Source organism: Dendropsophus ebraccatus, chromosome 6 (genome assembly GCF_027789765.1).
Source record: "Dendropsophus ebraccatus isolate aDenEbr1 chromosome 6, aDenEbr1.pat, whole genome shotgun sequence".
Classification (NCBI taxonomy): domain Eukaryota; kingdom Metazoa; phylum Chordata; class Amphibia; order Anura; family Hylidae; genus Dendropsophus; species Dendropsophus ebraccatus.
The window spans coordinates 51,319,845-51,464,023 of NC_091459.1; the positions used below are offsets into that span (position 1 = coordinate 51,319,845).

The 144,179-nt window shown below is 43.3% G+C and overlaps 1 protein-coding gene across 4 annotated transcripts; it reads right to left on the reverse strand.

Annotated features, from left to right (window-relative positions):
- Window positions 1-19,222: 19,222 nt before the first annotated feature.
- Window positions 19,223-113,796, reverse strand: MOXD1 (monooxygenase DBH like 1). 4 transcript variants are annotated; one of them, XM_069973706.1, is made up of 14 exons: window positions 113,673-113,796; window positions 112,591-112,661; window positions 110,267-110,371; window positions 87,936-88,082; window positions 85,349-85,512; window positions 81,184-81,271; window positions 41,282-41,461; window positions 38,786-38,888; window positions 35,820-35,986; window positions 29,697-29,888; window positions 28,971-29,030; window positions 23,079-23,221; window positions 21,182-21,350; window positions 19,223-19,460 (listed from the first exon to the last, which is right to left on the reverse strand). In XM_069973706.1, exons 2-14 carry the CDS (start codon window positions 112,600-112,602, stop codon window positions 19,305-19,307), a joined length of 1,686 nt encoding a protein of 561 aa, XP_069829807.1. In that variant the 5' UTR covers window positions 112,603-112,661; window positions 113,673-113,796; the 3' UTR covers window positions 19,223-19,304. The 4 variants fall into 4 exon arrangements, with proteins under 4 accessions (XP_069829807.1, XP_069829806.1, XP_069829804.1 ...); XM_069973705.1 differs by having other exon boundaries at window positions 110,267-110,481; XM_069973703.1 differs by lacking the exons at window positions 112,591-112,661; window positions 113,673-113,796 and having other exon boundaries at window positions 110,267-110,803.
- Between the last annotated feature and the right edge of the window lie 30,383 nt (window positions 113,797-144,179).

Below are 144,179 nucleotides of genomic sequence, written 5' to 3' on the forward strand. Positions count from 1 at the left end.
CTGGCTGTGGCTTACCCCTCCCATAGAGAACCCAGGAACACTCAGCTGTGCCGAACATTCTTGTGTTTGGGGAGGACGAGGCCGAATGGGAGAGAGAATTGTCAGCTGAAGGATTGTTCAGCCAGCAGTTATTGATAGTGTATGGCCAGTTTAAGGGCCGTATTACATAGCTCAATTATCGTGCAGCAAAGGCTGTATATACAGTATATAATCTTAGTGATGCCTGTGCAGCCCTTGCTGTATATAGTAAACAATACAGATATATACTACCTGATCACGTTCCTCTGTGTCCTCAGGCCTTGTCTGTGGGATCTTCCAGTCACTGCAGCTCTAACTTCTGGTCCCCTCTCTAAAGTGATAGGCTGCTCAGCCATGAATGACTATGTAAAGTGCTGCGGAATCTGTGTGCGCTATAAAAATAAAAGCATTATTATATTAACGTTGCGTTAGGAGAAGAATGCCTAGTCTCTAGTTATAGACTGTGCTTGAAACACACAGCCGAATCCTCATATAAAAGAAAATAAAGAAGAATCATGGTGAAGACTACTAAAATGTGAGTCAATCCTTTTTCATTGCGATACTTTCACCATATAGAAATAAAAGGGAACTTGGATACTGAAGGTGTATATAGGCCGCTCAGCCAATCACTGGCCGTACAGGTAACAAGTTCAAACAGATGCAATTAATACAGGTAATGAGTGCAGAGTAAGAGGAGCTTTTTAGAGAAAAACTAACACGTCTGCGTAAGCTAGAATTCTTACTGGTTGGCTGGTTGGTGATCAAATACTTATTTCATGCGATAAAATTCAAATTTTATGTTATATGATTACTGCCTAATGGTGCGTTTACACGGAACGATTATTGTTAGAATTTTCGCAATAACGCACGCATTTGAGCAATAATTGGCTCGTGTAAACACAGCAAACGATCAAGCGGCGAGCGAGAAATAATTTATTTTGATCTTTCAACATGTTCTCAAATCGTCGTTGGTCGTTAACTAAAAATTCGCAGATCACTTCGTGTAAACAGCCTTATACCAATTCACCCTATGTGTGAGATAGGCTTAAGCGATCTTAAAACGATCGCAATAACGATTTTTCCAAATGACATATTGTTCCGTCTAAATGCTGATCGTTATAAAAAACACTGCGTTACTTCTGAATCGTTAATCGTTCGATTGGGCGAATTATTGATGTGTAAATGCAGCATAACACTATTATCTAATTATTTGGCACTGTTGAGAATTGGGAAACCTCTGTATGAAACTGCATAAAACATTTAGAAATAACTGAAAAATGATATGCATTCTAGTGGTGTGGGTTCATTGTTACCAGTTTGACCTGTCTGACCAGTGGTATGGGCATGTATTGGTTAAAAATAGTGGTATACGGTAAAACCTAAATAAAATAAAAAAAATAAAAACCTGATATTAGATCAGCAGAATCTGCTAAATGTAAGAGGAACATTTGTCATTGTATACGGTATACACTGACACGAATACGGTATACAATAAAATTTAAATAAAATAAATGAAATAAAAACCTGATGTTAGATCAGCAGAATCTGCTGAATGTAAGAGGAACATTTGTCAGTGCGTAGACAAAATAAGGAAATACTAGAAATACTAGATAAATTTGAATGACAACCAGACATAAAGAATGTAAAGAGTCTAAACACAAAGGAACTATGAATCTTCTTTACTACTTTAGGCACAAAATGTAAAATAAATGAGGACTTACTAATATATACTGTATATATACAGTATATATATATATATATATATATATATATATATATATATATCCTGCAGTATATAAATATATTGCCTGCAGTTGGCCCGCCCCTCCTACTGAAGGTGGTCATCCGGATCAGAGCACTGAGGGCAATAGTCCCGCCCCCTTTTAATTAGCGTAAGGATTAAACTGCTGTGAAGGAACGAACCATACCTTAAGTATAGCTTCAAATGTGCCAGATTTGCTGTGGATTTTATGAAATCCGCTACGAATCCATGTGGTCTATGGGGTTACATATCCGAAGCTGAATTTTTATTCTGCTGAAGATATGTAAACCAGCCCCTTTAACCCCCTGCCGCCTGCAGCCCCCGGCCCGGAGCATACATTACCTGCTCGGCGCCGTGGCTTTGTGTGAGGCTCTGCCATGCACTGATTGGCTGATGGGGACCAACGGGAGTCGGGAGCCTCACATGCAGCTGCGGTGCCGAACAGGTAAGGTATGCTCCGGGCCGGGGGCTGCAGGCGGCAGGGGGTTAAAGGGGCTGGTTTACATATGTTCAGCAGAATGAAAATTCAGCTTCGGATATGTAACCCCATAGAACTTCACATTACTAGGATCCGCAGGGGATTTTGCTGCAAACTTGCAGCGTAAAACTCCGCTGCAAATCCAGTACGTGTGAAGATAGCCTAATTCTCATTGCCCCATGCCCGTGAGGAGGTATAAGCAGGCTAGATTCTTCTAACATGTTGATATAATGTTAGCAGGGGAGTAGCAGCTGCAGTGACAGCAGCAGCACATTATGGAACATAATGGACAAGGCAGGAGATTAGTGCCTAAAGTATGTGGATGTTTGGGTGGAACTAAGTTAGACCCCAAAGCAGGGGTGTAATTAGAAATGAGATAAAGTATAATCAGCTCACTGGTGATAGATGATCTTCGGTGCTCAGAATCCACACCTGGCTAGTGTGCACTAGATACTTCAGAAAAAATGGCAATGATCCAGCACTTGTACACATCAGTGAATAAGAGCACGCATGGACTGGAAACGCCTCTGAATCTCTGTGGGGTCTCTGCACTGTGGCATTTACCTGTAGAATGTCATAATTGGAACAAAAAGACCATTTCTTTTTTTTTTTTTTTTTTTTTCTTAAATTTTTGCGTGTGCAGTACACAGCTAGTATTAGCTTTTTTACAGGCTAACATTAAGGGGGATATTCAAACTGGTGTAACATAGAATTGTCTTAGTTGCTCCTAGCAACCAATCAGATTCCACTTTTCATTCCTCACAGACTCTTTGGAAAATGAAAGGTGAAATCTGATTGGTTGCTAGGGGAAAACTGAGCCAGTTTAACTTTACACAAATTTGATAAATCTCCCCCTAAGTCTTGGACAGTAACGGACAGTACGAAGCCACATATAATTAAGAAAAAAGCTGCACAATTTTTCTTTAAAAAAAAAACCTTATTAAAGTTTTTGTTTTTCAGTTTTTTGTCTTTTTCATGAAAAATGACAGGTCTTCTAGCAAAGGAAAAAAAGTTAATCAGAATAAAGAGAAAAAATAAAACCCATACTAATCTCTCCAGTGTTGTCTATTAGAGATGAGCAAATAGCATTCGATCGCATAGCTATTTGATCGAATACTGCGCTATTCGAAAGATTCGAGTTCGATCAAATATTCAATTCTAAATTAACTTTACTAAAACAGCTAAACAATTGTTAAGCTGTTTTAATAAAGTTTATGCTCCTTGGGAAAGCAGGGAAGCAGTATTATAGGGAACGGTATTACCGGCAATAATAATTGCCGGCTATAATACCGCATCCTTTAATAGTTAATATTTAGTTAATAAAACAAATTTTCATTCTAATAAAGCTATTTTTGTTGTACAAAAGCTTAATTAAAACGAATCTATGCTTTTGCAATTAAATATACTGTAAATAAAAAAAAAAAAAATATATATATATATATATATATAAATAAATGTATTTATTTATTTATTTATTTACAGTATATTTAAATGCAAAAGCATGTATTCATTTTAATTAAGTTTTTGTACAATGAAAATAGCTTTCTTGAATGAAAAGGTGCTTTATTAATTAAATATTAACTGTTACAGGAAGCTGTATTAATGCCGGCAATTACTATTATATATATATATACTATATATATATATTAAATATATAATAAATAATATGGCCGGCGGACCCCCAGCAACTTGGCCAGGGAAGAGTGATGACACCACCCCATTGTCACAGCAGGGTTCCTGTGTCGCGGTCCTTCTCCACCTCCTCCAGTAGGTCTAAAATCTCCTCGACCACCAGTGTTCCTCCCTTGTACCACTTGGGTGTAGCACGGAGGTGTCACGCTGTGCTGCATCTAGCCTGTCTGGGTAAAAGGAGACACACAGAGGAAGAGCTGCACCGCCTGCTCGAGACGGAAATCCTCTCGTGGCTGACTCCACGCCATCTTAAAGTTGGGACGGTGGTGAGTGACAATGGGAGCAACATTCTCTCCTCGCTGCGCCGAGAAGGTATGAGGCACGTGTATGGATCATGTTTTAAACCTAATAGATACACATTTTCTAAAGTCTTCATCCCATTTACACACTGTGCTGTCAATGGCTCGAAAGCTGTGTAACCATTTCAGTCATTCAAGTCGCTCTCACTACATCCTCCTCTACCTGCAGCGGAGGAATGGTCTTCCCAACCATCGTCTCATTTGCGGTGGAACTCCACCCTCCACATGCTGGATCGGCTCTATGAGCAGAGGAAGGCCTTGACTGATTTCCTCTTGATGCAGGCGGACACGGTGACTCCCCTGTGTAGCCTGGAGCTCGGCCAGTGGCAGCTCATGCGTGACACCTGCCACTTGCTCGAATCCTTTGAGGAGGCCACCTTTCTGGTCAGTGGGCATCATACCCATGCTTCATGTACTGGAGCTGATGCTGATGTGACTCAATGGCAAGGGGGAAGAGGTCTTGCCACCGTCACAGCCTGGGTCGCTTAAGGAAGGCTTGGCGGAAGAGGAGGGAGATGAAGTTGAGGAGGAGGAGGACCTGAACGCACAGGAACTCTTATGGGAGACGTGTGGAGGAGAAGGAGATGAGCCTTCCTGCCAGACCAGAGGGGGCCAGAGGAGGATATGCAGGGCTATGAGGAGGATGAGAAGGATGGAGGCAGTACCCATTGGCAGTATGCTGTGGAGATGTATGCGGGGACTCCTTACCCACTCCCTGGTGGAAATGGCTAAGCGCATGTTAATATGCTTTCGGGCCGACCCACGCTTGCAAAGGATTCGTCAATGGGACGAGTTCTGGCTGACCACACTACTGGACCCACGGTATTGTAACAAGCTAAGTGAATTCATTCACCCTTCCCAACGGGAGGAAAAAATGAATTATTATAGAGAGGATCTGGGTGAACAGTTAGTGGCAGCCTTTGGAACACAACGCTTTCATTTACGCCATTCCCACCAGGGCCACACCAGCAGCGCTGCCTCCTCCACATCCTCCTCTAGCAGCTTGGGTGGCATGAGCAGCGGCACCAGTGTGAGCCTGATGTCCATGATGCAAGCTTTCATGCAGCCACAGGCCGGGGTAACAGGTGCACCCGCACAGCAGCAGGACATGGCAGCACACCTCAAACAGCAAGTCCAGGTGTTTTTGAACTCTACGTTGCCACCTAACGTCCCCGAACCCATGGACTACTGGGTGGGAAAATTAGATGTCTGGCCACAACTCGCTGAATTTGTTTTGGACACACTCTCCTGTCCGGCCAGCAGTGTGTCATCCGAGTGAGTTTTCAGCGCAGCAGGTCATATTGTCAGTCCCAGGAGAACCAGATTGTCCTGTGATAGTGTGGAGCGTCTGACTTTCATCAAAATGAACGCCACATGGATAGATACGGACTTTTTGACACTTGCTCCTGATACCACAGAGTAGGATTTTGTCGTGTTGTCACCAAGATGTAGGACCTTTTCTCCTTCTATTATGGCCTATATGTGAACTGGACCGTACTGGTCATTCCACCATTCCTGCTGCTGCTGCCACCCTGCTGCCTCTCGCTTGTCCATGGACCTCATTATTCTGCTTCCGCTGCTCATGTCACCCCATTACAACTGCTACTCCTGCCCTGGCCTCCATGTTGGCTACTGCCGGTCCTGCCCTGGCCTCCATATAGGCTACTGCTGGGCCTTCACTGGCCTCCATGTTGACTACTTCTGCTCCTGCTCTGGCCTACATGTTGGCTACTGCCACTCCTGCCCTGGCCTACATATAGGCTACTGCTAGGCCTTCACTGGCCTCCATGTTGACTACTTCTGCTCCTGCCCTGGCCTACATGTTGGCTACTGCCACTCCTGCCCTGGCTTCCCTGTTGGCTACTGTTGCTCCTGCCTGGCCTCCATGTTGGCTATTGTTGCTCCTGCCTGGCCTCCATGTTGGCTACTGCTGCCCCTGCCCTGGCCTCCATATAGGCTACTGCTGGGCCTTCACTGGCTTCCTTGTTGACTCCTGCCACTCCTGCCCTGGCCTCCCTGTTGGCTACTGTTGCTCCTGCCTGGCCTCCATGTTGGCTACTGCTGCTTCTGCCCTGGCCTCCCTGTTGGCTACTGCTGGGCCTTGACTGGCATCTAGGTTGACTACTGCTGTGCCTGCCCTTGCCTCAATGTTGGCTACTGCTGGGCCTTGACTGGCATCTAGGTTGACTACTACTGTGCCTGCCCTTGCCTCAATGTTAGCTACTGCTTGGCCTTGACTGGCATCTAGGTTGACTACTGCTGTGCCTGCCCTTGCCTCAATGTTGGCTACTGCTGGGCCTTGACTGGCATCAAGGTTGACTACCGCTGTGCCTGCCCTTGCCTCAATGTTGACTACTGTTTCTCCATGGCCTCCATGTTGGCTACTGCTGCTCCTGTCTGGCCTCCATGTTGGCTACTGCTGCTCCTGCCTGGCCTCCATGTTGGCTACTGCTGCTCCTGCCTTTCCTCCATGTTGGCTACTGCTGATCCTGCCTGGCCTCCATGTTGCCTACTGCTTATCCTGCCTGCCCTCCATGTTGACTACTGTAGCTCCTGCCTGGCCTCCATGTTGGCTACTGCTCATACTGCCTGGTCTCCATGTTGACTACTGCTGCTCCTGAACTGGTCTCAAATGACTATTGCTGGACCTCCACTGGCCTCCAATGACTACTGCTGCTCCTTCACTGTATTTGTGACCTTTTTCCTGCATATACCCTGTAATGGTGAATTTCCTGCATAGACCCTGTAATGGTGAATTTCCTGCATAGACCCTGTAATGGTGAATATTGAAATCTAAAAAAAAATTGACTTTGAGATATCGAAAAGATAATGTTGTTACTGACATGTAGAGCCCTAAATTCAACCAAATACACTACCCCCGTATCATATAGATGCTTTAAACTCTGAAATCTGAAGAAATCCGAAATTCCTTCGGACCGAACTTTCCGAAAAAATCTGAAAGTCGGGTCGGACCGAACTTTTGAAAAGTTCGCTCATCTCTAATGTTGATGGGTCCGGTCAGGTGTTGGTCCGAGCACCAGGGATACCACTGCGCCATCTTAAATATCCCTATTGTGGCGTGCGGTTCAGATGCGTCCACATACAGTTTGTGGACCGCATCGGCATTATACGCAACTTCGGGTAAGTGAAACTCAATATGCGTTCCACTGCTGTTACTCGGGAAGCCGAATATTGCTAATAGATGTGTGCCCGGCAGGTGCACACAAAGGATCAATCAACTTACTAGCTCTTTTTTCATTATGTGCTGCATTGAGCATTCCACAATAACAGTAGATATACCTTGTCACATGATTATAGATGGCCTGTCAGTATCAAGGTTCCACACATAGATTTCCGGCTATTGAACCGCAACATGCGTTCCACATACTGTATGGCACATGCATCACATATAGGACTAGAATGTGTTTAAAGCAATTGCATTCCACCACATAAATACCCTTATTAGCAGGACCAAACAAAACAAACCAGGATAGTTTCATCATAGATATATTATTACATGCTCCAGACTACAAAATTAAGAAATAATTAAGATATTGCATTTTTATTATTATATCGTTACACTCCAGATCATATTATTCACTTAGTGGAGTGTATCATTTTGTCCCATTACTAAAGAGCCCAAACTAAGTATGATAACTATATGGGTAGAAATGCTAGAGGATCTATTATAGATAACATTACAAATATTAAATACAAATTCATAAGTGTGGAGAGTTAACTAATATAAATTGATTTGTAGTAAATATCACAAATATCCGATCAGGAAATAAGCCATTTTACTAGTGACAAGCAGAAACTGAAACACTATATAAAGAAATCTCACAAGAAACAGGTAAATAAAATCGATTCATTTAGGCCTAGAGGAGTCACTGATTTTAAATGATAAATCCATTTTGTCTCTTTTTGTAAGAGTCTCTTATCCAAGTCTCCTCCTCTAGGGGAGGGACGGACCGCTTCTATGAACTGAAATCTAATAGCATGGGGATTGGTATTGTGAACATTACACATATGCATAGCCACTGGTTTATCGCGATTATTCCCGATATCACCCACGTGTTCTAAAATTCGGCAGCGAAATTCTCTCTTGGTCTTCCCAACATAGGTAAGACCACATGGACTGGTTTGTTGTTTTTTCCTGGGCACGTATATTAGGTAAGGGACCGTCATCGTGGTTGGGGCCACCCTGCTAAGGAGGAGGGTTCCCCAAAAGGCAGGGAGAGACATCGACATCTTGAGAGCAGTGTGCACTACCCCCCTGCCCCCTACCATTTGCTACCGTTATTTTGTTGCCCAGGTATTGTATTGGTTTGGTAATTTTTAGTTTGAGTTAATATTTGTGATGGATGGGTTCTATTTTTAGGTACCCCTTTTTTAAGATGTATATTAAAGGTTAAGTTTTATTAGGTCTACTGTGGTTTAAGTAGTCGGTGAATTCCACATGGACAGGTTGCCAGATAAACTACATTGGTAGTTTTACAGTTTGCAAAATCCCGATTAAAAAAGATCTTGATACTGTTGGGACTCGACAATTCTTTAGACACCCAGATATATTTGCATGCCTTACAAGATCCACATCTGCATGTCCCTAGTGTGATAGATCTTTGCAACCAAGTAGTTGTAGGTTTTGGGGGAACAAAATGGCTGTGCATAAGGTGATCCCTCAAATTTCTCCCTCTCCTGTATGTTATCTGTGGTCTTTCATCAACCAGTTTGGACATTACTGGATCCGAGGTAAGTATGGGCCAAAAATTATTGATGATACGGCGAATATCAGAGGCTCCAGCATCAAATGTACCAATTATGCGGGTACTGGTGTCTTGTGGTTTTGATGTTTTAGGGATTAATAAAGTGTTCCAATCCCTTGCTGCCGCCTCCTGATAGGCCTGTTTGAGGATGGGTTTGGGAAAACCCCTCTCCTCAAATCTTGCTCTCAGGACACGCGCCTCTTCCCTAAAATAGGTGTCTGTGGAACAATTTCTTCTCGCCCTAAGGTATTGGCCCTTAGGAATCCCTTTCCTAAGGGCCAGGGGATGATGGCTTTCCCATCTGAGGAGTGTATTTCCTGCCGTGGGCTTCCTGTAGATTTTAGTTTGAATATGCCCGTTATTGGCTTTTCCAATGTGACATCAAGAAAACATAGTTCTTTTTCTTGGATCTCATACGTAAAAACCTAAGACCAAGCTCATTATGATTCAATTGATCCATAAATGCCACAAATTGGATCCTAGACCCTGACCACAAGACTGCCACATCATCAATAAAGCGGCCCCAGTATAGAATATACTGATGATACTGGTGAAGGGATTCCTCAAAGACCACAGTTTCCTCCCACCAGCCCAGGAACAAATTGGCATAGGTGGGCGCCACAGGGGCGCCCATTGCCGTGCACCTGAGCTGGTGGTAGAAACGGGAGCAAAAAAGCAAAATAATTATGTGATAATACAAATTCCAACAAGGTCAGGATAAATTCATTGTGGGGAAAGTGATGTATACTTCTGCCCTTCAGGTAGTATCGCACTGCCAGCAAACCCAGATGGTGGGGTATCGAGCTATATAGTGCCTCAACGTCTATGGAGCATAATAAATGGTCCTTTTCCAAGACTATGTCCTGTACCTTCAAAAGCAAATCAGTAGTGTCCCTCAGATAAGATTATAAAGCAAGAACAAAACTACGCAGTTCTTTGTCAAGATATATACTCACATTTTGTGTCAAATTATCCACTCCTGATACTATCGGCCTACATTTCAACGGGCTCAGCCCCTTGTGTATCCTCGGTAGCCCGTAGAAAGTTGTCACCTGTGGATTTGGAGGATACATAAACGAAAATTCATTATCATCTATCAGATCTCTCATACATCTTTCTTCCAAGATGACCCTAAGTTGTTTTTGGAATGTGATTGTGGGATTTGATGTTAGAATAGTATAGCCCGATCTGTCATTCAAAATTTTAAGGCACATGTTGACATAGTCTCGGTGGTCCATAACAACAATATTACCACCTTTCTCAGCCGACTTTATTACAAGGGCATTGTTCTCACAAAGAGAAACCAATGCCCTTCGCTCCAGATAGGTAAGATTGAAGTTATGGATGGGAGTCTTAAGTTTCTCAATAGCATCACATACCACTTTAACAAAGGTGTCTACAGCGTCATTATCCCCTAAGGGAGGCATCCGTGTGCTTCTCATTCTACAGTCTGTGAATGGACCTTTGCCAGGCTCTCTCTCACTTTCTTCCATCAAGACATCAATCCCCTGTAATTTCTGGGGAGTGATCTCCTAAGCTGTGGCTCCATGGTCCACAAGTAGACGCTGTCCTTGTAAGAATTTTTTTTTTCCACTTAAGGGTGCGAGCAAATAAATTAATATCCTTCACCCACCCAAATACATCCAGCTGGTTCGTGGGTATAAAGGACAAACCCCTCTGCAGCAGAGAAACTTCTGCTGAGGTAAGATTATGTTTAGAGAGGTTAATGATTTGACCATTCATTGATCCTAACCCTCTCTGTTCCCCTCCAACCTCCTCTCTAAAAAAGAAGAAGAAGGTGAGAAGGAAGATGGTAAAGAGGATGCTTCTGGGACAAAGTTCCTCTGCTCCATATTGGACACACCCCTGGAATTTTCCCAAGTATTTCTCCCTCCCCTGTTTCTTCAGTATCTTCCCTGTGGGCCCGCTGGATGAATTTGGGTGGAAGATATTAATTTATTTGCTCGCACCCTTAAGTGGAATTTTTTTTCCAGGGGTGTCTCCAATATGGAGCAGAGAAACTATGTCCCAGAAGCATCCTCTTTACCATCTTCCTCTTCACCTTCTTCTTTTTTAGAGAGGGGGTTGGAGGGGAACAGAGAGGGTTAGGATCAATGAATGGTCAAATCATTAACCTCTCTAAACATAATCTTACCTCAGCAGAAGTTTCTCTGCTGCAAAGGGGTTTGTCCTTTATACCCACGAACCAGCTGGATTTATTTGGGTGGGTGAAGGATATTTATTTGCTCGCACCATTAAGTGGACAGCGTCTACTTGTGGACCATGGAGCCACAGCTCAGGGGATCACTCCCCAGGAATTACAGTGGATTGATGTCTTGACGACTGTAGGGATCTTCCCGGGGGATGGTGTGTTTGGACACAGTTCACAGCAGACTTGGACTTGTAAAATATCAGCTTGGCGTTTATTTGCAGCATAAACAGTCCATCAAACAGAAATACAGCAGCACCGTGCTTTAAGAATAAAACAAACAAAAAGGTCTTGCCCACCTGGGCGCTTACTAACAGGTCTTCTCACCTATCTGACACTATAATACAGCATCTTTCACCTGGATACCACAGGGTGTATCTTAGCTCCATCCGTGGCTGCATTCACAGCTTCCACCAAACACACTGGCTGATCACTCCTGGCTGAGAGCAACCACCTGCAGCTCTGCAGAGCTTTTACCTTTTCCAGGCTCATCAGAGCACACCTGATCACAACACCCAAAGTGGATCGGGGGGAGGGAATGGCAAGTCCCACTACCAAAACCTACCTGCCATTCCATGTAAATCCAGGCCCGGTAAAAATAAATAACAACTCAGCAGCATAACACTGCTGAGCAACAGATCCATCCTGGACTTACCATCTCACCGTGTGTAGCAACCTAGGCGAGATGTACACCCCCTCGAGCACTTCACCTGTGACATGTCTACATATCCCTGCCCTCTTTTTCAGAAGGGCTGAGCATTTTGTCCCCACAGACAGTGTGCCCGTGATAGGGCGTCAGCATTCGCCTGTAATTTCCCTGGCCTGTGTTCGACAATGAAATTGAAGTTTTGTAGGGACAGAAACCATCTAGTCACCCTCGCGTTTTTCTCTTTGTTAAGCTTCATCCATGTTAGGGGGGCATGGTCTGTCACTAACTTGAATTTTCTGCCTAGCAAGTAATACCTCAGGGACTCTAGGGCCCACTTCACTGCCAGACATTCTCGCTCCACAATGGCGTAGTTTTTCTCGGCCGGGGATAGCTTCCTGCTTAAGTACATCACCGGGTGCTCCTCGCCATTCACGACCTGTTAGAGAAAGGCACCTAACCCTGTGTTGGAGGCATCTGTCTGGACCAGAAATTCTTGCCTAAAGTCAGGGGTAACTAGCACAGGTTGTTGGCACAAGGCAGACTTAAGGCTTTGAAAAGCCTTCTCGGCCTCTGGAGTCCATGTCACCATTGCTGACTTTCCTCCCTTTGTCAGGTCAGTTAGCGGTGCTGCAACTGTGGCAAAGTTCGGTACAAACCTACGGTAGTAGCCTGTAATACCCAGGAAAGCTCTGACCTGTTTCTTTGTGAGGGGTTTAGGCCAATTCTGAATTGCCTCAATTTTATTTAGCTGTGGTTTGATTAACCCCCACCCAATAATGTAGCCCAGGTATTTGGCTTCTTCTAAGGCTAATGCACACTTCTCCACATTTATGGTTAACCCTGCATCACTTATGGCATCTAACACTGCCTGGACCTTACAGAGGTGACTTTCTCAATCCAGGCTAAAAATGACCACATCATCAAGGTAGGCAGCGGAGTAATCACAATGTGGTCGCAGAATCAAGTCCATCAACCTCGGAAAAGTGGCAGGGGCTCCATGTAACCCGAATGGCATCACTACGTATTGGAAGAGCCCATCAGGGGTGGAGAATGCAGTCTTCTCTCTAGCCTCAGGAGTGAGGGGGATCTGCCAGTAGCCCTTAGTGAGACCGAGGGTAGTTATGTACCCAGGCATTACCCATCCTTTCTATTAACTCATCAACCCTGGGCATGGGGTAGGCATCGAACTTGGAGATCTCATTTAACTTTCTGAAATCATTACAGAACCTTCAAGTTCCATTGGGCTTTGGGATTAACACAATCGGGCTGGACCACTCGCTCTGGGACACCTCAATGACTCCTAGGTCAAGCATACGTTTTACCTCGGCTGACACCGCCTCCCTACGTGCTTCTGGTATCCTATAGGGCTTGAGGTTTACTCTGCTTCTAGGTTCAGTTTCAATGTGATGATGAATGAGATGTGTATGCCCTGGAAGGTCAGAAAACTTGTCTTTATTTTTCTGCAAAAATTCATTAACCTCCTGCTTCTGTGACCCTGATAGAGTGTCAATCTTGACCGGAGGGGTTGGTTGTGACAAATTATTAACAGTGTTTGTCGCCACCAAGGATTCCCTGTCTTTCCAGGGTTTGATCAAGTTTATGTGATAAACTTGGAAAGGCTTCCTTCTACCTGGTTGGTGCACCTTGTAGTTTACCTCACTGATCTTTTCTACAATTTCATAGGGACCTTGCCACTTCGCCAAGAATTTACTTTCTACTGTGGGAACAAGTATGAGGATCCGGTCACCTGGGCTGAATGTTCTGATTCTTGCAGAACGATTGTAAATTCTACTTTGGCCCTCTTGCGCCCTCTGGAGGTGTTCCTTTACTAGGGGCATTACAGTGGCTATACGGTCATGCATTTGTGCTACATGTTCTATAACACTCTTGTATGGGGTGGACTCGCTTTCCCATGTCCCTTTTGCAATATCCAACAAACCCCTAGGGTGACGACCATAAACCAAGTCGAAGGGAGAGAACCCTGTGGAGGCTTGGGGCATTTCCCTAGTAGCAAACATCAGGTAAGGTAGTAAGTGATCCCAATCACGACCATCTTTTTCCACTACTTTTTTTAACATATGTTTCAGGGTTTTATTAAACCTCTCCACTAACCCGTCTGTCTGTGGGTGATATACAGAGGTATGTAGGTGGGAGATTTTAAACAGTTTGCATAGATCCTTCATCACCTTTGACATAAACGGGGTACCTTGGTCGGTCAAGATTTCTTTGGGGATCCCCACCCTGGAAAACATATAAAACAACTCACGTGCAATTGTCTTAGATGCAGTGTTTCTTAGGGGCACAGCCTCAGGATAGCGGGTCGCATAGTCTAAGACAACTAGAATGTACTGGTGTCCCCTAGCCGACTTTACAATGGGTCCCACTAAGTCCATTGCAATGCGATCAAAAGGTACCTCTATGATGGGGAGCGAGACCAAAGGACTGCGGAAATGCGACACTGGGGCGCTAAGCTGACATGTGGGGAACGACTCACAGTACTTTTTAATGTCAGCATAAATCGCAGGCCAATAAAACCTCTGGTGGACTCTCTCCTGCGTTTTGTCAGTCCCCAAGTGTCCCCCAAGAACATGATTATGGGCCATGTCGAGTACCTGACACCGGTACGGCTTAGGAACCAGAAACTGTTCCACAACCTCGTCATTAATCTTAGTGACTCTATAGTAGAGGTCGTTAGTCACAGAAAAATGTGGAAATCTTTTTTCAGCATCTGGTTCCTGAGGTACCCCATTCATAACAGCAACCTGCTCTCTCGCATTTTTGAGAGTGGGGTCCTGCAACTGTGCAGTACCAAAATTATCCCTAGACACCTCTAAGTCTGGAACATTCTGCTCAGTGGGAGGAGCCTCTTCCTCACCAGCCAGGACCTGCAAAGAAAAAGCATCATTTTCATCCTGTACATTTCTATCATTTACCGTGGGTAACTCAATAGACTTAGGGGTATCCTCACTCCTTTCAGGGGATTTTCTTTTTCCCCATAGAGCCCAGAACAATGGAAAATCACGCCCCAATATTACATTATGCATGAGGTTTTTAACCACACCCACTTCATACTGTACAGCGCCTAGTTCAGTCCCGACATTAGCCAGCACAATAGGGTACACTTTTGTATCACCATGTATGCACACCACACTCATATGTTTGTTTGACACAAAGTCCCCAGTCACCAGGCTGGCATGCACCAAGGTGACAAGGTTTCCTGAGTCCAGCAACGCCTTAACAGGAAAGTCATTGACTGTAATGTTGCAGACTTGCGGTTCAGTCTCTAGTCCAGGGAATGCAACACATGACGGTTCCACAAATAGCGACTGATGCCGGATACTGACGTCACACTCCATGGGCTCACTGGTAAGAGGGCAATGGGCAGAGATATGTCCCGTCTCATGGCACCTCCAGCACTGGATAGGGCCTGGTCTCCTTGGCAGGGAGTCCTTTTTAGGGCCACTTAGCCACCTGGGACCATCACCAGTCTTTTGCCCCTGAGCGCTCTTCCCTCTATCAGCCCCCCTCCACACTCCCCCAATAGATGGAAGTCTCTTACCAGCTGACGGCACAGATCTGGCACTCCGGGGAGGTGAAGGTGCTGCAGGAACATCACAGAGGTAGTCCTCAGTCGCCTGGAACCTCTCCACATCGTTGACAAGTTCGTTGGCATTCTTAGGGTCACCTTGTCCCACCTTGCAGATCAGCAGGAAGTGCTCCGTGGTAGCAATCCATCACGACCCTCTCTAGGATCTGGGCAGGAGTAGAGGTGTCTGGCTCCAACCACTTTTTTGCCAAATGGATCAGATCATACATCTGGGACCTCGCTGACTTGTCCAGACTGTAGCTTCAGTTGCGTACCCTCCGGGCACGGACAGCAGCAGTAACTCCTAGTCGGGCAAGTATCTCTGCTCTTAGCCGAGGATAGTCTTTGACCTCTTGCTCACTGAGGTCATAGTGGGCCTTTGGAGGTTCGCCTGTTAAATAGGGAGCAATGTCCTCTGCCCACTCAGTGGATGGTAACTTCTCCCGCTCAGCCACACGCTCAAAGACAGTTAAGTAGGCCTCAACATCGTCATCAGCAGTCATCTTTTGCAGCGCACGCTGCAAAGCTCTTCTCACAGACAAAGTCTCTAGGGCGGCTGCGGCCCCCGGATGTGGATTAGCACCTGCAGGCGCCTCTTGCTTTGCTATTAGGTGTTCAATAAGTTTCTGTTGTTGAGCCATTGCTTGCTCGTGGCGCAGGTTAGCGTCTATCAGAGCCTGTTGTTGCTGCCGATTAGCCTGTTCATGGCGCAGGTTAGCGTCTGTCAGAGCCTGTTGTTGCTGCCTATTAGCCTGCTGGTGTGCGGCCAATGCCTGTTCATGGCGCAGGTTAGCCTCTGCCAGAGCCTGTTGCTGTTGCATATTAGCCTGCTGCTGTTGCAGACTCACTTGCATTAGCTGCTTCATCATCTCCTCCATGTTGCTTGACTGTTTTTGGAGTGAAGCAGCAGCCTTTACCCAGGACATAAGCAGCTGTAGCCAAGTTGATGCACACCGTTGCCCCTAGCAACCGTTTTGCCCGCTCCGCAGCACCAATTGTAGGGATCTTCCCGGGGGATGGTGTGTTTGGACACAGTTTACAGCAGACTTGGACTTGTAAAATATCAGCTTGGCGTTTATTTGCAGCATAAACAGTCCATCAAACAGAAATACAGCAGCACCGTGCTTTAAGAATAAAACAAACAAAAAGGTCTAGGCGCTTGCTAACAGGTCTTCTCATCTATCTGACACTATAACACAGCGTCTTTCACCTGGATACCGCAGGGTGCATCTTAGCTCCATCCGTGGCTGTATTCACAGCTTCCACCAAACACACTGGCTGATCACTCCTGGCTGAGAGCAACCACCTGCAGCTCTGCAGAGCTTTTACCTTTTCCAGGCTCATCAGAGCACACCTGATCACAACACCCAAAGTGGATCGGGGGGAGGGAATGGCAAGTCCCACTACCAAAACCTACCTGCCATTCCATGTAAATCCAGGCCCGGTAAAGATAAATAACAACTCAGCAGCATAACACTGCTGAGCAACAGATCCATCCTGGACTTACCATCTCACCGTGTGTAGCAACCTATGTACACCCCCTCGAGCACTTCACCTGTGACATGTCTACACGACCTTACTGGAGGAAAGTGAGAGAGAGCATGGCAAAGGTCCATTCACAGACAGTAGTCCATTCACAGTCCTGACGAAGCCGCAATGTAGCGGCAATACGCGTGGAGCATCTCTTCTGCTACTTGGGGACGTATAACTGTTTGTGGGTATGTTACACACATTATATAGGACTGTATGTTTATTTTCTTAATTTGTGTCATATTTTCATATCCCTCTTTTGAGTCCCATCTCTGTGGGCCCACTTGGCCTGTAACATTGTAGTAGTGCGGTTTACCTTTATCATAGGTGCTGCAGTTCCTTTTTTTTTTTCCCTCCATGGGATTTTAGGTGTTTTTAACCACTTGTGTTTTGCCGGTGTTCAATAAAGTTTATTATTACTGCAAATGCTATTGGTGTGTGCTTGACTTTTTTGCCCCATTTTTCTTCTGTCCCCCTCTCCATTTACATTGTTGCATATACGGGGTAGTCAGCTGAACCCACATTTTTCACCATTTTGTTATTATGTTTGGTGGTGCCCACCCTACCCCTTTTTTGCTTGCTATTGAGAAACTTAAGACTCCCATCCATAACTTCAATCTATTAGATGGCTTACACTACTAAGTCTTTATAGTAAAGAAATAAAGACAAGACACAAGTGAAAAATATTTTTTATTCAAATAAAAACACCCCCACATCCCTTGTTGACCTTTTTTAAAAAAAAAATCCCAACAACCGCTGGTCGTCGACATAGTCCACCAAATCCGCTGTAATCCACAGGATACCGATATCTGAAAAACAAGGGAGAAACGCACAAAAAACACACAAACAGGAGCACAACACCCATCATTGTGAGCGGTGTTGTGCATCTTACAGTATGCAGCATCTTTACAGATTGTTGCTTACAGTGTGGCACCCAAGGGGTTAAGGGAGGATGCGTTGCATCCCCCTTAACCTTTTGGGTGCCATACTGAACAATCTGGCCCCCAGGGGGCCAAGTAAGGGCCCCCACTTAACCCCTTGGGGGCCAGACTGATGTTAGATAGCACCCATACCAGCAAGGAAGGGGTTAAGTGACCCCTCTTCCTTGCTGGGATGGGTGCAGTGCAGGGGAGGAAGGAGAGCTTTCTACTCACCTACCCGGTCTTGTCTCTTTGCCGGTCCCCGGCACACTGAGCCTGTTCTGGTTCTTTAAATGTCAGCTGACATATAAATCAAAATGTTTCTTGTAATGTTGCTATTGTGATCAAAAATAGCATGATTAGAAGAAACATTTGCTGTTTTAATTTAAAGTATTAATTAAGTATTCCATTGAGCTGTATTACCGGCAATAGTAATTGCCGGAATTAATACAGCTCCCTGTAATAGTTAGGGTTCATTTACACAGAAAGATTATCTGACAGATTATCTGCCAAAGATTTGAAGCCAAAGTCAGAAACAGACCATGAACAGAGATCAGGTCATACTGGAAAGCCTGAGATTTTTCCTCTTTTTAAACCCATTCCCGGCTTTGGCGTCAAATCTTTGGCAGATAATCTGTCAGATTATCTTTCTGTGTATAGGGACTCTTAATTTTTAATTAATAAAGCAAATTTTCGTTCTAATAAAGCAATTTTCGTTGTACAATAGCTTAATTAAAACGAATACTTGCTTTTTCAATTAAATATACTGTAAATAAATATATATATATATGCATTTATATATATATAATTTTTTTTTTATTTACAGTATATTTAATTGCAAAAGCATTGATTTGTTTTAATTAAGCTATTGTACAATGAGAATAGCTTTATTAGAATAAAAATTTGCTTTATTAATTAAAGCGACTCTGTACCCACAATCTAACTCCCCAAACCACTTGTACCTTCAGATAGCTGCTTTTAATCCAAGATCTGTCCTGGGGTCCGTTTGGCAGGGGATGCAGTTATTGTCATAAAAACAACTTTTAATCCTGCAGCGCTGTGTCTAACGGCCGGGGCTTACATTTGTATATGCATTAGGCATTAGGTAAATTGTGTTATACTCATAGCATGAAGCATTTTACGTCAAATGTAATGCGCTAATGATAAAGTTGGTAGTCACATTGCATTAAACAACCACCATCTTGGAATTTTCCTGAAAAATTATTAGATTAAGACAAATCCGTTTCTCTACTCAAAACAAAACATACCATAAAACTTTACAGAGATAATCTATTTTCAAAATTCTTCTTTAATTTGTACAAAAAATGTGTGTTCAAAAGTGCAGTTATACATGGATTTTAATATAACATATGGTGCAAATATAATATCTGCCATTTATGATGTATAATATATTACTGTGCTAAGAACAATTAGCAGATATCTAACTGTTATAGATGTTGTAGAGGATGGTATTGAAGAAAATGAGGCACATGCTGGTGCTTCTGACGTATACGTCTTTACTGCAGGGGGTGACAGCAACATTCCCTGAACCTGTGAAAGTCATAAAAATTGCATTAGTTTGATTTTCAATTTGAAAACTGCAGTGCAATAAAATGGGTACTTCAATACAGGATTAAAATCTAAATAAAATATGCATCTATAATATGCCAAGATTAAAAAGTTACATAGCAAATGGTTCGGCAGGTTTGCCAGACTCTAATGTAAAGTTCGGTTTCGTCCAAACCAAATCTTAAATTAATTACACTAAAACAGCTAAACGATTGAGACGTTTAGCGGCTTTAGTGTGGTTAAAAAAATTGGGTTATCTATGCTTACCTGTCCACGCTTCCCTGATGTCCTTCCTCTCTGGTGTCCCCCAAAGCAGCCAAAATCCTATTCAGCCAATCATTGACTGAAACGGGACAGTGCTGCGGCCAGTGATTGGCTGAGCAAGCTGTCACTCCTGAGACGAGAGTGACAGCCCACTCAGCCAATCGCTGACTAAGAAGGGACAGCATCACAGCAAGTTGTTTGTTTTGCAAAGTTTGGAAAGAATACTGGTTCGGGAAGTTCGGTTCGTTCATCTCTAATAGTAAGGTTGAAAAAATACAACCAAGAGAGGCATAGATGATGGATAAATTCTATATTCTATACATATGCATTTACGTTATTTTGGTCTAAGAACGTGTCTAAGCCTGTTTTGAGGCCCTCCACTGTTTTTGCTCTTACCAGCTCCATAGATTCGCTGTTCTCATGGTAAAGAAGGCTTGCCACCTCCAGAGATTGAACCTTTTTTTCTTCAGGAGGTAGTGCCCCCTTGTCTTTTGGGGGGTGGGGGGTTTTAACTGGAACATCTTTTCCCCATATTTTTTGTATGGGACATTTAATTTCTTATAAAGGTTGATCATTATTCCTTTAAATTGTCTCTTCTCAAGACTAAACAAATTTAATTCCTTAAATTTTCCCTCATAAGTAAGATGCTCTATTCCCCATATTAGTTTATCTGCTGCCTTTGTACCTTTTCCAGCTCTAGGACATCTTTTGTATGATTGCAGGCTGCGCATCGCTAAGTGTAATAGTGATGTGCGGCTGATGGCTGATAAGTATGAAAAAAATTCTAAACATTATACTAACCTGTCCATGCTCCCCCTTTGTCCTGCTGCCTTTACCCTTCTCACCACAACAGCTTCTGAAGCCGTCTCTAAAGTCACAGGCTGCTCAGACAATCACTGGCTGTGGTGATTGTCCTTTCTCAGCCAGTGATTGGCTGAGCAGCCTGTCAATGCACAGACAAGTTCAGAAGCTTCAACAATAGCTGCAGGGAAAAGCCCAGAGTACACCGGGGAGCCTGGAGAGGTAAGTATATACTTTATTTCTTTCTATATAAGCAAGGGCTGCACAGACATTGTTAACTATATATTCAGTCCTTGCTGCATGATTATCAAGCCCTATAGTTAACAGGTGCTCGCAGCTGTCTAGTTCCTGTACATAGATTCCCATGAAAAGAAAAACATTATTGCTTCCAAACTAGATAGGTAGAGGCAACAGGCTCAGTTTCTGACTGTATGGCATGGGAATAGAAGATTTCAGCCAAGATCTCTTGTTCTGTTGGGTCTTGGCTAGAATTCTCTACTTGCGGTATCTACACCTCCCTTCATATGCTGGTACACATCTGTTCATACCAAACAGTATTTGTATTGCTTTTTAGTGATCACAGTACATTTTATGTCCCCATCAAGCTGACTGTTTTACACAGAAAGCACATTACTTACACTCCATTCTCCACTTTCATGTTTAGAACATCTGACGTTGATTGGTATTTGCTTTACACGCTCATTAAAGGAGTTTCCTTTTTTCTTGGACCACTGGTATGCATTCATGGCCTCTGTAAAAGTTAGGTTATTATATCGTTTTGGGCTTTTGATGATAAAGGGCCATGATCTGCAATACACACACAAAAAAGCTAATCATTATTATGCATAATTAGTGAATACATTTGTATATAAGAGTGACCCACTCATAAACAGTACCCCCCCCCCACCGCCCGCATCATTTACCCTCTAGGTGGGCTTCAATACAGAATATGTATTTTTAAATATGTATCTTTAAGAACTAAACCCAGTGAATAAATTTATCAACATAAATCTCCACCTAAAAGGGAAAATAATAGCAGGTCAGAAGACTCTAACCTTCTGTCATGTTTCTATAGTGCACAGAACACTAGGTAATTTTCATCAAATATGCCAGCCCTCACCCCCTCATAAATATTTATGTGACACCCTGCAGTGATGAGCACCATAGTGATGTCACTGCACAGCAACACCAGTAGGGAGGATTAGTGCACTGAGCACTGTAGTCCCACCCCTTGTGCCCCAATCTGCCTAATTTGCATATTGAGCAAAGTGAAGGTTTTGCAAAAATGGCGCTGAGGATGAAGGTAAGAAAACTACCTTCATTCTAAGTGTTCCATGTATAAGGACATACAAGCAAGTTAGAGTTTTTTCCTTTTCTCATGGCATTAGTAGAAATTCCTAATGCCATGTAAGGCTATGTTCACACTACGTAAGTTTCCGGCCGTAGCGCGTTCCGTGAATCAGCGGACGGAGACTTACGTAGTTTGCGTATAATGAAAAGTATACGGCTGCACAGTTCACACTACGTACGAACTTACGCCCGGATCGTACGCGGCAGCGTAAAAAATGAACCAGACCATTGTTTGCGGACGAAAATGCCGTAACTTACGCCCGTAGCGTTACATGCGGTCCCGTACGTAGTGGTGATTTCTTCATTTTTGCAGCTTTTTGTGCTGATCCAAAAGGTTCTGTGGGGTGTCCGGGGCTAGGCGAAGATTTCCAAGTAAAAGACCACTGTCAGATCGCTACGTAGGGCGCTCGGGAAGCGTAAGTAGACTTCGGGCGTAAGTTCGCGGTCCGTACGTAGCCGGACGCAAGTAGCGTAAATCTCCGGCCGGAGTTTACTGCGTATATGTCCGACCGCGAAAATATGCGGCCGGACATATACGCAGTGTGAACATAGCCTAAAGCTACAAACAGATCACCAATGATGACTGACAGATTATTAGGCTGCAGGGGGACAGGCTCCACTGGGAGTTATCAAGGTGGTCCAACAACTAGAAGACAAGTGCAAACCCTTTCTTTATCTGTCCTTTGAATAACAGTACTGAACCTTGCAGATGAAGTTTAGTTCTAAGCACTTTTAGGGTCCTATGTTTGGTCTCTTTTTTGAACAGAGAAAATCGCAACAGAGGAACCACAGACCACAGTATAATGTTTGCTAAAACATAAAAAAAATAAAAAAGAAAACCTGTTAATTTGTTAAAAAAAAGAAAATTTGTGACATGTACGCTTTAGATACTAGATTCATTTTTGCTAGTTCTCTGTGCAGTACTGCATCAAAGTCAGTGATGCTTTGAATTTTATCCAAAAATTATTTGCTGCAATAAATAACAGTCCTTTGCTGCAAATACCGAGAGATGAGAGGACAAAAAATTTAAAAAAGGGGGAAAATTGGACAATAAAGAGAGAAAGAGAGCAAGAGGGAGGGAAGAGGAGGAGGAGAGAGGAAAATGCTTTTTATGGAGCATGGTTAGGATTTGGGACTTTTTGCCATGAATTTGAATTGGTCTCATTAGTTTATGGTTTTACTTACGTGACTGGTTTGTATATTTCCTTCACTCCAATGAACTGTAATTGCTCCTTTATTTCTGGAATACTCTCACATCGGGCAAGATTAATTTTTGGATAATACATCAAATAGGAAAGACACATTTCATCTCTTGCACTCAAACCGCCCTAAAATGTAATCAACAATCACAACAATATAATAAATATTATGGAAATCTAAATCAATGCTGGTTTCACACATGGCAATTTTTTTTGGAAAACTATCTCTGCAGTTTTAGTGTCAAAGCCAGAAGTGGATTCTAAAGGGATGGTAAATATAAAAGGAGGACTTCTTTTATCTCTTTTTCCTGTTGGATCCACTTCTGGTTCTGGCAAGATGACTGTGATGACAGTTTAAAAAAAAAAAAAACTGCCATGTATGAAATCAGCACAATGGTCAAGAAATTAATGATTTATAATGTATATATTTAATAGGCACACTGTAACGTTTATATCGGATTGCTTAAAAAATGGCCATTCTTTAAACATTTTATTTTCTACAACCCCTGGTAAAAAGTATGTAAAATACAGCTTTTTTTAACTAAGAAAAAGAAATCCCAAATCACAGATACTGTATGACACAAAACAACATCCTAGAGTTTACAAGGTGTCAGAATTCTGACAGTTTGCCCCCCCAAAAACAGATGCTTTTCTCGCCATGTCTGACAAAGGGACATGACTTTAGAGAAGAAGCGTATGTTTGGTACATTGATATTTTATCTTAGACTATACAATGTAAGGCTATGTTCCCACTACGTAAGTTCTGTAGTAATCACGGCCGTTGTTACTGATTTGCAACAACAACCGTGATTACTACAGAACTTACGCAGTGCTGCCGTCTGTGGAATCCTGGCTGGGATCCCTAGCGGCGGCGCAAAAAACTGACATGTCAGTTTTCCGCAGCGGCTATTCACTGAATAGCAGCCGCAGAAAAACTGTCAGTGCACACAATGGAGCATGCAGCAACCCAATTCATCAATATTGAAGATCATCCGGCCGGTACTGCAGTACCAGCTGAGATGATCTTCTCTGACACCGGCCGTTCCGTTACCTGGCCTTGTCACGAAATGGCCGGTGTCTTAGGCTGGTATTACACAGAGTGATTATCATTCAAAAAATCGTTGAATCGTTCGGATTTGAATGATAATCGTTTCATGTAATAGCAGGCAATGATTAAACGACCAACGAGAAATCATTGATCGTTTAATAGGATCCGGACCTATTTTTATCGTTTGATCGTTTGCACATCTTTCGCACATCGTTCGGTGGAATAAGAATTCGCAGCTGAAATGTACGCAATACCGAAGACTAAACAACCCGAGAACGATCATAAATAACGATCATCGTTCCATGTAATTGGGCAAACGATTTTGGGTCGTTTGCCTTAGCGGTCGTTTAAGATCGTTTATCGTTAATCGTTAGTCGTCGAAAAATTGTTTGGTGTAATAGTACCCTTACTCCATGTAAATATGGCCTAAGATTGTAAAAAATTGATAAAACAGCCTGAGCCCCTGTGATAAATCTAGCGCATAACTTTTCACTGAGAAAAACTATTGCTTATTTCTTACGACCATATGCATATACATTTGGCCAATGTAAACACTCTATGGTAGGTCTTTTTGACCTATTCCTTGAAATTCCTGTACCATCCACAATGTACACTTCACAAAAGTTCCGGATGACCCACACATAAAATCCTGTGTCTGATTAAATGGCGCTGATGCTGAACCTACAGTACCACACAGTGTTCATATCAGCCCAATGTATATGAATAGAATACAGTGTAACCTTTGCCATCTAAGGCTGGGTTCACACTGCGTTTTTGCAATCCGTTTTTTTGGAAAAAACGGATTGCAAAAACGGATGCAGTTGTGTGCATCCGTTTTGATCTGTTTTTCCATTGACTTCCATGGTATGTCTCTTATCTTCATCCTCTGCGCTGTTCCTGTGCAGTTTTAATGTAATCCTGTGTCTGCCACTTGCACCACTGCCCCATTTAAGAGCGCCAATATGGCCCACCAATGCCCCATTCTTAGACAACAGGAAAAAAATTTAGGCAAGTCAAAATTTCTTCATTTCCTCCATTAATTTACGTTCAAGAAACCTGACTGTTCAGCCATTAAACATCAGTGTGTGTCATATACTGCATTTCCTCTAAAGTATAAAAGCTGAATGGACATCCTCTATAGCTTGTGATTCCAGAGTTTGTGCCAGGGGCTGTATAAATTCTGTTTTGACCACGGATTCTACTGTAGCTGTAGTTGATCATATCTAATATCGAGGAAACGGTTAGTTTTTCCATGCTTGAAAGACAGAATTTAATTTGAGGTTAAAATTATGATGGTGAATATTAAAAGACAAGATTCTCATCCCCAAGTGGATCAGACTAAGCTTAGAGCTATGTCCAGGGTCGCTGGGACTTGAAAACCACAGTATGGCCTTTACAGAATACCATATTCCCAGCAATTCTTTTCATATCTAATCGGTTATGCAAATAAAGACTTGCATTGTCACTTGATAATGCACACAGGTCTTAAAGCCTATATGCACGGTAAACAGAGCTTTTGGTACTAAAATAAATTATTCACAATTTTTGGGATAGCCAGATTGATTTAAAGTTGTTCATTTTATTTCATTCATTGCTTTGACTGCAACACAAAGAGGTATTTAAGGGAAACTAAAACAATAAAGGAGTTTTTTTATTTAAAAATATTTGTCCCCTATCCAGTTACTAAGACAGGACAATGCTGTAGCCAGTGATTGTCTGAGTGCGCTGTCACTCCATAGACAAGAGTGACAGCCCGCTTAGCCAATCCCTGGCCATGGTGGCTGTCCCATTTCAGTCAGTCAGTGATTGGCTGAGTAGATTGTCACTCCCAAGATGAAAGTGACAGCCTGCTCAGTCAATCACTGACAGACTGAGACAGGGCAGCCACTGTGGCCAGTGGTTGGCTAAGTGGGCTGTCACCCAGTGAAGGCATCTGTGGACGACACCAGGTATAAAGGACACTCGGGGAGAGCGGACAGGTAAGTAGAGATGAACAAACTAGCTGCACTACATTAAAACAGCTAAAAGCCTGCAATTGTTTAGCTTCCTTAGTGCGGTTTATTTAACCCTTTGAGGACCAGGCCCAAAATGACCCAGTGGACCACGCAAATTTTGATCTTAGTGTTTCCATTTTTCCCTCCTCCCCTTCCAAGAGCTCTAGCACTTTCAGTTTTCTATCTACAAGCCATGTAAGTGCTTGTTTTTTACAGGAATAGTTGTACTGTGTAATGGCGTCATTCATTTTACCATGACATGTATGATGGAATTCCAAATATATTATTTATGAAGATATAAATAGGTCAAATCGTAAATAAGAATGCAATATGGTACCGTTTGGGGGGTTCCTGTGTCTACGTAATGCACTATATGGTAACAGCGACATGACACTATTATTCTATAGGTCAGTCCGAACACAACCATATGCAGGTTACACAGATTCTCTAATGTTATATATATATTTTTTTATGAAATCCTTTTTTTGGCAATTAAATATTAATAAAATGGGCCTATTGTGACGCTTATAACGGTTTTATTTTTTCACCTATGGGGCTGTATGGGGTGTAATTTTTTCCGCCATGATCTCTAGTTTTTATTAATACCATATTTGTGAAGATCGGACGTTTTGATCACTTTTTATTGATTTTTTTTAATATATAATGTAACATAAATTGGTAATCTGCGCACTTTTCCCCCTCTTTTCGTGTACGCCGTTTACCGATCACAATGACGCTTGTTATATTTTAATAGATCGGACAATTACGCACGCTACGGTATATTATATGTTTATCTATTTATTTATTTTTATATGTTTTATTTATATAATGGGAAAGGGGGGTGATTTAGACTTTTATTGGGGGAGGGGTTTTGGGGTAGTGTAATAGTGTTTTGAACTTTTTTTTTTTACACTTTTGAAGTCCCTTTGGGGGACTTTTACATACACTAGTGTGATTACACACACTGATCATTGCCATGCCATAGGCATAGCATTGATCAGTGTTACCGGCGATCTGCTCATTGAGCCTGCCTGTGCAGGCTCAGTGTAGCAGATCGCCGATTGGACCGCACGGAGGCAGGTAAGAGACCTCCGGCAGTCCGTTTCAACGATCGGGACCCCAGCAGTTGACAGGGGACTCCCCCTGTCACTTACACTTAAACGCCGCGGTCGCGCCGCGATCGCGGCATTTAAGGGGTTAATGACACGTGGCAGCGCGATCGCTGCAGCGTGTCATTACCGGTGAGGTCCCGGCTGCTGTTTGCAGCCGGCCCCCACCTGCTATGAAGCGCGCTCCGCTCCGGAGCACGCTTCATAGCGGGAGAAACACCCAGGACGTAAGGTTACGTCATGGGTCATCTGGGGACAGACTTCCATGTCGTAACCCTACATCCAGGGTCGTCTAGGGGTTAAAGCATAACAGTCATGTTTTTTTATTGCAGAAATCAGTAGTATAAGCGATTTTAAGAAACTCTGTAATAGGTTTCATCAGCCAAAAAAGCCTCCTTCTGTACTCAAGAAGCAACCTCCCAGCCTCCCCCCCTGACTTCTTATCTGTGCATTATCAGGCAAACACGTCTTCATTACAGAGAAGCCAGTGAAGACGGGCTCGGCTCTCTCCATTCTATCTTTATGGAGGGGGGAGGGGCCGAGGGAGATGAGGGAGCAGGAAGAGGTGACATGAAGGTCAGCTGTTTGTAGACTGTCTGGGCACCTAAACCGCAGGATTCTGGGGTCAGAAAGGTCAGTGCTTATCTATGAACTTACTGAGAGAAGATTGCAGGGTGTTGTGCTTTGCAGAAATCCTCCTGCTCAGTCACTCCTAGCAGCCCCTCCCCTCTCCATAGCCACATAATGGAGACAGAAATCCTGCTTTATCTGATGTGAGGGGGGAGGCTGGGAGATTGCTTTTTCAGTCCAGAAGGAAACTCTTTTAGTACATAAAACCTATTACAGAGTTTCTTAAAATCGCTTGTACTGTTGATATTTAATGTTTTCAGAAAAATGACCCTGAAATGACAGTTACGCTTTAAGGTTTGGTCAAACAAACCCAAACTTTGCCTCAAAGTACAGTAAACCTGCTGAACTGAACTTTTGAAAAGTTTTCTAATCTGTAATCAAAAAAAGTTCCCCATATTATAGAAAAAATAAAAAATGTCCCCTTCCATGCTTGTTCTGATTCTTCCTGGGTCCCCTGCTGATCTCTTCTTCCTGACCCCACAAAATATGGATATGTGACTGCTGAGTCCAGTCACCTGCTATAGCAGGTCACTATGGAGATAAGGTAAGGTGGTGAAAATGATTGTGAACTATTTTAAATGGTACAGGCCCAGGCAACTCAACTCCTTCAACCTGTTTTAATACAACATTATAGCACAGGTTCACACATACAGTATGTTGTCATGTTATTTACTGCCAAGGCACATTTATAAGGCACATACATACACTAATACATACATTCATTAATACATTTCCTTCTGCCCACTAGATGGAGCTCCTTACATACAGATGCATACAGCTTGCTCATTTGGAGAAATATAAATTTCCTCTAATGGCAGCCATAATTATGTACTCTTTGTAGTTGTCCAAAGCAAAGTAGCAAATTTACAGCTCTGTCGCCTTCAGCCTTCCTAGGCATTCACTGACTGAGGGACAGCGCTGTGGCCATTTATTGGCTGAGTGAGCTGTCACTCTCAAGACAGCCCACTCAGCCAATCCCTACACATGGCACTGTCCCTTCTCTAATGCTGAGCTGTGACCATGACCTAATATTAGTCCATAATAAAAGTCTGTTGAAGAAAAGGGGTGGAGAGAGAGAGAGAGAAGAATGTTCTTACCCATGTCATAGTAGATCTGCTTTTTGTGTTATACTGACATTCAGTAATTAAATGATCACCCTAGAGAAAACATAGAAAACATTTGTTATTAAAAAGTGCCATTCTTATATTAATTGAATGAAGTCCATTGAATCTTTACGTATGCCAAACTTTTATGTTTTAAAAATGGTTTCCCTAATTTAGTATTACTTTTTAAACCACTCCCCTACCAATGGGAACTTGGTATGGTCTTATGCGCTAGGTCTTATTTTTCCATGAAGAAGAATTCACATGCCACATGCACAGCAGGGACAGAGTGTGTGGTATGGCTGCTTCCGGCCACCAGGGGGAGCTCTCGACAGCACACTTGTACAGCACAGCAGAGAAAGTGTATGGTATGGCAGCAAGTGATGGGCTTACAGGAGACTGTGTACAGCTCTACATCTGCAGCTGCAAGGGATCAGGGAATGTGAGGGAATGTGTCCACCCTCAAACAAATTGTACATCCAGAATACTCCTTTGAAGATTAATTAATTGTGGTCAAATTATTTGGACCTCCTGTTGTTCAACTGAGCCATATCAAGATCGCCATAGAATCTAATTTTATTCTTGTCTAGAAGAGCCACAGGAGCTATTGGCATTGTACCTACAGTATAATAACAAGATGCACCAGTGTTACAGCTGCCTGCAAGTACCCTAAGAAGATAGATGTGACAGTATGTTCAGATAAACAGACAATAAACGTACAGGTAGAATAGTTCGTTCTTCTTCTAGATACTGGAACTCCTGGAAATTAAAGTCAAACTCATTGTCATATGCAAGTAATTTCTGCTCTTCTCCTTTCCTGAAGTGACGTGCACGAAGGGTTTGGCCCGCTTGGTGAGCGTGAAGAAGAACAGCAAATACATGGATTCCATCTGGTTTTTCATGATTCAGTGCCTGATATCAATAAAAGGTCCATTATTATAAAAATATATTATTTGTCACATATTTAGCCCTCTCCTACAACATACAGCTTACTTACATTTTTCTGTTTAAATGCAGGCAAGGCAAACATGGGACAAGACACATTTGTATAAAGTATTATAATGACAGATTCTCCAAATATTTCAGTGACATTTATCATTGAAAGAACACATCCAGTATTGTTCAGGAAAGATACTTTTATCTCATTAATCACACATCTGCTCTATTTGATAGAGACTTCCTGGTTGGGCCACAAAGAAAAAAATCCTTTTATTTTAAAAAAATAAATAAATAAACCCCATACATCTCATAAACTGGATAGATGGTGCTGTGGAGACTATTATACACAATATTCTACAATACTTCCTTTGATGATAAAATTTTATTTGTAACCCTTTGAGGACCAGGCCCAAAATGACCCAGTGGACCGAGCAAATTTTGATCTTAGTGTTTTCGTTTTCCCCTCCTCCCCTTCTAAGAGCTCCAGCACTTTCAGTTTTCTATCTACAAGCCATGTAAGTGCTTGTTTTTTACAGGAATAGTTGTACTTTGTAATGGCGTCATTCATTTTACCGTAATATGTATGACGGAATCCCAAATATATTATTTATGAAGATATAAATAGGTGAAATCGTAAAAAAGAATGCAATATGGTAACGTTTGGGGGGTTCCTGTGTCTACGTAATGCACTATATGGTAACAGCGACATGATACTATTATTCTATAGGTCAGCTCGAACACAACCATATGCAGGTTACACAGATTCTCTAATGTTATATGTATTTTTTTTAATGAAATCCTTTTTTTTTGGCAATTAAATATTAATAAAATGGGCCTATTGTGACGCTTATAACGGTTTTATTTTTTCACCTACGGGGCTGTATGGGGTGTCATTTTTTTCCGCCATGATCTCTAGTTTTTATTAATACCATATTTGTGAAGATCGGACGTTTTGATCACTTTTTATTGATTTTTTAAAATATATAATGTAACATAAAATCGGTAATCTGCGCACTTTTTCCCCTCTTTTCGTGTACGCCGTTTACCGATCACAATGACGCTTGTTATATTTTAATAGATCGGACAATTACGCACGCTACGGTATATTATATGTTTATCTATTTATTTATTTTTATATGTTTTATTTATATAATGGGATAGGGGGGTGATTTCAACTTTTATTGGGGGAGGGGTTTTGGGGTAGTGTAATAGTGTTTAGAACTTTTTTTTTAAACATTTAAAGTCCCTTTGGGGGACTTCTACATACACTACTTTGATTTTTACACTGACCATTGCTATGCCATAGGCATAGCATTGATCAGTGTTATCGGCGCTCTGCTCATTGAGCCTGCCTGTGCAGGCTCAGTGCAGCAGATCGCCGATCGGACCGCACGGAGGCAGGTGAGAGACCTCCGGCGGTCCGTTTCAACGATCGGGACCCCCGCAGTCACACTGCGGGGGTCCCGATCGGTAAGTGACAGGGGACTCCCCCTGTCACTTACACTTAAACGCCACAGTCGCCGCGGCGTTTAAGTGGTTAGTGACACGCGGCAGCACGATCGCTGCAGCGTGTCATTACCGGTGAGGTCCCGGCTGCTGATTGCAGCCGGCCCACACCTCCTATGAAGCGTGCTCCACTCCGGAGCGCGCTTCATAGCGGGAGAAGCACCCAGGACGTAGAGTTACGTCATGGGTCGTCTGGGGACAGACTTCCATGACGTAACCCTACGTCCAGGGTCGTCTAGGGGTTAAATGGAGTATTTGTTGTGATAATAAAGGGGGGGGGGGAGGTGCATAAGAATGCTAGACACTCAAACTGCCCAGAGTTTAGGTTGTTGCTAGAAGTTTCATAAAAGGCAGTTTCATTCTAGCTCATGGGACGAATGGATATGCAAAATAGCTCTCACACCACTTAGGCAAAGTGGTGTCCCTTCAAGTCAGTGTTTCACTCCATCTAAGAGTCCTAGATAATTGACTGGAGAAATACAGTATGCCAAGCCAAATATCTCTTCAAAAGGACGGATAGCTGTTTTAGGATTGTTGCCCCTCTTCAGTGCAGAGCAGGTAGTTTGCAGACTAGTGAGGCTCCAAGATCTAGTAAAACACTAACTTGTAAGGACACCACCTAGGTGGTGTAAGAACTATTTTGCATATTTTTTTTCTTTACAGAATTCTCAGTGACGCAGGAATGGCCTTTAAGTCTCTACATTAAGGGGAACTAGTATCCTTTTGACCCACGTCGATTTGTATGAGTAAGTAGGAGAGCATTCCTTTTAGGAATGTGTTTGCATTTTATGGAAGTAGCAAAATGCAGATCAAAGGCTGGTTTTACAAGCCAGGACCTGAGGGCATAAAATAGAAACACAATCGCAGCTGTATTACACCTGTGTAATGTCAACCTTAGTCACAGGATGTTTTGTTGTATTCTGCTGTTTCATGCTTGGATGACAAAGTGGTGTATGTTCTTAGCCAGTCAAAGAAAGATCAGCTAAGCTATGCAAGAGGGTATTGCAGTATGTGATGCCAGGATTTGGAGGCTAAGGTGCTATGGTCAGGTGCATTATTAATAAAGCATTTACAAATCCAATTGAAAAAAATATATTAAAGGGGTTGTCTACTAGCGGACAGAACAGGTCTCACCTGATATGCTACCTGATGCTCATCTCCGCCCATCTTCAAAGATGGGGGGGGGGGGTAGTCTTTATTATGGCAATGTGCAATAACTGCAGGATGAAGTTACAGTATTGTGCAGTCCATACCCACATGAGATAGCCATAATTGCCACACGCCCCCTCTTGTCTTGGACGGTACACTTCCAGGATGTGTAGAGAGTGGAAGTGAGTGCCAGCGAGAAGAACAGGTACCTATTATGTTCCCCTAACAACTCATTTCAAATTATTGCATACCCCATTCCTTATTTGAAAAGATTTATAGTAAATGTACTATACATTATCCACTACAAGAATATGTCTAATACCATTAGGTTTGTACAGTGTACATTTAAAGGGATACTCCAGAAGTAAAAAAAAAAAAAAGTGTTTTTAAATCAATTGGTGTCAGAAGGTTATACAAATTTGTAAATTACTTCTATTTAAAAAAAAAACTCAAGTCTTCCAGTGCTTATCAGTAGAGATGAGCGAATCGGTTCGGCCGGTATGGGATCCGGTTTGGATTTTTCCAAAAGTCCGAGTCCCGTTGGATTCGGATTATTGGAAGTCCGCTCCCAAATTTTTTTTTTCTTGCTCTCTAAAATTGCAGCTGCCATTTTAGAAAGCAGGAAGTGTTCTGGGCGGGAAAAGCGCTTTCCCATGATGCCCGGAACACATCCAATCAGCAGGGATGTTGCACTAGCCCACCCCCTGTGTGACGTCGGTATTGCTTTAAGAGGAGCGGTTACATGACCGCATGAGGCAGTCCTGCACAGAGAGAGGAAGGAGACTGTTACCAGTGCACAGAGCTCATCAGTGACAAAACACTGCTGCTGCTGCTTGCTGCAAAGACAAAAAGATTATTAGGAAAGCAGAGAGGAGAAACATATAGTGATTGAGAGAGAAAAATAGAGAGGGCGAAAGATAGATAGGTAGATAGATTAGGCATAGGAGAGTAAAGGGTGCACAGAACAAAAACGTGTTATACAGATATCCAAGTACTATACTGTCACCCTTGCGAGAGTGTAGTGGAGAGACCGCTTCTTCACTGCATTTCTGACCTTTTTTCTGCATAGGCCCTGTAATGGTGAATTTCCTGCATAGACCCTGTAATGGTGAATATTGAAGTCTAAAAAAAAAATTTGACTTTGAGATATTGAAAAAATAACTATGTTACTCACATGTAGAGCCCTAAATTCAACCAAATACACTACCCCTGTATCATATAGATGCTTTAAACTATGAAATCAGAAGAAATCCGAAATTCGGTCGAACCGAACTTTTTGAAAAAAATCTGGAAGTCCGGTCGGAACAAACATTTGAAAAGTTCGCTCATCTCTACTAATGAGCTGCTGTATGTCCTGCAGGAAGTGGTGTATTCTTTCCCCTCTGACACAGTGCTCTCTGCTGCCACCTCTGTCCATGTCAGGAACTGTCCAGAGCAGTAGTAAGTCCCCATAGCGAATTTACCAAATCTTTAACACTTTCCTAATGGAAAGCTAAGGGTCTGACCACTACAGCACAATTCTATGAGGCTGATCTTCTCTGCCCTTATCAAAGTCTGCAGGATGAATTTAATATGCCAAAAGAAGACTTCTACAAATTTTTTTACAGGCAAGACACTTTTTTTTGCAAAAGTTGAGACCTTAAGGAATAAGGGTGGAGAAAACTGTATTTTATTCTTATTTTCTAACAAAAAAGGCTTGTGTGGTATATATAATCAACTAAATAATCTGACATCCTTTACAAAAATGCAGCCTTTGTGTTCTTGGGAGCGGGCGCTGGGTCTGTAATTTACTGACAAAGATTGGCAAGCAGCCTTTTCTGTTATACAGTACATAAAACCTTCACATGTAGCACCCATATAGAATCTGCTATAAAAACCATCTTGCAATGGTACTACACACCCACAAAACTGGCACATATCTACCCAGGAACATCAGACAAATGCTGGAGGAATTGTGGTGACTGTGGAACGCTCTTTCATTTACTTTGGCAGGGCCCTGTAGTGAAACCATATTGGGACTCATGTATTAATATCATTAATAAAGTAGTACAGGTACAGCTGCCCCTGGGCCTCCACATGATCCTTCTTTTCTTAGATAACCACTCTATTCCTCCCACAATCAGACCATTAGCTTGTCTACTATTCATACATGCAAAAATAGTGTTAGCCAGATATTGGAAAACGTGTACCCTCCCTCCAGAAAATGAGTATATAACTGCAGTAAACTTATCTTTTCATTTTGAAAAGGTTTTAGCATATGGTGCTGGCTCAACACAACCTTTGTTATGCAAAAGAACAGTTCAGATATGGGCTTTGAGGAAATTTGTATTATATTATAATATATTATTTTTCTCTCTTTACTTTTTATATTATCTTTACTGATGAACTAGTATACTTTACACTAATTTTCTCAGGAGGTGCTACACCTAATGCAATTCTACCATGCTGAATGTATGTTACACTGTTGTATCTATATTTTTTGTTAACCCATATGTTAGCTTGCTGTACATTACTGCGGGCACTCAAGTCAGTGCTTATAGACTTTCTTTTTTGTAATATGTTCTTAAAAAAACTAATAAAAACTTTGAACCAAAAAACCTCTCCTGCTCTGAACAGTTCCTATTATGGACTAAGGTTGCATCAGAGAACACTGTCAGACTGGAAAGAGTATACCACTTCCTGCAGCTGATAAGTATTAGAAGGATTGAGATTTTTAATATAAGTAATTTACAAATTTGTATAACTTTCTGACACTAGTTGGTTTGAAAACAGTTTTTTTCCCGACAGAGTACCCCTTTAAGGTTATGTACCCTTGAGCAGACCACACTTCTGCTTTGGTGGTGAAGGCCGAAATCTTTGGCCCTTGTTATTTGCTACGGAGTGGCAAGATTCCATACAGAAAAAAATACATTGCTACAAAGTGGCCCCAAGGTCACGGAAAGCTTGTGGAGAAAAGACACCAGGCCCTTCTGGGCTTTGCACCCAGACAAAGGATGTTCAACTCTTTTTTATGTGCGGCTCCCTCTCTTCTGTGCACCGTGTCCAATATAAAATATACCTTTTAATAAAGGAAATCTCCATGTGGGACATTAGGCTATATTCCTTTCTGAATTTTTGGTACACCATCTGAAATTTTACAGTCTGCATATGTTATGCATTGTAACCTAATAAATAAAATTGACAGGTTATCCCAGATATCTCAGATATCCCAGCATACTGTTTAAGGAATAAGACAGTAACTACACACACCTCTTCCAGACATTCCATAGTGCAGTGTCCTTCGGAGCTGAATGCAGGCATACCTGGGGGGATCATATGATACAGGCTGACCCAAATGCCTGCCTCTAGAACACCAGCATCATATTTTCTTGTGTGAGGGGTGTAGTACAGTTTAATTCCAGAACTGTCTATTAATCCTGCAATGAACAGACAGACATCTTTTAGCACTATAAATCCACTGATATAGAAGTGATTGTACAGTATCCTAAACTGAAGCAGAGGACAATATACAGTGTATGCAAATCAAATGAACTAAAGACAGACAAAATGTTATAGAACTGTTGGATTATAAAAAAAGGAACCTTCTGCATGTCCAGTATCTACTTTAGTTGCCCTTTTTATAAACCCATATTTACTAAGCTAGAGTGGCGTTGCCTTTTTGTTGATGCAAAGCAATGTTACTGTGCTATTCACTAAGGATGAATTATTACTATGGCCTATTCAACACAAAGGGGGAAAATTCTTTCAAATCAACTGGTGTCATAAAGTTATATAAAATTTAAATTTACTTCTATTTAAAAATCTCCAGCCTCCAGTGCTTATCAGCTGCTGTATGTCCTGAAGGAAGTTGAGTATTATTTACAGTCTGACACAGTGCTCTCTGTTGCCACCACTGTCCTTGTCAGGAACTGTCCAGGGTAGGAGATGTTCTCTTTGGGGATTTGCTACTGCTCTGGACAGTTCCTGACATGGACAGAGGTGGCAGCAGAGAGCACTGTGTCAGACTGAAAAGAATACACCACTTCTTTCAGGACATACAGTAGCTGATAAGTACTGGAAAACCTGAGATTTTTAAATAGAAGTACATTACGAATCTATAAAACTTTCGGACACCAGTTGATTTGAAAGAAATTTTTTTTTGCAGGACTTGCCCTTTAACCAATTGGGACTGGAGGCCAGGAACAGAAGTGTACATCTTGTGGTGAGTACAGGTTTATATTGATTTTGCCTCAGATTGAGGACATTTAACTGTAAATAGAAAATTCCCCATACAATTATTTAAACCTTACCAAAGCTTTGGCCATTCCACATTCTATTATGACCTTTCAGTGTCTTCCTAATAGGGTTTAAAGGCATACAGTATGTCAATGCATTTTACTAGAGATTAGCAAAACTATCAGTAGTAATGAAGCAAGATTCTGCTCATCAGCCTATGGGGCTTAGAAGTCTGCTCTGCTCCCTGCTGCTCCTTCCCGGGTGCTTAAAAAAGGTGGATCCAATCCTGGGAAACTGAGAGAAGTGTCCCAGGACATGTTTTTTCCTATCCTTCAAAGTCTGCAACACTCTAATATACAAAAGATCGTAGTTATGAACAAACAATGTGTACATACACCGAAAGATATGCCAGAGATTAGTGATCAGCTCAAAACATGAGATCAATGACAGACAAACAAATTTCTGTTAGTCATTTGATCGCTGCCTGAAATTTGATCGCTTCTTGAATTCGAATAATATGACAATTTTTAGCACTATGATTGTTCTCTGTAATAGAGCATTTAGTCAGCAGACTTGTATAGTACAGTTTTTGAGCAGAGATAAGATTGCAGTCACCTTTGTGATAACCTGCAACCACTGTTGCTTCCTTCAGGCAGGGGAAGGCCATAAACCACAGATTTCGTCTAATCCTGACATCTTTCCTTTCTGCCTCCAAGGTACTTGTCCAACAGTTCCAAGTACTAGAGCAGCTGCACCTTCTAAATGTTTATGTTACTCATTAACAAAAAGGTTTCACTTTAACCTTTCAACCTACATGTCAAAGCTTCTTAATACTCACTATTGAACCATGACAAGCTCCACTTCACTTCAGTGGTGAAATATCTCTGCTATTTTGATGAGTACATGCCTGTAAGATGCTTGACTTATGTCTTGCACAACAATAGGATTATATGATTAGACATCCAGAAGATTACTTGGTTTTCAAGACATGGAGAAGGATAGAGAATCTGTCACTACACATATAATTAGTGTTGAGTGGACCTGTCAAACTGTTCAGGTTCTACAATGTTTTCTGAACCCAAACGATCAGTTTTTCATCCGTCACGGCCGCAGAAGTTGTATGGTGCCCTAGGGAGTCCTAAAGAACATGGATATAGCTATACACCATAGGCTGTATCCATGTTTTCCTGGCAGCCCTAGGGCGGCATCCAACTTCTGCAGCCACAGGAAATCGAATGCCAAGCATTCAGGTTTGGAGAACGTTGCTCAATCCGAACAGTTTGACAGGTCCACTCAACACTAATTATAATCTGATATGCCCACCCTGTTACCCTTACTAGAATCTCCCCAATTGCACTGGCCCATTCATAGTTGAAATCATAGGTGATCCATGTCGCAATATTTAGGCTATATAATAGCTCGCCAGTATTTTTTCACGGATCATAGAACTTTTACAGAGCCATAAAAAGATTAATGTGTAAAAGGGTCAGATGAAATCTATGGGTACTGCACTGTTTGCAATTCAGTAATTGCGGAGAGTATAATACTAATGTGTGAAAGGAGCCCAAGATTGTAAGTACTACGAGTCAGAAAAAATGGATGAATACTAATTCAGTGGAAAGGAACCAATTATAAGCAGATCACAGAAATAAGCAATTATTTAATATGAATAACATGTTTTGTACTGGTAACATGGGTACTTTTTCATGTTTTTCCCGGACACAACTTGTCTCTGGGTTTTGTTCAACCCCACTGGTTTTACATAGTCTGGCCATGGACTGTGCCGCACCACAATCAGTGCACAGAAGGTGTGGCCCACTGAAGGATCCCATGGTCTCCATTTTGCCAGTCTGTCACTGCTTGTTCTCCACTCTACTTACTCCTGTTTTGGCCTGCATTCCCCCCCCCCTTCCCCATTCCCTTTATATATTTTTGGAAGAAGTTTGTATTTTGAAGGAAAAATTTCATTGAAATATTAAAGTTCCCAGCCTTTATACTACCTTCCATTTGTAGTGGATTGTCATAATGGACTTCCATTAGAACATACAAAGGGTCAGTAGGTGTTCCAATAGACAAGCCAACATGGGGTGGGTATGTAAATCCCTGTAAAGAAAGTAAAAACAAATTTATTATGAAATTCTAAAACAGACGTACATTGTGTGACAAAGGGGTATGGATCTAATGAATAGCAAATCCAATTTAAAGGGGTTATCCAGTGCTACAAAAACACAGCTACTTTCTTCCAGAGACCCCACCAAAACTGGAGACAAGAGTGGTACTGTCTCTGGGAGAAAGTAACCATGTTCTTGTAGCACTAGATTACCCCTTTGAAGGGGTTCTATTATACATAGTTACATTAATATTTGTGGCTGATCCTGTACGTGTGAATGTACCCTTAAGGTTGGTGTGGAAGGTGTGGTTAGTTCACTGAGAATAGAAAACGTTATAGGGGCTACCCTATAGCAACAAGGTTGGGAATACCTGGTATAGTGCTCATAGTGTACATACTTTTTAACATTCATCTGGACAGATTTACTAAAAACTGGCATTTTTTATGATGATCTTTAGCACATTCATGCAGTTACGTGTGTGGCTGTCTGTGCACTACCATATGTGTCAGTTATAGTAAATATAATGGGTTGAAGGCAGATATGTACCCTTTGTGCTAAGCCATAACCAATCCTTTTCAAAAGATGGGGATCATAGTGTAAAGCCCCTAAAAAAGTTGCACAATTTTGAACCAATGATCTTTGAGCAAAAAATGTGAGATCAATGTATGAAGATTCATCCTCAGGGCCTCCGAAAAACGAACCGCGGCGCCGGGTTCCCCGTGACGGCGCTGTTCGATTTGTGGGTTCAGATTAAAGAGGATGTACCTGGTGGTACATCCTCTTTAAGGTTTAGGAGGCTTAGGTTTAAGAACTTACGGTTTTTTAAATTGTGATTTGGTTTAAGAGCATTGATTTGGTTTAAGAGCTCCCTGTACTGGGTGCGAGGAGGAGTGGGGCATGGTCTGCATAGCATGGTCTGCATAGCATGCTCTCCAGCACTGTACTCTGACCCAGGACGTCTCCCTCACCTTTTTCGGACCGCAGCCCGGATCCCATGCACGGCGCCGTTCTATGCACCGGTACCGGGCAGTGCTCAAGCACTGGAGGCCGGCCGGCCCCCAGTGGGAGGGAATTCCCTCCCCTGTATGACGCGCCTCCCATAGAATGACTACTGTATATATACCGCAGTTCTGGGGGCTTTGATTCACATCCCACCAGGGTTATTTTTTGTGGGTTTACACCCACACGCTAAAACATGCAGATAGGCAAATTTAGATTGTGGGGCTAATGGGGATATTGACCAAAATTGACAAATCTATGTGAAGTGGTTATACAACAAATTTTAGAGCAGAGTGTTGGTCAGTAACCTAGACAACGAGTTATCAACAATGACAGGTAAAGAGCAGCATATTAGAAGGAGACACGTTTGCTAAATTAATGTGTATGCAAAAATATTTACCTTGACAAGTCTTACAAGTATAACTGTGTTAGTCAATATGGGAATACCTTAAACATTTTACTGTCATTTATTAGAACTTTTGACATTTCATGGAGACATGGAGTCTCCCACCAATCACTTGATATAGCACGCAGCTGCTTGCCTCACTCCTTGGCTCAGCGCTCAGTCCACCTCATTGCAGTCCACCTCATAGTAAAGCCTGTCTCCTGCAATGAGCTGGCAGTGTGCTGTCATACTGCTGCTGGCTAGAAAAATCAGATGAGATCTCAGCACTTAGACCTTAAATGATCAAAACTTTTGACATGTTCGCATGATGGCGGAAGTTTTTATAAATTACATTAATGCTTAAAGCGACTCTGCCTCCCCAAACCCCTTGTACCTTCGGATAGCTGCTTTTAATCCAAGATCTGTCCTGGGGTTCGTTCGACAGGTGATGAAGTTATTGTCCTAAAAAACAACTTTTAAACTTGCAGCCCGTGTCAAACGGGAGTATCTGTGCCCTAACTTTGCACCACCCCTCCGTCCCTCCTCCCCACCCTCTTCATCATTAGGAATGCCACTGGAACATTTTCTCCATGCTGAACACTGCACAGGTGGTTAACAATCCAGCCCATGTTCAGTATTTACACAGCTGACGAATAGGAGGCAATCTGCCTGGAGCATTCCTAATGATGAGGAGGGCGGGGAGGAGGGATGGAGGGGTGTGCAAAGTTAGGGCACAGATACGCCCGTTTGGCACGAGCTGCAAGTTTAAAAGTTGTTTTTTAGGACAATAACTGCATCACCTGCCGAACGGACCGCAGGACAGATCTTGGATTAAAAGCAGCTATCTGAAGGTACAAGTGGTTTGGGGGGGCGGGTCAGATTGTGGGTACAGAGTCGCTTTAAAGTGTCAGACACATTTCTCTTTAACTCTATCAAGGTGGCTGGTCTTCACAACAAAACAGATAGTATACATGGCAATAATATTTATATCTGTTACTCACCTCTCCACCTATAGCCCAAGCATAAAGGACCCTTTCACATGTGAGGAAGACATCTGGCATATTGGGATGATAGCATTCATGTCCAAGTTCAAGTACTGCGTCACCAGCGTCTCTTTCACATTCATACAATAAAATATGATGCACCAAGCTCTCGTGGCCTTTCTGTATTAGTGGTTCGACCTAGAAAAGGCACATTTTTCTTGAGTATGAATGCATATGAATTTATATATCACACATCGTGGCTTAAGAAAAAGGATGGATACCCTTGTAATAACGGAGTGACTTTAATTAAACACAATGTTGACACAGGACTTTTTATTATGGTTGCATTCAGTTGTTAGTAACTTGAAATGTGCTAACTGGAAGAACTGAGTTTTGGCACAGCGTTATAGAAATTAAATCTGGGCTGAGTTTGTCCAAAGAGAAACAGATGGTAAATAGAAAAGCAGTAAAGAAATGAAGACGGTTATTTGCTGAAGTCCTCAACTAAACAGAATAGGTTATGCCAAGTGAACAGCAAAACCCTGTGTATTAAGTAAAATTAATGATTGACTCTAACGGGCTATTAGCGTAAATGAATAAACTGATTTGTTTATTCAAACATTAGCGTGAATTGGGCAACACAATAAGGTGACCCAATAAGAAATGAATTCACATTTTAGTTTTTTAAATGTAAGGTCATGTAATATACCAGGTCTGTTAAAAGCTGCTTTATTAGTATTGCTTTGTCTCTTGATGATACTAACTAAACAACCAGCTATTGTACATCCAAAAACTCTACATTTAAGGACTGTGTAAGTGCAGTTAAAGAATTTCTGTTACTCCAAAAAACTTTTGACATGTCCAAGATGTCATATATTGACGGTCCAACAGCACCAAAGACAAAAGTTCAGACAACGGGACGCACGCCAGAGGGTCCCCTATCCCTATAGAACACTGTATGTCATCAGAAGCGAAGTGATCCAACAGCATCTAGTAGCTTACAGTTCAATGAAGTTTATTCAAGGAACATTGACAAGGGCAATGTTTCGACTTTCTCATCCCTTTATTAAATAAACCTCACTGAACTGTAAGTTACTGGATGCTGTCAGATCACTTTCTGATGTCCTAGAGACGTGTAAAATCTTCTTATCAGTCAGGGACTTGGTGCATAGAACCTCATCGATTGCCTCTTTCCCTCTTTCCCCTTCTCTTTCCTCACAATTGGTGAGAATCAAGGCACCCAGACCCTGACCAATCAAAACTTATCAATCATAGAGACATGTCAGAGACATACACATTTTTTTTAAGGGATCATGACACTTTAACCTCAATATGTTTCTTCTCTAAAGTGACACCTGACAAAGCTGCAGGGAAAAAATACTTTATCCATAGATTTCTTGAACAAAATAGAAACTTTGTTTTGTTTTCCTCATATGGATCAATGCAGTACATATGTACTGCATTGATCCATTGAATCTGCACTTGATTGTTAGGACTGCTAAAGGCAGCCTCTAACAATTGCCGACTACAGGCAGCCGGCAAACAAAAAAGAGGACCCAAGCTATAATGGGTAAGGTTTCCACGGTCTTACTGCTCCAGCCTCTGGACCGCCAATGACACATACGAAAAGCCATTTAGATGCCGCTGTCAGTTTTGGCAACAGCATTAGATGGTTAGGTAGGCCACGCAGAGGATCGCCACGTAGAGTGGCCTCCAGCTACTGATAGCAGGTGAGGTCTGCCCAGTATAGATCGGAGTCACATTGGGACCCCTCTCCAAACTTACAATGCAACTGCACATTGTGGTGCTGGAAGGGGTTAAATAGTTATTCAAAGTGATTGTACACTAAACTATGCCCTCTTTATGAACTGCACATATTTATTCAAAGACATCTTTTGGAAAGCAGCATGACACTGCCAAAGTTGAGATCTAAATCTTTTAATACTGGTGCTTGCAACAACTATCAGCTGCCCCAAACAGACGTATCTTTGTAGGAAATCTATTGATGTCTTTTCCTAAGTCTTACAAATCTCTAGTCAATTGATGTTCTAACAAAGTATTTCATTTTTCTTTTTCCAGTTAACCCTTTTATCATCCATATGGTTAGTAGTTGTTCAGCTACCAAAAATAGTTTAGAGATTCTTTTTTTATCTGTTGAGATATTATGTTCTGTTTTTTCTTAAAAAAAAATATTTCGGACAGAATGTTTCTTTTCTAATGGGATATGTTGGGATATGTTTAATGCAAATGTTGACAAAGCATGCAAAACGCGTGTAGGGTGAGTAGGTGAGTGGGAATCAGTTGAATACATGCATCCTCCTTGGCTTATCTATATTTAATACGTTTTGGTGACTTCACCCTGTGTGTGGTACTCACTGAGTACTCTCGGCACTTTATAGGGCTTTTGCCTGTTTATATTTCTCTTTCTCTGCTGCCATTTCTATTTATTTATTATTTGTAATTGTTCGCCATCTAGTGGAGGTTGCCTGTTTTACAACAGTTATATATTTTTTATGAGCTATTTCTATGCATGTGCAATATATGATCTCATAAAGTATGTTTATATGTCCCCTCACCAATTTCTTTACTGTATGGTTCTGTTTCACTTCCTTCATTTTAATGAATTTTATTAAATATGAATTTTTCAAATAAAGATTACAATTATATTTATCTGTGATTGTCTTGCATTTCTTGTGATCCCTTTATGGATCCCCCCTTTTTTGTTTTGATCTATATTCTTTGGTGCGTTTAGGACTAAATATTTTGGGCACTTTTTATTTGGATGTCTAACTATTTTTGCAAAACTTAGCACCATCTAATAATCTGGTAAGTAAACTGGTTATATTTAAAGTGTTTTTTGATGGCCTTTCCACAGGATCTTGGGGATAATAATAATAATAATAATAATTTTATCAATAATTAAATTCTTAATAGAAAACAAGCTAAATACCGTAAATGGATTCTCTGATTGGAACTTATTTGTTCCCTATACACAGGATAGAAGATAAGTAAGTGAGTCTGACCTCCGTTCTCCATATCGCCCCCTGGCTCCTTTATTTTAAATACAGCCGTGGATCACAGTTAATGGGGAAACCAGAAAAAAATTGAGTGCTGTACTCGGCTCTCTCAGGTGGCTCCATAGAGAATAAATAGTGCTGCAGGTCAAGTGCAATCCCTCTGCTGTATTCAAAACAAAAGAGTCGGCGGAGCAATATGGAGATCACTGGGGGGCATGGAAGTCAGACCCCCACCCCCGCCGCAGTATCGTACTTGTCACCTATCCTGTGGATAGGGAAAAAGTAAGTTTTAATTGGAAAACTCCCTTAAGGAAACATAATGCTGGTACATTTTTAATGTAATAGTACCAGGAATTTCCAGGTAGTTCACAAGTTTACAATGAAGTATAAATAGGATGATTTGGAAGTTCTAAGCCCTTTTTAGTTTTAATTTATATGTGAGTCAAATGTAGGTCCTGAACAACATCCTAGATCTTGCAAGAGTGTATAAACCTGCTAGTTTTGTGAATTTATGTATATTTTTTGCCTTTTTTTCTTGTGTATATTTGTATCTTATTCAGAACATTTTTTTTTATGTTTTTTTTTAAATAAATAAAAAATTATCAGATTGCTTAACCTTAAAAAGGTTGTTCAGGGAAATCTTAAACTCTTCCTATTGCCTCCCCATGACATAAAACAACCATCCCCCTTCCCCCCCCCCCCCCTCACCTGCTGCTTGTGCTGTGTTTCCATTCTACTGATGACGTCTAGCTCTCAGCCAATCAAAACAGCGGGCCAGTGGAAGTCAGGAAAACAGGAACACAGGAACACAGCCAGGACCTTAAGATCACACAGCGCAAGCAGCAGGTGAAGCGTGTGTGTGGGGAGGGGGAGGGAGTAAAGCCCCTATTCCACGGGCCGACATTGAGGAGCAAACGAGCACTATTAGCGCTTGTTTGCTCCTCGTTCCCTGCTCACTGCCACCACTATTACATGCGGTGGCAACGAGCGGGTGAGTCGGGGGGGGGGGGGGGAGAAGTTGCGGGGGGGCTGCCCAAGTGATCGCTGATCGTGCGGGCAACCCATAGGGGATAGTGGCAGTCTGCTGCCGCCACTCCTATTCCACGGAGTGACGGCAGCAGACCGCTGCTATCCAAGTCGTTTGTCTTTCAACATGTTTGAAAGACAAACGATGCAACTATCAGCTGACATGAACAATGTCGGCTGATTGTTGCCTTTCATTCCACGGATAATCGTTCCGTGGAATAGGGCCTTAAGTTTAGTTGAGTTACAGCCCAGACTAGTCACAGCCCAGATGACTAGTTCACAACTTTCACTCTGCCTCGCGTGTGGGATTAAAATCTATTTTATTGCAGCCGTTCTGGGAAACCAATCAGCACAAATGCCATTGTCATGCCCAGCAGCTTTGCAGAAGCTTTGCTCTTTGATCTTTGTTACATGCAATGCATCAACAGCCTGATAAAGGATCGGTAGTACATGTTGCTTGCCTAATAACCACTGACATTAATGGCCCTATTACACCAAGTCATTATCGGCCGTATTTGGACGATTATTGGCCGTCAAGGCTGATAATCACTTGTTATAATAGGTAATGTTATAAAGCAACGATCAGCCGACAAAGGGAAACAGGAGCGGCGGCAGCTGACCACTACCATCTCCTATCTAAAAATCGTCCAGGTAGCACCTCCCGCAGCTCCCTGCGACTCCCCACACACACGCACACACACTCCTCCCCGCTCACTGTCACCACATTAGCGGGGAACATGTAATAAGGCCCTACAATGTTTAGTATCCAGTCTCAGTTAATACAAGTTTATATCAGTTTATATGGTTCTGAACATATTCTGCCGCATTTATTCTAAACTCCAGATTCCCATTCCATTCTCATTATTAGAAAGCATATATCTCAGTTGACTGCATGATAATTACCATGCACAAGACTATGTTTTAGTAAAAACATCTGTATAATCTATAATAACACAGATGTTTTATCAGGTAGACAAATAAATCAGGTTCAACTTAAATTGTAATTTTGTTCTACGCCCCCTAAGGGGATGATAAAGAAAAAAAATAAAGAGAAGCATAATTCAACATTGGAATTTTTGTCTCTAGCTTTGTAGATTCCTAATGTAAAATAACATGGAATAATGTTTCTTCTAATACAGACAAAATGTAGACACCATACAAATCCATTAAGAAGCATAGCAAACAAAACAGGCTAGATCTGGATGCAACTAAAATACAATCATGTGTTCCTTTTAGGAAACAAACACTACATGCAAATACCAGAAGAATCACATAAGCTGTTGCTTTGATTGAACAATTTCACATTCTTGTGGAGGACAACAGTGAGGACTTAAAAAACTTCATTACAAAATGTTGTAATTAAAAACAGACGACATATCTGCAAACTTGTTGCTAAAAGTTTCTCAGTGCCTACATTGTAACTAGAAGGACAACGGGGGAAGTCATTAAACCTGTGCCTGGTGCAAGGCAGCTTGGTGGCACACATTTTTGTTCAATCCTGATAACTGGGCAGGGGGGTCCTGGCCTTTTCCAGCTGCCGATTTACTATTGTTTGCCCCTGCAAACAAGCATAAATCATGGTGGAAAACTATGCCAGCTAACAACTGACATAGATTTCTGAGACTGCCACATTATGCACCTCTCAACTCGGGGAGTTAGTGAAGAATGGCGTACAGATGGACAGATTTTTTTTTCTTTTCCTTACTTTGGGAAGATGTATTTGTCACTTTTCTCTTACCTGTCACCTGTCTTTTAGTAGTATGGCGGATCGGTGTAAAATCATTATAAATTAGTGTTTAGCAAGTAGGCTCGGATACTGCTCAAATAAACAGCTGAACAATAGCTCCAAGGGGAATCACTTTTTATTTATTTATTTTTTTGTATATTTCGCTCCTTTACAGGATTTTTACATTTAGGAAATATACAAAAATTACAACAAAAAAATTTAATAGCTTTATGCAAAACATTTTATAAATAAGACGGTGAATGCAAGCAATTTTAAGTATTCACCACCTGTCTTCTAAAGTGTTTTGCATAAATGTATTACATTTTTTCAGTTCTAATTTTTGTATATTTCATTTAAACACCCCTTAGAAGGAGCGAAATATACAAAAAATAAAAATAAAAAAGTTAACTAGGCACTTCGAACTCTGGAGTAGGGGCACCTTTATTTCAAAGGGGCTCATTACTCAAGTTGAGCATTCAAGCATTGAAAAATGCTTAACTTGAGTAACAAGAACTTGAGTATTTTAATATTCACTAAACTCTATTATAGATAACAGTCTAAGGCTATGTTCACACTGCGTATGTTTCCGTCCGTAGTGCGAACCACAAATATACGCAGGTAGTTTTGAGGTTGATGCGTTCGCTTGAAAGTATACGATATACGCCCGCACAGTGCATGAGCTTACCGCCGGATCGTATACGGTGCCGTGAAAAATGAACAAGACCATTGTTTGAGGACAGAAATGTTGAAACTCACGGCCGTGGATTTCCATGCGGTCCCATACAAAGTACTTATTTCAGCCAAATTGAACTTGATTTTTCGATCCAAAAGGTTCTGTGTGGTTTACGGGGCTGGGCGAAGATTTCCAAGTAAATGACCTGCCTCAGATCGCTTCGAAACAAGCTAGGGAAGCATAACTGTACTACGGGTGTATGTTCGCAGTTCGTACGCATGTCGATTTTTCCCATTTGTACGGCGGCATACGAACTACAGCCAGAAACATACGCAGTATGAACATAGCCTAAAGGTGCGTAACACATACAGGATCTACAGCGGATTTCACACTTCCGCAGCAAAATCCGCTAAAATCCTGTGTCCTGTTTTTTTTTTATGAGTTTACATACTTGCAGTCGATATTTCATTCCGCTGCGAGAATGTAGAGCCCCATCCCCCTTAACCCACCGCTGCCGGGCTAATACGTTTCCTGGCTGTGTGCTCCCACTTGCTTCTCAGTCTCCAGGCTACCTGGTGTCCCGCTCAGCCAATCAGTGGTTGCGGCAGGGCAGTGCACTGATTGACTGAGCGGGACACCCGGGAGCCTGAGAAGCAAACAGGAGCACAGCCACACGAATCAGGAACCTTGAAGTGGTGTGTGGGCTTATACACTTTGACCAAATTGTAACTTACTCCTGTAAGTATTAAATAGTGCTAAGAAGTGGACGGTCAGTGTGAGACATGTGGATGCGTGGCCATGTCTGTTATTTTCTCCATGGAATTTTTTTCATTTTATGGTTACACCATTCACCATGTAGGATAAGGAACATTACATTTTAATATATCAAACATTTACACATGGGGATACTTAATATGTTTTTTTTAACTTAAATTTATATTAAACTAAATTTTTTAACACATTTTAAGTCCCTCTAGGACACTATTACAAGCAAGCATCAGATTATTACACTCTTCCATGCTATGCCATTGCATAGCATTAGTCAGTGATATCAGCGCTCTGCCGCTAGAGACTTTCTAAGGCAAACCATGAATTGGACCTCACAAAGGTAAGTATCAGACCTCCAGCTGTCAGGGAAAATGATTGGTCAGTGGCAGGTGCTGGTTTTGTCACTGGCTCTATGCTGTTCATCATTGACCGTGAGAACTTCCACTTCTGAGCATGTGTTATGTGTTGTGAAGGGGTTAACATTCCAGAGAAATCTGTAAAGAGATGTAGCTCAAGAAAGCATCAATATTGCACGCCAAAGCGTATTAGCTGAACTAGAAAATCAACTTGAATTCATTGTAAAAGTCAGATACCCTTTTTGAATAACTGTGTAGTCATTACAATATAAAACCCCAGATTGAGGAATTGTTGGATTGATTCTTTGCTTATCTTTTAGATTTAACACAACTTTCTCCTCCTATCAATTCAATTCAAACATCTTATCCAATCGCCAATGGTTCATTTTGGTAAATGATGAACTATTTGCTTTTGAGTTTAGTAACTAGTGTCTCTCCAGTTCCATTGCCCATAAGAGATTTTAGGCACATTAGTGTGGACAGCACTTTCCATTTCCAGCCAAAATTAAAATCAAAACTCAAAAACACAAAAATTACCAGAATCAATTCTTGCCCCACCTTGGAACAAGTCATGCACTCCAAACTCCTGATTAGACTTGTACTTCATAATAACATCCTGCTGTTAGACATGGAAGATTTGTGGACACATTTGTAATGCTTGACTGTGTTTAACATCTGAGTTTAACATCCAATTGAATAAACATCAAGCGTTTCATATGAATTTAAAAAAATATCCCAGTAGATGTCACTCATTTTTCTTTGTCTCATTTAAAGCGTTACTGCGGCAAAATCTTTTTCTTTAATATAGATTTGTAATTTATTTATAATTTATTTGTGATTTAACAATCTCAAGTTTTCTGGTACTTATCAGCAGTATGTCATGCAGGAAGTGGTGTAGTCTTTCCAGTCGAAAACGTTTTTTGTTTTTTTTGCCACCTCTGTCAATGTCAGGGACTGTCCAAAACAATAGCAAATATAGAATTCCTTTCCTGCTTTTAACAGTTCCTGAAATAGACAGAGGTGGCAGCAGAGAGCAATGTGTCAGGCTGGAAAGAACACACCACTTTCTATAGGCTCACCTCCAAATCCATCCACACCCTTATGTTTAAGAATCTAGGCAGCCTATTACTACAAAATAAACCACAAATTCTGCACTTTACAGGAAAAATAGTAATCTGTCCATAAGGCGAATCTAAAGACTAAATGGATAATGTAGATCATGTCTGGACAAGCAACGCTAAAGCTGAGGGACAAAGGTTCCCTATCACTGCTATAGATGATGATTCAAACAAAAACATCAGCGGTAAAAATGAGTGTACAAGCCTAATCAACGTCTTGGCCTGGATCTGTAAATCGATATTTAATTATAGTTTATGTATCTATATCATAAAAATGAAAGTCTGTCTGTCTGTCCCAAATAGACTTCCAAACGCCTGAACCGTTTGACCCCAAATTTGGCACACAGATACATAGGGTGTCCGGGAAGGTTATTGCGAAGGTCCCGTCCCCGCCAGATGTTTAGGAGGGGAGGGGGAGGGGGAAGAGCGCCCCATAGAGATGAATGGGAAAATCTCCTCACTGCAAACACAGGTGATATAATTAGCTGCAGCAGACACGGCAGTTGGAGCCTTAGCAACCAATAGGATTACTGCTTTCATTTTCACAGGGAGCAATGGTTGCTAGGGCAGCTGCCTCACAACATCCACAGTAATAACTGGTAGACTCCCTACTCCATCTATACAGTACATGTATATACAGGACCCCCTACTCCATCTATACAGTACATGTATATACAGGGCCCCCTACTCCATCTATACAGTACATGTATATACAGGGCCCCCTACCCATCTATACAGTACAGGTATATACAGGACCCCCTACTCCATCTATACAGGTATACAGGACCCCCTACTCCATTTATACAGTACATGTATATACAGGGCACTACAGGTATACCAAACTGTGACTGGGTAACACTGCCACACCAGACCTGACCAATACCGCCATACTGTGACTGGATAACACCATCATATCAGACCTGACCAATACCATCAAACTGTGACTGGGTAACACCGCCACACCAGACCTGACCAATACCGCCATACTGTGACTGGATAACACCATCATATCAGACCTGACCAATACCACCATACTGTGACTGGATAACACCGCTATAACAGACCTGACCAATACCACCATACCGTGACTGGATAACACCGCCACACCAGACCTGACCAATACCACCATACTGTGACTGGGTAACACTGTCATAACACACCTGACCAATACCACCATACTATGACTGGAAAAAACTGCTATACCACACCTGACCAATACCGCCATACTGTAACTGGATAACACTGTCATACCACACCTGACCAATACTGCCATACTGTGCTGGATAACACTGTCATACCAGACCTGACCAATACCGCCATACTGTGACTGGATAACACTGCCATACCAGACCTGACTAATACCGCCAAACTGTGACTGGGTAACACCGCCACACCAGACCTGACCAATAATACCATACTGTGACTGGGTAACACTGTCATAACACACCTGACCAATACCACCATACTGGAAAAAACTGCTATACCAGACCTGACCAATACCGCCATACTGTGACTGGGTAACACCGCCACACCAGACCTGACCAATACTACCATACTGTGACTGGGTAACACTGTTATAACACACCTGACCAATACCACCATGACTGGAAAAAACTGCCATACCAGACCTGACCAACACCGCCATACTGTGACTGGATAACACCACTATACCAGACCTGACCAATACCGCCACACTGTGACTGGAGAACACAGCCACACCAGACCTGACCAATACCGCCATACTGTGACTAGATAACACCGCCATACCAGACATGACCAATACCGACACACTGCGACTGAATAACACTGCCATACGGGTAAATACGACCCTGCAGGTAGCGGGTGAGTACAGGGAGGGTGGTGAGGAGCTGCGGGGGGCTGCCTGGTTGATCGCTAAATTGTCTGGGCAGCCCATGGCAGAGAGCAGTGGTCTGCTGTCACCGTTCCTATTCCACAGAGCGATTGCAGCAGATCGTTGCTATATTAGTCAATTGTTTTTCAACATGTTGAAAGACAAACGACTGCAACAATCAGCCGACATTGTTCATGTCAGCTGATTGTTGCCTTTTATTACACAAGACGATTATCGGCGGTAACAGCTTATATTAGCCGATATCGGCCGATAATCGTTTTGTGTAATAGGGCCTTATTCCAAGATTCACTTATCTTTAATAATAACCTTCTACAATAAGCAATAAGCACAATGCTGTGGAAATAATATTCAGTTCTTTGATGAGTAAGCATCAAAATACTGAAGTGCTCATTACTAGGGATGGTCCGAACCGGCCGAGGTTCGGGTTAGTACAAACCCGAACTCTCTGCAATGATTCCTGCTCCAAGGAGAGGGTAGATACAGCGGGAGGACCGCCTGGCAAACTGGGATACAGCCATAGCCATAGGCTGTATCCCAGTTTTCCCGGCGGTCCTCCCGCTGTATACACCCGCTGCACGGAGCGGGCAGATGGCAGGAATCTGATGCAGAGCGTTCAGGGTTCATACGAACCCGAACCTCGGCAGGTTCGGACCATCCTTACTCATTACTTGAGTCGATTATTTTCCAGTGCTTGAGTGCTCTAAAATGGTTAAAAACAATGCCGGTTAAGTTAACCCCCTGAGGGCCAGATTGTACTCTCACGGCTTCCATCTTCAGTCTGTCTTCACTATCACCACTTAGCCAATCAGAAGCTGCACTGAAGACAGATAAAATACTGGAGTGGTAAGTATACTTTCCCCTGCTCAGCAGCATTTCAACAAGCTTTTTGTTACCGAGTACCTGAGCAGCTTGCAGTACTCCCTCCAGTATTCAGTTCTTTCAAGTAGCCCAATACTCGAATGAATACTATACTCAGTAGAGAGTGCTCACTCATCTCTAGTTATGAATAGATAATAAAAAAAACTTTGTTATACTTTTATCTTGATTCCCTTCTCTAAAATGACATATTCTACTATCATATTTACTATGAGGAATATACAATAATGATATCCATATCTAAAAGTGTATACTGTATATTACTGTATACATCCTTATAAAATAGAAATAATATTGGTAGGAATGGAAAGTAATGCTAAGACCCATTACATAGTTTCCTTACGTTCATAGATATGTAGTCATACATAATCTCCTTTCTGCTTCCTTGCATATGATGCAACCACTGCAGCACAAATGAGCCAGTCAACAGAATAGAATAGAAGCATACATTGTTTTCTGGCAGCTAATGACCTTTGATAGGTGCTGAAGGTCAAATGCTGTCTCTTCTGCATAGTAGCAATAGTAGTCTATTTGTCATGTGTAGACTGATGCATTCTTCGCTAATAGCTGAGATCTCTCTAGGATACAACATATTTTGGGTTATAACAATGCTTTTCATAGTCACAGATACAACATTAAGAGGGAAATTGATAGCTGAGATTGTAAGTTTCTGTATTCATAAACTGGTCAGTTATAGTGGCGTGCACACAATTTATCATGTTGTTTTTACAGTCTGTGATACATGATAAATTGTGTACATGCCACTGCAACTGACCACCTTTCTGCTTGCTTTGCCAACTTTATTGGTAGACATCAAGGGCTGTAAATGTTCAACTGTGCAGTAGTTTCTATGCAATTTCATATCTCCATGTGTTTTCATCTTTGTGAGAATTTTTGTGTCAGAAGTGCTTTTTTTTAGCACTACACATAAGTATAAACTACGCCTGTTGGGCAACAGTGATACAAACTGTATTGGGAGCCTTATAAATGGCCCTGGTCTCTATCACATGGTCATACAGTAAATCACATTGAGGTCTGGGTCACACAGCCTTGTTTGCGCCCCAAGGTTTTTACTTTCTTTTATATATATATTCTATATATTTGTCTATACTTTAGGTGCTTTAAGTATATCTTTTAAGACCTAATTTTGATTAATGGCAAACAGCATATGTGGATGTAGAGGGCCAAACTGATAGCTAACATTGAGGAATGAAGGAAAATTGCCTCTGTGCCAATCCACATTATCTCCTGCTCCCACTGCTCTCTCAACATAGGAGACAAAAGATTACATGCTTCTCACTCACATTGTGTGTGTTTGCTGAGCACAGGCTGATGACGCAGACAGGGGGCAGGGTGTGATGTCACAGGAGGCTTGGCTGGATCCCCCAATCCCCGTCAGAGTGATTCACCATCTCTAACCAACCCCTCTAGCCTACACCTGCTGCTGCAACTTCACTGATCAAAAGGCTGCAGTGAAATTAGGGCTATGTTCACACATGTTGGAGTGTCATTGCAGTACTGCAGCATCTGCACAAAAATGATGCTGAACAGCAGAGACAATCAGAGCCGGCCTTGCCAATCCCACCTGGAGAAAAAACAGGGTATAAACAGTATATCGCATGTAAGAAGATATCAGATAAAGTTCTAATTGTGGGGCTCAACCTCAAAGGTAAAAGATGCTCGATCATATTATGTGTTCGGAGATGAAAGGAAAAAAAATTTAATTCAAAAAGTTCTTTACTTTATTCCAATATCGGTGTTAAAGGTAAAGAATACAGTGTGATGTGTGGTTTTACAGGTAGCAAGAGAGTGCTGTGTGTTTTTACAGGTAGAGAACACAGCGTGCTGTGTGGTGTTACATGTAGAGAATACAGCGATGTGAGGTGTTACAGGCAGAAAATACAGCGTGCTGTGTGGTGTTACATGTAGCGAATACAGTGTGCTGTGTGGTGTTACAGGTAGAGAATACAGTGTGCTGTGTGGTGTTACAGGTAGAGAATACAGTGCTGTGTGGTGTTACAGGTAGAGAATACATTGTGCTGTGTGGTGTTACAGGTAGAGAATACAGTGTGTTGTGTGGTGTTACAGGTAGAGAAAACAGCATGCTGTGTGACGTTACAGGTAGAGAATACAGTGTGCTGTGTGGTGTTACAGGTAGAGAATACAGTGTGCTGTGTGGTGTTACATGTAGAGAATACAGCGCTGTGAGGTGTTACAGGTAGCGAATACAGTGTGCTGTGTGGTGTTACAGGTAGAGAATACAGTGTGCTGTGTGGTGTTACAGGTAGAGAATACAGTGCTGTGTGGTGTTACAGGTAGAGAATACATTGTGCTGTGTGGTGTTAAAGGTAGAGAATACAGTGTGTTGTGTGGTGTTACAGGTAGAAAAAACAGCATGCTGTGTGACGTTACAGGTAGAGAATACAGCGTGCTGTGTGGTGTTACAGGTAGAGAATACAGCGTGCTGTGTGGTGTTACAGGTAGAGAATACAGCGTGCTGTGTGGTGTTACATGTAGAGAAAACAGCGCTGTGAGGTGTTACAGGCAGAGAATACAGCGTGCTGTGTGGTGTTAGATGTAGAGAATACAGCGCTGTGAGGTGTTATAGGTAGCGAATACAGTGTAGTGTGTTGTGTTACAGGTAGAGAATACAGTGTGCTGTGTGGTGTTACAGGTAGAGAATACAGTGCTGTGTGGTGTTACAGGTAGAGAATACATTGTGCTGTGTGGTGTTACAGGTAGAGAATACAGTGCTGTGTGGTGTTACAGGTAGAGAATACAGTGTGCTGTGTGACGTTACAGGTAGAGAAAACAGCATGATGTGTGACGTTACAGGTAGAGAATACAGTGTGCTGTTACAGGTAGAGAATACAGCGTGCTGTGTGGTGTTATAGGTAGAGAATACAGTGTGCTGTGTGGTGTTACAGGTAGAGAATACAGTGTGTTGTGTGGTGTTACAGGTAGAAAAAACAGCATGCTGTGTGACGTTACAGGTAGAGAATACAGCGTGCTGTGTGGTGTTACAGGTAGAGAATACAGCGTGCTGTGTGGTGTTACATGTAGAGAAAACAGCGCTGTGAGGTGTTACAGGCAGAGAATACAGCGTGCTGTGTGGTGTTAGATGTAGAGAATACAGCGCTGTGAGGTGTTATAGGTAGCGAATACAGTGTGCTGTGTGGTGTTACAGGTAGAGAATACAGTGTGCTGTGTGGTATTACAGGTAGAGAATACAGTGCTGTGTGGTGTTACAGGTAGAGAATACATTGTGCTGTGTGGTGTTACAGGTAGAGAATACAGTGCTGTGTGGTGTTACAGGTAGAGAATACAGTGTGCTGTGTGACGTTACAGGTAGAGAAAACAGCATGCTGTGTGACGTTACAGGTAGAGAATACAGTGTGCTGTTACAGGTAGAGAATACAGCGTGCTGTGTGGTGTTATAGGTAGAGAATACAGTGTGCTGTGTGGTGTTACAGGTAGAAAATACAGCGTGCTGTGTGGTGTTACAGGTAGAGAATACAGTGTTGTGTGGTGTTACAGGTAGAGAATACAGTGTGCTGTGTGGTGTTACATGTAGAGAATACAGAGCTTTGAGGTGTTACAGGTAGAGAATACAGCGTGCTGTGTGGTGTTACAGGTAGAGAATATAGTGCACTGTGTCGTGTTACAGGTGGAGAACACAGTGCGCTTTGTGGTAATACAGGTAGAGAAAACAGTGATGTGAGGTGTTACAGGTAGAGAATACAGTGTGCTGTGTGGTATTACAGGTAGAGAATATAGTGTGCTCTATGGTGTTACAGGTAGAGAATACAGCGCTGTGAGGTGTTACAGGCAGAGAAAAGAGCGTGCTGTGTGGTGTTACATGTAGAGAATACAGCGCTGTGAGGTGTTACAGGTAGCGAATACAGTGTGCTGTGTGGTGTTACAGGTAGAGAGTACAGTGTGCTGTGTGGTGTTACAGGTAGAGAATACAGTGCTGTGTGGTGTTACAGGTAGAGAATACATTGTGCTGTGTGGTGTTACAGGTAGAGAATACAGTGTGATGTGTGGTGTTACATGTAGAGAAAAGAGCACGGTGAGGTGTAACAGGTAGAGAAAACAGTGCGCTGTGTTGTTTTACAGGTAGAGAATACAGCGTGCTGTGTGGTGTTACAGGTAGAGAATATAGTGCACTGTGTCGTGTTACAGGTGGAGAACACAGCGCGCTTTGTGGTGTTACAGGTAGAGAATACAGCGCTGTGAGGTGTTACAGGTAGAGAATACAGTGTGCTGTGTGGTATTACAGGTAGAGAATATAGTGTGCTGTATGGTGTTACAGGTAGAGAATACAGCGCTGTGAGGTGTTACAGGCAGAGAAAACAGCGTGCTGTGTGGTGTTACAGGTAGAGAATACAGTGTTGTGTGGTGTTACAGGTAGAGAGTACAGTGTGCTGTGTGGTGTTACAGGTAGAGAATACAGTGCTGTGTGGTGTTACAGGTAGAGAGTACAGTGTGCTGTGTGGTGTTACAGGTAGAGAATACAGTGCTGTGTGGTGTTACAGGTAGAGAATACATTGTGCTGTGTGGTGTTACAGGTAGAGAATACAGTGTGTTGTGTGGTGTTACAGGTAGAGAACACAGCATGCTGTGTGACGTTACAGGTAGAGAATACAGTGTGCTGTGGTGTTTCAGGTAGAGAATACAGTGTGGTGTGCTGTGTGGTGTTACAGGTAGAGCATGCAGTGTGCTGTGTGGTGTTACAGGTAGAGAATACAGTGTGCTGTGTGGTGTTACAGGTAGAGAATACAGTGTGCTGTGTGGTGTTACAGGTAGAGAATACAGTGTGCTGTGTGGTGTTACAGGTAGAGAATACAGTGTGCTGTGTGGTGTTACAGGTAGAGAATACAGTGTGCTGTGTGGTGTTACAGGTAGAGAATACAGCGTGTTGTGTGGTGTTACAGGTAGAGAGTACAGTGTGCTGTGTGGTGTTACAGGTAGAGAATACAGTGCTGTGTGTTGTTACAGGTAGAGAATACATTGTGCTGTGTGGTGTTACAGGTAGAGAATACAGTGTGTTGTGTGGTGTTACAGGTAGAGAACACAGCATGCTGTGTGACGTTACAGGTAGAGAATACAGTGTGCTGTGGTGTTTCAGGTAGAGAATACAGTGTGGTGTGCTGTGTGGTGTTACAGGTAGAGCATGCAGTGTGCTGTGTGGTGTTACAGGTAGAGAATACAGTGTGCTGTGTGGTGTTACAGGTAGAGAATACAGTGTGCTGTGTGGTGTTACAGGTAGAGAATACAGTGTGCTGTGTGGTGTTATAGGTAGAGAATATAGTGAACTGTGTGGTGTTACAGGTAGAGAATACAGCGCATATGTGGTGTTACAGGTAGAGAATACAGTGTGGTGTTACAGGTAGAGAATACAGTGTGCTGTGTGGTTTTACAGGTAGCAACAGCGTGCTGTGTGGTGTTACAGGTTGAGAATACAGCATGCTGTGTGGTGTTACATGTAGAGAATACAACGCTGTGAGGTGTTACAGGTAGAAAATACAGTGTGCTTTTACAGGTAGAGAATACAGTGCGCTGTGTGGTGTTACAGGTAGAGAATACAGCTTGCTGTGTGGTGTTACAGGTAGAGAATACAGTGTTTTTTGTGGTGTTACAGGTTAAGAATATAGCATGCTATGTGCTGTTAAAGGTAGAGAATACAGCACTGTGTGGTGTTACAGGTAGAGAATACAGCGTGCTGTGTGGCGTTACAGGTAGAGAATACAGCGTGTTGTGTGGTGTTATAGGTAGAGAATACAGTGTGCTGTGTGGTGTTACAGATAGAGCATACAGTGCTGTATGGTGTTACAGGTAGAGAATACAGTGTGCTGTGTGGTGTTACATGTAGAGAATACAAAGCTTTGAGGTGTTACAGGTAGAGAATACAGTGTGCTGTGTGGTGTTACATGTAGAGAAAAGAGCGCGGTGAGGTGTTACAGGTAGAGAAAACAGTGCGCTGTGTTGTTTTACAGGTAGAGAATACAGCGTGCTGTGTGGTGTTACAGGTAGATAATATAGTGCACTGTGTCGTGTTACAGGTGGAGAATACAGCGCGCTTTGTGGTGTTACAGGTAGAGAATACAGCGCTGTGAGGTGTTACAGGTAGAGAATACAGTGTGCTGTGTGGTGTTACAGGTAGAGAATACAGTGTGCTGTGTGGTGTTACAGGTAGAGAATACAGTGTGCTGTGTGGTGTTACAGGTAGAGAATACAGTGTGCTGTGTGGTGTTACAGGTAGATAATACAGTGTGCAGTGTTGTGTTACAGGTAGATAGTACAGCGCATATGTGGTGTTACAGGTAGAGAATACAGGAGTCCGTGGAGCCTCAGTTACGAGTCTCAAAACACGGGATAGCCAGATATCTCTAGCCTGTTGCCAACGGGGTGCCTCCATGATGGGGAGAGCACCACACCACCCTGATAAATAACCCCTTAAGTCCCACTCGGTTGCGAGTATTGGAACATAGACAGGGAAACAACAGGGTGGCCCCTTTTGTCAATGTCTAACTCAAGGTGCGAGTATTGCGATCATGACAAGGGCTTGCAAAGGCAGGCTTCCAACCACAGACAGCCGTTTCGGGGTTTTTGCCCCTCGTCAGTGTGGGGTAGGATTCTGGCTAGTTGGGGCAATGAAAAATCAACCAACAAAACACAGTGATCACTGAACTCAAGGAGAACAGCGAAAAAAATTCCAATGAAGTACTCAATCAAGAGTCTCCACTGATGCCCCCAAAAATTTAAATATGCAAAACAAGAGTCCGTGGAGCCTCAGTTACGAGTCTCAAAACACGGGATAGCCAGATATCTCTAGCCTGTTGCCAACGGGGTGCCTCCATGATGGGGAGAGCACCACACCACCCTGATAAATAACCCCTTAAGTCCCACTCGGTTGCGAGTATTGGAACATAGACAGGGAAACAACAGGGTGGCCCCTTTTGTCAATGTCTAACTCAAGGTGCGAGTATTGCGATCATGACAAGGGCTTGCAAAGGCAGGCTTCCACCCACAGACAGCCGTTTCGGGGTTTTTGCCCCTCGTCAGTGTGGGTTAGGATTCTGGCTAGTTGGGGCAATGAAAAATCAACCAACAAAACACAGTGATCACTGAACTCAAGGAGAACAGCGAAAAAAATTCCAATGAAGTACTCAAGAGGCTCCACGGACTCTTGTTTTGCATATTTAAATTTTTGGGGGCATCAGTGGAGACTCTTGATTGAGTACTTCATTGGAATTTTTTTCGCTGTTCTCCTTGAGTTCAGTGATCACTGTGTTTTGTTGGTTGATTTTTCATTGCCCCAACTAGCCAGAATCCTACCCCACACTGACGAGGGGCAAAAACCCCGAAACGGCTGTCTGTGGGTGGAAGCCTGCCTTTGCAAGCCCTTGTCATGATCGCAATACTCGCACCTTGAGTTAGACATTGACAAAAGGGGCCACCCTGTTGTTTCCCTGTCTATGTTCCAATACTCGCAACCGAGTGGGACTTAAGGGGTTATTTATCAGGGTGGTGTGGTGCTCTCCCCATCATGGAGGCACCCCGTTGGCAACAGGCTAGAGATATCTGGCTATCCCGTGTTTTGAGACTCGTAACTGAGGCTCCACGGACTCTTGTTTTGCATATTTAAATTTTTGGGGGCATCAGTGGAGACTCTTGATTGAGTACTTCATTGGAATTTTTTTCGCTGTTCTCCTTGAGTTCAGTGATCACTGTGTTTTGTTGGTTGATTTTTCATTGCCCCAACTAGCCAGAATCCTACCCCACACTGACGAGGGGCAAAAACCCCGAAACGGCTGTCTGTGGTTGGAAGCCTGCCTTTGCAAGCCCTTGTCATGATCGCAATACTCGCACCTTGAGTTAGACATTTACAAAAGGGGCCACCCTGTTGTTTCCCTGTCTATGTTCCAATACTCGCAACCGAGTGGCACTTAAGGGGTTATTTATCAGGGTGGTGTGGTGCTCTCCCCATCATGGAGGCCCCCCCGTTGGCAACAGGCTAGAGATATCTGGCTATCCCGTGTTTTGAGACTCGTAACTGAGGCTCCACGGACTCTTGTTTTGCATATTTAAATTTTTGGGGGCATCAGTGGAGACTCTTGATTGAGTACTTCATTGGAATTTTTTTCGCTGTTCTCCTTGAGTTCAGTGATCACTGTGTTTTGTTGGTAGAGAATACAGGACCCAAGCTCGGCACGGGGAAGGTTGTGTTAAAACCTGTCAACCTGAGAAAATGATGGAAACACCACGGACATGGACAGGAAACAGCAGGGGCAGCATGCATGGACGCCTCTGAGGCTGCCTAATCACACCATTACTCCTAATTCTGGGCAACAGCATGGCAGTGAGAACACAGTGAACCATTAAAACAGAGGTAGCAAATTAACCACACCAAAATTTAGCCTGACACAGCATGGCAGTGAGAACACAGGGAACCGTTAAAACAAAGGTAGCAAATGAACCACCCCAAAATTTAGCCTGACACAGCATGGCAGTGAGAACACAGGGAATTATTAAACAGAGGTAGCATATGAACCACCCAAAAACTTAGCCTGACACCACGGAACACCATGGAAATGGACAGGAAACAGCAGGGGCAGCCTGCATCGATGCCTCTGAGGCTGCCTGAGTGCACCATTAGGCCAAATTCTGGGCAACAGCCTGGTGGTCAACCTCACGACAATAGTGCTGACCCAGACCAAGATGGCCAAGGCAAATGCGACCAAGGTCAAAGGCCTGAAGGTCACTTTGAAGGTCAAAGGCCTTGAAGATTGTTCCCCTGCCAGTGCCTGACAAGCTGACTGCTCCCCTCCTCCCCCCCTTAATAACTTGTCTTTTTTAAATTACTATACTGACCACGGCTGGGGCATGACATCCCCTGACTAATTTAGCAGTTGGGGTAATTTTCCCAGTATCATGTAACTCACCACTTCTCCCCACCACTTCTGTTCTGGCGACCGAATTTAAAATTATTTATTTATTTATATTTTGATTTTGAGTTTGAATTAAAATTTGAGTTTGAATTCAAATTAGTTTAAATTTTGAGTTTGACTATAACATGGTATGAAATGGACAATACAATCATCCAATAAAAATAGCCGGATTTTGGCTAGATTTAGCCTCACACCCTCATGCAGTTGTGCATGAGAGGCAAAAGTTTTGGAGGTAGGGACGAAGAAATAACAATACAGTCTTATTAAGAGGCCCCGGAATTTGAATGAATACACTTTGAGGCTATGTTCACACTGCGTAAAACTATGGCCGTAGTTCTCGCCGCAGAACTACCGCCGTAGTTTTAAAGGGTGGAACATCCTATGCACTCCAGCCAGGATCCCATGCGGCGCTGGAAAAAACTGACATGTCAGTTTTCTGCGGCCGGAATTCAGTGAATTACGGCCGCAGAAAGCCCTGTCAGTTCACACATTGAAGCAAGTGGCTCCGGCCGCTTACTTCACTGTGGGCTATGGGAAGCTCTGATGCGGGCGCGAGGTGATGCGCCCGCATCAGAGCTCCGCGGCCGGAAAGATCACCCAGCCGGTACTTAAGTACCAGCCGGGATGATCCAGGCTGAGACCGGCCGGGTATTCACATAGTGTGAACATAGCCTTAATCCCTTAAAGAGTATCTAAGATAGGGCAAGTGCGGTAGTAGTGGGTGGACTTTTTCCACCATTTTTGCTGTCTGTTCTATTTAGCAGTGGCGTGTATCTTGGAGATACAATAGATGACCTGACAGCCCTGCAAAATAGTCGAATTTGAATTAGACTATAAGTTGAATTGAAGTCGACTTGTTTTGAAAATTGAAAATTTCAGGCTGAGGCTCAGCAGTTTGTCTATGTGCACATTTAGGGCTTGAGCATGTTGGTGAGTGGCAGTGTATGTGCACTTCCGTTCAAAAGTCTGAGGTAGGGACAGTTGAACGCTGCATTTGGACACCTTGCTGGAGGGTGTGGAGCATAGTGGAGGTGAAGGGGTGGGTGTAGGGCGGGAGGCGCTCGTGCCTGGGACCTGGGCAGGGGGACTGACAGAGCCAGCACATGACACAGGGGAAGGAGCAAGGGTGTGACTTGCAGTAACTTAACCGCCTTGGTTCCACTAAGTGGGGTGTTTAGCACATATGCCTGCGCATGCTGGAAGTGGTTAGGCTGGTAGTGGTGGCTACCCTGCTGATCCTGGCATGGCACAGGTTGCACACTACAGTCCGTCAGTCATCCGCAGTTTCTTTAAAAAACTTCCAGACGAGGGGGCGTGGCCTGGACATGGCGCTGACCGGACGCGTGGTGTGAGAGCTCCGTCCCGCCGCCGGCCCGAACCGCCCCTCATCAGCGTCTGTCAGCTTCAGCATTGAGCCCACATGCCGGGGAAGCCCCGCCGCAGGTCCCCGCGCGTCTCTACAGCCCCCCCGGGTCGCACCAGAAGCGGTATTCGGCAGTTTCTCCTGGACGCTGCCGGCACTAGCCAGACCGCGCACGGATCCAAGATGGCCGCCCGCAACACTCTCACTGCTGCGCACCGGAGCCCTCTGCAGGACGCGGCACCCGCTCTCTCACAGGACTTTCCTGCCCTGTTACGGGAACAACCACCTCCCGACCAGCCTGCCACCTCCACCTTCAGCCTGCCTGGGCCATCGGGTAAGGAACTGCAAACCTTACAGTCCCATATAGCTGCAATGCCCACAAAATCAGATATGGAGGGCTACATAGCCCGCATGGAGGCTGTTTGCAAGTCTGAAATTAGATCCTTAAAGGACGACCTGGTCTCTCTCACTACCACGGTGCAGGCCCTAGAACACACTACAGGGGACCTACAGGACGAACAGCAAACGCTGCGATCCCAGCTTGATCTCCATACGCAGCAGATCCAGATGTTGTTTGACATGGCGGATGACGCCGAAAATCGAAACCGCCGGAACAACATCCGGGTAAGGGGGATCCCAGAATCAATTAAGCCCCCGGACCTCATGTCCACTTTGCAGGGACTCTTTAACCACTTACTGGGGAAACCCCCCACTGCACCCCTGGAAATAGACCGTGCCCATAGGACGCTAGGCCCACCTAGCAATGACCCTGCCAGACCCCGAGACATAGTGTGCAGGGTGCATTATTTTCAAATCAAAGAGACTATAATGCGCAAAGCCAGAGATCGCGATCACATTGACTTTCATGGTGCCGCTATTCAGCTACTAACGGACCTGTCCAGGACCACCCTGGCTAAGCGGAGAGCGCTTCGTCCCTTGCTATCCCTACTCCGAGAGCGCAATGTCCCTTACTCGTGGGGCTACCCGTTCCAGCTCCAGATCCGCCACGAGGGAGGCCAGATTCATCTTCGTACACCTTCGGACCTATCACATGTTCTGGAGACCCTGGACCTCCCCCGCTTAGAGATCCCGGAATGGCCGTTTCAGCCTCCCCTACCACAAGGTGCAGCGCGAGCAGACCGACCAAGACCCCCACGGGAGCGGAGACGTGGACGTCGCTCTCCAGAGAGGGTGTGACCTGATGGTTACACAGGAACCGTCTCTACTTAGCCCACATGAATGACTTCCATCACATGTTGGGGCCTCGTTGGTGATTGCAGAGACTATTGCGGACGCTGTGATTGCGATATCACCGCCATAGAAGTTGAGAAGGCCTCACTCCCCCCGCTCCCTCCCCACCCCTCCCCTCCGCCTTCCTTCTCCCCCCTTCCCTCACTCCTTCCCCCCTCCCTCCCCCTTCCCTCTCCCCCCCCCTCCCTCCCCCTTCCCTCTCCCCCCTCCCTCTCCCCCCCCTCCTCCCCCTTCCCTCTCCCCCCCCCTCCTCCCCCTTCCCTCTCCCCCCCCCCCTCCTCCCCCTTCCCTCTCCCCCCCCCCTCCTCCCTCCCCCTTCCCTCTCCCCCCTCCCTCTCCCCCCCCTCCTCCCCCTTCCCTCTCCCCCCCCCCTCCTCCCCCTTCCCTCCCCTCCTTCCCTCTCCCTTTCACCCCTTCCTTCCCTTGGAGTGTTGTGTCCCCCTCATTGGGGGCCATAAAGGAGGTCATTCATCGTGGACTTTATAGCCCTGGTTAAGGTTGGCATGTATGTCAGATGTTAGGAGGTGGCGTGGATGCTGCTTGTTTGGGGGCCGGCCTGGGGTGGTCTCTCGTTTAGGCACCCTGACAGGGGCCGAATGTGGAGCCGCTCTCGCGGTCAGTTATTATTACCTGCAGATTGTTGAGACCCACCCGGGGCCGGCTACCCATGTATTCCGTAATCCTGACTGGCCAAATGTTGCTCTACCGCCAGGCTGGGTTTGTGTTATACACGTGCATTGTCTTATCCTGGTGTATTGCGGCCTTTGATCGAAGGCTACCCCTGTGTCGGGTGTCCCGGTCACATACGGGCATGGGCTGCAAATGAGGGGGACCGCGTATGTGAGTTCGAGTCGGGTGTGTGATAACATACCTAGTGGCATGGCTGTGCCCTGATTTTACTCTGCGGACCACATATGCGCTCCACCTCAGCTCTCCCTCATATATTTCTTTTTTTGGGGTTCCCCCCTTGGGGGTAGTTTATGTATGTTCATACCCTCTGGGTTTGCTGACACAAGATGTTTAGGCGGCGAGGTGCTGGAGGCGTTTGGCGCATATGTTGGTGTCACTCCAGTCACTTCCCCACATAGCCTACTTTTGGTGTTTACTATAAACACGATAACACGTAAGTGTTTATACTTTCCTCTGTCCTTAGTGGATTGAGGCGGGCAGAATCTATCCTTCTGCCTTTTTTCTTTCCGTCAGTGTTTTCATTCATCTACCTATCTGCCTCTTCTCTTTCTTCTGCTCCCTACCCTCCGCCTTCCTCTCCTTCCTTGATACCACCCTTTCCCTCTCCACCTCCCTATACCCACCATGACGTCCCTACGGGTCACGACATTAAATGTGCGGGGTTTTAACAAGCCTGAAAAACGCTCACAAATTCTTTACCATATGCACAAAAAACGGATTCATGTTTTACTCCTTCAGGAAACCCATTTCAGAACGGGCCATGTCCCGGCGCTACCCACCCGCCATTACAACTTATGGTACCATAGTACCAACGCAGCTGCTAAGACAAAGGGCGTCAGTATTGCCCTGCATAAATCACTGGCGGCATCGGTGGTGGATACCTGTGTAGACACTGAGGGACGGTACCTTTTTTTAAAACTTAAACTTTCTGGGAGAATGTTTACTATTGCTAATCTTTATCTTCCCAATCATAATCAGGTACAGGTGGGCAGACGATACCTCCGGGAGTTCAGCCGCTTCGCGGAAGGCCTTCTCATCACGGCAGGTGATTTCAATTTGGTGATGGACCGACAGTCGGACTCCTCCGCGGGTAGATCCTCAATTTCCTCCTCACAGCTTCGCGCTCTGAAAAGAACGCTATTCGACAATAGGCTAGTAGATGTCTGGAGGATTCTCCACCCAGGGGTAAGAGACTACACGTATTACTCATCTGTGCATGACTCCTATAGCCGGATTGATCTCATCCTTGTAGATCACCACCTCCTCTCCTGGCGCCCTCAAGTAGTCATAGATCCGATCATATGGGCAGACCATGCCGCAGTAACCCTGTCACTCCCTCTTCCTGATCAGGTACCGCGCGAGTGGACGTGGCACCTGAATCCTAATTTACTGAAAGACATAGTGTGCCAGGCCCAGGTCAGGTCCGCCATCTCGGATTTTCTTGCCACCCACGGGGCTGATGACACCCAGTTACCCCTACAATGGGAAGCACTCAAGTGCATAATTAGGGGGGTTTTCATCCAAAACGGAGCTAGACTTAAGAAAGACAATGGCCTTAAAATCCAAAAACTCCTTTCCCAAATACAGGCTGCTGAACTCACACACAAACAGACACGGGATGCGGAGGTCCTGGCGACCCTCCTGGAAGCCAGAACTCAACTAAAAGCCCTTATTGATCAAAAGTATACACGTTTCCGGGAACGCCTACGGCGTTCTTATTACGAACACTCCAACAAATGTGGCGCACCACTAGCCAGATTCCTGCACCCCAAATCGGGCAGTACATTTATCCCTTCCATAGACTCTGGACATGGAACTAAACATAACCCGACGGACATAGTTACGGTTTTCAGAGAGTACTACCACAACCTATATAACCTGAAAGGACCCTTGCACGACATGGTCCCGGCTGCCTTCTCGGACAGGGTGGAATCATACATCACGTCTAGCGCGTTACCAGCCCTTTCGGGGGAGGCGGTTGATTTGTTAGAGGCCCCATTTTCTGAGATTGAGCTATCCACAGTCATTAAAAATACACCAAATGGGAAGAGCCCGGGTCCTGACGGGTATACCGCACAGTTCTATAAGCAGTTCTCTGACCAGCTCGCGCCCTTTCTTGCCCGGGTTTTCAACTCCATTTCCCCGACCTGTCCCTTCCCACCCCAGTCCCTAATGGCCACAATTGTTGTGATTCCTAAACCGGGTAAAGACACGTCTTCGTGCGCCAACTACCGGCCAATCTCCCTGATTAACTCAGACATCAAATTCTTCTCTAAAATGATAGCCGGCAGACTGGCCCCCTCGCTCCCCTCGATCATACATACTGATCAGGTGGGTTTTGTCCCGAGACGTGAAGCGAGGGACAACCTCAATAAAACGTTACTGTTGATGTCCCATGCCCAGGGGACGCGGTCCCCAGCGTGTATGCTGTCAATCGACGCTGAGAAAGCATTTGACCGCGTCCACTGGGCATTTCTCTGGGCCACCCTACGCCAGCTGGGCATGGGAGATGGGATGATGGGCAGGATAGGCGCCTTATACCACGGACCAACAGCCAGGGTCAAAGTAAATGGACTCCTTTCAGCCCCCCTTACAATTGCAAATGGGACACGTCAGGGGTGCCCGCTTTCTCCTCTGCTATATGTCCTGGTTATGGAGCACTTGGCGGTGGCACTGCGGGCATCTCCTGATATAGCGGGCATACGTTTGAAGGGCTCCCATTATAAGGCGGCACTTTACGCAGACGACCTGTTGCTGTATATATCTAACCCTGCTACAACCCTTCCAGCAGTCCTGCGGGAACTAGAGCTTTATGGCCAGGTCAGCAACTTCAAGGTCAACTACTCAAAAACAGAGGCCTTAAACATTTCCCTCCCGGCCCCTATGGCGCGGCAGCTCAGGGATGCCTTTTCATTTAAATGGCAATCACAAGCCCTCAAATATCTGGGAATCTGGGTTCCCACGGACCTATCATTGCTGTTCTCTCTAAATTTCTCCCCGTTGCTGGCTCGAACAAAGACTGACCTTTCTAACTATAATCGCTCCCTCCTCTCCTGGTTCGGGAGAATCAACGTGATCAAAATGGATGTCCTGCCTAGATTTTTGTATCTCTTCCAGGCCCTCCCTTTACACATACCCAGCTCGTTCTTTAAACAACTGCGAACCGTTGTCCGGAACTTTGTCTGGGGCTCTGTCAGACCCCGCATCAAATACAAGACGCTCACGCGTGCGAAGCACTCGGGAGGCGCTGGATTACCAGATTTCTCCATCTGCAGTAAGGCATGTACGCTGTTGCGCCTTGTGGATTGGTTCCACAGAGCCTCAGACAAACAGTGGGTGGGGTTGGAGGAGGCCCTGTCCCCTGTCCCATTAAAGTCCCTGCCTTGGGTGCTTCCTGTAGACCGCCCTGCTATCTCCGCCTTTCCCCCGCTGACTGGACAGTTCCTGTCGGTGTGGGACAGGCTCCTCCCGTTATATAGTCTCTCACGTCGCCCGGGTCTCATGAGCCCTTTGTTTGGGGACCCAGCTTTCCCTCCAGCGTGCGGTAGGGAGTCTTTTCTGCTTTGGTCAGCCCCAGAGGGCACCCGGATAGCCCAGGTCTTGGGAGCTAATGCCACTCTTCCACCGTTAGCGTCCATGCAACAACTTTGCCCCGAGAAAAATCTATCCTGGTTCGAGCATGCACAGTTGAGAGCGTACCTGACCCTGCATTTCCCAGGAGGAGTCCGCACTGTGGAACAAACTGACTTGGAGTCCTTGCTCCTGTCACCGTCGCCGCCCGAGAGGGTTGTCTCCCAGCTGTATCGCCTTCTCATGGCTAAAGATGCAGACACGGCTCTTGCTTTCATTTCAGCCTGGGAAACAGACCTAGGCATCACATTCTCAGAGCCAGACTTGCAGAAAATCTTCACCCTGACGCATAAATGGCCACTGGCTTGTCACGCGCAGGAGAAGAACTTTAAGATACTCACCCGATGGTACCGTTGTCCCTCGCTGCTTCACAGGTTCTACCCAGAAGTGCCCGACTCATGTTGGCGCTGCGCCATAGGGGTGGGATCTATGCTCCACATTTGGTGGGACTGCCCGGTCCTGCGCCCCTTCTGGAATGCAGTTTTCGAAATCTATACCACGGTTACGGACAAGAGGTTGGTCCCTTCCCCTGCTCTTGCCCTGCTCTCCTTAGTCTAGGGCCCTCCCTCGGCCGCCAAGAAAGGCCTACTTCGTCACTTTCTGACAGCTGCCAGAGCTGTTATTCCTAGGTACTGGAAGTCCTCAGCAGCCCCTTCTATTGCTGATTGGCTAGCCGAGATGGACTCCCTCTATAGAATGGAATCCTTGACGGCGGAGGAACATGGCCGCAGTAAAAAAGTGGATCATACCTGGCTCCCGTGGGTGACCTTCAAAGCCAGCCCCTCCCTTGCAAGGTGGCTCACATGAGCTGTCAGGATGAGGCTAGCCCTCTCCCGGACCCCGTTGTTGGGGGTTGTCTCTTCTACTCTGGGAACGTCATGGCCCCCCCCCCCACCCTCACATATACCCCCCCCTCCCTGATCCCCTCCTTCCCCCACATGTTCCCCCCTCCCTCCTTGATCCCTCACATGTACCCCCCCCCCCCTCCCTGACCCCCCCCCCTCCTTCCTCTTTTCTTCTTTTTCTTACTTCTTTTCTTATTCTTCTGACGAGAAGTAGAATTACGCACCATATGCCTCTTCTCTTCTACTCTGCACTTCCTTTTTTCTCCTCTTTTACAGAGGGGTGCTTTGAACAAGTTAACCGCCTAGACGGGCGTTTCTGTTACGCTATTGAATTGTATGGTGGACACAAAAGCTCACAGTTCCGTCCTGGGTGGGCGGAATTGTTCCAATATACTGCTTGCTTTAACGAATACCTCGAACTGTTCCTCTACTAGACTACTGGCTGTCTGAGGACTCATTATTTGTTGGATTCAGATTGGTCTACCATTACTTTACTACTTTATTACTTTGTTCTGGTCTGCTTTGTTGTTGTGACATACCTTTCAATAAAAGCCTGATTTACAAAAAAAAAAAAAAAAACTTCCAGACTTGCGAACATCTAGGCCTGGCCACGGGAGTTTGACTCCGTGAAACAGTTGCTGATCTACTTGCTCTGGCCCTGCATTTCCCTCTGCCCACCCCTCTTCCTCTTCCAACCGCTTCTGTGGCTGAACTTGCCTCCCCCTCAGAAGCACGGTCTTCACTAGGCTTATCCACCCAGCTTGGGTCAGTCACCTCGTCCTCATCCACCAGCTCTTCCTCCAATTCCTCACTCTGCTCCCCACTTTGAGTTACATCCATTACAACAACCTCACTTCAAACCCTGCGTGCAAGTCCCCACTCTCATCACCCACTGACTGCGTGAGCTGCATAGTTTGGGCATTGGGACAGATCAACTGCTCCGGTTGCTCAGACTCAGGGAAGGGTCCAGAAAAGAGTTCCTGGGAGCATGTTGGAACCTGATCCCTTATTTCCCTGGCGGGGCCAGGCTGTGGGGAAGGAGGCTGAGCTGCTGGAGCAAGGGTTCCACTCCCTTGGCTAGTGTGGGTGGACTGCATGGAAGACTGGGTGGTGGATAAGTTACTGGACACATTATCCGCTATCCACGTGATCACCGGTTCACACTGCTGCAATTTCAATAGCGGTGTACCCTGAGACCCCGTAAGTTGCGAGAAGAAGCTAGCGAGTGAATGTCTGCGGTGTGCCTGCAAATAAAAGAAGCAAAAATAGCAACAGAAAGAAGGATAATCCTAAAATGTTCTTCACCTATATAAACAACAAAAGACTTAAAACTGAAAATGTTGGTCCCCTCAAAAATAATCTGGGTGTAATGGTGGAGGGGGAAGAGATAAAGGCCAATCTATTAAATACATCCTTCTCTACTGTATTCACAGAGGAGAATCCCATAACAGACGACATGACTAGGGATAATGTAAATCCTCCCATAAATCTCACCTGCCTAACACAACAAGAAGTGGGGAGACGCATTAAAAACATTAAAATCCATAAGTCACCGGGCCCAGAAGGTATCCATCCTAGAGTTTTGCAAGAACTAAATACTGTGTTAGACAGACCGATATTCCAAATATTTAAAGATTCTTTAACAACAGGGATTGTTCCACAGGACTGGTAATGTGGTACCAATATTCAAAAAGGGGTCAAAGAGTGATCCTGGAAACTACAGGCCCATAAGTCTAACATCTATAGTAGGTAAAGTATTTGAGGGGATTGTAAGAGATGCTATACTGGAGTATCTTAATGAAAATAATCTTATGACGCAGCACCAGCATGGATTTATGAGGGATCGGTCCTGTCAGACTAATCTGATCGGCTTCTATGAAGAGGTAAGTTATAGACTGGACCGGGGGAGGCTGTCGATGTTGTCTATCTGGACTTTTCAAAGGCATTTGATACTGTGCTGCATGAAAGGTTGGTCTACAAAATGAGGATGCTGGGACTTGGGGAAAACGTATGCTAATGGATAAGTAACTGGTTGTGTGATAGTAAACAGAGGGTGGTCATTGATGGAACATATTCAGATAGGGTTTTAGTTACTAGTGGGGTACCACAGGGGTCAGTGTTGGGTCCACTTTTTTTTAATATTTTATTAATGATCTTGTAGAGGGGCTACAGAGTAGAATCTCCATTTTTGCAGATGATACTAAACTGGGTAGAGTAATAAGCACAGAGGAGGATAATATCATATTACAGAGGGATTTGGAGAAGCTAGAGGCTTGGGCAGTGAAATGGCAAATGAAGCTTAATATGGATAAATGTAAGGTTATGCACTTGGGCCGTAGAAATAATAAGTACAGTTATGTGCTAAATAATAAAACACTGGGTAAAACTACTTCCGAAAAGGACCTTGGAGTATTGGTGGACAGTAAACTCAACTTTAGTGATCAGTGCCAGGCAGCAGCTGCCAAGGCTAATAAAATAATGGGATGCATCAAAAGAGGTATAGATAGTTTTGCCTCTTTATAAATCACTGGTCAGACCACACATGGAATACTGTGTATCGTTTTGGGCACCGGTATATAAGAAGGACACAGCTGAACTGGAGCTGGTGCAGGTCATTAAGGGAATGGGTGGGTTACAGTACCAAGACAGGTTATCAAGCTTGGGGTTATTTACGCTAGAAGAAAGACGTCTTAGGGGCGATCTGATCACAATGTACAAATATATGAATGGACAGTACAGAGATCTTTGTAGTGATCTTTTTACTCCTAGGTCTGTAACCATGACAAGGGGTCATCCTCTACATCTAGAGGAAAGAAGATTTCATCATCAGCATCGATGCAGGTTCTTTACTGTACGAGCGGTAAGACTGTGGAACTCTCTGCCACATGATGTTGTCATGGCCGATTCATTAACCTCTTAAGGACGCATGACGTACCCGTACGTCATGTGTCCGCAAGAGGTGTTCAGAGCGGGGCCACGCGGTGACCACGATCGGAACCACCACGATCCCGGGACTGTGTCTGATCGCCATGCCCGCTAATTCAGTAATCGGATGTATCTGTCAAAGTTGACAGCTGCATCCGATCACTGTATGCAGCCGTCCCTGGTGCCTAGTGGGGAGGAGCAATCCAAACATCCTGCTCCGGCCGGGGTCTCGGCCAAAATGCCGCTGATCCAGACTCGGCACTCGGATGCTTTCAGCTGCAGCAGCCGAAAGCATCCGAGTGCCGATCTCATTGATCTTTGCTGTATAAGTAGTGGTCTCAATAAAAGATCAGTGGCCCAGGGGGGATTCTAGTATAAGCGTAAAAAAAAAAGGGTTGTTATCAGTAAAAAGCCCCCTCCCCTAATAAAAGTTTGAATCACCCCCCTTTTCCCAATAATATTTATAATAAATAAATAAATAAACATGTTTGGTATCGCCGCGTGCGTAATCGCCTGAACTATTAATTAATCACATTCCTGATCTAACACGGTAAACGGCGTAAGCGCAAAAAAATCCCAATGTGCAAAATTGCGCATTTTTGGTCACATCAGATTAAGAAAAAATGTAATAAAAAGCTATCAAAAAGTCTTATATGCGCAACCAAGGTACCAATAGAAAGTAAACATCATGGTGCAAAAAATGACATCTCACACAGCCCCATAGTCCAAAGGATAAAAGCGCTATAAGTATGGTAATAGAGCGATTTTAAGGAACATATACACTCACCGGCCACTTTATTAGGTACACCTGTCCAACTGCACGTTACCACTTAATTTCTAATCAGCCAATCACATGGCGGCAACTCAGTGCATTTAGGCATGTAGACATGGTCAAGACAATCTCCTGCAGTTCAAACCGAGCATCAGTATGGGGAAGAAAGGTGATTTGAGTGCCTTTGAACGTGGCATGGTTGTTGGTGCCAGAAGGGCTGGTCTGAGTATTTCAGAAACTGCTGATCTACTGGGATTTTCACGCACAACCATCTCTAGGGTTTACAGAGAATGGTCCGAAAAAGAAAAAACATTCAGTGAGCGGCAGTTCTGTGGGCGGAAATGCCTTGTTGATGCCAGAGGTCAGAGGAGAATGGGCAGACTGGTTCGAGCTGATAGAAAGGCAACAGTGACTCAAATAGCCAACCGTTACAACCAAGGTAGGCAGAAGAGCATCTCTGAACGCACAGTACGTCGAACTTTGAGGCAAATGGGCTACAGCTGCAGAAGACCACACCGGGTGCCACTCCTTTCAGCTAAGAACAGGAAACTGAGGCTACAATTTGCACAAGCTCATCGAAATTGGACAGTAGAAGATTGGAAAAACGTTGCCTGGTCTGATGAGTCTCGATTTCTGCTGCAACATTCGGATGGTAGGGTCAGAATTTGGCGTCAACAACATGAAAGCATGGATTCATCCTGCCTTGTATCAACGGTTCAGGCTGGTGGTGGTGGTGACATGGTGTGGGGAATATTTTCTTGGCACTCTTTTGGCCCCTTGGTACCAATTGAGCATCGTTGCAATGCCACAGCCTACCTGAGTATTGTTGCTGACCATGTCCATCCCTTTATGACCATAATGTACCCAACATCTGATGGCTACTTTCAGCAGGATAATGCGCCATGTCATAAAGCTAGAATCATCTCAGACTGGTTTCTTGAACATGACAATGAGTTCACTGTACTCAAATGGCCTCCACAGTCACCAGATCTCAATCCAATAGAGCATCTTTGGGATGTGGTGGAATGGGAGGTTCGCATCATGGATGTGCAGCCAACAAATCTGCGGCAACTGTGTGATGCCATCATGTCAATATGGACCAAAATCTCTGAGGAATGCTTCCAGCACCTTGTTGAATCTATGCCACGAAGAATTGAGGCAGTTCTGAAGGCAAAAGGGGGTCCAACCCGTTACTAGCATGGTGTACCTAATAAAGTGGCCGGTGAGTGTATTTGGTAACAATGGTTTGAATTTTTTACAGGCCATCAGATAATATAAAAGTTCTACATGTTATTTAATCGTAACAACTTGAGGAACATGCATAACAAGTCAGTTTTACCTCAGGGAGAATTTACCCCCCAAAAACCAAAATGCGTTGTTTTTGTTCAATTTTACCACACATTGAATTTTTTTTCTGGTTTCGCAGTGTACTTTATGCAAAAATTCAGCCTGTCATTGCAAAATACAATTAGTGACGCAAAAAGGGCTCATGTGGGTTTCTAGGTGAAAAAATGCAAGTGCTTTTGCCTTTTAAACACAAGGAGGAAAAAATGAAAATGCAAAAACGAAAATTGGCTGTTAGGATCAGGACAGAGAGACACAAGGACAGGTGAATCCTGAAGCTAGCACCCGCCCCACTGCCCCTACCTGCTTGCCTCAGATGCTCTAATATAGCAAACGGACAACTGGACGGCAGTCCCTGATCTAACTACAGTGAATACACAAAACAAAACAAGACAATACACAACACAATAAAGGGAAGTCAGAAGTCCGAGTCAAAACCAGCCGAGCAACCAAGTACCAAATCGTGTCCAAAAGAATAGTCAAGTAGTCAAAGCTGAAGTCAGGTAACCAGGATATAATGCAGGGAATGCTAGATCAAGTAACACCAGGCAAGCCAGGGACTTTCACAGGCGAAGCATAGTAGACTGTGGAGAATACTTATAGGTTCCAGACTCAAGATTACTGACAGCTGATTGGTAGTGTCAGCTGTCAATCAACAATCAGCTAACACACACAACACCTATGCTGCTCAGCCAGGGCAGTGGAACCCTGGCCTCTGCTACAACACAGAATAGCAAAGCCGAGTAGGTAAAAAACACAAGAAGCAGTCCAGCTGTTATGAGCGCCGTCGTCGCACCCCTAGCAACCGGCCTGAGCGGTCATGTATGCTTTGACTGCATGCATCGGCGGTGCCAGGAGCCGAACGAGTCCTAACATTGGCTCTGTCCTTAAGAGGTTAAATAAGTTTAAGGGAGGCCTTGATGCTTTTCTTGAACAATATAATATTACAAGTTATGGGCATTAGATTTCCGTTTATACGTTTATCCAGGCATTGTTCTGGTTGCCATTGGAGTCGGGAGGCAGTTTTCTCCCTGTGATGGGGCAATTGTCGCCTGCCTCATAGGGTTTTTTACCTTCCCTGGATCAACACAGTATGATTTCTCTAGGTTGAACCTGATGGACTCTTGTCTTCTTTCAACCTTATTTACTATGTTACTATGTTACTGCTCCCTCCTCAACGGGTGCTGTGTCACCCTGCTCAGAGCCACAGCCTCTGCCCACTGCATCGCTTGGAACCCCAACCCCCTCGTCCTCGACCCTTACCCCTGAGGTTCACCATTCTATGGACACTGCACAGTCAAGACTGAGATAGCTGCACTACAGATTACAGCATGCCAAGAAAATATATTACTCTTTTGAGGAGTCTGTGTGTGAGTGCTGCTATATGGTGTATGCCACCCTCTTACACAGGACAATGAGCAGTTAACTTGGATATGGCTGCACTAAAAAAAAAAAGCAACCCTGTAGACTGGCTGCATATGACAAAAGAAACTGGTCACACTAGTTTTTGGAGGTTGTCGTATAGAGTCTGTGTGTAAGTGGTGGTATATGGTGTATGCCACCCTCTTACACAGGACAATAAGCAGTAGGCTTGGAAATGGCTGCACTAAAAAAATAAAGCAACCCTGTAGACTGGCTGCAGATGACAATAGGAACTGGTCACACTAGTTTTTGAAAGTTGTCGTATAGAGTCTGTGTGTAAGTGCTGCTTTATAGTGTATGCCACCTCTTACACAGGACAATCAGCAGTGAGCATGGATATGGCTGCACTAAAAAATAAAGCAACCCTGTAGACTGGCTGCAGATGACAATAGGAACTGGTCACACTAGTTTTTGGAGGTTGTCGTATAGAGTCTGTGTGTAAGTGCTGCTTTATGGTGTATGCCCCCCTCTTACACAGGACAATCAGCAGTGAGCATGAAAGTGGCTGCACTAAAAAATAAAGCAACCCTGTAGACTGGCTGCAGATGACAAAAGATACTGGTCACACTAGTTTTTAGAGGTTGTCATATAGTCTGTGTGTAAGTGGTGGTATATTGTGTATGCCACCTGTTACACAGGACAATGAGCAGTGAGGTTCAATGCAGCTGTGCTACAAATCACAGCAATACAATGTACAACAGCAGCACCACCAGCCACAAAAAATATGATAGTACTTTGAACTTCTTTGGGGTCTGTATGCAACACCAGCTGTCCCCTTTCTGCCAGCAGGCGACAACCACAGTGTGCAGCTAAAATCGTGTTAGCTGCACTGCAAGTCCCAGCCAGCAGTCTGGAGTAATCCCAAAAAAATAAAGATATTAAGCCCTTACAAGGGCTGTTGGGTTCTTTCTCTAGTATCCCTGCATACAGGAACGCTAATTCCCTTCCTAACACATTCCCTGACAGACAGCAGCTCTCTCCCTAATCTCTTCCAGCCTGCATCGGCGAGCACCGCCAGCCCAGATACATATATGCCAGAGTCATCTGATCTGGCCAGCCAATCGCTGCTATCGACATGTAGGGTTCCCACATGATGCTACGAGCTCCCAAAGACTCTCCTGCATGATGAGTGGCAGAGAAAAAGTATCGCATGATGCTCGTCTGAGTAACAAGTACCACCGAGTACCCTAATATTTGAACGAGTTAGAAGCTTGCACAAGCATGCTTGCTCATCACTAGTGGTGTTACATGTAGAGCATACAGTGTGCTGTGTGGGTGGAAACACATTGACATTAACACATTGAAATAAAGTACTGCAAATAATTGAGTAACACAATGAAACTGCAACACAGCCTAGATGTTCTGCAACAGCTTTGGGCAGGGAATGGGCAAGGTGGAGGACTGTGATGGAAAGCATGCCATTCTGGTACCTGTAGTACTGTGTATAACTGCTCAGCCAGGAAGTACAGAAACAAAATACAGAACGAAGACCCCCAGAACAAATGGATTTTTGGTAGTTTCAAACTGGGGTAGGCAGGTAAGCAATGCTATATGCTTCTGCAGCAGGTTTATTTTTTAACTTCACCTGGAGTTCCCCTTTACGCCACCATGCTTCACTGCAGACATACATGTGTAGTAAAACAGAGTACAAGGGGTAGGGTTGGTGGAGCTAAATTCTCAGAGGAGGGTGTAAGAAACTGGCAAATTTTATTGTGGTGTTAGCACTTCTGACCCCTGAGCCCCAATATGACAATAACAGGAAATTTTTATCTAAACAAGCAAAAATTTTAAAAAAGGTCGAGTAACCCATGTAAGTTAAATACTACAGCTCTACATCTTGAAGCAAAGCAGTTTTGCAGTGTTCTAGATATGACATCCATCTAGGTTAATGCCTATTTCATCTGAGTCCAAGCTCCAGCCTGTGATCAAACTAAGAACTGACAAATTCTGGTGACCTAATCCTTTAAGTATTCATACAGTAAAAGCTTTAAACAAGATGATATTGTTTCTTGTTGTCAGTGACAAGAACATGAGCAGGGTTATGGTAGCTTCCCATTTATTTCTTGAATAATAATGTAAAATGTGTGCATGTAAATACAGATGTAAATAGTGTGCAATTCATTAATTATAAAATAGGAAAGTAAGGCTGCATTCAAATGTTGTGATCATGGACAATGTTATGGCCCATTGCTTTCTTTGGGCTATTTACATGTTCCATTTTTTTCATGGATCCACAATCTGTATTGTGAAAAAATAGGACATGTCAAAACTCAGACTCGGACAAGATCATGGCACGGAATCCCCCATAGAAGTTTATGAGATCCATGTTTTTCATGGATTGCACTGATCTGATAACCGTGCAGTCTTTGGATGTGATATAATCAGTGTAAGTAAAAAAGCTTTAAACAGATCTTTGAAAAACACAGACACAGATGCCAAACGGATGCAATCACAAATGGTTTTTCATGGATCACGCAGGTAGATAGCGGACATCCACAGGCTTTAAAAATCACTGAACGTGTGAATGCAGTCTTAGACTAAAGTCAGGTCATATTCTTGGTCTGCAAGCATAAGGCATATACAACATCAATGTTTAAAAAAAAAAAAAAAAAACTCAAGTGCTCTTTACTCGACCTGAACTCAAAAGATGTGTAAAACAAAGTTTTTGCCTTTTCTTAAAAAAGGTCTAGTCAATCCTGCTACCATAGGCATCTATCTCAAGAATCAGAAGTGTGTTTTTCACATAAGGCCCCGTTCCCACTGAGCAAAGCTAGCGGAATTCCGCGACGGAATTGTCCGCCGCGGAATGCCGTTAGCCTCCCGCTCATAATGGGAGTCTATGGGAGGCGCGCGCTGCTGCTCTATACGCGCTGAAGAATGAACATGTTCATTCTTCAGCGCGGACAGGGCAGGAGCGCGCGCCTCCCATAGAGTCCCATTATGAGCGGGAGGCTAACGGCATTCCGCGGCGGACAATTCCGTCGCGGAATTCCGCTAGCTTTGCTCAGTGGGAACGGGGCCTAAAATGTGAGAAATTAGCAGCATCCCTGCTTACAAGAAAGTATAACCCTGGCTTTGTTTTTGTATAAATAATGTGTTTTCAGCTAACCATCACCTTGTGTTGCAGCAGGGCAGAGGCAGGAAATCAAAAACAGATATTTTTTACCATATTATTTTGCACATCATGAAGAGCCACAGTGTTCTTAATCAGCCAGATCTCTGCAGGACAATAGGACTGCACAGTGTTGTTATGGTTAAGTCGTTGAACATTTTCAAGGCCTTAGATGCCCTCATTGAAAACTATATTGTAACTTATGGGTTGTAGATTTCTGGAGATAAGACATCTAGAGATCCATTCTGATTGCCCCCTATCTATTTCCCTCATTAATATAGGGTAATTGGTGCCCACTTCATCAACATGGTAAGATTATAGAATGGACTTAAAGGGGAACTCCAGTAAAAAAAAATCTGGTATGAGAGAGGTATAAGTGGTATCCCACAGCCACAGTTAATTGCCCTAAGCACCTGTCGTAAAGTTCTCTCTTCAGTTCAGTGGTGATGAAGGTAGAATTCTATAGTTTTGCCACTAGGTGTCGTTGTTCCTTTTGAACCTTGTTATATGTTGCACAGCTGAAGTAAAGGGTTGCTGTTGTTACTCTACGACATGATCTGTGCTGTCCTTTAGGAGATACTTTCTCTACCTATCCCTGCTCCCCCCACACACACACAGCCCCTGGGGAACTAGTTAGTTAGCTCCGTGTGGACAGGAAGTTAGTTCAGTGTGGTCTAGTGTGAAGTGAGGTAGAAACACACATGTATGTACCAGCTAGAGACAATCTGCTTCTTTAGTCTACCTATTTCCACTATGCAGTGCCAGACACTACAAGGAGGACAAGTCTGGGAATAAACCCAGCCCACACCGAGAACCACTCTACAAAATGCAGGGCAGTATCCTAAGCTACAGAGGAACTGATCCAGATAGAACAAAGCTACCATAAGAAAGGTCTACGTATTCTATCATGCAGTGCTGGTGAAACCGGAACATTTCGGACACTTAGCTTAGCTCAGGTATCCACGACTGGGGCTTGTGTCACCCTAGTAGGATGGGTAACTCGACACTGTAGGGCAGAAAGTGGTAAGACATAGACTAAACACAGGCATAAGTATCTCTCTCCCTCTCTCTCTCTCTCTCTTTCTCTCTCAAGTTTCAAGTATTCTCTCTAAAGTTCCGGCAAAACTACCTTGGTTTGGGACTCCTTTGACAAACTCCTCTTCTCTTCACTGCTCAACTTTAAACTATACAAGTACCGCTACATCTACCTCTTCTATTCAGCACTTGCAAGTATCTCTCTGCTCAGATCCAGTGAAGCACTAAAGCCTGTATCCAGATAAGCTATTTACTGCTAAGGTGTTCTGTATTTCCTAGAGACTTTCTAGTAAAGCTGTTATATTTATTCTACCAGGACTCAGTCATCATTGCATCAGCACCTCATACACCTTTGCTATACACCTCGGGTCAATTTCCACTCTGGACTACCGTGACAGGAGCCCAATGGAACCATCACAGCCCAGCAGGTCACCGACCACTGGGGAACAGTAGAGCCAACCATAACATAAAAGCAGGTATACCACCACACCTGTGTGCTGGACTAGCACTGGCATCACAACATTACTACCTCTGGCTGAGCTGTACCAGACCACTTGTCATAACATCATCATGGAGGTTCACCACATATACAGATCTGGAATTTATTTCTATTTACAAATCTCCAGTCTTCCACTATTTATCAGCTGCTGTATGTCATGCAAGAAGTGGTGCATTCCTTCCAGTCTGACACAGTGCTCTCTGCTGCCACCTCTGTCCATGTCAGGAACTATCCAGAGCAGCAGCAAATGCCCATAGAAAACGTCTTCTGCTCTGGGCAGTTACTGACATGGACAGAAGTGGCAGCAGAGAGCATTGTGTCAGCTGATAAATGGTGGAAGACTGCAGATTTCTTAATGACAAATCTGTATACCTTTCTCATACCATTCCCCTTTAAGTTCAATCTATAATCTTATCATGTTGATAAAGTGGGCACCAATTACCCTATATTAATCAGGAATATAGTTTCCTAACTCCAGATAGGGTGCAATCAGAATGGATCTCTAGACCAATGTTTCCTTACATCAGATTTGAAAGAAAAACAAATCATCTGAGTATTCCTTTAATAGACCTGTCTTCTATAAATCCTATGAAATATGCAACTGTGCAACATCCTATCAGTCATAAAATGCATCTGTTTCAGTACCTTAATAACATGATGTTTCTTGTCCAGAACTGGAATCTTAAACATCTGGCACCAGTATGTTGTGTCCTTATCTGGAATAGGAACCTGTCTTAAAAACACAGATACAGTAGGTTCAAATGTATTATCTTTACCATGTTACAAGGCTATTGTGAAAAGTAAGTATTCACACAGTGTCATTCTGGTCATTTTATGTATTTTTCTGACAAAAGCAAAATGTGAAAATTGATGTGTCTAAACAGGGAATGTTACGCTGTTGTTTAAAGCATTTTTTTTCTACAGCCATACAGTAGGTGTCATTGGGAAACAGCAACTGCTGCGCACAGGGAAAGGAATGGCAGTGGGCAGAGATGAGCAAACTTTTCAAAAGTTTGGTTTGGTAGGTTCGACAAACTTTGAGGCAAAACACTAAAAAGGCTAAACACTGGCAGGTATTTAACGTTTGTAGTTCATCAAGTTCATTCATCTCTACTTATATGTCCTCTCTCCCCCAGTGTCTTTCTTCTCCAGTCTCTGGTGACCCCTGCAGCCGCCTCCAGCCCACTCAACCAGTCACTGGTCATGGCGCTTTCCCATCTCAGTCAGTGATTGGAGAAGGACATTGGGGGAGCGCAGACAGGTAAGCATACTTTTTTTATATGTATTTTTTGTGTGGAAAATGTTCAATTTAGTACCGGACCAAACTTTTTTCAAAGTTTTGAATAATTGATGGTTCATAAGATACGATTCGCTCCTCTCTAGCAGAGGGTCTTTGAAGATTTGGTGGGAGCAGATCAGCATCAGTGTCACTGTGGGGAAGATGCATGCCTGTTGACTTCATGGAGCCGGAGGAGGAGCTGCTGCCGAAGCATATACGTAGAATAAGATACCATGCTGGCGGCAGGACGGGAAAGAGTTCTCGAGGGGAGAATGCTCAGATAAATGCTTAATTAAGCACTAAGCTGTAGTGACCACCATAGACTGCAAAGATATCCAAAGACATCCTGTAGGTCATTACCAAAGCATGAAACAGAGAACTAAGCCCACTGAGAACTTAGCAGCTCCAGTGCCATAAAGCGGCATATAAACAGAATCTCCTTAGTGAGTGCCATAAAAGTTGTATTAATGATCACTATGATGTTAAACGCATTGCAAATGTTAGACACATGGACCAAGCTCAAAAAGAATTGTGCACCAATTTTTTATTTTATAGCCTCTGTAGTGCTTTTCACCTGTGTTTACTATGGATTACTTACATTGTGTGGACACACATGCCCAGTAATTCTCTTTAGTCTGGTCTCTGCAGAGTGATCCCCTGCTTACTGCAGATAAGTCAAAGATTGAAGATTTCTGTTTGGGATAAACCAGTGCGGAGGCGTAACTAGAAATGGCTGGGCCCCACTGCAAACTTTTGATTGGGTATATCTGATAGAGACAGAAGACCTGCACCGGTAACACTCAACTTATCTAGTCCTTTGTATATGCCCAGGATCAATGAAGTATAAGGTATGTCACTATGGTGGTGCTCATGAAACTCCTGGCAGAGAAAGGGGAAACCTGAAACAGCTGTCCCAGGACTTGCGTGTTCACCTGCAATTTCTTCCTCCCTATGAGCTCTCTACTCTGCAATATATCATCGTAGTCACTAATGGTGAGTGCCAGACTTTCTTTCTTCATAAATAAACTTTAACCCCTTAGCGACTCATGACGTATCTGACATGTGCAGCCGGGGAGCGCCTCTACTATCCGGTGTGGGTCCCGTTGCTGCGCCGGCTAATTAAGCCTCTAAGTGCAGCTGTCAAACCTGACAACTGCACTTAGAGGCTTTGATCCATGCATCCCTGGTGTCTAGTGGGACGTATCCCCCGGGGGGGGGGGAGATCCGTTCTTCTGCCCGTGCCGGGCCTCAGCGTCGGAATGACGCTGATCCCGGCTCGGAAACAGATTGCTATGGCCTGCAGCAGGCCATAACAGGCCATAACAGGCCATAACAATCTATCGATCTTTGCTGTGTATATATCTCTATGAGAGATCATTGCTGTTTATATACAAGTCCCCCAGGGGGACTATTAGTTAAAGTAAAAATAAAAGTAAAAATGTTTTTTTATTAATAAAAAATCCCCTCCCCTATTAAAAGTCCAAATCACCCCCCTTTTCCCATTTTATAAATATAAATAAATAAACAAATAAACAAACATATTTAGTATCGCTGCGCGCGTAATCGCCCGAACTATTCATTAATCACATTCCCGATCTCGCACGGTAAACGGTGTCAGCGCAAAAAATTCAAAAGTGCAAAATTGCGCATTTTTGGTCGCATCAAATCCAGAAAAAATTTAATAAAAAGTGATCAAAAAGTCGCATATGCGCAACCAAGGTACCGATAGAAAGTACATGTCATGGCGCAAAAAATTACACCTCACACAGCCCAATAGACCAAAGGATAAAAGCGCTATAAGCCTGGGAATGGAGCGATTTTAAGGAACATATATTTGTTAACAATGGTTTGAATTTTTTACAAGCCATCAGATAATATTAAAGTCATACATGTTACATATTGTTGTAATCGTAAAAACTTGAGGAACATGCATAACAGGTCAGTTTTATCATAGGGCGAACAGCGTAAATGAAAAACTCCCCGAAATCAAAACAAATTCCTTTTTTTTTTTTCAATTTGACAGCGCTAATGATTTTTTTACGGTTTTGCAGCATATGTTATGGAAAAAAATGCCTGTCATTGCAAAGTACAATTGGTTTCGCAAAAAATAAGGGCTCATGTGGGTCTCTAGGTGAAAAAATGCAAGCACTATGGCCTTTTAAACATAAAGTGGAAAAAGCAAAAGTGCAAAAACGAAAATTGGCTTTGATCTTAAGGGGTTAAATTCCCCCCCGACTGACCATTAAAGGGGTAGTGCGGCGGTAAACAATTATTCACAGAATAACACACATTACAAAGTTATACAACTTATGTTATGTCTGTGAATGGCCCCCTTCCCCGTGTCCCACCACCCCCACCCGTGTACCTGGAAGTGTGGTGCGCTATACATACCTGTCACGTGCCGACTCGTCTCCGATCTTCAGTCAGCGATGTCGTCTTCGGCCGAATCCCTCCGTCCGTCCTGAGTGCCCTCTGCCGCGTCATCGGCTGCTCAGCCGCGATTGGCTGAGCATAACTGTGCTCAGCCAATCGCGGCTGAGCAGCCGATGACGCGGTCGCGTCATCAGTTGCTCAGCCGCGATTGGCTAAGCATAACTGTGCTCAGCCAATCGCGGCTGAGCATCTGATGATGCTGAAGAGGGCGGCCGGCACTCAGGACACTCGGAGGGATTCGGCCCAGCCGGCCGAAGTCGGCATCGCTGACTGAAGATCGGAGACGAGTCGGCACGTGACAGGTATGTATAGCGCACCACACTTCCGGGTACACGGGTGGGGGTGGTGGGACACGGGGAAGGGGGCCATTCACAAACATAACATACATTACAAAGTTGTATAACTTTGTAATGTGTGTTATTCTGTGAATAATTGTTTACCGCCACACTACCCCTTTAAGGCGTCTAGTCATAACTGCATGCAGTGGTAAGGAGTGCTTGCAGTTAAAGGGACATTTTCAGAACCCAAGTGGTCCACTTGGCCACCTGGTGCTGCAAATAATAACAGCTCAGGGGGCCCAGTGTATTGCAGGGGCGGGCAATGGAGCCCCCTAATGCCGCTATAGCTGCTATATTGGTAGTTACGCCCCTTAACCAGAGCCTCTGTAGTAATATGGCATGTTGTTCAGAAGACTCCTATGTTGTCAACTGCTTAAGAGAAAAGGAGAGTAATTTTATCCATAGACTGTTCCCGTCAGCCAGATTAGCAGCAGCACCAAAGGGGACACATTAAAGCAAAATTCAATGAAAAAGTATTTTACATGCCAGACACTGTACAAAATACTTTAAAACAGGTAAAAAAAATAGCCAGGACTTTTTCGTATAGGAAAGTATATTTTATGTGAAAAGTGTCCATATCATGTAACTGAAATCCAACCACCAATGGTATGTAAGTAGGAAAAGCCCTTTCAAAAGAACATTAGCAATACAGATAAACTTCCTTTCCGTTGCATGCTACTGTATAATAAAAAAAATGAAGAGCTAGAGAGGAATTGTCATGTAAAATTTATATTCATATAATTTATAAAAACTTACGTACAGATTTGTAAAATTAAATGATGGATTGTCATTAGATACATCTTTTTTTCTTTCGGGATTTAACAGTCGTAAACTCTTCTGACCACGATTTAGTCCATGGTAAATAGGACCAGTACTTGCAATGTCATTTGCATGGTAAGCCCAAATCACTCTTACTGTGCTTTCCTGTAACAGCAGAAAATTAAAATGTAACTTTCAGTGAGTATAATTTACCTTGTGAATGAGGTTCTTTAATTCTATGATGCCATCAGTTCCTAATTTCCTAATCCCTTATGTACATATCAAGAATTCTAATCTGCATTAGGGTATGTTCACTAGAGATGAGCATGCTCGAGTCAGATCACTCTGCATTTGAATACTGGTGGTGGACAAAGTTAGATACGGCCCTAGGGAGTCCTGGATACAACCATAGGCCATAGGCTAGATCCATTTTTCCAGGACTGCCTAGGGCTGTATTAAACTTCTTCAGCTTCCAGTATTCAAATGCTAAACGATCGGACTTAAACATACTCGAGTTGTGCTCATCTCACATACTATATAGGCTTTAGACTTTATACTGTTAATCTGCAGAAGATATGCACAGATAGGCCAGGTTCACATTATATAATACAGGGGCCGTTCTGTGAGACAGAAGTGTCACAGAACGGCCGCTGTCAGTGAAGTTCATTCCATTCAGTAATGCAGTACTGGTTGGATGAATTTCATTTCTTTTGAATTGGTATGCAGGAACATACGGGTCTGCCCGCGTTCCAATTCACCATAGCCAACAATGTAAAGTATGGCCAGAGCCGGATTTTACATTGTCTGCACTGTCAGTTTTGTGTGGCTGCTATTCAATGAATAGTGACTGCACAAAACTGGCATGTACGTTTTTTGTGCGGCTGCAAGGAATCCTGTAATGTGTATATATACATTGTATTTTTTTTTCATTTAATTATGGACAGTGTTGCAATCTGCCGGTATTAACGTTTTCACGTCAGCAATGTGTATATATACGTTCCTACTGCATATACCCCGTCCAGTAGGAATGTACATATACTTTCCTGACTGTGAAGGGGTTTGATGTGTGTGGGATCGCTGCAGTGAGAGCGGCCCCACACACATCAGTGTCCCGGGAGCTGAGGATAATGATAGGCACCTGCGATAGTGCAGCTGCCTCTCATTAACCCCTTATATGCCACAATCTATAGCAATTGTGGCGTTTAAGGTACTCAGTGACAGGACAAGCTCCATGCTGCGGGGGTCCCGATCGCTTGTACTGACGGGTGGGGGTAATCCACTTACCTGCGTCCTGTCGGGTCGACCATCTATGTAAAGAGTTTGCTCATAGGTAGGCTCTATTCATAGATCGCCGATAACACTAATCTGTGCTATGCTATTAAAAAAAAACCTTATAACCCCCCCAATAAAAGTTTATTATACCTCCTTGTTCATTATAAAAATAAAAATATATAAAAAAATAAATAAACATATATATGGTAGCGTGCGAAATTGTCCAATCTATTAAAATATAACATTATTGTTCCCGCATGGTGAACGGCGTAAACGGAAAAAGAACCACCAGGATTGCTGATTTTTTAAAAATTATATATCAGAAAAAAATTAATAAAAAGCGATGAAAATTTTACACCAATATGATATTAATAATAACAAGAGATCATGGCACAAAAAATGACACCCCAACCAGCCTGGTAGGTGGAAAAAACAAAAGCGCTATGGCTCTTAGAAGGTGGGGAGGAACATTGCATTAATTTGACCTGGACAACCGTGCATCAATGGGTCTTGAATGGGGTAAATAAAAAAATATGTTGTGTGAACTTAGCCATTTAGACATAATAAAACATAACTTTAAATCTAGTATCTAAAATAACCCACAGAAAAAAAAGTTACTATACTAACTTTCTGTGCCAGAAATATGACCCATATTTCATTGTTGATAGAAAAATTAAAACCTACAGATTAGGGCAAGAAAACAAAAGTGCTGCCACCCAAAAATCACAGGAAGGAAAAATTCTATATAAAAAGTGTAAAATAGCATACTAGACTATTCAACCTTAAAGGGGTTTTCAGGAGAGCCTAAGGGCCCTACTACACAAACAGATTATCTGATAGATTTTTTAAGCCCAAGCAAGGAATGGATTTGAAAAGAGGAGAAATCTCAGATTTTCCTTCATTACCTGTTCAGTGTTTATTGTCCATCCCTGGCTTTGGCTCCAAAAAATCTGTCAGATAATCTGTTGGTGTAAAAGGGCCCTTAGACGGCTAAAGCCTTCTGCTCTCCAGTGCTCACTTCCACATCTGGGAAGTAAGCCTGAAAGGATGGGTGTAACTCGCAATCATCATGTGCAGGAGGAACCATGCCCTCATGTGATGTTCAATAGCTTCACAGTGTCTTCAATGTTACAACATAATTGTGCAGCTATTAGACATCTTGTACAGTTGTGTTTTGGCTTTGGGGAGCAGAGGACTTTAGCTGTCTTCTGTTCTCCAGACAACCCCATTGAGAAAGATTAACAAAAACCTTGATGTCTTCTGGTCACTTCTACCAATGTTGCCCGAAATGATTGTCTGGGGTTTACATAACTTACCGTTATATTTTTATCATGTTGATCGCATGTCTGGAGAGGTCTGCTAAATTTAAGCGTGGTATGAGTTCCATTTTCCATGGCATATTCAAGTTTATAGTTTTGTTGAGGGTCCTTGTGAAGAACTCTGTTGTCATCCGTAAAGTAATCCTATTAGATACAAAGATACAGGTAAATACATTGATATGATGACAAAAGATGTATTTATTATTGTGCTTATGTAATGCCAACAAATTCTACAGGGCTGTACCCACATCATCATCATGTACTTCAATCATTGCCACCATAGGGTATCTCGGTCTAATGTTCTTGATATAAGACACACATACACGCATACTGTAGATACACACACACAAAAACACACTATGACCTATTTCATAGCAATTATCCTTTCAAAAGAACACTCCAATGTCAATCACCACCATTAAGAAGACCTTCTTTATTCCAATGGTTTTATATCTAAATGCTGTGAATAGGAAAAGGTGTCATCTTCCTTTCAGCCTACTGCTGTTTTAAGCTACCACCAAGGGCCTTGAGGAAGCGCATGGTAGTGAAACAGACACACATAGAAGAACAAATCACAGTGTAGACTGGGGGTCTTGGAATGTGTCCATCATTCCTCAAAGAACAACGTTTCGGGCAGATGCCTTTATCAAACTTTTAACCTCGATGAAGCCTGTTGCCTAGGCCAAATGTTGTTGTTCTTTCCAATGAATCATTACTTACCTCTCCTCAAGCCCACAATGCGCCATGTGACAGACTCAGGGACCTCCACCAAAAGGCATTTTCCCCTGAGTTTTAATGGCTTCCTGCCCCAGTGACTGGCTGAGCGGGCTGTCCATCAATTGGGTCATGACGTCGGCTCTGCACAAGATCCTGGAGCCCGGTAGGGGTCAGTGATTTAGGGCTGGAGAGGCATGGAGAGAGGTGAGTATGTATAGTTTATGTTCCCCCATACTCCTTTACTTTAATAAATTTATCACATGCCTGGACTTATCCTTGCCCTTTTGGGTTATTTACTGGCCATTTCACTAAACAGAGCACCACCTAGGACCAGTGCTTCTGTAAAAAAAATTATCTATTAAAATCAGTCTCATAAACTTAATAAACAGTATCAATACTATTAATTGGACTACTGCAGAAAACCATTTGAAAACATTAGTTCTAGAGCAAACTATAAGGCTAAGAACAGGGGCGTAACTAGAAAGGGCTGGGTCCCATAGCAAACTTTTGATTGGGCCCCCCTCTTCTCCCTCATCTCACTGTAGGTAATGCCCCTGTTTGTTAACCCTTTGTCCAGTAGATAGCATATGTTAAGCATTTTCCCTGGTATCCCCCCCCAGTAGATAGTGCCCCCTATGGTAGACATCTCCCCTAGTGTCCCCCATTTTAGGCATCTAGCCTAGTGTCCCTTGGATACCTCACATACATAGTGTCCCAAAAATAGACAACTCCCCTATTATCCTACCCCCCCAGTCTTCCATGGTAGGCATCTCCCTTGGTAGTATGATGACAGCTCAGGAGGCCCAGCATATTGCAGGGATGGGCCCCCTGGTGTGGTGGGCTCCTTAGCGGCCGCTATAGCTGCTGTGATGGCAGTTTCACCTCTGGCTAGGAAGCAGGGGCGTAACTAGAAATGGCAGGGCCCCATAGTCAACTTTTGATTTTGCTCCCCGAGTGACCAGAACCCCATGAAGTGTAGTCATAACCTTTAAAATTTAACTGTAAGCGCTTGTCCTTAGTAGGTAGGGAAATACCGCATGTTAGGTTGACATCCCAGGAGGAAAGTAATGCCCTAAATTAGGTAGATGCCCCCAGAAAGTAGTCATCCCCCCACCAAATAATCAGCTGAGCCCAGTAGTTTACCCCAACCCCACCCCTCAATTAAAGGGGTATTCCCATCTGATCTTAGTATTTAGTATCCATAGCATATGTAATAACAAGCTACAGACTGGGAGACAGACAGCCACTGATCCAAAGACTGGGGATGGTATCTCTCCACAATGATTAGAGTGCTCAGTGTGCCTGTTCTAAGGATCAGTGGGGGTCCTGGTGGTCAGACAGGAATACATGAAAGCAGTGGTTAGGCAATCCCTTCAATTAAGTAGATGCCTCCAGTAGGTAGTTAACCCCCTTCCCCATTCAGTAGATGCCCTCAGTGAGTAGTTAACCCCCTTAGTTAAGTAGATTCCACAAGTAGGTAGATAATTGACCCCACTTAAATAGATGCTCCAGTAGGTAGTTAACCCACCCAATCAAGTATTTGCCCCCAGTTGCTCACCTTACCCAGGATGCCTATAGTAGATCCCAACAAAATAAAGAAAATATATAAATACCACTTCATCACCCCTCCACTCCAGCAATAAGGCCACCCACAGTGGCAGGAAGAATTGAACAAGTTATATACATTAGTAAAACATTGTAATAGCCATACATTTACAGAATATGATCAACAAAGTGCGTGTACCACTGGAATTGTTAATTCATCCAGGACTGCAAGAGCTAAATGGGGGCCTTGAAGGAATTCATAGCTAGGAACAAGGATGTATCGTAAGAAAAAAACTTTTCTGGCTAACCTAGATTCAAAAGAGCCTCATAATTTGACATTCTATTAACTTGCTCCCCATGGGGCAGTTTCCTTCCGTTCCTGAAACAGCTGTCTTAACACTCTCTCTCTAAAAACCCCAGCCTTCATGTGAATTTACTTTCAAGTTACTGCATGCTTTCTTTAATCTTTAAGATCTTAAAGAAAGTCTTGGAGGAACAAATAATGTTACTTGTCATCTCAATCTAAACTCCTGTTCTCTTCTTCCAGAGAAAAGAAATCATTTTTATGGTTTTGTTCCCAGGAATACAAAGATGTTTCTAAGAAGTTGGTACATCAAAGTTCAATGTGGTACTGTATAGAGAAGTGTGCAGACAATGTCTATTATGTATTATAACTGAAATCTTAATGTTCCGGAACCATTGATGGGCTCCATTAAAGCTAACAAGTTTATTTCTATAACTTTTTATTCATTCACTGCTAATGTTTTCATGACATCTTATTTTTTAACAAAACATTTATAATAACAAATAGTATACTAGATCATATTAATTCTTATAGGACTTAAATTGTAATTCTACTCAAAATGTACATTTTAACATACCATAGAGGCATATTATATCCATAGATATAGCCTTTTGCTTTCCACAATTAAGGAACATTGAGCAACTTATGGGATCGTCAAATAATGTGACATGATCACTGCTTGAAAAAGGCTGTTTGTAGCCGAAACGTTGCGCACTGGTGTGATATTAAAACTGGACATTTTCACTTTGGATGTGCTGTGTCCTGCATCTTTTTCCATGATGATCTATAATGTGACACAACATTCTATACACCCTTATACAATTTTATTGGTCCATTACTTGGAATGGTAATTTTTAAAGAAGAGATTTTAAAGTGTAATGATATCTTTAGAGTGTAATGTAACTGAGTTCTTGGGGTATCTTTTAACACTTATCTGAGTGACATGCCTGAATACATGACTTGATTAAAAAAAAAAAAAAAAAAAAAGATAATGTAAGGGACCCCTGGACCTGATGGAAGACTGGTACGGGCAGACAGTGTGAGCGCTAGTGCTAGCATCCCCAATACAGTTCTTGCCTAGTCCTGCCTTGCCTACACTGTTCAATTAGTCAGGTTCACAAATTTTTGGTGTATAATTTGCGAACTTGCAAACCGGACCTTTATCCCCTCCTGCTGCTGCACTGTAAATTAACGTCGCTGTAGCCTATCCTGAGCCTGCAGCAATGTTAATTTATGATGCAGGATGACACAGGCACAGAAGCTGCTCCTGTGTCATCCGCGGTCAGTCCCAGCTATCAGTGATAGCAGGGCAGTTTCTAGGTCATTTTGGCAACAGGGCGAATCTTGATAAAAGCGCCCCCCACCCGGACCTCACTTAGTTCAGCCCTGGGAAAGGAAGGGGGGCATTTATCAAGACTCAGGTTGCTAGGAAGCAATGTTATATTGTGAATACAAAAACATCATTCAGTGACTCACAGGTGACGTCTTCTTTGATCTGAGGCGTCACTTTCCTTTTCCTCTCTATCCAGCCAAGGCCTCCATGATGATTTCTTCCAGCTACAATTCATCTCTTCAGAACCTGCCAGACAAACATTTCAGGCTCCGCACATTTCCAGAAATTTCCTACCCCTTTTCCCACTCAAGGTCCCCAGCTGTGGTAATTCTGCTGTTTGGTACAGTGAAGTCAGTAGGTATGTGGGTTGTCCCCTGTATGTAGGATCCCCTACTGTGCCCCCATATACGTTACTGCTAAGTGCTGCGATCATCTAGTGTGAATTTATCTATCTATTTATAGTAATAATGTCTCCTGCTGTGCATCCATATAGAAATGTCTCCCTGTGCTGTTCTCCATTATAATAATGTACCCTGTGCTGTGTCTCCATAGTACTAATGTCCCACTGTGCTCTGTCCCTATAATGATGATGTCACCCTGTATTGGCCCAACACAAAAACAAACCAAAATACTCACCTAATCTTGGTAATGCGCTGGGTGTAACCAGGGCCGATTCTAGCTTTTCTGCCGCCTGAGGCGAAAACTGACAAAGCGCCCCCCCCCCCCCCCCCCCTCAGAGCAATAGTCAGAGAGAGAACATCCAGGACAGGCACAGTGCATCACCGCAGTGTGTATGGGACAGTACTATAGATAACAGTGTGCTCTGTGCGGTGACCAGACTTTGTAACTGTTTGAGCCACTATGGGCCCCCTGGGAGCTTCAAAACAAACAACAATCTACAACTGCTGACCTCTGACCTCAGGAGCCGGAGAAGAGCCATAAAACGGGCTGCTCTGTTAACTCTTTCAGTACTGCAGAATGTAGAGTATTACTGTGCATCACTTACATTCTGCAATACAGAAAGAGTTAACAGCAGAGCAGAACGTTACTTTTATGCCTCTTCTCCTGCTCTTGCACTATGCTGAGGTCAGCTCGGAGGTCGGCAGTGCAGAGAAGACATAATACAGCGTCCCCGCTGCTAACTTTTTCTTTTCTACAGTGTGTAAGTGATGCAGAGTATAATAACTCTGCATTATTGAAAGGGTTAACAGCAGGAGACACTATATCTATGTCTTATGTGATGTGAATACCTGTGAATACGAGGCTTCCAGTGCCTCCTCAGCGCTTCTCATGAGGCAACTGACAGGAAACACGGCTGGGCACTGAGCCGTAACTAGTTGTAATGATAAGGACACAGGACGCTGATGCCGCCCCCCTCAAGGGCTGTGTTATCTGCCGCCTGAGGCAAACACTTCACCTCGCCTCATGGCAGATACGGGCCTGGGTGTAACTAGAAATGGCTCTGGGTTACATAGCAAACTTTTGATTGCCCCGTCCCCACGACTGACCACTAAGCTGTCAAGTGTATTCATAACTACGTAACTGCTAGCGCTGGTCAGAAGTGCTTGCAATTAAAGGGACATTTGCAGAACCTGGGAGGCCTGTTCGGCCTTCGGGTGCTGCAAATGATAACATCTCAGGGGGCTCAGTGTATTTCGCTGGGGATATGCTGAAATCAGAAGCACTGAACTTGGAAGCATCTCGTGGCCCCATAGAGAATGAAGTGCAAGCTGCAGGGGCTGATCGCTTAGCTTGTTGCAGGGTACACCCTAAAGTATATACATTAACACTGGGTTTTGGATATGCCTTTTGTATTTGTAACATATGTAATTCATTCATCAGTTGTGCACTGCTATACATTAGACATAAATTAACCTCTAAAGATGCCTTGGCAGGTGGAACACGTGCAGTATTCTCTGTATTTGAAGAAAAATAAAGAGATTTGCATCTAGCGCACCTAAATAAAACTCATCAGAAGGTCATTACTCACGATATCTTTTTCATCTGCTTTTACTCTTGGTGATGAGGTGTTTGTAATCCTTCCGATTTGGAGTTCCAACAGGGTGAGTATAGTCCACGCTGGGAGTACGCCCCGGCCGGTGGCGTGTTCTCAACCAGCTAGCTAGTGTTCCGGTAAGGGTTTACTGTGACGTCACAGAGTTTGTTAAGGAGCAAGGTGAGGACCAAACTTTCTCCTACTAGTTTCCTGAGGAAGGCGTTGGTAACGCTGAAACTAGTAGGAGAAAGTTTGGTCCTCACCTTGCTCCTTAACAAACTCTGTGACGTCACAGTAAACCCTTACCGGAACACTAGCTAGCTGGTTGAGAACACGCCACCGGCCGGGGCGTACTCCCAGCGTGGACTATACTCACCCTGTTGGAACTACAAATCGGAAGGATTACAAACACCTCATCACCAAGAGTAAAAGCAGATGAAAAAGATATCGTGAGTAATGACCTTCTGATGAGTTTTATTTAGGTGCGCTAGATGCAAATCTCTTTATTTTTCTTTGTATTAATTATCACACGGGAAACTACGGGTATCCCCACTGTGCATCAAAAGCAGCACACTAATTGCCTATGTAGTACAGCGCCGTGTAAGATATACACACAGTATATACATTATATTCTCTGTATTTGCTTGTCCTTCTGAGTATTATACATAGTACCCGTCTTGATGCTTCATTAAGTGGCCTCATGCATAAGCTAGTCATTTGCTGTTTGTTACTGTATGTAACAGCACCTATGTTACTGATTTGAGGTGAATGTGGGCCATGTGATCTTAGCGGGGATCCGTGACTGATAGAAGTATTTGGTATCTTTCATCTTTTATGTCTTTTAGCATGTTTTTGTGATTTGTATTTCTTTATTATAAATGAGGTATGGCCTGTTTTTAAACATGTCCATCTTTGTATATGTTAGGTTTATGTTTAGTATTAGCTGCCTTTGTCTTTTGTAACTTTTGTTCAATAGTCTGATGCATTTTTGTGGTAGGTGGTAGGAGATGTCCATGAGGCCCTATGGAGTTGAAGCACTAACCACTTGGGTTTGTCTGTGTATGAAGGATCTAGGCTGCCTGAACACAAGAGTAGGAGGGCGCTACAGCCTCACTCACACTTAGTCTTCCGGCAGCAGGGAGCGGAGATAAGTCCGAGCTGCTCGCTTGCACAGGAGGATCTCTGCAGTTCAACAGGGTCCTTAATGCGGACAGGAACCAGAGGAGAACCAGAAGGTGTCCAATCACTGGAGTTAATGCGGTAGCAGTGAAGTAAATGAGAGCGCTTTCTATCCAGTGCAGTAACAGAAAGGGGGCACAGGGGGCTCATATTATCGAATTCGTATTACCAACTCACATTTTTTTTTAATCATTGGCTTATCTTGCAAAACACTCTCAGGTCAAGTTATTGGTCATCCAAGGTTTCACAGCAAAGAATAAGAATCCTTGGGTTTTAAAGATATAATCAACGTATAAAATACAAGTAGAAACATACCACATTTACAAGTATGTTTTGGACATGAAACTATGGCCCAGGTGGTTGGCTGTTTTTCTGTCATAGAATTTGCTCCCGCAATCAGGACCCGCAACCTGCTGAAATTGTAAATAATTTTATGGTCTTATGTTTATTTTTATATATAGTTTATTTTATTCTGTTGCATAGATGTCTAAGATGTATTTAGATTCTTCTAACTTTTCTGCCCAGACCACAACCATAACAGTATCGCCCTAATTGTAAATTGAGACTCTACTGGACTGCACTTTTGGGCAGATGGTGGTGCTGCAAGGAAAACTGGATGGGTAGAATGTGTGAAACTTGCATCACCCCCCCTGTAACCCCAATGACCTTTGAGGAACCAACTTCTACTATGTCAGTAGGACCATGGACTTTCAATGTAGCTTTATATGGAGAAAAAAAACCTTTACTATTAGTAAACCAATCCATTTTATGTACTATTTGCAAAAAAAATAACACAATAAAGAGAAAGTAATTCATAGCAGACAGTTTACAAAAAAAAAAAAACACTTTTTGGGTTATGTTCTCACAACATCTTTTGTAGGCAAAATAACGGCTGTTTTTTTTTTATAATGATGGTTGTAAATAATGATCATGATTATTATTGTGGGCCGTCATTGTAAAATAACTACTGTTATTTTAAAAACAACGGCCATGATTTTGCATAAAAAGACTTTGTTTAAACATAACCTTCATGTGTTTGTGTGGTCCTACTTCTATCTCTTTTGATCCCTTATCGCTGTCTGCCACAGAGGTCTTCTCTTTTTAACTACTACTATCTCTATCGGCTGCTAAAGTTCACACTAAACCGAACATTTAGCAAAGTTTTGACAGAATTAGTTTATTGATCTCTTTCTAGGATGGGGTAAGTACCATAGAAATTTTCCCCATAGGCATTGGTTCAAGGAATTGGCTTGTCTAGGCTGTCAAAAGCCTAAAGACAAACCAAGGGAGAGAAAAAGAAGAAAGCTGGCACCGGCGCCTCGTGTGATACCTCAATACACCAAGGATAAGGATTATGTAAGAAGGTGCTCACCTGGATGCCACTTGGGCTTTGCACTTTTATATATCTGATGAAGAGGACGTATGTCTTCGAAACGCGTCATATTTGTGCTATATTAAATATATTTTTCACTATATTAAATTCATTTTTTTAAGCTTTCGGCCACTTCTCTATGTGGACAGCGCTGACCGTGAGTACCTTAATTCCTTTTTATTTTATTCACTTAAAGACAAACCAGTCACTGAGGCTTCTGGGAGAACCTTCAAATAGGTGAAGTGTAAAGTAAAGCCTAGCGGATCACAATCAAGCAGCTGGAGGAGAATACAAGCGAGCACAGGGGTGTTGTAGGCAAGGACTGCGATTTACATAGCTTGCCTACTGCAACCAGGAAATGAAAAGTGTCAAGCAGGTGGGGCCTGTCATTCACGTGATCCTAGCACTGCTACTCCTCACTGTGCTGTATTCCTACCCCTTTGCATAATCAGGGCCAAGCACTGGGTATACAGCACAATGAGGATTAGCAGTGATAGGGCCCAGGTAAAAAAGCCTTGTTTTATGAAAATAGAAATACAGAAAAAAGCAACAAAGGTTGAATGCTTTTATTGATATCTGTAAGTGTAAGTTTTCAGGGGTGACCTATTTGCTTTAAATTACCATATTTTTGACACAATCTTTTTATTTTTATTTTAATGCAGAGCTTATTTTTTGTGTGGAGATCTGCACTTGTATCCTTGTCATTTTAGGATAGATGGGACTTTTTGATCACCTTCTGTGCCATTTGTTTGTTATATGAGATGAACATTCTAGTCTTGTTTTTGTTGACACAGTCAGATTAGCTCTAATAAATCTATTAGCTCTATTAGATCCCATTGTCTTCATTCCTTTATTTTGTCTGCTTTAGTCTTTTATTTTACTCAGACCATAATACAATGCTTGGTATTTTTCCTTTTTTGTCTTTGTTAAATGATGAAAGAGTCAATTGATATCTCAATAACTTCAATTACTCTTGGCATTCAACCTTCTTTTGAATTGAAAGTCTTTCATCTCACACAGACTATGTATATATCTTTTGTTTTCTAATTAAACACTGATTCTTCAGGCATTACAGTTTTCATTATTTCCTTACATGGGAGTAAAGTAATCTGTCTGCACCTTGCATTATTGTAGAACACAGCCGTCTGATCAAAGATAATTGAATACCTGTATTTTTCAGCAAAAGAGATTTACATTGAGGCTATGTTCACACTGCGTATGAATCCGTCCGTAGTGTGAACCGCGAATATACGCACGTAGTTTTGAGGTTGATGCGTTCGCTTGAAAGTATACGATATACGCCCGCACAGTGCACACTACATATGAGCTTACGGCGGATCGTATACGGCTCCGTGAAAAATGAACAAGACCATTGTTTGAGGACGGAAATGTTGAAACTCACGGCCGTGGATTTCCATGCGGTCCCGTACAAAGTACTTATTTCAGCCAAATTGAACTTGATTTTTCGATCCAAAAGGTTCTGTGTGGTTTACGGGGCTGGGCGAAGATTTCCAAGTAAATGACCTGTTTCAGATCGCTTCGAAACAAGCTAGGGAAGCATAACTGTACTACGGGCGTATGTTCGCGGTTCGTACGCATCCGGCCGCATGTCTATTTTTCCCACACCCGTAGTTTCAACTGCACATGTACGGTGACGTACGATTTACGGACGGAATCATACGCAGTGTGAACATAGCCTAAATGTTTTTATATTAAAAATATGTACCTTATTCTGTTTATATCAGAACCTCAATTTTGCTCTTTTTTACACTGTACATTCCAAACACAACTGTATTTGGGCACTAATATGTGTGTTCACGTGTGTACTTGAGTTAGTATTGAATACAGAGCCAAGAATATGAAGAAGTGGAGCAAGGAAAGACTAGACTCCTCTTCTTTTCAAAAGAGTCCCTGGCTTTGTGTTAGTGTTCATCGAACTGTTCGAGAAAAGTTAAGTTCAATACGAGCATCTCGATTTTCTCGAACTCAAACCAAACTTTTTACTGTTCGTTCAAGTTAGTGTTAACTAGTTAGTGTTCAAGATCAAGTTTGAGCACCTTTCTGCCAGCCAATCAGTGCAGACCACATATAAGTGTCAAAAGCGTCATTGCTAAGGTGTAAGGGTCTCATTGGCTGCTAAAATCACGTGACCATCTCATGGATCACGTGATGTGTCCTGGATGCCATTTTCTACTCACTCACTGTGCTGTACAGACTGCTCTCTGACTGTCTGCTTGCTTGCTGCTATTTAGCTTAGGTAGTTAGTTAGTTAGTTAGTTAGTTAGTGGGGTGTTTACCAAGCTTAGGGACTTTAAGACAAGGTTAGTGACGTAGGGACAAGCTTAGGGACTTAGGGACAAGCTAAGACTTACAGTAGTTAGAAAGCATTCCTCTTCATAGACAGCAATACTTAGGTCTAATATTGCTGGCTGCATCTTGGATACTCTGGGCCCAAAAGTTCATTTTTGTCAGTTTTTATTGCTGAATAACAGTGTAAAAAAAAGTCTCCACATCTGTCATCCAAATCAATCAATGGTACATAGGAGTTGCTTAATAAATTTATCCTGGGTGGCTAAAAGTTAATTTCTGTCAGTTTTGGGGGTAAAATACCTTTCAAATATACTGTGCTATTGTCATAGATATATATATATATATATATATATATATATATATATATATACGGTATGTTATTGTCATAGAAATAAATATATATATATATATATATGTAGAGGCGGACTGCCTCTACATAAATCCCGTGCGCGCCAGTGCGCGCGGCAGGAAACCTACGCCAGCTCAGAGCTGGAGTAGGTTTTCTTTTTTTTTTATGCTAATCTAATGATGGATAGCGCGGACTCTGAGTGACCTCCATTATACTGACTACTATACAAGATGCTGCGAAAGCTTGGGTGACCTCCATCATACTGACAACTAAACAAGATGCTGGGAAAGATGGGTCACCTCCATTATACTGACTACTATACAAGATGCTAGAAAAGCTGGGTGACCTCCATTATACTGACTACAGAATGCTGGGAAAGCTGGCTGACCTCCATCATACCTGGTATAAGATGCTGGAAAGCTGGGTGACCTCCATTATACTGACTACTATACAAGATGCTAGGACAGCTGGGTGACCTCCATTATACAAGATGCTGGGAAAGCTGGGTGACCTCCATTATACTGCCTACTATACAAGGTGCTAGGAAAGATGGGTGACCACCATTATACTGACTACTATACAAGATGCTAGGAAAGCTGAGTGACCTCCACTATACTGATTTTAAGATGCTGGAAAGCTGGGTGACCTCCATTATACTGACTACTATACAAGATGCTGGGAAAGATGGGTGACCTCCATTATACAAGATGCTAGAAAAGCTGGGTGACCTCCATTATACAAGATGCTGGGAAAGCTGGGTGACCTCCATTATACTGACGATACAGGATGCTAGGAGGGAAGGGAAGGCTGCGGCAACACTCCATGGGTGTCCGGTGGCCCTGCATTCCAACTCAACTCTGCTACGTCACTACCTCAACTTTGCTACGTCACTACCTCAACTCTGCTACTTCACTACCTCAAATCTGCTACTTTACATCCTTACTACCTCATCTCTGCTACTTTACTATCTCAACTCTGCTACCTCAGTTATCCATTGAAAGGAATGAAGTATTTCACCCTCTTTTCTGTCATTCTTAGAACCCAATTTTCTTCTTTAAGTTGTTCCATGTATCCAGTTTACTCTTTTGGATGGTAATTTGTAACGCCTGGAGTAGTGGATCCACTGGACCGTCACCAGCGATGGCACTAACCTCACCAGGGAGCGGAGTCTAAGGGGCCGCTGGTTTTCACCAGAGCCCGCCACAAGGCGGGATGGACTTGCTGCGGCAGGCGACCCCCAGGTCGCTACCCCTGGCTTGGTTGCTGGTGACGGCAGGCGAGGCGTGGCAGGAGCAGTAGGCAGGAGATCGTGCAGGCAGAGGACAGAAGGCGTGCTCGCAGGTGGCGGACAGGGCTCAGGAACAATGGGAAGGCAGCGGGCAAGGATTGGGACAAGGACTAAGGACAGGAAACAGGGGCAAGGACTAAGGTCAGGAACAACAGGGGGCTGGGCCAAACGCTATGGGAAGCATATAGAGGCTCCAACACAAGGGACAGGGCATGCTGGGATTTATAGGGGAGTGATTGGTGCAACTAACCAATTAAGGGCGGACTGGCCCTTTAAATCTGAGACAGCCGGCGCGCGCGCGCCCTAGGAGGCGGGGACGCGCGCGCCGGCCGGCACAGACCGAGACAGGAACGGAGGAGAGGTGAGGCGCCCCAGGGGCCGAACTAGCAGCAGCGCCGGGTCCCTACACAAGGACCCCGGCGGCTGCATGGGACAGGAGGCGGTCGCGGCGGTGACCCGGAACGCGGGAAGCCGCCGCGGCCGTGACATAATTTCAGCTACTCCTCGCCTGTATAGGTCTAAAAATTAACCCGAACATCTCTGATTCACTCATCACTAATGTTTACCAGTTACAAATGACCTAAATGTGTGAATACAACCCCAGATGTGATGGCAGCAAAAACTGCAAAAAAGATCCTACAATTGGTCATGTGGCCCTCCCCACCCTAAGGCCCTATTACACGGGCCAATCATGAGGAGCAAGATCAGTGCTTATCTACAATGCTTGGGACATTTATTACAGCCCCCCCCCCCCAGCAAACCTAACATTCACATTACTTTATAAAGCATATTCAGAAAAGTAGTGAAAAAAACTTGGTGTTTGCACACCGGTACCTTAGCACCTCCGGACAGCTGTCCTTCATATATCCGGACTCTTTAAAGAAAGGAATCCCCGAACTCTGGTCATAGATCCATAAGTAGACATGCTTTATTCAGGGTGCTGGTACAAAAATCGATTGACGTTTCGGAGGATAAGCTCCTCCTTCCTCATGCGCAGGGACGTAACGGGTGGGAGTTCAATATTTGAGTAAAGACATTAAGACATTTGTGTAATAGAACAATATCACATATATGCATTTTATGTTACAATTCATATATTACTCGCATGATCCTTTATGAAGGAGAACCAACATACGATACGTTTATAAAAATACTTGAAAACTACATGTTTCATTGAGTCCTTTCGGACTCAATGTCTCAAGCTCGGTGATCCAATATGCTTCACGTTGGAGTAACCATCTACGGTTCTCCTCACTGATTTTTGTACCAGCACCCTGAATAAAGCATGTCTACTTATGGATCTATGACCAGAGTTCGGGGATTCCTTTCTTTAAAGAGTCCGGATATATGAAGGACAGCTGTCTGGAGGTGTTAAGGTACCGGTGTGCAAACACCAAGTTTTTCTCACTACTTTTCTGAATATAGTGTATTGAGCGGGACGCGGTGGAGGTCCTGAAGTGAGAATCTAGTGCATATATACAGTATATATATATATATATTGCTGTTTTTTTACGCATTACTTTATAAAGTCCAGTTGATTTGACTATTCAGGGAAAGTGCAGATAGTCAACCAACAAGTAGAATCCCAATATCTCAGGAACAGGAAGGTGTAGCAAAAAAAAAAATTAACTTTTTTTTTTAAAGAATCGACAGGTCCTATTTAACACTACCCTGCAGAAAACTTGCATATAAACGAATTTATTAAACTCAAATTAGGAAAGAAAATGTTTTTACTATTTAAAATGGTTTTTAGAAATCAAATCAAATGGATGAAAATTCCACAGAGCTAAAGCTGGGAATGGAAGGGCTGTTGGGAAGTTTGAATTTATTTGAATTTGGACAGCTGTTGTTTATGTGCCACTCATTTAAGTGACCAAAGTGATTCAGAAATAATTTCCTGAAACCTTCTAGTCTTACTGCACAGAGGTTCTCTGCTGGATTTATGGGGCACAGAATAGTTCTCAAGTGCTAAAAAGACAGCCGGACTGTCTCCGATTCCAGGCACTATCAGGACCACTGAGCTATGGAACAGTTGTAATAATAATCATCTCACATCAGACCTTACCGATTTAACAAATTACAATTCAATAAAACATTTATGTACTTATGCAGGGCTGTGACAAGGAATGGGCAGGATAGACACCCGCCTACGGCACCAAAGCCTACCCAGCCCAGAGGGGTGCAATTGTTGGCAATTACTAGCACCACTTGCATGGAAGCAGATGGTGTGAGGAACCGCTGGTTCATTGGTTAATGAGCCTGCAGGGACACCTATCTACCTATGAGAGGGGCACTTGGCTAATTAAAGGGGGTACCTACCTGAGGTAGTTACCTACGGGGGCAACTATTTACCTACAGTATAGAAGGGCACCTGGCAACTTACAAGGTGGATACTGGGTGCATTTATCTACTGGGGGCACCAGCTACCTTACTATGGGAGAGGAACTGGCTACATAGTGGGTGGCTACATACTGGGCACCAGGCTATCTGCAGAGAAATAACTTTATATTGAGGGATACACCTATTTCTTTACTGGAGTTAAATATGTTATGGGGGCACATGTCTACCCACTGGGGGGCAGCTACCTACCGTGGCACATCTACCTACTAGAGAACAAATTACTAAAAAAAAAAAGGCTCCTAACCACAAAGGGGTATTAAAACCATTTGGGGCTCTTTGGGTGGGGATAAAGCAAAGATGATGATGGAAAAGGTGGAGAACCTATGGTATTTGTCTGATTCTGAGGATACAGGTGATAGATGGGAAAAGTCATCATGGCAGCCTGGGCCGAGTGGAAAATAAAAGGTAAGGGAATGTCTAAGGTCAGAGAAGATGCCCCCTGTGAGTCACTGGATGTAACTGGATGTAATCACTGATAGGGTTTGCAGAGCCTGTGTATCTACCACTACTTGGAAAAACATGATGAAGGCTGCATTTCCGGTACAAAGTGTAGCCTTTTTCAAGCAGTACTACTTGGAAGTGCTGTCAAATTGGGTCCGGTTTGGTAAGACATGCACCCACCCATGTGCCTGTGCTGCTTAGACTATGTTTTGTTCTACCACCTTAAGTCTATGTTGTTATGCTTTGTGGTCATGGTCACGGCAGTACTACTAGCCAGTAAAAATATTATAGTAAAATGTAAGGTGATAATATTTGTAGCTTGTATACTGGTGCAATAAATTAACTGTATGACTATGTTTATGCATACGCTTATATAACACATAGGAATTTATTATTATTATTATTATTATTATTATTATTATTATTATTATTGGGTGGGTGGGGGGTGCATTATCTGGCTTAAAATAGCATAAAAATGCCTTACCCCAGTCCTGTACTTATCAGTACTTATCTCAGTACTCAGTAGTATAAAGTAAGATAATCTGTAGTATAAATGAATATTCAAGAAATTTAAAGACAGATAGATTTCATAGATTTCTCCCGGAAATTGTCTGAAAATAGGAATGCACCATACATTAATAACTAATAACTAGGGATGAGTGAATTTACATTACAAACAAAGCAAAGTGCTTTGTTTGCTTGGAAGTCGGCTTATACATCGTCTGCCTTTGATCTTCATGCCGCCCCCTAATGATCCACCTTGGCTGCCTGAAAAAGCCTGATCCAGTCCTGGGAAACTGGAAGAAGTTGCCCAGGACTGGATCCAGCTTTTACAGGCACCTGAGGTGAAGTGATAGGGAGCAGCATGGAGATCAAAGGCAGCAGGAAATAAGCCGACTGCCAAGCAAACAAAGCGCATTGCTTTGTTTGCAATGTAACTTCGTTCATCTCTACTAATAACCCAAGCATTTTGCAAGGCAATCTAACAATTTTTAAAAATTGTAACTAAATTGTAGAAAGTCCTCTCAACCCACCGCTTGCTGCTTTACTCAGTAATGTCAGTAATGGGATGCATTCTGCCTTCTGTCAAGGACCCTGTAGAACTGCAGAGATCGTCTTGTGGAAGTGAGCATCTCGGCCTTATCTCCTCTCCCGCTGACAGCGAGTGAGGCTGTGGCGCCCTCCTACTCCGGTGTTCAGGCAGCATAAATCCTGTGTGCAGAGATGTAACCCACTATATTCCACTCAAAAATATAATTTGGTATGTTACAACTTCCGAGTCAGACTCATTTTAGAGTGACAGCCAGCTCAGTCAATCACTGGCCTCACTGAGTGGCTGAACAGGCTGTTACCCTGAGACGACTGGGACCCAAAGATGCCATAAGAGAACATCAGGGGAGTACAGAAAGGTAAGAATATACTGTTTTTTCTGTTATTACCATGGGCAGCAACATATAAAAAGTAGATTTAAAAATTCTACTTTTTATATGTTGCTGCCCAAGGTGATAACACAAATAAAATATCCCTTTAACTGATAAGCCCCTTCTTGACTAAAACAGTGTTTCCTACTAATATAGAACACCTTAGCTATCTTATTTTTGGATTGTGGAATAAATTGTCTGCATTTCAATAATTTCTTATGGGAAAATTTGCTTTGATATATGAGTGGTTTGGATTACAAGCACGTTCCCGGAACAAATTATGCTCGTGATCTATGTCTGTAGCCAGTAAATTCCTTAAAGAGAACCTGTCACCTTTAAAACAGTTGTCTGGGGAAGAAAACATTTTTACAAAGGGGCTTTGTAAATAACAAAAATAGCAAATTAAGCATAACCTCTTTTCATTTTTTTTTTTTTTAATCATCATCTAGAATTTATCTACACAGTGGATAGATGAAAAATACGTCTGGCTGGAAAAAACTCTTAAAGGGTTTAATTTCAACAAGTTATATCCTCTTAACAGGATAGGGAATAACAAGATCGGTGGGCGTCCGCATAAGAATGGAGGTAAAATGTTCACCAGAATGAATAGCGTGCACTGCACATTCCTGACCAGATCATCATTCATTCTTTTTGGGACTTGCTAGGCACTGAGCTAGACACATTAACCCACTCATAATTTTAGTTTTGCCACCTCAGTTGATAAAATAAAGCCCAAGAAGTATTGATGTAAAGAATATATTCTTTAAAGAGTTTAATTTTGTCTATGTCAGGTAAGTAAACCTATATCAGTAGTTGGGAGCTGTACTACTGGCATTACCGCTCAATGGTTGCGATAGTGACCAGGCCCCTACTCTCACTACATGCTCTACCTATGCAGACCCCTCGAATCGGCTTTGAAAATGACAGATGGTTCAGGGAACCGCAGGGAGCTAGCCTGCAGACTGCTCTCCCTCTGTTTAATTGGATTAGTGTTCTTTACAATGCTGATACAATTGAAAAGTTGGGAGTGCTAGCATAAGCATGGAAGTGCTCTGCCCCCTGTCCTGCCACTGGGCACTTCTTAAAAATGTTGGCAGCGTGTGGTTAGCTCTATTTGCATTGTACAGCATCCAGACCTGACCAGAGGAGGGCAGAGAAGTGGAGTACTGCAGGAGCCAGGACAGATGAGCATAACTAAAACCCCATCATGTATTCCAACAGCTAGGGAAACACATATTGGGAAACTTTGATTAGGTGCACAGTGGTACAGTACATGAGCTGAAAGTGGCACAGCATATTAGGTGACATAGGCAAAGTAAAATAGAGGACAGTGGCGCAGTACATTTGGGGACACTGACACAGTACATTAGAGGGGACAGCAGCACAGAACATTAGGGGACAACAGCACAGTACATTATAGGCAACTGTGAAACAGTACACTAGAGGACAGTTTTTCGGTACATTGGAGGGGACACTAGCAAATAAGATTACAGAAGACAGTGGCACAGTAAAATAAAGAGGACAGTGGTACAGTGCATTAGAGAGGACAGTGGCACAGTAAATTAAAGAGGACAGTGGTACAGTACATTTGAGAGGACAGTGGCACATAACATTAGAGAGAACAGTGGTGCATTACATTACAGAGGACAGTGGTACAGTGCATTAGAGAGGACAGTGGCACATAACATTAGAGGACAGTGGTATAGTACATTAGAGAGAACAGTGGTGCATTACAATACAGAGGACAGTGGTACAGTGCATTATAGAGGACAGTGGCACAGTACATGAGTGAGGACTGTGGTACAGGACATTAGAGAGGACAGTGGTACAGTACATTAGAGGGGACAGTTGCACAGTACATTAGAGGGGACAGTTGCACAGTACATTAGAGGATGGTGGTACAGTACATTAGATGGGACAATGGTAGAGTACATTAGAGAGGACAGTGGTACAGTACATTAGAGAGGACTGTAGCACAGTACATTAATGGACAGTGGCACAAAATATTAGGAGACAATGGCGCAGTACATTAAAGTCAAATGTGAAACAGTACATTAGGGGCCAGTTTTGGTACATTAAAATGAACAATAGCACTGTACAATAGAGAGGACAGTGGCACATTACATTACAGAGTACAGTGGCAAAGTATAGTAGAGGAGACAGTGTCATACTTCATTTGGGCACACTTCAATTGCCCAGTTGGGTAGGGGGCAGTGGCATCATTAAAAAACTTTAGGAGGTGCAGTGGCACAATAAAATGATGTTTATTCAATACGTTATACTCACCTGTTTCATCCCCACCATGTCTAGCGCTGCTGCTCTTATCGTCCATGCCACCTTTGCTTAGTTTCCTACAGAAATTACATGCCCAGTCATTGGTTTCTAGGTTTTGTGCCATCTACTGCTGAGGCCAGTGATTGACTGCAAGGTATACAGTTACATCATCAGGGAAGTAAAAAAAAGATGGTGGCTAGGACCAGAGAAACAGCCCTGGGCACAGAGGATATAAAACCGGTACAGTATAGCTTTTTTTATTACAATTTTCTGACAATAACTTTTCTTTCTTTGACAATAGTCTTTTCTCGTTAATTCATACAATCCCTTCAAGGGGTCATGGTGGCAAGCATAAATTTTGACCCATGGCCCATGTGCTGAGCTAGGTAGGTGGGAGTTAAAGAGGTGCATAGTGTTTATTTGATAACTTTTGCATTTTCTTTTTAAACAACCCTTTTTCAACTCCATTGACTTTAAGTGATGTTGAGTAAATTACACTATTTATACCACTGAGACCTTCTGCTAATGCTACTCAACATTAAATAATGGGATATGCTTGGGTGATCCTTGTTTGGGAAAACATGCCAGAATTCTCAAACTGCCACCTGCTGTGTTCCTGGCATAAACTCCACTAAGAAAAATATATTAGTAACCAACTGTGGTGTAACAGATGTAAGACAATAAATATCTGTTAGAGAAGACAAAATCTGGCTTAGCATAGTCTAAATTGCATAAATCTGAAAATCTGAATCCATTTAGGAATACAATGTAGCAGTAGTACCATTAGAAATGAAACACATCTGAGTGGTTTACATCTAGTTTGTATCAATGATATACATGTGATATACAAATATATAAAAGCTGAATAGATAAGCTTAAAGCGAATGTCAGGTACATTGCTTTGGGCCTTTTACATGAATGGATCCGTGTTGGCGTGGGGATGCCGGTGGCACGATTCTTTTTTTTTTAACCATTGCCCAGTTCCCTCGCGCTGCGTCTATTACCGAGCACAGCATCAAGCACTGGGGGCGGGCCAGCCGCCCCCCAGTGTGACAAAAAACCCTCCCCCTGTGATGCGGCTCCATTGATTGTAATGTTGCCTCATCACAGAGGGGAAGGGGGGTTGATGACGGGTTGGTACCAGATGCTACATTTGCTTTAAGAGATAATATTTTTGAGATAGTGGTTTGGTAATTGTCTCTTATTAGATATAACCTATTACCAAGGGTGCAAAGTCATGTTACATTAAACAATCAATTATGTTCACAGATTTAGATTTTTAACACCTTAACAACAGAGGGCATAAATTCAGGCCCATGGTGTCTGGGCTTTCACGCTTTTGGGTGTAAATGGATGCCCTTCTGGGTTATAGAACTATGAAGCAAGCTTGCTTTACAGAGGGTGAGGACCGGTTGGGAAAGGATCAGCAGCTGGGTCCTCACTGTCAATGACAGGCCACAAAGGTCGCATGGCAGCCCGCCATTACCCCTTAAATGATGCGATTTCTGCTTCACCTGTCACTTACCGATGGTAACCCCCTTATGACTGCGGGGGGTCTCAAACTACTTACCTTCGTGCAGTCTGATCGCCAATCTTCTCATAGAGTCTGCTTCAAACAGGCACTATGAGAAGATTTCAGATAACACTGATCAATGCTATGCTATGGCATAACATTGACCAGTGTATGCAATCTAATAGTAATAGGTAATAGTTCCCCTGGGGGACTTAAAAACTTAATTGTCTGATCTATTGAAATAAAACAATATTGTTTGTGCATGGTAAACAGCATAAAGAAAAAGCGGTATAAATGTCAGGATTGCTGATTTTTTAAAATTACATTTTATCTTAAAAAAATTCTAAAAAGTGATCAATATGTCCCATCTACACATATATGGTAATAAAACTAGAGATCATGGTGCAAAACAATGACACTCCATAAAGAACCATGGATGAAAAAATAGAGATCATGGTGCAAAACAATGACACTCCATACAGAACCATGGATGAAAAAATAAAAGCTATTTAGAAAATAGTAAAACATTATAAAATGTATGTAAACTTGCATAGGGATTAATTGAGATGAATAAAAATAAAGCCAGGAATGGATAAAAAAAATGGGAGATCTCAGTCTTTCCTTTATGACCTATTCCCCTTTTTTATGTGTTCCTGGCTTTGGTTTCAATAATTGCAATTAAAGGGGTAGTGCGGCGGTAAAAAATTATTCACAGAATAACACACATTACAAAGTTATACAACTTTGTAATGTATGTTATGTCTGTGAATGGCCCCTTCCCCGTGTCCCACCACCCCCACCCGTTTACCCGGAAGTGTAGTGCTTTATACATACCTGATCCGTGCCGACACGCGTCCGCCATCTTGTGCCAAACGTCATCTTCGGCTGGCACGCGTGTCGGCACGGATCAGGTATGTATAAAGCACTACACTTCCGGGTACACGGGTGGGGGTGGTGGGACACGGGGAAGGGGGCCATTCACAGACATAACATACATTACAAAGTTGTATAACTTTGTAATGTGTGTTATTCTGTGAATAATTTTTTACAGCCGCACTACCCCTTTAAAAGCCTGACTGTGTGATCACACCCTAATAGGCTGAATGTATAGTGCAATCACCCTACCTGCATTTCTGTTAGGCTATGTTCACACGCTGTGAACGACCGTCCGTTTTGTGACCCCGGCCGGGTCCCGGAACGGCCAGTCTCTGCCCGGATCATCCTGGCCGGTACTTAAGTACCGGCCAGATGATCTTTCCGGCCGCAGGGTTCTGATGCGGGCGCAACAGCGTGCTCCCGCATCAGAACCTCCCACAGCACACAATGAAGCAAGCGGCCGCCGCTCGCTTCATTGTGTGAACTGACAGGGTTTCCTACGGCCGCAATTCATTGAATTGCTGCCGCAGAAAAATGACATGTCAGTTATTTGCGTCGCCGCACGATGTGTATACGCTCCGGCCGGGACCCCATAGATCAATAGGCAGTGTACATAGGCGCATAAAGTACGGCCGTTGTTGCTGATGGCAACAACGGCCCTACTTTTACGTAGTGTGAACATACCCTTACACTGTATTATGTCATTTAGCGTCATCCATACTAAGTACTTCTAAGATCTCTTATGCAAACATATTAGTAAACCATTGACATCCAGCACAGCTCTATGCATGCTCGAAGTAATATACTTTACTACACCTATACAACTCACTTAAATTTAACAAAGCTATTAAAACTTTTGAGTGTTACATATAATAAACCACTTACAGCACATACATTTTTCAGCGTTAAATACAAAATGTAACCTGCAAAACCAATGCTACAGTATCTAATTTAGTTCATTTTTTATTTAGTTAATATTAGTTTATTAGTTTTCAGGCCAGTATACTCACCTGGAAATATGGTTTGCCTTTTTCAATGCCTCCAATAACTATATCAGAAGATGCCATGGCTCCATTGGGAGAAAACCCTAAACCGACATAGCCCAGGGTCTCCACCTGTACAAGAAATGTGATTATGTTATCCTTGTGCATCCAGTACATTTGATATTTTCCTTGGGAATCCAGAACAGCGCTGTGATGATAACTCTGCAGATCCAAGTCCATTGCTGCAGTAAAAAGAGGTAGCAGAAACATGTATGCAAGCATCTTCATGTAAGTTATCCTCCCAAGTGAAGTAACAGGATTAAAGTACACTTTCATTCAGCTCTCTCCTATTCAACAAACTACTCAACACTGAGTGCTCTAGCCCTAGAGCGTGTGTGCTCTGATGATCAGAGGAGGAGGGAAAAGCATGAAGCTCTTCAGCAGGAGGCTTGTGCTACTTGTCCCTTTCAGGAAGCAAAAAGCATGGCTTGAGCCTTCCTCAGTTAACTAGGCTTCTCACTAGCCTAAGGCTAGACTGCAAGACTGCCTTGATGTACAGTGGAGTGGGCATGCTGCTACATGTGGGCACTTGTCTTTGTGTGTAAGGGATGTCTCCTTTTGTATTACTCCCATGTGCCAAAAATAAACTGCTCAGACCACTGCAAATGCACAAACATCAGCTTTTTAAGTATGTGAAATGTACTTTTAACCCCCTCTCGTGGTGAAAGTCTTCAAGAAGTATTTCACTTTAATAATAGCTTTTATCTTTGAAACATTCCCCATCTTCTGCTTGAGTAAACGAAAATAAATCGCTAAAATAACAATATTCAATCCATGCATTCATACAAAAAACTGAACAAAACGCTAGCAAAACTGGGCTAATGCGTCTCTGAAATGGATAGATTGCACTCAAAAGTCCTTTCTTCCCATCTCGCCTGAAAAACTATCAATCACAAAAGGCCTCATTTACCGTGCACCAAAATGGGGAATTGGGAAATAAGTACATAAAGATTATTCAGGATTTAGATCATGCTTGGAATGATTGAAATGAATCAGTTCCGCAAGGTAAAGCTGTCAAAATTACCTATAGTTTATTTGCTGGAACCAAAGTATTACTACACCTAAAAGCTTCTTCCAGTCAGCACTGAGGACACATCTCTAAATTTTGTAATCCGCCCCCACAAAGGAAAATTTCTACTTAAAGGGATACCCCAGCAAAAAAAGAAATAAAAAAAATCAAATGAACTGGTATCAGAAAGTTAACAAATTTGTAAGCTACTTCTTTTCCAAAATCTTTAAGTTTTCCAGTACTTATCAGCTGATGTATGTCCTGCAGGAAGTGGTATATTCTTTCCAGTCTGAAACAGTACTCTCTGCTGCCACCTCTGTCCATGCAAGGAACTGTCCAGAGCAGGAGAGGTTTTATATGGGGATTTGCTACTGTTCTTGACAGTTCCTGTGACAGACTGAGGTGGCAGCAGAGAGCATTGTGTCAGACTGAATAGAATACACCACTTCCTGCAGGACATACACAGCCTGTAACTTCTTGAAGGACTGAGATTTTTATATAAAAGTAATTTACAAATCTGTATAACTTAACACCAGATGATTTGAAAACAATTTTGTTTTACCTGAATACCCCTTTAACCCTACTGGTCTCCTAGAGGGCCTCCAACCAGAGCCAGTGCAAAGTGAATTCCCCACCTTGAACCTTCCCACCTTACACACTGTACTGCAAAACCATGAGTAAGATGAGGTACACCTTAGACTAAGACTGACACTTGGGCATCAATCTAAGGTGTATGAGGGTGTCCTGAACAACCACTGGTAGTGATAAGGGTCTGGTGCTGATACTTTTCATCCTTTGTTTCAGGAGAGATAATCCAGGGAGAGCGCTCTGTCGCTGCATCTTACCCCACCCCTCCCCATAGAGAACACAGTAACGTTCTAGTGTGTGGGGAGGATTGACAGCGGGTGGAAGAGATAACTGACAGCTGAATGATCGTTCATCCGTCGGTTATTGAAGGTGTATGGCCAGCTTAACTTAAGTCTTTCTGAGCTTTTCCTCTACTGTTTTAAGGTCAGATGCATATTGAAGGATAAAGGCATTTAATTAATAAAATACAAACATATAGGAATAATAATAAGAGTAAAAAGATAGGAAAAAAAAAAAAAAAACAGAAATGCCACAGAGCCCTTGCGGTATTGTACAGAATAGTATAGTGTCCACACGATACAGTAATAAAGTTCAGTAACCGCCAAGATGATTAGTGATCCACTATTCATGAGATAATCTATCAAAGAATGTTTGTATGGTCCAGGGGGAGAAATGTTGTTATTACTTGTCTTACCAGTCTCTGCATCCTGAAGCGGTCCCGGGATTCTGTCACTGTTGCTGTTCTTCCTCTGATGTCAAGTGCACCTTTTCGAAAGTGACGGAGAAGAACATTGAGTGTGCGGTCTCATTGTGGATGAGTGCAAACAGTGTAAAGTTATTAACATAGGAAGATAGCGCAATTAGCACAGAAGGTATGCAGAGCGGTCACTGTGGTGTTTAGAAGTCTTTCAAAGTAAATAACTTAGTCTCTGGATTGTATATAAAGCCAAACGTGTTTCAGTTTTTTTTGTACTGCTGTTGTACCCCTTCTTCAGTGGGAATTTAAAATGAAGCTATTGCTTCACAGGTACACGGAAGACAGTCTGTCTCTGCACTTAATGTACACATTTTACTGTACTTTTCAAGGACAGAAAGGTATAATAACTCAACATGAACCCAGCAAGAAATTTTTTAAGACTGACTCATTATTTCTGCCAGTTTATTACAAATATTTCCTATTTTGCAGCTCCATGGACCCATCTTACTTAGGTAATAAAGATGAGCCTCCTTGGATCTGAGCTGGCATAGATGCACTGTATGAAGAAGGGCGAGCCTCTTGATAAATTCAGAGGTTTAAACCCAGGGAAATTTAAAATTAGAGCTGTGCAAAAAACGCAGCTATTGATGCATCTGCCCCTTCATACACTACATTAGTAAAAAGAAACTCACAGGGAACATAAATATTGGAATATAGAAAAAGAATGTTTGGCCATCAAATGGGCCCAGGAGTAGTGTAGAGTGGACCTGTCAAACTGTTTGGGTTTGGCAATGTTCTACAAACCTGAACACTTGCCATTTGATTCCCTGCAGCTGCAAAACTTGGATTCAGCCCTAGGGCTGCCAGGAAAACATGGTTATAGCCTATGGCTGTATCCATGTTTTTCAGGACTCCCAGAGAATGTTGCTGAACCCAAACACTTTGACAGGTCCCCTCAACACTACCCAAGAATTTGAGTTTTATATTAACAATGAAAGGTGTAAATGCTCATCTGACAACGTAGTAATAAAAGGAATATTTTGGCACTAGAGAAAAAATAGAAATTTAGCTATACTTACATGGATCCTCTGCAGACAAGAGCTTAGAGCTGGACTTTCCCAATGAAAATAACAACTTTTGTTATTTTATGCACAGTACTTTATTCATCAGGGTTGTGCTATACAAAGACTTTTCTCAAGGATTCCTGGCAAACTATAGCAGTGGTTTATACTCTGGTATCTTTCTGGACATTGAGGCTGCATCTGTTTCTTTATAACTGACTCAAAGTTATAAAAAAAATGTTGTGCCCATATAATCTATAATGAAACAAAATCTGTGTTAGGGCTGGTTTTGGAGACCCCTGCTAGTAAAGAGTAATTCTGCTAGTCTAGGACATAGCTTTTTGTAAAAGTTTAATATGCAAGAAGAGGACATAGCTGCTTGTAAGAGGTAATCTGATAGACTAGAAAATAGCTGTAAAGGGTTAATCTGCTAGAGGAGGACAGAGCTGCTTGTAAAATATTAATCTGAGTCTTTCTCACTCACATTGCCAGCCTGCAGGAGACATACCACACTAAGGAGATACACTGCACTGAAGAAAAAAATTACCTTTTCTACTGTTGCTTCTTTTTTCTTCCACCCTTATCTTTTCCTCCTCCTGCTGTCTCATAAAACACAGGACTCATATAATTCCATAATCCCGCATGCAGTAAGGCCTGATTTGCTATGTACACAAAAGCTGATCTGCTAGATCGGCACTCCCTGGTGTCTTCCTGCTTTTTTTCCCACTCCTGAGGGATGCTGCTGACACTGAGGAACTGGTCTCTCCAGTGACAGGCCGCTCAGCCAATTACTGGACAAAAAAATTCTGAACAGCCTGTCACTGAGCAAACAGGCTAAGAAGTGTCAGCGGTGGCTCTAGTGATCAAGAAACAGGCAGGAAGACATTGAGGAGAATGGACAGGAAAGTAATAACTTTCTTATTTTCTATATTCTTTCATCAGTCACCAACAGCACACCTCCTATTACAAAGAGTGATGCTCGTTCGGCAGCCAATTATTCTTAAACTTGATAAAAGACAGTGATCAGCTGATGATCGGCTCCTTTATTACACTCAGTGATATCTGCGCAATTCTGCCTGATTGGATAGATAATTGTCCGGTATTATAGGGCCGGAAAACAGCAAAGATTTTCACCATGTTTGACCTATGAACTCTTCCATCTTGAAAGCAGGAAGTCACTCAGAACTGTCAAGATAGTAGTGATTGCAGGCATCCTTTCTTAAAGGGCTAGATCTTTATCACTAAATTAGAGAGAAAATGCTTAGCCTAGGTTAATTTAATATATTTAAAAACGTTACTATATTTTAGTATTCTCTTATTTCATGAGGATTTAGATGCCCATGTTTCAATTATAAAGACAATATAACTACATTAATTGAATCTGTATCCTGAACACATAAAGTGCAAGGCAAAGTCAGCAAAATAAGTTCCAGACTTTAAACCTAGTGGAAGATCAAAATTGGTCAGTCTGTGCTTTTTTCCCCATTGTATCTGTATAGATGTTAAAGCTTTATTATAATGAAGAGGGACAGGAAACATTAATGACTGTGAAGGTTGAAAAGAGCTTTGACAGTACCCCAAAAAGCAAGGAATAAACTAGATAAGGTTAAATCTATTTTTAGAGATTAAAAGAAGTAAAAACTATTTATTGGAAAAAAAAAATATCTTTAGAAAAGCTAAAGAAAAAGAACAGGAACATGATAACCAGTCACTTAGCCTTATAAAACAACTAAAAAAAAAACACTGCAGATTTTGACAAGAGTAGAAGATGAATGGTCACAGAAGTCATTAACTTACCATATAAAAGCTTGGAAAATCAAAAAGAAGGACAGAGCCTTATGAAGTCATCTCTCTTGTTCTTCTGCCAGACATGTAGGAGGACTGGAGGCTAAGAAGGGTCTTGCATACTGGAGACCAATAGACAAGGCACAGGCCTGTGGGAAGCTGTTCACCCTCAGGCTTGCCTCTCTGGGCTGGGTGAGTCTTTGTTGCGAAGGTCATTATGTGGCTTTAATAGCTAGAGCCTGGACATTACCAGGGTAAGCTCATGCCGTGATTTCTCTTACTCTCTTGTGTCTAGAAAGGGATTTAAGGAGAAGTCCGGTGAAAATTTTTATTAAAGTATTGTATTGCCCCCCCCCAAAAAAAAAGTTATAAAAATCCCCAATATACACTTATTACAGGAAAGGCTTATAAAGGGCTGAGCATAACTGAGCAAGTTATGCTCAGCCAATTGCGGCTGAGCAGCTAATGAAGCGGCATAGGGGGGCCAGCATGAGGGACAGATGGAGCGGTTCAGCTGGCCTCCCGAACATGACATCATTGTCCCAAGATGGCATAACATACATTACAAAGTTGTATAACTTTGTAATGTGTGTTATTTAGTGAATAATTTTGAAATGCCACACTACCCTTTTAAGGGGGAAATATCAGCAGGTTAGAGGAATCTAGCCTGCTGATATATGCTCATAGCGCAGGGATAAGGGATGAAGGTAAGTTTCTTTGATATTAGGAATTTATTAATTATGCTAGTTAGGCAGTTTGGAGCACTGAGGGCAGGACTAATACCCTTAGTGCACTGATCCGCACCCTGGCCTTCTCCTTCTAAACCAGTCTGAGGGTGAAGTTAAATCATTGGTATCCCAGTGTATGGGTGCTGTGAAGCAAGTGTCCCAGTATCCCAGTGTTCCTGCTCAATAGAGTTCCTGCTTAGTCGCATTAATGGATAGTCGGTTCATGTAAATATTTACTGTAGATCTTTTATTTAAAAATATAAAACATTACAACAATAACAAAAATACACTATAAATATCATATAACTGTACAATGTATAGAAGTCCAAGAGTCCATAAACTCCCTGTCTGTCCAACCTCATACCCACCAAACACACCACTTTATTTACCCCCACACGTGCAAACTAGATTTTTTTCCAATAAAATGCTAACATTAACACTGATAATACCCACAATAATAACACAAATATTAAAACTTACAAAACTCTACCAATTTGTGCACAATACCTAACATAACTATACTGTATAACAAACTTCTGATCTGGCTGTGTTCCACATAAAATAAATAAATAAATAATAAATACATACATAAATAAATAAATCCCCACATCAAACACTATACCTTTTTTTTTTTTTTTTTTTTTTTTTGGGCCCTGAGCTGGTTCTGCATCCCATGCCCCCAGTACATGGTAACAGATGTCAATGAACCAGGCCAGGATTTTCTGTATATACTAAAGTCCCAAAGGAACCCCTCCCCCTGCATAACCCACCACCCAACCTAACTCTAAACCCCAACCCTAGGTGGAGAACCAATGCTAAAAATAACACTAATATTATGCAAAACAAATATTAACACTAAATATATACAAATAAATCTTGTCACATAGAAGAAATAGTGGCACTCACCAGGAAAGATTGCAAATAAAACAAACTTTTAGTCCAGGTCTGGCAACTGGGATGTGGATCAATGGGCGACGACCAGGAAAGGAGAGACAGGCACCTTAAAGATAGAGCTCCTCCAAAGACAAGAGGCCCTAGCAGCCCCCAGCCTTAGTACTCCATAGAGAGCACCCTCACCAGGTCACTGACTGTGCTCCTAATCACCTCATTCACACCACGTGTGGCACCTGACCAATATGCTAACTAGAAATAAAATGCTTCAGTCCAAGCCACTAAGGTTTCTGAATGCTCCATAGGCCCATTCCGCATTGTTCAGCTGAATCAACCTGGGCCACCCCATGGAAGCACCCACCCTATTGTACACTTCCGTATTAAAGGGACAATAAAGCAGAAAATGCTCCATACTTTACAGCATGCCTCCGCACATCTCTCAGGGACATCCCCAATGCTCAGAGCTCCTGCACTTCACATTGTCCCTCACATACAGTTTCCCATGGGAGCAGTGCCAAGTACCAAAACTTCAAAGAGATCCTTCTAGTATTCAATAGGCCCAAACCAACCTCCAGATCCCGGCTTGGGCAATCCTTGAGCGCCAGCTGGAAATGGGATGACAGGACCCTTTTGCAATGGAATTTTCTCAAGAGAGTCGTATATGGTCGTCTCCTCATATCCCTAAACCCCACCAACGAATTACCTTCAGATCTGGGGTAGCATAAGCCTCTCTTTCCAGAGTTTTGCAAAGTTAGTCTTTAGAAAGGTATTGACCATACAACAGTAAATAACCTCCCTCTTGACTACTTTCAGTTTATGTGTCCATAAAAATTAGTAGAACACACTGTACACCCCAGTCCAGAGCGGCTCTGGCAAAATGCATACACTGCCCAGATATATCAGTAAAGGGAGCAGGAATGTACTGCAAAACCCAAGGGACAAAATATATTCAAATCCCCACCAAGCCCCTTCCAAGCCCTGTAAAATAAAGTGTTCAACCCCTTCCATTCCCAGTGACACCCCCGATTAGGTTACATCTACGTCCTGTCCCATCTTTTGAGGCATCAGTAGTGACACTATCCCCATATATTTATCTGTCTCCTTCTTAATTTATTTGGCTCTCTCAACCATTCATGTGTGAACGAAATTAAGGCAAGGTAGCCCTAATTTCAGCAACAGATTGCTACTGGTAGCAGCTTTAGAAGGTTGTTCTATTACAGTTAGAGGACATCATCCTTTGTGATATACATCCCATCACAAACCCTTCCTATAGACTTATACCACGAGAGTCGTTAGAACTTCACACAATAAGTATCCTCTCGTGAACCGCTGTGTGACATCTTACTACTGTGGTGATTAGAGATGAGCGAACCGGTTCTGCCGGTATGGGATCCGGTTTGGATTTTCCCAAAATCCAATCGGATTTTTGGAAATCCGCTCCGATTTTTTTTTTTCTTGCTTTCTAAAATGGCAACCGCCATTCTAGAAAGCAGGAAATGTTCCGGGCGGGAAAAACGCTTTCCCACGATGCCTGGAACACATCCAATCAGCAGGGATCTTGTACTAGCCCACCCCCTGTGCGACGTCGGTATTGCTTTAAAAGGAGCGGTCACATGACCGCACCACACAGTGTGTAGATGGAGAGAGAGAGAGAGAGGAAGCAAGCTGCTGTTGTTGTGTACTACAGACTACTGAGAAGATTTTGTGGGAAAGGAAAGGAAAGATTAGGAAAGCGGAGAGGAGAAACATCTAGTGATTAAGAGAAAATATATAGAGAAGAAATATAGAAAGGGCGAAAGATAGATAGATTAGGCATAGGACAGCAAAGGGTGCACGGAACCAAAACATGCAGTACAGATATACAAGTCCTATACTTCTGATAGTGTGTACATCACATCCGTCTTATCCTGAGAGACTAAAATACCTGGTGCAGTTGTGCAGTTGTATAGCATTATGTCTATAAAAAAGTGCTATATATATATATGTATGTATATATATATATATATATATATATATATATATATATATATATATATATATATACACACACACACACACACACAATTTCTGTACTTGGACCCTTCTGATTGAAAGTGTGTATATCACATCCGTCTTATCCTGAGAGACAAAAATACCTGGTGCAGGTGTAAGCATTATATCTTAAAAAAAAAAAAAAAGTTATGTGTATATATATATATATATATATATATATATATATATATATATATATAAAACCATATATATATATATATATATATATATATATATATATATATATACAATTTCTATACTTGGATCCTTCTGATTGAAAGTGTGTATATCACATCCGTCTTATCCTGAGAGACTAAAATACCTGGTTCAGGTGTATAGCATTATATCTTAAAAAAAAGTGCTATATACATATATACACAATTTCTATACTTGGACCCTTCTGATTGAAAGTATGTATATCATATCCATCTTATCCTGAGAGACTAAAATACCTGGTTTAGGTGTATAGCATAATATCTTTAAAAAAAAGTGCTATATATATATATATATATATATATATATATATATATATATACAAATTCTATACTTGGACCCTTCTGATTGAAAGTGTGTATATCACATCCATCTTATCCTGAGAGACTAAAATACCTGATGCAGGTGTAAGCATTATATCTTTAAAAAAAGGTCTCTCTCTCTCTCTCTCTCTCTATATATATATATATATATATATTGTAGGGATCTTCCCGGGGGATGGTGTGTTTGGACACAGTTCAGGCAGCAAACTTGGACTCATAAAACAGTTTTGGTGTTTATTTGTAGCATAAACGGTCCAGCAACATAAATACAGCAACACCGTGCATTGAGAATAAAACAAAACAAAAAGTCCTGCCCGTCTGGGCGCTTACTAATACACAGGTCTCCTTCCTGACACTTCACTTGGCAGGTAGTATTGCAGGGTGTGCATAAGCCCCAGCTCCCAGCAAACACACCATGCAGGCTGTTCACTCCTGTCTGAGAGCAAACCAAGGATCCTCTGCAGGGCTTTTCTCTGTCAGGCTGATTAGGGCCAGAGACACCTGACCCCAAAACCTGACCTGGATCGGGGGGAGGGAATGGCAAATCCCACTACCAAAACCTATCTGCCATTCCATGTAAGTCCAGGCCCGGCAATAATAAATAATAGCTCAGCAGCATAACACTGCTGAGCACAGATGCCTCCTGGACTCACCATCTCACGTTCCGTATTAACCTGGGTGAGATGTACACCCCCTCGAGCACTTTTCCCGTGACATGTCCACATATCCCCCCCCTCTTTTTCAGACCGGAGGGCTGAGCGTATTGTCCCCACAGGCAGTGTACCCTTGATAGGGCGTCCGCATTTGCCTGTAATTTCCCTGGCCGGTGTTCCACAGTAAAATTAAAGTTTTGTAGGGACAAAAACCATCTAGTCACCCTTGCGTTTTTCTCCTTGTTTAGCTTCATCCATGTTAGGGGGGCATGGTCTGTCACTAACCTGAATTTCCTGCCTAGCAAGTAGTACCTCAGGGACTCTAGGGCCCACTTCACTGCCAGACACTCTCGCTCCACAATGGCGTAGTTTTTCTCGGCCGGGGATAGCTTCCGACTCAAGTACATCACCGGGTGCTCCTCGCCATTCACGACCTGTGAGAGGACGGCGCCTAACCCTGTGTTAGAGGCGTCTGTCTGTACCAAAAACTCTCGCCTAAAGTCAGGGGTAACTAGCACAGGCTGTTGGCATAGGGCAGACTTAAGGCTTTGAAAAGCCTTCTCAGCCTCTGGAGTCCATGTCACCATTGCGGACTTCGTACCCTTTGTCAGGTCAGTTAGTGGGGCTGCAACTGAAGCAAAATTCGGCACAAACCTTCGGTAATAGCCCGTAATACCCAGGAAAGCTCTGACCTGTTTCTTTGTGAGGGGTTGAGGCCAATTCTGTATTGCCTCAATTTTATTTAGTTGTGGTTTCACTAACCCCCTCCCAATAATGTAGCCCAAGTATTTGGCCTCCTCTAAGGCTAGTGCACACTTCTCTGCATTGATGGTTAACCCCGCATCACTTATGGCATTTAACACCGCCTGGACCTTACAGAGGTGACTTTCCCAATCCGGGCTAAAAATGACCACATCATCGAGGTAGGCAGCGGAGTAATCACGATGTGGTCGCAGAATCAAGTCCATCAACCTCTGAAAAGTGGCAGGGGCTCCATGTAACCCGAATGGCATCACCACGTATTGGAAGAGCCCATCAGGGGTGGAGAATGCAGTCTTCTCTCTAGCCTTAGGAGTGAGTGGGATCTGCCAGTAGCCCTTAGTGAGATCAAGGGTAGTTATGTACCTGGCATTACCCATCCTTTCTATCAACTCATCTACCCTGGGCATGGGGTAGGCATCGAACTTGGAGATCTCATTTAACTTTCTAAAGTCATTACAGAACCTCCAAGTTCCATTGGGCTTTGGGATTAACACAATCGGGCTGGACCACTCGCTCTGGGATACCTCAATGACTCCTAGGTCAAGCATACGTTTTACCTCGGATGATACCGCCTCCCTCCGTGCTTCTGGTATCCTATAGGGCTTCAGGTTTACTCTGCTTCTAGGCTCAGTTTCAATATGATGACTAATGAGATGCGTACGCCCTGGTAGGTCAGAAAACTTGTCTTTATTTCTCTGCAGGAACTCCTTAGCTTCCTGCTTCTGGGACACTGATAGAGTGTCACCAATCCTGACCGGAGGGATTGGTGGTGACAGATGACCAACAGGCTTTGTCGCCACCAAGGATTCCCTGTCTTTCCAGGGCTTGATCAAGTTTATGTGATAAACTTGGAAAGGCTTCCTTCTACCTGGTTGGTGTACCTTGTAGTTGACCTCACTGATCTTCTCTACAATTTCATAGGGACCCTGCCACTTTGCTAAGAATTTGCTTTCTACCGTGGGAACAAGAATGAGTACCCGGTCACCTGGGCTAAATGTCCTGATTCTTGCAGAACGATTGTAAATTCTGCTTTGGCCCTCTTGCGCCCTCTGGAGGTGTTCCCTTACTAGGGGCATTACAGTGGCTATACGGTCCTGCATTTGTGCTACATGCTCTATAACACTCTTGTATGGGGTGGACTCACTTTCCCATGTCTCTTTCGCTATATCCAACAAACCCCTAGGGTGACGACCATAGACTAATTCGAAGGGAGAGAACCCTGTGGACGCTTGGGGTACTTCCCTAATAGAAAACATCAGATAAGGTAGTAAGTGATCCCAATCACGACCATCCTTTTCCACCACTTTTTTTAACATATGTTTCAGGGTTTTATTAAACCTCTCTACTAACCCGTCTGTCTGTGGGTGATATACAGAGGTACGTAGGTGTGAGATTTTAAACAGTTTGCATAGCTCTTTCATTACCTTTGACACAAATGGGGTACCTTGGTCGGTCAAGATTTCCTTGGGGATCCCCACCCTGGAAAACATATAAAACAATTCCCGTGCAATTGTTTTAGAGGCAGTGTTTCTTAGGGGTACAGCCTCAGGATAGCGGGTCGCGTAGTCCAACACAACTAGAATGTACTGGTGTCCCCTAGCCGACTTTACAATGGGACCCACCAAGTCCATTGCGATCCGGTCAAAAGGTACCTCTATGATGGGGAGGGGGACCAAAGGACTGCGAAAATGCGACACTGGAGCGCTAAGCTGACATGTGGGGCACGACTCACAGTATTTTTTTATGTCAGCATAAATCGCAGGCCAATAAAACCTCTGGAGGACTCTCTCCTGTGTTTTATCTGTCCCCAAGTGGCCCCCAAGGACATGATTATGGGCCATGTCGAGTACCTAACGCCAGTACGACTTAGGCACCAGAAGCTGTTCCACAACCTCATCATTAATCTTAGTGACTCTATATAAGAGATCATTAGTCATAGAAAAATGTGGAAATTTTTTCCCAGCTTCTGGCTCCTGAGGTACCCCATTCATAACAGTGACCTGCTCTCTCGCATTTTTGAGAGTGGGGTCCTGTAATTGTGCAGTACCAAAATTATCCCTAGACACCTCTAAGTCTGGAACATTCTGCGCAGTGGGAGGAGCCTCTTCCTCACCAGCCAGGACCTGCAAAGGAAAAGCATCATTTTCATCCTGTACATTTTTAGCATTTACCGTGGGTAATGCAATAGACTTAGGGGTCTCCTCACTCCTTTCAGGGGATTGTTGTTTTCCCCATAGAGCCCAGAACAAAGGAAAATCACGCCCCAATATCACATTATGCATAAGGTTTTTAACCACACCCACTTCATATTGTACCGTGCCTAGTTCAGTCCCGACATTAGCCAGTACTATAGGGTAAACCTTTGTATCACCATGTATGCATACCACACTCATATGTCTTTTTGGCACAAAGTCCCCAGTCACCAGGCTGGCATGCACCAAGGTGACAAGGCTTCCTGAGTCCAGCAACGCCTTAACAGGGAAGTCATTTACAGTAATGTTGCAGACTTGTGGTTCAGTCTCTAGTCCAGTGACTGCAACAAAAGACGGCTCCGCAAATAGCGACTGACGCCGGCTAGCGTCACACTCCATGGGCTCAGTGGTAAGAGGGCAATAGGCAGACATATGTCCCGTCTCATGGCATCTCCAGCACTGGATAGGGCCTGGTCTCCTTGGCAGGGAGTCCTTTTTAGGGCCACTTAGCCACCGGGGACCATCACCAGTCTTTTGCCCCTGAGACATCTCCTGAGCGCTCTTCCCTCTATCAGCACCCCTCCACACTCCCCCAATAGATGGAAGTCTCTTACCAGATGATGGCACAGATCTGGCACTCCGGGGAGGTGACGGTGCTGCAGGAACATCACGGAGGTAGTCCTCGGTCGCCTGGAACCTCTCCACAAGGCTGACGAGTTCGTCGGCACTCCTAGGGTCACCTTGTCCTACCCAGCGTTGTAGATCAGCAGGAAGGGCACGGAGGTAGCGATCCATCACGACCCTCTCTAGGATCTGGGCAGGAGTAGAGGTGTCTGGCTCCAACCACTTTCTTGCCAAATGGATCAGGTCATACATCTGGGACCTCGCTGACTTGTCCAGACTGTAGCTCCAGTTGCGGACCCTCCGGGCACGGACAGCAGCAGTAACTCCTAGTCGAGCGAGTATCTCCGCTCTTAGCCGAGGATAGTCTTTGACCTCTTGCTCACTGAGGTCATAGTAGGCCTTTTGAGGTTCGCCTGTTAAATAGGGCGCAATCACTTCTGCCCACTCAGTGGAGGGTAACTTCTCTCGCTCAGCCACCCGCTCAAAGACAGTTAAGTAGGCCTCAATATCATCATCAGCAGTCATCTTTTGCAGCGCACGCTGCACGGCTCTTTTCACAGACAAAGTCTCTGGCGTGGCTGCTGCCACCAGCTGGGGATTAGCACCTGCAGACGCCTCTTGCTTTGCTATCAGGTGCTCAATAAGTCTCTGTTGTTGAGCCATCGCTTGCTCATGGCGCAGGTTAGCGTCTGTTAGAGCTTGTTGTTGCAGCCTATTAGCCTGCTCATGGCGCAGGTTAGCGTCTGTCAGAGCCTGTTGTTGCTGCAAACTCACTTGCATTAACTGCTTCATCATCTCCTCCATGTTGCTTGGCTGTTTTTGGAGTGAAGCCGCAGCCGTCACCCAGGACATAAGTAGCTGTAGCCAAGTTGATGCACACCGTTGCCCCTAGCAACCGTTTTGCCCGCATCCTCCACCAATTGTAGGGATCTTCCCGGGGGATGGTGTGTTTGGACACAGTTCAGGCAGCAAACTTGGACTCATAAAACAGTTTTGGTGTTTATTTGTAGCATAAACGGTCCAGCAACATAAATACAGCAACACCGTGCATTGAGAATAAAACAAAACAAAAAGTCCTGCCCGTCTGGGCGCTTACTAATACACAGGTCTCCTTCCTGACACTTCACTTGGCAGGTAGTATTGCAGGGTGTGCATAAGCCCCAGCTCCCAGCAAACACACCATGCAGGCTGTTCACTCCTGTCTGAGAGCAAACCAAGGATCCTCTGCAGGGCTTTTCTCTGTCAGGCTGATTAGGGCCAGAGACACCTGACCCCAAAACCTGACCTGGATCGGGGGGAGGGAATGGCAAATCCCACTACCAAAACCTATCTGCCATTCCATGTAAGTCCAGGCCCGGCAATAATAAATAATAGCTCAGCAGCATAACACTGCTGAGCACAGATGCCTCCTGGACTTACCATCTCACGTTCCGTATTAACCTGGGTGAGATGTACACCCCCTCGAGCACTTTTCCCGTGACATGTCCACAATATATATATATATATATATACAAGTCCTATATATTACAGAACATACTGTTCTCATCTACCAAGTGTAGAAATCATAATTTGAATATAAAGTCATGGCACAGCGGCAGCAGGAAACCTCACAAAGCGTTTCAGGCAGGGGGCAGGACAGAGAGTCTGGCTCAAGGGGCAGAAGAGGAATTAGCGCAGGAAGAGGGTCCAGTGGCAGGCCTGAGGTTTCTTTGTCACACCAGGTTCGTGTCCACATGTCTAATTCCACAGTCCTGGAGTGGCTGGCTCACACTTCAACGTCCACAAGGATGAGTAGTGAGACAGCCAGCCAGGTATCTGTGGGTGCCTCGGACACGACCCTGACTTGGCACGGGCACGCAGCAATTCCCCCACGTCCTCCATCTCACATCCTCAGCAACATCCCGCTAACTTTTGACCAGCTGCCTGCAAGGGAACTGTTGGCGTCTAGGAGCAGTGACCTGCTCTTTGATGACGATGAGCATGTGGGGGATGAGACAGGGGACAATCAAGTGCAGGGCATAGCTGTGTCGAAGGCGATATCAGAGCCGTCCCATGTTAGGAATGGCAGGAGAGCAGTAAGCAGTAGACAAGAGAGGGCTGGGCAGGAGCCTTTGAGGATGATAGCATCATTCTGGAACAGGATGATGCTACATCGGATGTTACATGGGATCCACGGCAGGATTTGGCTTATTCGACGGATTCGTCAACCGGGAATCCATCCGCCAGCAGGCCCGCCACAACTAAAAAACAGACAGGCATCAGTAGTCAACTAACAAGTCGGAAGCGTAGCCAGGACAAGCAGATGACCACTGGGGAACCCTCCTTCACTGCAGGTCCTAGTATCGTCAGTGCCCGCCCATCCTCGCAGCCTGTCTGTACTAGACTCTACACCTCGCTTGTTTGGCAGTTTTTTAAAAAGTGCCCAGAGGATACCTATTTGGTCATCTGTCGCCTGTGCGACAGGCGCATTAAAAGAGGCAAGAGTTGCCATCCTGGCAGCAGCGCCATGGCTGCCCATAGGAAGTGGCACCACCTGTCCGCCTGGGAGAAACGGGGTGATAGTGGGTCACAGCAGGCCCAGGCAGACCCTCGGTCAACAGCAGCAGGAAGCAGCAGTAGTCAGGGGGGCCTTTCACAGAGTCAGACCTCCTCTGTGGAAGGGAGTGTGGCTGGTGGCCCCTGTGTTGCTAGCAGTAGGCAGCCTGGCATCATGGAGTCCCTATACCGGAGGCAGACATATGCACCTAGCAATCCCACAGCAGTCAAGCTGAACGCCCACCTGGCGGAGTGCGGAGCCACGGTGGAAGGTGCCGAGTCGACACTACTTTTCCAACACAGCTATTTTGGCCATGTACAGCTATGTTCGCGAAAAGGTTGCTGACTCGCTGAGCCATTCAGTGAGCAGACATGTACATTTAACCACAGACATCTGGAGCTGTACATATGGGCAAGGGCAGTATATGTCCATTACTGCTCAGTGGGTAAATGTAATATGGCCGGCGGACCCCCAGCAACTTGGCCAGAGAAGGGAGATGACACCACCCCATTGTCACAGCAGGGTTCCTGTGTCACGGTCCTCCTCCACCTCCTCCAGTAGGTTGAAAACCTCCTCAACCGCCAGTGTTCCTCCCTTGTACCACTTGGGTGTAGCACGGAGGTGTCACGCTGTGCTGCATCTAGCCTGCCTGGGTGAAAGGAGACACACAAGGGAAGAGCTACACCGCCTGCTCGAGACGGAAATCCTCTTGTGGCTGACTCCACGCCATCTCAAAGTTGGTACGGTGGTGAGTGACAATGGGAACAACATTCTCTCCGCGCTGCGTTGAGGAGGTATGAGGCACGCACCCGTGTATTGCACATGTTTTAAACCTAATAGTTACACACTTTCTAAAGTCTTTATCCCATTTACAGACTGTGCTGTCAATGGCTCGAAAGCTGTGTAACCATTTCAGCCATTCAAGTCGCTCTCACTACATCCTCCTCCTGCAGCGGAGGAATGGTCTTTCCAACCATCGTCTCATTTGCGATGTAGCCACGCGGTGGAACTCCACGCTCCACATGCTGGACCGGCTCTATGAGCAGAGGAAGGCCTTGACTGATTTCCTCTTGATGCAGGCGGACACGGCGACTCCCCTGTGTAACCTGGAGCTCGGCCAGTGGCAGCTCATGCGTGACACCTGCCGCTTGCTACGACCCTTTGAGGAGGCCACCTTTCTGGTCAGTGCGCAAGACACAGGACTGAGCGCCATCATACCCATGCTTCATGTACTGGAGCTGATGTTGATGCGACTCAGTGGCGAGGGGGAAGAGGTCTTGCCACTGTCGCAGCCTGGTCCCCTGGAGGAAGGCTTGGCAGAAGAGGAGGAAGAGGAAGTTGAGGAGGAGGAGCACCTGAACGCACAGGAACTCTTAAGGGAGACGAGTGGAGGAGAAGGAGATGAGCCTTCCTGCCAGACCAAAGGGGGGGCAGAGCAGGATATGCAGGGCTATGAGGAGGATGGAGGCAGTACCCATTGGCAGTATGCTGTGGAGACGGAGAAGGGAACTTCTTCCCACTCCCTGGTGGAAATGGCTAAGCGCATGTTGATATGCTTTTGGGCTGACCCACGCTTGCAAAGGATTTGTCAACGGGACGAGTTCTGGCTGGCCACACTACTGGACCCACGGTATCGCAACAAGCTGTTTGAATTCATTCACCCTTCCCAATGGGAGGAAAAAATTAATTATTATAGAGAGGAGCTGGGTGCACAGTTAGTGGCAGCCTTGGAACACGGCACTCTCATTCACACCAATCCCACCAGGGCAACACCAGCAGCGTTGCCTCCTCCACATCCTCCTCTAGCAGCTTGGGTGGCATGAGCATCGTCACCAGTCTGAGCCTGATGTCCATGATGCACGCTTTCATGCAGCCACAGGCTGGGGTAACAGGAGCACCCGCACAGCAGCAGAACATGGCAGCACACCTCAAACAGTAAGTCCAGGTGTTTTTGGACTCTACGTTGCCACCTAACATCCCTGAACCCCTGGACTACTAGGTGGGAAAATTAGATGTCTGGCCACAACTCGCTGAATTTGCTTTGGACATACTCTTCTGTACGGCCAGCAGTATGTCATCCGAGCGAGTTTTCAGCGCAGCAGGTCATATTGTCAGTCCCAGGAAAACCAGATTGTCCTGTGATAGTGTGGAACGTCTGACTTTCATCAAAATGAACGTCACATGGATAGATAAGGACTTTGTGACACCTGCTCCTGATACCACAGAGTAGGATTTGGTCCTGTTGTCACCAAGATGTAGGAGCTTTTCTGCATCTATTATGGCCTATATGTGAACTAGACCTTACTGGTCATTTCACCATTCCTGCTGCCCTGCTACCTCTTGCCTGTCCATGGACCTCATTATTCTGCTTCTGCTGCTCATGTCACCCCCATTACAACTGCTACTATTGCCCTGGCCTCCATGTTGGCTACTGCTGGGCATTCACTGGCCTCATAATTGGCTACTGCTGGGCCTTAACTGGCATCCATGTTGATTACTGCTGTCCCTGCCCTTGCCTCCTTGTTGGCTACTGCTGGGCCTTAACTGGCATCCATGTTGACTACTGCTGTGCCTGCCCTTGCCTCCTTGTTGGCTACTGCTGGGCCTTAACTGGCATCTAGGTTGACTACTGGTGTGCCTGCCCTTGCCTCCTTGTTGGCTACTGCTGGGCCTTAACTGGCGTCCAGGTTGACTACTGGTGTGCCTGCCCTTGCCTCCATGTTGGCTACTGCTGGGCCTTAACTGGCATCTAGGTTGACTACTGGTGTGCCTGCCCTTGCCTCCTTGTTGGCTACTGCTGGGCCTTAACTGGCATCTAGGTTGACTACTGGTGTGCCTGCCCTTGCCTCCTTGTTGGCTACTGCTGGGCCTTAACTGGCATCCAGGTTGACTACTGCTGTGCCTGCCCTTGCCTCCATGTTGGCTACTGCTGGGCCTTAACTGGCATCTAGGTTGACTACTGGTGTGCCTGCCCTTGCCTCCATGTTGGCTTTTGCTGGGCCTTAACTGGCATCCATGTTGACTACTGCTGTCCCTGCCCTTGCCTCCTTGTTGGCTACTGCTGGGCCTTAACTGGCATCTAGGTTGACTACTGGTGTGCCTGCCCTTGCCTCATTGTTGGCTACTGCTGGGCCTTAACTGGCATCCAGGTTGACTACTGCTGTGCCTGCCCTTGCCTCCATGTTGGCTACTGCTGGGCCTTAACTGGCATCTAGGTTGACTACTGGTGTGCCTGCCCTTGCCTCCAAGAAATCAATGAGATTAGTCTGACATGATCGGCCCTCAGTAAAGCCATGCTGGTTTGGCCCAAAGAAGAATGAGGGTATGGGCTAATGGGACAACACAGCCACATATATTCCTAATGTGCTGAGTTATTTTTTACTAATAGGACAGAATGCTGGGAAAAGTAAGCCATATATATATGATAGTGTCCCTAAATGCGTCTTACACCTCCAACAAAGATCATTGTCAATAATTTTCATAGGACCCCATTTTCTGGGGTCCTATACCATCTTGTAGTGAGCTTGTATGAGTTTTCCTGTATTTGCACACATCTGGAAAAACCATGAGTATGGTTAAAAATCTGCAAAATAGTGGACTTGGAGAAAGATACATTTAATCCTCTCCCAAGCGACAATAAAGTTCTTTTCGTATGGTGTGGTTCATGATGTCTTAATTTTTTTATTATTTTTTTCTGGTAAGATATGGTTTGTTTGTTTTTTGTATTTATTTCTTGTTATGTTTAAATTTTTAAGAATAGAAATGCAGGGCAATGAATTTAGCCATCCATTTAGTATCTTTGCCATAGGGTGGGTGCTGGCTCGGTGAAACAAATATATTGTCACCCCCTGATGATGATGACATCTGAGGACGACTGTGCAATCCCATACTTTTGTCGTAGGCTGCCCCTCCCCATGCTCTCATGACTGCTTTGTGGCCTATAAACTGATGGAGTCTCAGTGATGCCTTCCAATTGCTGACTGTCCTGACAGATTTGCTAGGCTTGACAGAAGCTCTCTTGCTGATGGTCTTCCAAACCTGACTTGTGGCTGAGACACAACAGGAGATGGGGTCGAGAAAATGTCCTCCCCCTGGCATGGATTGGTGTTGGCACTGCTTTATGAGGACCCTTCTGATGATTGCTGGCTTTGGGATTGACTATTGACTGTTCTGGGGCTTGAAATTTGAGTGATTTCTATTCTACAATAGCAGTCTGGTGTAAATCTTCACCATGATTTTCGCCTGCTAGCAGGTGTAAATAATGATGAATCAAACGTTGGAAAAGGCCACATTTTTTCCCTGCCCTGCCACCCTGCCTGCTCATCAGGCGAGCAAGAGCAAAACCTCAGATTTTTACGCAAACCAAGTTTTTCCCTTACCCTCTGAGGACAATTTTAAGATTCTACACTTCACCTACACTCAAATAAACTTATCAGGTTCTTGCACACTGAAAATGTATCTGACATCTACCATAGGTATATGACCTTTATTAAACAATCTAGATCTATAGCAAAGATGACAATGGCAAGAGAGGCAAGACAAGGTCCACCTCATATAGGACAATACACATGTGGCCAGATCTATGATGAATTACAAATAATTTCTTACATAGAATTTCTTTGCATAAGTAACTAATAAATGGAGTCCTATGTGTACACCTGCCCCCAAGGAGTACAGAATTATATATGATACAGTGAAGCCTTGCATTACGAGCATAATTTGTTCCAGGAACATGCTTGTGATCTAGTCATATTTCAAAGCAAGTTTTTCAATAAGTAACTGAAAGGGAGACAATTCATTCCACAGCCCAAAAATAAGGTAGATAAGGTGTTCTGTATCGATAAAGAACACTCTATCAGTAAAAAAGTGGTTAATCAGTTAAAGGAGTAGTTCACAGTGCTCTCTGCTGCCTCCTCTGTCCATATCAGGAACTGTCCAGAGCAGTAGCAAATCCCCATAGAAAATCTCCATAGAAAACCCCTTTCCTGCTCTCCAAACTGGAAAGAAAAACACTTCCTGCATAACATACTGTATAACAGCTTATAACTACTGGAAGAACTGACATTTTTTAATACATATCACACAGTTCTGGCACTGCCTGGCACAGTATTTTTTGTGAACTACCCCTTTAACTCTTTATCCACATGCAACTTCCCAGGTGGCAGCAAACCTGCTGGAGCTGGGACTAGTGTCAGCTGCCTGGAGCAGCTATTGGTGAAGGGGTTAATTCGGGGGTCAGAGGGAAGCAGTGGTGATGCGGACGGACATTGGAGGAGAGTCTCTGATCACTGGCAGAATTGATCAGGTAGAAGTGGGTTAAAATGAGAGGGCTTTCTACCCAGTACAGAATCAGGGTGGGGACACAGGGGGCTTGTATTACCAAATCTCCCTTGTTTACAGAGTTACGATTTGCTTAAATGTTTAGCTTGCAAAACGCTCTCAGACCAAGTTACTTGTAATCCAAGGATTCACTGTAGTCTACATTGAAGCTAGTCCAGTGATTCAAAATATTTTTTAATGCCTAATTGCTTGTAATACTAGTTAATACAAATGTCTAAATGATGCATGAGCCATTAATATATGTCACATTATAGTATTAGGATGTATCCCCAGGTGAAAAACATCTACATCTTACTAACTTTCCCAGGTAGTGTCAAGTTTTGTCTTCCCACAGGCAAAATTCTTTGCGATTTGTTGGCCTTTTCTTATGTTGCATCCTTTAAACCATTGTCTAGTGACAGATGTCACATTAGGTAACATGGTTAATGAATAGTACTTGCTGAGGCAAAAAATATTTATTTGAAATAAACAACAGGACAGCTACCATGAAAAGAGAACAATCTGGGCAAGCTGATACAGTAAAAGCCTTAAAGTGTACCTGTCTTAAAGGACAACTCCGGCCAAAACAATTGTTATTACAAATGTTATTACTTTTGGAAAGTTAGGCAAATTTCAAATGTACATTAATTATGGGAAATGCATATATAGGGCTATTTCCCCTAATTTAGTAGATCAGGGAGACTTCAGATTCTCTAAAAAAAAAAGTGACGTCACGAACCGGGGGTGTAATTCCAATGGAGTGTCAAGCAGGGGCGCCTTATATATAGAAGTCAATGAGTACCATTGACTTCTATATATAGTGCGCCCCTGCTGGACACTCCATTGGAATTACAATGGATGTGTATGTAAATGTAATATACAGTGTTTTTGATTGATTACATTTATGGAATACTTTGGGGAGCAAGTGTCCTTGCTCCCCAAAGTATTCCATAAATGTTATCAATCAGTACATCACAGTAAGCCCGCCGAACCGCCGCCACCCGCCGCCGCTCTGGACTACACTCAACTACTACTCTCATCACCTGCTCATAGCATGAGCAGGTGATGGGAGGTAGTAGTTGGGTTATATGGCTAAGATCGCTGCTGATCCTGCAGGGGAGCCACTCATCACTGTGCAGCAGCTATCATCCCCCTCCGCTCCCCCTCCTGCTTCTTCCGGGATCCGGGCAAACTTTACACTAGCTGATGGCTGACTCCCCGCCCGGCCGCTGCTCTCCAGTCACACGTGCCGGCGGCCGGGCGGGGAGTCAGCCATCAGCTAGTGTAAAGTTTGCCCGGATCCCGGAAGAAGCAGGAGGGGGATGATAGCTGCTGCACAGTGATGAGCGGCTCCCCTGCGCGGAAGGATCAGCAGCGATCTCAGCCATATAACCCAGCTACTACCTCCCATCACCTGCTCATGCTATGAGTGTCGTCCAGAACGGCAGCGGGCATTCGGTAGCGGCGGGTGGCGGCGGTTCGGCGGGCTTAGTGTGATGTACTGATTGATTACATTTATGGAATACTTTGGGGAGCAAGGACACTCCCCAAAGTATTCCATAAATGTATTCAATCAAAAACACTGTATATTACATTTACATACACATCCATTGTAATTCCAATGGAGTGTTCAGCAGGGGCGCACTATATATAGAAGTCAATGAGTACCATTGACTTCTATATATAGTGCGCCCCTGCTGGACACTCCATTGTAATTACACCCCCGATTCGTGACGTCACGGTTTTTTAGAGAATCTGAAGTTTCCCTGATCTACTAAATTAAGGGAAATAGCCCTATATGTGCATTTCTCATAATTAATGTACATTAGAAATTTGTCTAACTTTGCATAAGTAATAACATATTAAAAAATTATTTTGGCCGGATTTCTCCTTTAACTTTCAAAACCTAAATCAACAGTAGATGTGATATAAAACAAGTTTGTGATTTACATTCATTATTCTTTCTTTAGTTATCATGGAAAACACAGCACTTCCTGTGTTCTGACAGTTTTTTCCCCCTTTTGTTTCCCAGGCAGTAGCGGATTATAATAGGTCCCTTTTGGGCGGTAGCCCGGGGCCCTGAGCTCCTGGGGGCCCATGGCCACCCAAGAAGACTGATACTTTCAGTGGTGAAATGTCAGGCCATCATGACATTATCCATCCTGTACTATGAACACCATGATAGTGCTGCGATAGTTACAGTGGGTTGGGGGGCCCAGGCTTGATGAACAGCCCGGGGCCTATGGTAAAGTTAATCCGCCCCTGTTCCCAGGTGATCTGCTCGCTCACAGAGAAGGCAGTCATGTAACTGATGGGCACATTGAGCCGTGACTCTCTGTACTAGCAAAGACTTCATGTGTTTAGTCTCTTTTTTTTAACCTGTGACTTTTCAAATGACTAAAAAGTTGCCTTCAGGAGATAAAACCTGGATTTCTAGTAAGTATAGCTTTGTTTTACAGCATAATAAAGAGAAAAAAAATATATGTTAATTGCAAACTTGCTATATTTCACATATACCGTTGTGATAACAGAGGTGATAAACCAGTATTCCAGTCTAAACACTGGCATACTGGTTTATCACCTCTGTTTTACCATTGTATATTAATACAGCTTGGAATAGCTTGTCTGTATTATTCCTCTCTGCATTCCCTATAGGAGAATGGGACTTCCAGCCTTCAATCACAGGAGACAGAAGAGGGGTCACAGGAGCGGATGACGTGAGTGTGTGCTGGATTTAAATGGCGCTGCAGGACCAGAACAAAGCTGTGCCGCGGGACACCAATCAACACTGGTGAGTATACGCACCAGTGCGCAACCGGGGGGGGGGGGGGGAATACAATTTTTGGGGGGCCTGCTACTTTAATAAATCTCCCCCTATAAGTTCTGGAGAAAAAAAAATCATTCCTTGGAATCAGTAGTTTTTAAGTTTTTTTTCCCCCTAGCCCACCGCCATTCTGGTCACTAGCTATAAGTTCTCTTAGTATCTGTGTCTGATACAATAATGACAGACTAGGTGGTCACCCCCTCTCTGTCCTGAAAAGAAAGAGCTCTCAGTTTCACAATCAGACTTTGCAGCATAATTACAGAGAACAGGCAATGAAGGCACAGTGTGACACTTACTGACTCATTATGGTCATTACCTATGGTTGGCCAAAAAGTTTCTAAAATGAGGCCAAAAGTAGCATATGTAGTAATAAATGTACTATTTGTCATCTTAACTAAACTGTATCAATCACCTAATTTATTGCACATGGTGAAATACATTGTGTAACTGTAACATGCCTTTTTTGATTATAAGATAATATAAAACAGAAGTTTTTGAAGTTTGTCTGCACATATTTTTTTTTCTCCTTTTAAGGTAAGGAGCGAAATTATGGGCAGATTATTAGAAACTCATGGCTGTTGACTTAATTTATGTAGATAGATATCTTTCTAACATAGTTAGGTCATACAGTGTAAATGTCAATGGCCTCTAGCACATATAAACATGTTTAATTGCGCACAGTCCCTTGGCAGCACTTGTATATTGACAGTTCAGGAGCGCTGGCATATTGAAGCAAACTGGACGCAGGCTAATTATCACCAGAACAATGTAAAGCATCCTGTTTGTACAAGTCTTACATCTAGTAATGAGACCCAAAGGTGTCAATTTACCATCAAACATTTGATGGTGTGAAATAAACTGTGAAAGTTTACTCGGTGGATTACTATTAAAGGTTAGCAGGTCAAAAGTCTACATGTTGTTGACATATTAAATTGAAGCGTTAATAGCCCCCTTGGTCTAAGGTGGTTTATCTGGCTCATTAGTGTAATTCTTATTCTCCACAGATGGCAACATAACATGCATCTCATCCTCGACAGACCCATGGAAGAATCTGACAAAATAAGAGGAGTGGGGGATTGTTTACAAGCATTTCCTTTTCTTGTCAGAAACTTTTCAGCTATCAATTATTATTTATATATCAGGAAACCAGACAAAATAATGGCAATGTGAGGAACACATTTTGAAGAACAAACTTTTTCTCAGATGTTTTAACCCTTTGAGAACCAGGCCCAAAATGACCCAGTGGACTGCGCAAATTTTGATCTTAGTGTTTTCGTTTTTCCCTCCTCCCCTTCTAAGAGCTCCAGCACTCTCAGTTTTCTATCTACAAGCCATGTAGGTGCTTGTTTGTTACAGGAATAGTTGTACTTTGTAATGGCGTCATTCATTTTACCATAACATGTATGATGGAATTCCAAATATATTATTTATGAAGATATAAATTGGTGAAATCGTAAAAAAGAATGCAATATGGTAACGTTTGGGGGGTTCCTGTGTCTACGTAATGCACTATATGGTAAAAGGGACATGAAATTATTACTCTATAGGTCAGTCCGAACACAACCATATGCAGGTTACACAGATTCTCTAATGTTATATATATATTTTTTTATGAAATCCTTTTTTTTGGCAATTAAATATTAATAAAATGGGCCTATTGTGACACTTATAACAGTTTTATTTTTTCACCTACGGGGCTGTATGGGGTGTCATTTTTTCCACCATGATCTCTAGTTTTTATTAATACCATATTTGTGAAGATCGGACATTTTGATCACTTTTTATTGATTTTTTTAATATATAATGTAACATAAAATCGGTAATCCGTGAACTTTTTTCCCTCTTTTCGTGTACGCCGTTCACCGATCACAATGACGCTTGTTATATTTTAATAGATCGGACAAATACGCACGCTACAGTATATTATATGTTTATCTATTTATTTATTTTTATATGTTTTATTTATATAATGCGATAGGGGGGGTTATTTCAACTTTTATTGGGGGAGGGGTTTTGGGGTAGTGTAATAGTGTTTTGAAATTTTTTTTTTTTTACACATTTGAAGTCCCTTTGGTGGACTTTTACATTCACTAGTTTGATTTCTACACTGATGATTGCTATGCTATAGGCATAGCATTGATCAGTGTTATCGGCCATCTGCTCATTGAGCCTGCCTGTGCAGGCTCAGTGTAGCAGATCGCCGATCGGACCGCACGGAGGCAGGTGAGAGACCTCCGGCGGTCCGTTTCAACGATCGGGACCCCCGCAGTCACACTGCGGGGGTCCCGATCGGTAAGTGACAGGGGACTCCCCCTGTCACTTACACTTAAACGCAGCGGTCGCACCGGCGTTTAAGGGGTTAATGGCACGCGGCAGCGCGATCGCTGCAGCGTGTCATTACCGGTGAGGTCCCGGCTGCTCACTGCACTTGACCCCCACCTCCTATGAAGCGCGCTCCGTTCCGGAGCGCGCTTCATAGCGGGAGAACCACCCAGGACGTACAGTTACGTCCAGGGTCGTCTGGTGACAGATTTCCATGACGTAACCCTACGTCCTGGGTCGTCTAGGGGTTAAAGGGGTTATCCAGCACTACAAAAACATGGCTACTTTTCCACCTCTCTTGTCTCCAGTTCAGACGTGGTTTGCAATTAAGCTCCATTTACTTCAATGGAACTGAGTTCCAAACCCCACCCAATCTGGAGACAAGAGAGGGGAAAAAGTTGCCATGTTTTTGTAGCACTTGATACTACTTTAAAACATCTGAGAAAATGTTTGTTCCTCATAATTGCATTTATTTCAATGTACATAGAAGGAAATTTATCAAAGGGTGTAAAATTTAGACTGCTTTCAGCTGTGGTTAAATGACAGAGGAGCTGTGATTGGTTGCTGTGGGCAGTTTGCTTCAGTATAAGTTTTACACTATTTGATAAATTTATAGTGATTAATTTATAACTTTATAAATGTATGAAGTTATACTGGAATATTTACACTATAAACTGAAATTTGTTTACAGATGTAACTTTTCTGTTGATCACTGCACTAATACTTCTATAACTTTTATTTCTAATAACTGCTTTACATCTGTGTGGCCTGAAGTCACCTGACACCTGTGAACACATATTCCAGCTCAAGATGGCCAGACTATGTTCCACAGTTCTCCTCCATTCTTTTGTTTAATGTAAAAAAATGCATTTTTTAATGTCAATCCACAAAAATCTCAGTCAGACTGAGGTCTGGGGATTGGGCTAGTCATATCATAACATCAATCTTGTTGGTCTGGAAGTGGGATGTGGCCCTCTTGCTGGTGTGTTTAGGCTCATTGCTCTCCTGAAACAGCCATTTTAACATTGTTTTTTCTTCAGCTTGAGACAACATGACCTCTTAGTATTTTCAAATTGGTCCTTGGTGGTTCCATGCCTTAGGTCTGTATTATACGACCCAATTAGCGCAGAAAGCAATCACTGATCTGCTCGATTGGTGCTCTCTTACAAAGCTTATTAACTGCCTTGATGATCATGCAGTAAGGGCTGTTTATGTATATCGTTAATGATGTCAATACAGTCCTTTCTTATATAGAAAATAATAAAGAAATACTTACCTCTCAACGCCTCTCAACGCCCGCAGCTGCTGTGGAAGCTTCTGAACTCACCTCTGCAGTGACAGACCGCTCAGCCAATCACTGGCCAAGACAGGACAGCACCACAGCCAGTGTTTGGCTGAGCAGGTTGTCACTTCAAAGATGGCTTTAGCAACATCTGCGGTAAGCAGGGAATGTGGAAAAAAGGCAGCAAGATTCCAGGGAAGCCTGGACAGGTAAGTATGATGTTTATTATTTTGTTCTATGCTGTCATCAGCCGTTGACAGCCTCGCATCACATGTAGAGATGCACGGTCCGTGGCCGGCGGTTTTTAAACTTGCTAAAAGACAACATTGAGCCAATGACAGGTAACCAAAGATCTTCTTTATTTTCCTGGAGCTGGTCATTGGATATTTCATTGTCATTGTTGTTATTCTATGATGTACACTGATGGTAGGATTTATTGTCCTATCTAATGTTTTGGGTTTTATTTTCCCCTTTAAAGCATTGGAGATCCTTTTAGCTGAGCAGCCAATTCGTGTCTGCGCTTTTCCATACGTTTCCCCTCTCCAATCAACTTCTTGATAAAAGTTGTTACAGTGTCTGGAACAAATCATTTTACTTACTGATTAAGGGCTAAAACCAGCAGCCACAATATTTGCTGCCTTCCGTCCCTAAATAAAGGCTATAATTGACACCTGTTTCCTTACAGAATGATTGACCTTATCATTTTAACTACACACAACCATTAATTACACCTATTTATCAGCTATTTAGCAAGTGTGTATAGTGTGTATAGTGAATCCCACCAGTCTCAGTGTATCATAGCCCGTCTATGGGAGAACGTTTTCTCCTCCGCTGCTGCCACTCTCTGCTCAAATAAGTGACATGAGCGGAGAGCGTCGGCAGCGGAGGAGTACGTGCTCCCCCATAGACAGGCTATGAGACACTGAGACAGGCGGTATTCCGTCATAAAATTCCGCCTGAATTACTAAGTGTGAACATACCCTTATGAGCACAGAGTCCAGGCACTTAAAGTTAACATCTTCACTGAAGAGGAACTTTGTAGCCCACATACATGCATTCATACATACATATATTGCACAGGGTCCTGTTAGGGCAATAAACAGTTTTTACAGTTTATGTATCTCAAGAATACAATGGACATTTGTACTTTGACTTGACTGATTCACAGCTGGCTTTGATGGGAGAAGAGTTGCTATGTTCACTTGCTATGTTCAGGCACAGCTTGGTTGCTAGTAGAGATATAGATAAGAGTTGACACAGTCTCTGTATACTATGGACGCTTGTAGTAGAGTAGACCTTGACAAGAATAACTTGGAATAGCCTTGACTTGTAGTAGTTTTAGTTTTGGGAAGTCTGCAGGCTACAGACCAGGGGATCTATTCAGAGATGAGGTACTCAGCTGGGGCCGTTAGAAGAAAGTCTTGTATCGACAGGAAATCACATCCACCTGAGCTCACCTGTGGGCATGCTGTGAGACAAGATCAGGGATTATAGGGCCACCTAGCGGGTAGAGTTAGCCATCAGGGGTATCCTTTGAGTAGTTAGTGTGCGTGCTGGACTAAAGCACTGGGGGTGGGCTGGCCCGCCCCCAGTGGGATGAAACGCCCTCTCCTCTATGACACGGCTCTATAAGAATCAATAGAGCCACATAATAAAGGGGAGGAGGTTTCCTCCCATTGGGACGCCCCCCCCCCCCCCCCCTCCAGTGCTTCAGCTGAACTACTGGCTGGTAGGATACTTCAATACCCTTATATAGCCTTCAGAGGTAGAAGATACAGCTTCTCAGCATGAACAGAATTAGTTACGGTTTTCACCACAGTCCCTCCTTGAGGTGCTCTAGTCGGACATGGCTAGAGTATAATCAGACATTAAAAATTAAGATTAGTGCAACTTCATGGTTCTGGCCCCAGGCCAGGGCTTGGAAGAATCTCTCATTATACACTCTATAATTATCAATGACCCCTACTGAACACACTCTAATTGGACAAGGGGACTGAAAAACCTCTGGTGATAGGTTAAGATCCTCTGAGGTAGCTAGCTCAGAGATTGGTCAAGGCAAAGAATCAGCAGACAGAGTCATACGATCAATATAGATATCAGTTAACCCTTTTGGAGCTTTCCCTTCAGCCACGCAAACAGTACAGTGACACCTGGTGATGGAAGCAGCATTCTACGGATCTTCAGACCCAGAGCCTATAACACATAGTACCAAGCTATAAATGCAGCTACAACAGCAGTGGACACCTGCTTTGGGACACCGCAAAATTCTCTTTAAGGGCCAAATGATTAATGGAGTAAGACACTTAAGGAAGGAGTAAAAGGAGTCTAAGTACTAACCAAGGTCTGAAAGGTAGAGCTTGTTTATAGTAAATGGATGGACAAACTGGTCAGAAACAGGCTGAGGTCAGACATTGCAGATATTACAGTGGGATAGTGTACAGAAATAAAGTTGGGCAACAAGCTGGGGTCAAATGCCATAATGAATCAGAATGCACTGGAACACTATTTGAGGAAATGTTATTGCTTAACCCGGTCAGTAAGGGTATGTGCACATGAACATAATCCATTTCCCAGCTTTATCTGAGCTGGAAGCCCTGAAGCTCATATTGAATTCACTGGGAGCATCAGATAGTCTTCCACTAAAGTCAATGGGAGCGGGACTTTTGACAGTGACACCATATGTTTTTTGAGGTTTTTGGTGAGGTTTCCACATAAAAAAACACACAGTTATAAACCATGTGAGCATGGCCTAATAGTGACGCTGCCTAATGTAAGGGGTGATTGGTCGAGCACAGGCTAAGGATTCACACACCCTATGAGAAGAACCAGAAACAGAAGACAAACTATGCCAGGAGCCTATACTCACCAGGTCCCCAGTGAACATCACTTTCTGGTCCCTTTTTAACATACAGGAAATAACTGCTCAGCTAATCCATTGTGTAGTGGTGACTCACTTTATCCAGCAATTGGCCAAGTGGGCATTTTCTTGTGTCAAGATGAGACCAAATAGGTTTTAACCTCTTCAACTATGTTACTGTGTAACCAGGTACATTTTAATTTTATTTTTTTTACAAAGCAACCCTTTAAAAGTATTTGCTTGACAATCCCTTAAGGGATGTTTGGTGCAGGTCACATGCTGCGGTTTTCACTATGCAGAGTTTATGATGTGGATTTGAAGCTGCCGGTTTCATTCTCTGTTGTCTTTTTAATATTGATTTAAACACCATTAAATCAACAGTCATTTTACATTTCAACTAACATTTGTTCCCTGCTTATTGTATGCATATATATGTATGTATGTATGTATGTATGTATGTATGTGTGATGTACTGTAATATGCTGAGGGTGTGGCTGGGTGGTGTAGTGCAACCTTAGGGTTCACCTTCTGTAACCTTCCTGTCACTGTGGGGTCCGAGGGTGCCGGGGCCCTTCACCTCTCAGCATACACACGGGGAAATATTTTTAATAAAAGTCTTTACACAGTAGCGGTGAAATTATATGGAAACTTTACTTGAAGAACAGCTTAGTACACTCTAATACAGGGACGTGTCATAGTGAACATATGTTGGCTTGATCAGCATACTTGGTAAAGAGGATTTCAAGGATAACGTGGATAGACCTGTTTCAGAGACTTTGTAGCTTTTAGCCTTTATAAGGTACGTGTGACTAGATACTTGAGTTACTGAGAGAAAATGACGCTGCCAACACTCACTTGCAGGAGGAAGATGCACAGACATACTGTCTTGAGAGAAATTGACGCTGTCGACGCTCACTATCATGTAGAAGAAAGACGCATGAACACACTGACCTGGAAGCCAGGAAAATGTGGACGGTGAGTAGGAGACCCTCAAACATCTCACCAATCCGACAGCAGGCACTAATAAATACAGAGAATGTCCTGTTGAGACTTAGAAAACACGTATTGAGCCTTATGGCTGACTGGAAAAAGGTTAGGAGGCTGAATATGAAGTCTGACAGGATTACTGAGGTGACGCAGGGGAGCCAGATGCCGCTCCGGCAAAGACAGATCCCCAACTGCAAACTGACAAGACCCACACAGCCCTCTGGGTAGAAGGTGGGCGGAGCTAGCTTTCCCCTGACCAATCACTAGAGTATGATAGGTTGCAGGGGAGGAGCACTGATCAAGCTCAACACTTGTCTCATTAGAGATTAATACATAACAACATAATAAATAAATACACTGAAGAAAACAATACCACTACAAGAGAGCTAGGGGAGAGTACCAAATACATAGGCCCCAATACAGACTGTCTAGGGTTGCCAATAGCAACAATACATCTCCAGACGCCTGACAATAAATACCGGTCTGTTCCATTACATATGTATGTATGCATTCATTTCTTTTTCAATGCTACAGCTATTCTTATTTATGATATTTTTTTAGAATGTGTTAGATCTCTTGTCACTTCCCATGAGAAATCATTACAAATGGCTATTTCCTTTAGAGATTTGTCTGGCCTCATAGGAGCCTCCATGTGATAATAAAAGACAAGTTTAATCAACACCTGTGAGTCCTGTATGGCTCTTTCAAAGTTTTCGAAGAGTAAGACACAGTAAGTATTGATGCCATGACTGTACACGATGAGGAACATATAGTGGATAAGATTCTATTCATTAAACCAATGTTAGGCTTTATTATATTGAAGGTTAAAAGTTTTTTTTTTCTTATAGTAAAAAGTCAAATATTTGTACAACCCAACCAATAAGATAAGCACAACACTGTTGTATTGCAATGTTTTACTACTTGCGGCTGCTCCCAGATACTCTTTTCTGAACTCTGGAAAATTAAATAAATGCACTTAGGGATAGAAACAATAGCAGGATTCTCTGTCAGATTTATCTTCACCATAAGATAATTATTAATTATTTACTGCAGGACTGGATTGCTCTTTTCTTCAGGTGTATCCAAAGAAGTTACATCAACAAGGCAAACCTTTCGTACATTGTTCTGTGCCCTGAGAATCCTGCTATTGTGAGTACATGGCTTATAATGAGAGAAGGCCACCACCACCACCACACTTTACTATGGTTTAGGGAGTATAAGCCTGGGCTGAAAAATGTCTTGATATTATATTACTATGAAACTCTCTCACATTATTAATGGCAACTGTCATGCCCTTTAGCAAATTGGAGACATACTTTTCACAAAAATCTTCTTTGTACTGACCTACCTTTTGTAAACCAGAGATGTTTATATGGTTGACTTGATTACATTTGCTACTTTGAGAGCTATTGTGTTGTAGCACATTGAACTTCTGAAAGCATTTTCTGTATATATGATATATTCTAACATATAATATAGCATCTAATATATAATATTCTAACATTTGTATTCCGTCCATGGCTATTGAAAAACTAGAAGTTTCTTTTAACAATGTGAAATAAAAAAGTGCTATTGGATTTCCTGGATTTTACGGAAGCGTTTATTGCAAGTGTTAATATTCTATTTAACCCCTTCATGACCAAAATTCATTGATACACGGATGTTCAGGTCACACTGAAGGAGTGGTCTCCTTCCCACCTTCTAAGAGCCATAAAACTTTCATTTTTTTCACCCACAGGGCTGGCTGGGGACGAATTTTTTTCACCATGATCTATAGTTTTTATTGGTGACAAATGGGAGTTTTTGATAGTTTTTTACAATTTTTTTATGATATATAATTAAAAAAAATAGCAATCCTGGGTTGTTGTTTTTTTTTTTTTTTTACGCTGTTCATCATGCTGAAAAAATATTATATATTATATTATAAATGTTATATTTTAATAGAGCAGACAATTCCACATGTACAATATAAAACATATATATATATATATATATATATATATATATATATTTATAAATATACAGTATATATTTTTTTATATATACATATTTTTAAAGACCTTTTTTCTTTACATTTTTTAAGTCCCCCTAGGCACTATTACATGCAATCATTAGTGTCAGAATTCGGATGGCAGGGACAAGACAAGACAGTGAGCCCTGACGCTGAACCCCCCAACTGTCCCTACCTACTTACCT

Excerpts from the sequence above, each read along its gene's own strand:
- MOXD1 (XM_069973703.1), bottom strand. The coding sequence starts at position 110,575 with ATGAAAGTGTACTTTAATCCTGTTACTTCACTTGGGAGGATAACTTAC. Across the intron at positions 41,462-81,183 it reads AGAAACATCATGTTATTAAG|GTCGAACCACTAATACAGAA; the intron begins GTACTGAAACAG and ends TGCCTTTTCTAG. Across the intron at positions 19,461-21,181 it reads ATGAAAGTGGAGAATGGAGT|GTTCAGGGAATGTTGCTGTC; the intron begins GTAAGTAATGTG and ends TGACTTTCACAG.